At 42.5% G+C, this 116,279-nt stretch overlaps 1 protein-coding gene across 1 annotated transcript; it reads right to left on the bottom strand.

Moving 5' to 3' along the window:
• Positions 1 to 12,579: 12,579 nt before the first annotated feature.
• On the bottom strand, positions 12,580 to 93,028 carry MAP3K1 (mitogen-activated protein kinase kinase kinase 1). The gene is made up of 20 exons (XM_066618352.1): positions 92,559 to 93,028; positions 47,852 to 48,002; positions 46,708 to 46,917; positions 45,226 to 45,420; positions 44,343 to 44,459; positions 43,272 to 43,420; positions 39,089 to 39,210; positions 37,499 to 37,580; positions 37,157 to 37,334; positions 35,316 to 35,606; positions 33,844 to 33,965; positions 33,197 to 33,288; positions 31,501 to 31,690; positions 26,691 to 27,948; positions 22,768 to 22,920; positions 20,456 to 20,618; positions 18,726 to 18,857; positions 16,917 to 17,059; positions 15,898 to 16,029; positions 12,580 to 15,186 (listed from the first exon to the last, which is right to left on the bottom strand). Exons 1-20 carry the CDS (start codon positions 93,026 to 93,028, stop codon positions 15,037 to 15,039), a joined length of 4,500 nt encoding a protein of 1,499 aa, XP_066474449.1. The 3' UTR covers positions 12,580 to 15,036.
• Positions 93,029 to 116,279: the final 23,251 nt, after the last annotated feature.

Genomic DNA, 116,279 nt, shown 5'->3' with positions numbered 1-116,279 from the left:
TACCACTAAGTATTTATGAAGACACATTTTTGATCTGATTACCCTGCTCTATTAAAAATGTATTCTTTGCTAAAGAAGACAAACTCTATAAATGGGAATGAACCACCTGGCACTGAATCACAAACAATTTTTCCACCCATACATTTCATGAATTGGACACCAAAAGTCTCTCCATGGCCCAAGCCTCAGCAAATTGGCATACAGATCTTTTACATCAAGAGCACATATGGGCAAGATTATGTTGGAATGGAAGACAAACTGGCTTTTTCCATAGAATCGGTGTACTCCACTTTGTGAGATTTCTCACAAGTCTTTCTCATGGACTCTTTTATTTCATTTATCTAATGATTGGAGGGAAGAGGCAGAGCTGAGCTGAGCCCAGATGTTCCAGGGAATGAAGAGGAGCACAAAACTTCAAATATATACAGTACTTTTAAAAATAGGTGGATGACATTTTCTCAGACTTTTCTGCCATCTACTGGTATTTCAGTGTAATTTTAGTTGGCAACCTTCAGTCTCGAAAGACTATGGTATCGCGCTCTGAAAGGTGGTTCTGGAACAGCGTCTAGTGTGGCTGAAAAGGCCGATTCGGGAGTGACAATCCCTTCCACACTGGGAGCAAGTGCAGTCTGTCCCTGGCCTGTCTCCCTGGCTATGGGCCTTCCTTCTTTTCCTCTTAGCCTCAGACTATTGGCCAAGTGTCTCTTCAAACTGGGAAAGGCCATGTTGCACAGCCTGCCTCCAAGCGGGCCGCTCAGAGGCCAGGGTTTTCCACTTGTTGAGGTCCACTCCTAAGGCCTTCAGATCCCTCTTGCAGATGTCCTTGTATTGCAGCTGTGGTCTACCTGTAGGGCGCTTTCCTTGCACGAGTTCTCCATAGAGGAGATCCTTTGGGATCTGGCCATCATCCATTCTCACGACATGACCGAGCCAACACAGGCGTCTCTGTTTCAGTAGTGCATACATGCTAGGGATTCCAGCACGTTCCAGGACTGTGTTGTTTGGAACTTGGTCCTGCCAGGTGATGCCAAGAATACGTCGGAGGCAGCGCATGTGGAAAGCATTCAGTTTCCTCTCCTGTTGTGAGTGAAGAGTCCATGACTCGCTGCAGTACAGAAGTGTACTCAGGATGCAAGCTCTGTAGACCTGGATCTTGGTATGTTCCGTCTGCTTCTTGTTGGACCAGACTCTCTTTGTGAGTCTGGAAAACGTGGTAGCTGCTTTACCGATGCATTTGTTTAGCTCAGTATCGAGAGAAAGAGTGTCGGAGATCGTTGAGCCAAGGTACACAAAGTCATGGACAACCTCCAGTTCATGCGCAGAGATTGTAATGCAGGGAGGTGAGTCCACATCCTGAACCATGACCTGTGTTTTCTTCAGGCTGATTGTCAGTCCAAAATCTTGGCAGACCTTGCTAAAACGATCCATGAGCTGCTGGAGATCTTTGGCAGAGTGGGTAGTGATAGCTGCATCGTCGGCAAAGAGGAAGTCATGCAGACATTTCAGCTGGACTTTGGACTTTGCTTTCAGTCTGGAGAGGTTGAAGAGCTTTCCATCTGATCTGGTCCGGAGATAGATGCCTTCTGTTGTAGTTCCAAAGGCCTGCTTCAGCAGGACAGCGAAGAAGATCCCAAACAAGGTTGGTGCAAGAACACAGCCCTGCTTCACGCCGCTTTGGATGTCAAAGGGGTCTGATGTGGAGCCATCAAAGACAACAGTGCCCTTCATGTCCTTGTGGAAGGATCTGATGATGCTGAGGAGCCTGGGTGGACATCCAATCTTGGGGAGAATCTTGAAGAGGCCATCCCTGCTGACCAGGTCGAAAGCCTTCGTGAGATCTATGAAGGCTATAAAGAGTGGCTGTCGTTGTTCCCTGCATTTCTCCTGCAGTTGTCTAAGGGAGAATACCATATCAGTGGTGGACCTGTTGGCTCGGAATCCACACTGTGATTCTGGATAAATGCTCTCTGCAAGTACCTGGAGCCTCTTTAGTGCAACTGGGGCAAACAACTTTCCTACAACGCTAAGGAGAGATGCCTCGGTAGTTGTTGCAGTCACCCCTGTCGCCTTTGTTCTTGTACAGGTGATGATGTTTGCATCCCTCATGTCTTGAGGTACTCCACCTTCTCTCCAGCAGAGACAAAGGATTTCATGCAGCTCAGTGATGATGATCTCTTTGCAGCACTTTAGGACTTCAGCAGGGATGCTGTCTTTTCCAGGTGCCTTGCCAAAGGCAAGGAAGTCCAGGGCCACGTGAAGTTCTTCTAGGGTTGGTTCACTGTCAAGCTCCTCCAGCACAGGCAGGCACTCAATGTTGTTCAGTGCTTATTCGGTGACTACATTTTCTCTGGAATATAGCTCAGAGTAGTGCTGCACCCAGCGTTCCATCTGCTGCGCCCGATCCTGGATGACCTCGCCTGTGGCAGACTTCAGAGGGGCAATTTTCTTCTGTGCTGGACCTAGGGCCTGCTTGATACCATCATTCATCCCCTTGATGTTGCCCGTGTCAGCTGCTATCTGTATCTCGGAACAGAGCTGGAGCCAGTAGTCGTTAGCACATCTCCTGGCAGTCTGCTGGACTTTGCTGCAAGCAGCTCGGAGGACCTGCAGGTTGCGCTCACTGGGACAGGCCTTGTATGCTGCTTGAGCTCTCCTCTTTTCCTCAATGACTGGTGTCAGCTCCTCAGAGTGGGCTTCAAACCAGTCTGCCGTCTTATTGGTCTTCTTGCCAAATATGGACAAGGCGTTGTTGTAAACGGCATTCTTGAAATGTTCCCATCTGTTGGATGCGTTTGCATCGACCGGGCCTGGAAGAGATTCCTCAAGCGCTCGTGCAAATTCCTCCACTTTTCTCTGATCCCGGGTCTTGCTGGTATCAATGCAAGGTCTTCCTTCCCTTTTCGTGTGATACAGTCGCTTTGTTTGCAGTTTCACTCTGCTGCACACCAGCGAGTGGTCGGTATCACAGGTAGCACCCTGATAGCTGCGTGTGATCTTGATGCTGGGAAGGCTGGAGCGTCTGGTGAGAATCAGGTCGAGCTGGTGCCAGTGCTTTGATCTTGGGTGTCTCCAAGAGACTCTGTGTTGGGGCTTCGTGTTGAAGAACGTGTTGCTGACACAGAGACCGTGATGACAGCAAAACTCTAGTAGGCGTTGGCCATTTTCATTCATCTTCCCAGTGCCGAACTGACCTAAGCAAGTGGGCCATGAACTGTTATCAGCACCAACTCTAGCATTGAAGTCGCCGAGGATGAACAATGGCTCTTTTACGGGGATCTTCTTGATAGTGGTGGCCAGGTCATCATAAAATTTGTCTTTGGCTTCTGCTGGAGACGACAGAGTCGGTGCATAAGCACTGATGAGAGTGACAGGTCCTGCTGATGACTGGAGCTGCAGGGACAAAATTCTTTCACTTCCCACAGTAGGTGGGATGATGGATTTCAGCAGGGTATTTCTGACCGCAAAGCCAACACCATGTTCCCTGGTTTCGTTTGGTGGTTTTCCCTGCCAGAAAAATGAGAAATTTCGCTCCTTGACAGATCCGGAATCTGGCAGCCTTGTCTCTTGAAGGGCGACGATGTCCATCTGCAGTCTGCTCAGCTCCATGTCGATGATAGCTGTTTTGCGTGCATCGTCTATTGCTTGCAGGTCATCAGAGAAGCCAGGTGTCATTGTCCTTACGTTCCAGGTGCCCAGCTTTAGGGCAGGAGTTTTCTGTTTTCTATTGCATGGTGCAGAGTTGTTGATCCGCTTGTTGGTTTTCACCCTAAACCCCACGCACCCCGTGAGGTTAACGGACCGTGGTGAGGCAACACCTTACTGGCTGGGGACTGCCCAGCTTAAGGCGGGCGGTAGCTGCCCAATGAGATGCAATGATCTCTCCCACCGTTAATTCAGTGTAATTACATGACCCAATTCTCCATTAATATTAGCTTGAGCTGAGACACTTGCAGCCCAATCCTATGCATGTCTACTCTGAAGTAAGTCCCATTATAGGCAATGGGGCTTTCTCCCATGTAATTGTGGATAGGATTGCAGCCTCAGGGGGTTGCTCGCCTGCCACTAGTGTGTTCATGGCAGAGGCCACATTTGAACCAGAGAAGTCCTAATTCACAGCTCAGCCTCTTAAACTGCAATCCTAGACACACTTTCCTGGGTGTGAATCTGCCTGAATTTAATGGGCTTTACTTCTGGGTAGACACACGTGGGTTACTGATCTGATTATGTTAATAAATTAGCCAAACATTAAATGTTGTAGTTAATGGATGTGTGAGGCACATAGTTTGGAACATCAAACTACATAGAAATGCTTTTGATTGGTAAGAGTCTCATAAGACTTGATTCATATGGTCTTCCCTATACAGTGATTTATGGTTGGTTGCTGCTTTTATTGTGCTTTCTACTGTGGTTTGTATTTTTTTTTAATTTCCTGTGTATGTTATTTTTTTCTGGTTGTTGTCTTGGATCTCTTCTGTAAGAAAGGAGAGATATAAATAGGAGCGTTACCTAGCTGAGAACTTAAGCTGCTACTTTCTAGATTAGTTTTGGTAGTTGGAGTGAAGTGAGGACATTGTTAGGAATGATCAATTTGTTTAACTTTTCTTCTTCTGTCTTTTCTCTCATATAGATGGTCATGCTGAGTTGAGTCTTCATCCTCCTCTTCTGTTGTGAGGGTTGTCTTTTGGAAGCTACAGCTGCAATTTACATGTCTCTCACCTTATGAGCAGACAGAGTGTAAAATGCCATCCAGGGCAACCATGAACTTGAATGGATAGCCCCACCTGAAAGTAATTTTGAATTTGGAGAATCTATTGGATGAGTGGAAGGTTAGTCTTCATTTTTAGTGTCTCTTGAATACAGGAAAATTTGAATTTTACATCTGTTGTATCCCAGCTGCTCTATTATACACATTTTAACTCCTCCTCCCCAATATGGTTGCCTAAGACAGCCTACTTAAAAATCAAATATAAAACCACAGCAATAAAAAAGCCAGAAGCAGCAGCAAGTAAGTCATAAAAGCATTGGTGGTAGATAAAAACATAGCAGCACAGAATGAAAGCAGCAATCAATTATAAAAATAAAAGATACCCATCAAAGGAGGCAATAAAAACCAAATACAAAACTCTGAAAACCAAAAATGCAAAAAAAAAAATCCAACCTAACACTGAATTTATAATAAATGCCAGTCGAAAAAAAATATTTTTTGCCCCTGCTAAAAATCTTCTCGCAAGCCTCTTTAGTTTGTTAGTTTTTCTTTTGATAAATTGAAGAATCTCAAAATAAGGCCTCGGGAAGCCCAATCCAAGTCCCCCCTTGAGCCAGGACAGGCCTCCATCTGCTAGCTCTGATTGCTGCAAATGTGCCATAAGGCTTGGGCACAGAGGCCCAAGCCAGCTCAACTGGGATGTGCTGGGCGGCGTGGGGGTGAATAGGAGAGGGTGGCAGAAAGACATTTTGGAGATGGGGGGCATTTCTGGGTGGGGGAGGGTGGAACGGAGAGAATCTGGCCTGGGAAGAGAGTAGGATTGGTGTCAGCAGCACATGGTGTATCCTAACCCCCCCCCCGGCCTTTTCAGCCTTACACTGGGCTTCTTGGCTTTGCACCAGCTAAATAACTGGCACTGATCTGAGTAGAGCCATAGAGTAGGCTGGAGCATTAATCAGGGTAAGGGGAAAAAATATTCCCTTAATCCAAGGTGACATCCAGCCTGCTCCTAACCTGCACAGGCCAATGGAGCCTGACTGTACCAGCACAAGTTAGGATTGCGCTGTAAGTTGCGTATTGGATGATAGTGTTTCTCAAACTGTGGTCAGGACCCACTAGGTGGGTCACGGAGCCAATTTCAGGTGGGTCCCAATCATTTCAATATTTTATTTTTAACACATTAGACTTGATACTACCATGACATGTGACTGCATTTGGGGAAATGTTACAGATCTGTACTATTAAAGGCTTCTATGTATATGCTTTTAACAATGATAGTCAATGGGACTTACTCCTCAGCTAAGTGTGGGTAGGACTGCAGCCTAGGACTGTTAAAAATTTTCCTGCTTGATGATGTCACTTCCTGTGGGTCCTGACAGATTCACATTCTAAAAAGTGGGTCTTGGTGCTAAAAGTTTAAGAACCACTGCCTGAAATCAAAGGACTCTGTGTTTGCTCTTTCCAGGTTTGTCACTTCTAAATGAAAATCAGGAAGTATTTAGCTCAAAACAGCTTCATGTTTTTTCCTTCCATCAGTTCTGAAAATCCATCAGCCTTTATGTTTTGGAAGCACTCTTATCTTCAATATTATTACTACCAATATTTATATGCCCCGCTGTAATATCCTACAGTTTTAGCTGTTAGGACACTATACCTATATGCGCATGGTCATAAGAACACAAGAACAGCTCCACTGGATCAGGTGATAGGCCCATCTAGTCCAGCTTCCTGTATCTCACAGCGGCCCACCAAAAGCCCCAGGGAACACAACAGATAACAAGAGACCTGCATCCTGCTGCCCTCCCTTGCATCTGGCATATATGTATTGTATTGGCAACCTTCAGTCTCGAAAGACTATGGTATCGTGCTCTGAAAGGTGGTTCTGGCACAGCGTCTAGTGTGGCTGAAAAGGCCAATCCGGGAGTGACAATCCCTTCCACACCGGGAGCAAGTGCAGTCTGTCCCTGGTCTGTCTCCCTGGCTATGGGCCTTCCTTCTTTGCCTCTTTGCCTCAGACTGTTGGCAAAGTGTCTCTTCAAACTGGGAAAGGCCATGCTGCACAGCCTGCTTCCAAGCGGGCCGCTCAGAGGCCAGGGTTTCCCACTTGTTGAGGTCCATCCCTAAGGCCTTCAGATCCCTCTTGCAGATGTCCTTGTATCGCAGCTGTGGTCTACCTGTAGGGCGCTTTCCTTGCATGAGTTCTCCATAGAGATCCTTTGGGATCCGGCCATCATCCATTCTCACAACATGACCAAGCGCTTTCCACATGCGCTGCCTCCGACGCATCCTCGGCATCACCTGGCAGGACAAAGTTCCAAACAACACAGTCCTGGAACGTGCTGGAATCCCTAGCATGTATTCACTGCTGAAACAGAGACGCCTGCGTTGGCTTGGTCATCTGGCATAGCCCATTTCTAAAATCAGGAGGTTGCACATACACATCATGGCTTGTAACCCAAAATGGATTTTTCCTCCAGAAACTTGTCCAATCCCCTTTTAAAGGCATCCAGGTCAGATGCCGTCACCACATTCTGCAGCAAGGAGTTCCACAGACCGACCACACGCTGAGAACAGAAATATTTTCTTTTGTCTGTCCTAGCCCTCCCAACACTCAATTTTAGTGGATGTCCCCTGGTTCTGGTGTTATGTGAGAGTGTAAAGAGCATCTCTCTATCCACTCTGTCCATCCCCTGCATAATTTTGTATGTCTCAATCATGTCCCCCCTGAGGTGCCTCTTTTCTAGGCTGAAGAGGCCCAAATGCCATAGACTTTCCTCATAAGGAAAGTGCCCCAGTCCAGTAATCATCTTAGTCGCTCTCTTTTGCACTTTTCCATTTCCACTATGTCTTTTTTGAGATGCGGCAACCAAAACTGGACACAATACTCCATGTGTGGCCTTACCATCCATTTGTACAACGGCATTATAATATTAGCTGTTTTGTTCTCAATACCTTTTCTAATGATCCCAAGCATAGAATTGGCCTTCTTTACTGCCGCCGCACATTGGGTTGACACTTTCATTGACTTGTCCACCACCACCCCAAGATCTCTCTCCTGATCTGTCACAAACAGCTCAGAACCCATCAGCCTATATGTGAAGTTTTGATTTTTTTGCCCCAATGTGCATGACTTTACACTTACTGACATTGAAGCGCATCTGCCATTTTGTTGCCCATTCTGCCAGTCTGGAGAGATCCTTCTGGAGCTCCTCACAATCACTTCTGGTCTTCACCACTCGGAAAAGTTTGGTGTCGTCTGCAAATTTGGCCACCTCACTGCTCACCCCTGTCCCCAGGTCATTTATGAAGAGGTTGAAAAGCACCGGTCCCAGGACAGATCCTTGGGGCACACCACTTTTCACCTCTCTCCATTGTGAAAATTGCCCATTGACACCCACTCTCTGTTTCCTGGTCTTCAACTAGGTCTCAATCCAGGAGAGGACCTGCCCTCTAATTCCCTGACTGTGGAGTTTTTTCAGTAGCCTTTGGTGAGGGACTGTGTTGAATGCCTTCTGAAAGTCCAGATATATAATATCCACAGGTTGTCCCGCATCCACATGTCTGTTGACCTTTTCAAATAATTCTAAAAGTTTTGTGAGGCAAGACTTACCCTTTACAGAAGCCATACGGATTCTCCCTCAGCAAGGCCTGTTCGTCTATGTGTTTTGAGATCCTATCTTTGATGAGGCATTCCACCATCTTACCCAGTATAGATGTTAGGCTGATCGGCCTATAGTTTCCCGGTTCCCCCCTCTTTCCCTTTTTAAAGATCGGTGTGACATTTGCTATCCTCCAATCTTCTGGCACCGTGGCCATTTTGAGGGACAAGTTGCATATCTTAGTCAAGAGATCAGCAACTTCATTCTTCAGTTCCTTAATAACTCTTGGGTGGAGGCCCGGTGACTTATTCATCTTTAATTTATCAATGAGGTCTGAAACATCTTCTCTTTCAACCTCTATCTGACTTAATTCCTTGGTCAGGAGGGGCCGTTTGGGCAGCGGTATTTGCCTGAGGTCTTCTGCTGTGAAGGCAGATGCAAAGAACTCATTTGTCTGCCATCTCTAAGTCTCCTTTTATCTCCCCTGTCCCTCCCTCACCATCCAGAGGGCCAACCACTTCTCTGGCGGGTTTCCTGCCTCTAACATATTTGAAGAAGCTTTTATTATTCCCCTTAATGTTGCTGGCCATGTGTTCCTCATAGTCTCGCTTGGCCTCCAGTATCACCTTCTTACATTTCTTTTGCCACAGTTTATGTTCCTTTTTATTCTCCTCATTAGGGCAAGACTTCCATTTATGGAAGGAAGCTTCCTTGCCCTTCACAGCCTCTCTAACTTGGCTGGTTAGCCATGCAGGCACCCTCCTGGACTTAGTGGAGCCCTTCTTCCTTTGCGGTATACACTTCCACTGGGCCTCTATTACTGTTGTTTTAAGCAGCCTCCATGCACTCTGGAAAGATGGGACTCTTTTTACCTTCCCTTTCAACCTCCTTCTAACCAGCCTCCTCATTTGAGGAAAGTCCGCTTGTCAGAAGTCAAGGGTTTTTGTGAGAGATTTGCCCAGTATTCTTCCCCCAACATGCACGTTGAAACGGATCGCAGCATGATCACTGTTCCCCAATGGCTCTGTAACATTCACATCTCTAACAAGGTCCTGAGTAGTTAGCCGCCCTGGGTCCCTTTAGGGAGAAGGGCGGGATATAAATAAAGTTTATTATTATTTATTATTATTATTGAGTACCGCACAATATTAAATCCAGAGTCATCTGTCCTCTGGTGGTCTCCATGACTAGCTACTCTAAGGCACAGTCATTTAACATGTCAAGGAATCCGGTCTCCTTTTTGTGACCAGAACACAAATTGACCCAGTCTTTATGAGGATAATTGAAGTCCCCCATGATTACACCCGTCCCTCCTTGTCACCTCCCTGATCCATTTCCTCATTTCAAGGTCCCCCTCTGGTTTCTGGTGTGGAGGACGATAGTACACCCCCAGTATTACATCGCTCCTCAAGCCTGGTAATTTAACCCATAGAGATTCTACGGTGGAGTCGGACCTGCCTTCAATCTCTACTTTGCTGGATTCTATCCCTTCCTTAACATTCCTCCAACATGCCCCTCCCTGTCCCTCCTGTAGAGTTTATAGTCCGGGATTGCAGTATCCCACTGATTTTCCGCATTCCACCAGGTTTCCGTTATGCCCACTATGTCAATGTATTCCCTTGTCACCAGACATTCCAGTTCTCCCATCTTTGCTCGGAGACTTCAGGCATTTGCATAAAAGCATTTTTACATGGAATGCCCCAGGATGGGCTGCTTATTCGCTCCTTTGTCTCCGCATCCTCTCATTGTGCCAAACCGTCTACCACATCCCATCACGCTACCATTCCCAATTTCTTCTCCTACTCTGCCTTTACCTTGTTGTTCTCTAACCTCCCCATCCTCGTCCCATAGGGATGAGGAATCCCAAACCGGATGCCCCTCGGCTCCTGTCGGCTTTCCCCCAGGGATCAGTTTAAAAGCTGCTTTGCCACTTTTTCAATGTTATGCGCCAGCAGTCTGGTTCCATTCTGGTTCAAGTGAAGCCCGTTCCTCTTGTACAGGCCCTGCTTGTCCCAAAATGTTCCCCAGTGCCTAACGAATCTAAACCCCTCCTCCCTACACCACCGTCTCATCCACGCATTGAGACCACCGATCTCCGCCTGCCTAGCTGGCCCTGCGCATGGAACAGGTAGCACTTCTGCGAATGCTACCTTTGAGGTCCTGGCTTTCAGCTTCCTACCTAATAGCCTAAATTTGGCCTCCAGAACCCCCCTGCTACACTTGCCCACGTCGTTGGTGCCGACATGCACCACAACCGCTACCTCCTCCCCAGCACTGTCTACCAGCCTGTCTAGATGAGAAGTGATGTCCGCAACCTTCGCGCCAGGCAGGCAAGTCGCCATGCGGTCCTCACATCCATCACAAACCCCCCTCTCTATGTTTCTAATAATCGAATCCCCCACTACAAGCCCCCGATCCCCCTCCCGCCGAGGAGTATCCTGAGTGCGTTCAGATACGGGCCCGTCCCCTGAAGAAGGGGTCCTCCCTAGGGGATTGTTCCTCTCCTCTCCAGGATGACGTCCTCCAGCCCCGAGACTTCCCACCCAGGCAGCTGAGGAGCTGCACACCTGAGGTTGGGACAAAGCCTGATTGTTTGCTGCCCTCTTCTCAAGGGAAGAGAAGGACAGTGTCTGGGGCCCTGGCCTCCTCACCCTGCTGCTGAACTTGCACTGAGGCTAAACTTGCAGTGCCTTACCTGGCACTTTGTTCCAGAGGCACTTGGTGTCCGAGGCCACGCGCACTTCTGCAGAGAGCTCACACGGTGGCAGGCGCTACCTTTATACCCCTAGCTAGCTCCTCCTCTCTCCCTCCTTGCAGATTGAAAGGGGGCTGGTCTTCCCAGGTGAGATTACAAAAGATTAGGAAGAGAATGGTCAGGTCAGGTGAATGGCAATAGCAGTTTCCTATAACATTTTCTTAGCTTTTCCAGAAATCAATGTACTATTTCACCTAGTTAGATTATGTACAAAATTAAGATTGGCTGACAAAGTTTGTTACATTTCAGTGGGATGTGAGCTGATCATTGCTCTTGAGTTCCTCCTAGAGCTAGACAACTGAACAGTAACTTTGTGAGGACCTACAAAATCATCACAATGAATAAGATTGCCAAGTCCCCCACAACTCTTCTTCAGTTTGAGATTTAAAATAAAACGATTGGGGAGAAAAAAGATGGTTTACCATTTCCATGAACAGAGGGTCCTGCAGCTCCTTAAAGGCTAACAAATTAGTCCATCTCTAAGGTGCAACAAGTCCTTCATTGTTGCTGTTACCACCAACAAATTAATCTTTCCAGAAGTTGTTACTCAAATATGGTAAAAATGCAAATCTGCCTTTTGTTAGAGGAAGTGAAAGTGATGATAGCAGGTTTAATTATGGGACATTATGGGTTATGTTTTATAGGGTTATACCACCAAGGAAGAGCAGAAGGGATTAAAGAAAGACTTTAAGTAATTTATGGTCCTATCAGAGGTTACTGGGGGAGATAAATGATGGGCACTCTCTCTTTAAAATATAAAAGCTAGCAGTTATGGGATCAGTCTCTAGCATTAATCAGTACACATAAGCCCTTCATAAACAGGAGGGGTTTATTTACACTGATCATTCTCAGGAATCCTCAAAAAAAGTAATGAGCTGACAAAATAAAACAAACAAAAAGGAGCACAGCTTATAATATCAGTCAACACACAAGGTGGACACACACACGCCTCCCCCCCATCCCCAGGTGATCTATCAAATTGGTTTTTCTTGTGTATTTAGCAAGTCACTTTTCCAAGCACTTCAATCTATCATTAAATATCACTGCCACTAGTCTGCTGAATTGTTACTCGTCTTAAGCGATTCACCAGTTATAATTCTGTGCCTTGAGTTTCTAATCTGGTAACATGACAATCACTACAGGCACAAATAGCTATTGTACAACCCCAATTCAGTGAAGAGACGTTTTTATAAGCACTTTGGTAAACTGAGCCCTTCAGGTTCATACAGCTAAAGCACCTAATGAGGCTTAAGTAGACCCTTCGGTTAGGTTTTATAGGGTTATACCACCAAGAAAGAGCAGAAGGGATTAAAGAAAAACTCGCTTACAGCGACTTTCCAAATAATAAACATCTGATACACACTGAACCTTGTGCATGCTTGCTGTAGCTGCAGATTTTGTAAAGAAAATGTACGTGACTATCAAGCAGCATTAAAAAACTCTGTTGCCATAAACAAGGACAAAGTTTGTCCAAAATCTTTTATTTACTATAAAGACAAAACCACCAAAATAGGTACAAATTATACTATAAAATTGGTTCAATGGGGTAAAAACTTTTAATTAAAATATCTTGATATATTTAAAATAACAAAGGATATAATGAAGCCAAATTTTCTTAACCCAGAGATCTTTAAAATTTACTTGCACAGTAAGGTGCTAATAGAAGTTAGCCCTTAAGCCCTGGAAGTCTTAGGAATCAGTCACATAGCAAATATAATTTCAAAGTGAAAGTGAACTTTGGTAGAAGAAAATCTATAGGACACCTGAGGTAGTAGAAACTGGAATAAACAGCAGTAGACGTTATTTACAACTTAGGTACCAAACAAATAACATTAAGAACACAAAAATAATTACACAATACAATTTTCAGTCCAGCTTTGATCCAAAGAAAATAAGATTACATCACATCTGCATTAAAAAAAACAACACCACAATTACCAGCAAGCTGAGGGAAATGCAAACAAACTCAAACAACGCATTTAGACCCCTAGAGGCAGTTCGAGTTTGATATGTGGTAGACATGGTGATCTAAAAAGGTAATACTGATTAGCTGAGGTTCATCAGTTTATACAATTGACATTTTTGTCAGAAAAGGCATTCATCTGACAACTGATCTTCCAGTACATGAATTGGCAAGAGTGCACCCTTTAAAGCTTGCACACAAGAGTCTTGGAAACAATCTGATCAGAATGAAAAATTCTAAGCGGCCGAGAAACAGAAGTCAAATACAAAAACAGAGCTACCAAACTTCACATTTCGATTTGTTTAACTCTTCAGCCAATCTTCAAAAAGCAAAGGAATGTAATATTTTGTGATGAAATACATCCACACTTAGTGACATTGCTTTTAGTTAACGCTTGCATGATCATTGCTGTAAACCTCTCACTTGTTTTGCTTCCAATTTATTAAGTCGTACATTGTTAATAATGTACAGCACAATAGCTTATTTAGTTTGCCCTGAGTCTTTGAGCATAACCAATTTCCGGTCAATAATTGAACTGGTTTCTGAAGAGTTAAAACTTGAACAGTTATTTAACAAAGTTGATTAAACACAATCAATACTTTATTTCAAAAAGACTCACCAAAAAGCAAAAGAACAGCTGCCGTTTTCCTTCAGTATTCCATGCATCAGAATCTAGAAGCCTGCCCTTAAACCATCATAAAACAATTAAAAACACATTTGCTAAAAAGTAGTTTTGCACTCGTGGTGAAGCACTTCTTCACATTATATTTAAGGGTTGTTTTCAAGTCCAAGCTCATTTTTCTATAAGTTTTTTCCTCATTTCTTATTAAAAGATTTTTAATTTATAAAACCAAGATTGCCCAATTACATAATTATCCATTGCAGCTGTAAACAGATGATGTATGGCAGAAGGAAAACCGCAGGCAAAATATCAACAGTGGACATGAACGCAATGCTAACTTGAGAGTAAGACTGGATTTAAAGCTTTGGTTCCCATCAAAGGCTGACCAGAATGGAAGCTGGGTGGCAGCAGGCTTGACATGTGAAACTTTTCTACAAAGTTTTGCCAAGAGATTTTCTCTTACATAAAAAAGGCTCCAAAATATAACCATTAATTTGACCCTTAGTTATAAGTTCTGTCGTTTAGAACAATTGCGCATTTCCCCTAATACCTTACCTAAAACACTGACTCAAGGACAGTATTTTATTCCAGATTTCAAACCAATCTGCATCACAGTCTCTTATAACAAACTATCCAACAATATGTAGCTTGAACCTAGTTCTAGCTATTCTGGGTGTGGTTCAAAATATCACTTTTCCCTGAATATGAAAAAAAGGATAACATGAAAGCAGAGAACCATCACTTTCAAACGAAAGTTACAAGGCTAGCAGTAAATGCATAGTGAACCACAACTGCCATGGTCAGTGACGCTTAGGAAGGCAAGATGCGGTTTCAGAACTACCCAATGTTTCTTTTTCCACTTAAAGAACAAGCTTTGTGATAGTTTAATGCACAGACACTGAACTTTCTTTATGACCAGTGATGAAAACAAGTACAATTGGGTTGTAGAGCTCAAAATGCTGACATTTGCATGGTGTGAAATGGAACAGTGATTGCAGTTTTTAAAATGGCTCCTGAGCCCCTCAGCTGCTAATATTGCTGAAAAAGTGCTCCAAAATAAAAAATGAAATAATCACTTCTTCCACTAAATAATCATGCAGAGTTTAAGAAGGAATTGCTTTCCTGATCATCAAGAGCCAGATCTTTGAGAAAGGCACAGTTTACATATTTCTGCACAATTTGTGAAATGTTGCATACTGAGCTTAGGTAAAGATCTCGATTTGTCAGTCACATACTTAAGTACAGGTCCTCTACCAACCTAAAGTCCTCATAATGTATAATTAAGGCCAGCAGAGTAGTTAACACATATTGCTGTGCAAAACTGCACAGGAAGACCAGCACTGTTCTATATTCAGTAGCATCATGTTCAGTGTATCCCCAACTTTTACAAAACTACCAAGTAGTGCGGAAGACGGGGTGTTTCAGCAACTCCCTTGCTGGGGGTCTGTCCTGAGGTTGAAGCTCCAAACACCGAAGTGCCACATCTCTTAAGCCTGGAGATAGATGTGGTGGGATTGATGGAGCTGTAGTTGCACTGGCAATCTGCAAACAGAAGCAAAGATTTGGGTTATCCTCAGGAATCATCCTCAAAGCAGCTGCCTATGCAGACTACAGCAAAACTCCTCTGTAAGACTACTGGTATCATGAGATACAAAACTAAACTATATGTAACCAAAGGTAACTGTTTTAATTTCTTATTATACATACAGATAGAATAATAAAGCACAACATGAACAGGGTTGCTCAGCACAAAATGTATTGAGATACCTGATCTGTTAGATTCCTGCTAATTGGGTAAGAGGCACTTTTTCAAGTGGGTGCTCCTTTTTTTAGCAGGGGGAGAGTAACTGGCCCACCTCACCCCAGCACTGTCTGTTTTAGTGGCTGTCTGCTGGTATTCTTTTTGCATCTTTTTAGATTGTGAGCCCTTTTGGGACAGGGAGCCATTTAGTTATTTGATTTTTCTCTGTAAACCGCTTTGTGAACATTTAGTTGAAAAGTGGTATATAAATACTGTTATTATTATTATTATTATTATTATTATTATTATTATTCCTGTAAACGAGAGCACCACAGTCTCCCTCTGCGTACTTGGCTTTTATTTACTCTCTTTGACCATTCTATGTGATATTGATTATATGTGTTTTTAATTTTGTATTTGGTACACTAGTTGCCCTCCAAGTCATAATAGGACAGAAAGGTGAACTGACCCCACTGTAGACATTATAGGTAATCCCTCACAAATCACCTTACCTTAAATATCAAAGCAAGATGATTGGAATGTTTTTCTGCGTTCCATGGAGGTTTAGCACAAGCCATTTCTATAACAGCACAACCAACGCTCCACACATCACAACTCCTACCATACTGTTGGCCTCTCAACACCTGCAGGATAAAGAAACCCACAAATTTAATTTCTCTTTATTCTCTATCCACCAACACAACAAACATTTTAGGAGCATTCTGGATTAGCAAAAATAAGAGGTTTAAAACAGCTATTAGAACTACTCAAAAAGTCAGGCTGTGATAGGATGAACAGTGTTCAGCACAGCACTTCATATAAAAGTACTCTGAGCCTGTGAGGCACATGTTATCTGTACATGTAGCAAAATAGATGTGTAAAAATGAAGATCTTCTGTCAGTCCCTATGAAATTAATGGACTCCAATCTTATGTTGAACAATTCACCTATGTTTCTTTTAAGTATTATCATTTCTCTTTCACATGTCTGTATCAATAAAAATTAAACATTTTAAAATAATGTGAACCTGAATAATGTGAACCTAGATTGTGCATAAGAATCTACTAGCCAAATTAACATACCTTAAAATGAGCATGGGGTCTGTGGGCCTTTTGTGGCCCAGCTTCAAAATATATTTTCTTAAATAATACCTTGCTCACATAAGACATACTTTGGTATAACAGTTGGAACTAGGACTGGGGACATCTGGTTCAAATTTCCACTTATCTGTGAAGCTCACTGGGTGACCTTGGGCATTCTCTCAGCTTAATCTACTTCACAGGGTTGCTGTGATGATTAAAGGAGCGGAAGACTACCAAGGGTAGCTTCATACTGTCCCACACATGGCTGGCTACCTTATGGTTGGAAATCTTTCAAAAGCACTATCAAAACAAGCACACAGTATACAGCCTTCCCTGACTATCACTGCACAGGATGCCACTTTAGATTGAGAAAACACAGCAAGTACTTAACACCTAGTATAAAAATCAAACAGTACATCTTTTCCTGAAGTTGCAGAAGTCAATTCTTACCTCTGGTGCCATAAATGCAATAGTACCCAACAACTGTCCTTGAAACTCTCCAGCACCAGTTCCTTTAGATGCCAACCTAGCTGCAGCTCCAAAATCAGCAATTCTTAACCTATGACCTGTGCTGTCAATTAGCAAATTGGCACCTGTCAACAGCATAAGAAATAAAATTAGATGGCACTCTGTGTATTAGATAATGCAGAAACTGGATCCTTTCAAGAAGAATGCATCCCTCCCAAATTCGGAGAACATTTCAAGACTGCAGAACTTGTAAAAAAAAGTTTGTTGCTTTGAATGAATAGAAATAAACTTCTGCCATTATTAATCTAAAGCAGCATTGTACATTGTAAATCTACATTGTATTTAGATTTGTTTGAATCTACACTATCAAGTGGTCATTCTGTTGTAGTCTGTGACCAGACACAATAGGAAACCATGGTTTTCAGCTATAGAAGCAATCCTTTGCAAAGCATGGGCTCTTGCGTACCCCTCTTCCTCTGCTCTTTTGTGCACAAAAGGAAGAGAGGGAAGTTAAACCAGAATTCCACCTTATATACTAACTCTAGGAAACTCACTTCATGAAAGTAACCTGGATCAAACATGAATCAATCCTGATTTATTCCTCAGTTTGAGTTCCTGAATTCAAATGCAAGGTGAAATTCTGCTTTAAATTCAAATTCTTTCTCTTAGAAGGGAGCACAAGACCCTGTGACTTACAGGAACTCTTTCATATAGCAGAAAACCAAGGTTTTCTGTTACATCTGAACCAGGCCTATTAGATATACTTTCCAATTTAAGAGATACTTCTTACTGTAGGGAAGCTATTATGTACTGTACAAGCAAGATTAAAACAAAGGGCCAATTCACATGACTGAATGCAGGAACGCTGCATTCTTTCTACCACCTGTCCATGCCTCTATTGTAAAACTCAACGTTTCAGTCCTGCCTTCTAAAAACACACTTTGCATAGTTTTTGCAACGCTCGGATCTGTGGTTTACTTCTAATTTCAAGCCTGGATGTAAAACCTCAGCTAGAAGTTTGTTTTACAACCTGACTTCTAAGTCAGAGTTCAATCACAGTTTCTGGTTCTGAACAAGCTCCCAGAATAAGCCAGAAAGCTATGCAGTGCACAAAGTAAGGAGGAAAACAAGGTTGTATTCCCTACTGATCAACCATGGCTTACAGATCGTGAGGCCGAGACCCGTGAGTAGACTGAGTTTCTTCTGCTTGTGTTCCAGGGTCAGAAAACACAAGATCAAGGTTTTTTCCAAGAGAGGAACAAAAACAGCCTTTAAACAATTAAAAGGCCCCCAATGCACTGTCACACAACTTGTAAATAAATACACACTTTGCCCAGACACCTTCTCAGTGCTACTCTGGTTGGAGATGGCAGATCAGTGCTCTCCTTCCTGGTACAATCTGGGCACCTATTACTTGAACTTATGGGAGCCTGAGAGAAATGTGTGTTGTGCGGCTTCCAATTTCTCTCATCTCATGTTTTCAGTGCTATGCGTAAGGACACTCAAGGAACATTTGAACATAATCACAACATTCTTGAGAGCTGCTCGGTTATCTTTCGCAACATGAGTCAACATAATGCTGACTCCAGAAAATCAGTTTCATGTTCCTTACACTGTAATGGAGTATTTCTGAAGGCTACATAAGTGACTATATATGAGGAAGCAGCAGTACCAAATACCAGCAGTACAAAAGATGAGCCAACTGAACATAGTTCTTTCCTCCCATCAGAAGGCCCAAAAATAGAACAGAGACCACCTGTGTGTGTCCAACTTCAGTAACACTATTCCCACCTTTGACATCTCTGTGGATGATCTGATTCTCATGAAGGTATGAAAGGCCACGAAGCAACTGTTCTGTGTAGTTTGTAACCACAGGTTCTTTAAAGGCTCCATATTTACTTAATAAATGAGCAACAGAGCCTCCTGGAAGATAGAAGAAAGAATATTTTAACCCAAATCAACCCTTTTCATTGAGAGACTCTAGCTTCATCATTTCATACTAGTATGCAAAATGCAATATTTGATAGAAGAGTAAACATTGCAATGGACAAATATGTAGATCAGTTTGGGTGTTCTTGTTAGTTTGTACGATGCCAATCATATAGAAAGGTATAGGCACTAAGCATTATATCACAACATACATATTTAGACACAGAAAAAAGCTATTTTGGGCCCAATGTTGACACTGGAAGCATTTAACAGAGATCTACTTAATACAGTAAACTGTCTTCTTCCATGATAATTATACACTTCTCTCAGATGCATGCTATTCTGTTTTACCCCACTTTGTACCAATATTGAATTACTACTTTAAAACAAGTTCATATGCTCATATGAATTTGATATACTTCATATATTTGTATCATTTGTTTCTTTTCATAAACATACTTTTTACATGAACAACCATTTTTCCACTAGTATTTCTGTCTGGAGATTTCAAAAGCATTTTTAAAAGCTATTCTTGTCTGAAGTACTGCTTTTAATTAGAGAATATATGAGAACAAACCCTGTTGCTCACTCAACAGACTTTCCAGATCCATCTAGGAAACACGAGCATGAAACAAATCCCTACAGACTAAGAAACACACATGCAAATGGACTCTGTGCACATGGGTCATCTTCACAAACTGGCAATAGAGTGCTTGGGAGAGAGACAGAAGAGTATGCGGGTCCAAATTTAGCCCCTTCCCTACTCATTCCCTCCCCCCCGACTGCTAGCTGATTGCATCAATAGACAGCTGTTTTGCGAGCCTACATACCAGCAGCCCTGGTCATTGCACATTTACATCATGGTCATTCTCTGGAGCAAGCAGAAGAAAGTCATCCAAAATTTCCTCTCAATCATAATTTTTTTCATCTTTTATTTAAAAAAAAAACTTAGCATACCACACCAAATGGTGTGACTGTTTGTGACTATTGTATGAAAAAAAATTCTCTTTGATCATCTTTCTACATCTCAGCCTCTCCCATGGTTCACAACACTCAAAAAACCTCTTTAATTCCTGTTGCTTATTCCCATTAATACAAGCATCATGCTCAATACATTTCCTGCAAGCTTTCTCCATGCAAACAGAAGTGCTGCAGGAAAAGTAGCTCCCCAATTGCTAGGGAAGTGGACTTATGTCAGAATCAGTTTGTACTTACTAAGCAGTTCATACTGCCTAGCTTGCAAGGTGCAGGCTAGTCAATATGTGTTCTTGAATTAGCAACTCAAAATGCATGTTACCCACTTAGCAGTGAGTGCCAAGGATTCCTAATCATGCATATCCATGTGGAGAAAGGGAGGCAACTGGCATAATAAAACTACTTAAAATTTATATAGCACTTTCAGAATGTACAAAGTACTTCACATATATTATGTTGTCCTTGCAACAACCCTAAAAGGTAAGTAGGATTACTCTCTTTTGGCTTGCCTAATGTCACCTACTGAAATAACTGAGAGGTAGGAGAATGACAGTGACAAGATATATGGGGCAGTACATAAGAGACCTGCAGTTGGAACTTCTTGACATATAACATACCTGCCATCCATTCTATGAAGAGATTGTAGTTGCTCTTTTCACACGTGGCACCCAACATACGAATGATATTTGGGTGATTCAGATGACTCATCATCCTTATCTCCTCCCTCAGAGCTTCTACCACTTCTTCTTGTTCCGATGATGTATTCCTGACATAAGTTACCTGTTTCAGACACACAGGTGGGTCAGATTTGCTTCAACAATTAGATAAAGGTCTTGATCTTATGGATGCTATTTAGTCACAGCAGCAGAAACAGCATCACTGCTGACACCCTGCTGATTAGCAGCAAGGAAGAGGTTGGACATGATAGGTGATTATGGGCACAATCCTAAACCACTTTCCAGCACCGACATAAGGGCAATGCAGCTCCGGAGGTTAGGGAACAAACATTCCCTTACTCTGAAGAGGCCTTCGTGAGTGCCCCCCAACTGCAGGATGTAGCACACATCCCACTGGCATCGCTATTCCAGTGCTGGAAAGTGGGTTAGGATTTGGACCTTAGTATGTCAAATTTCTCTGTATCCTGTATACTTGCAGCTTACTGCCTCTGCTGCAACCTCTCAAATATTTACATTCTGCCTTTCTATTATTAAAACATGGAGCAAGAAAAAAAACTTACAGATGCTAATACATAATTTAATAGAATAGTGAAAACAAAAACCAGCAAGTAAAATAATCTAAAAGACCTGTTCAATACATGAATGAAGAACTAGCAGAAAAGGGGTAGATATGGTTGTCTATTTGCTCCTGTCAGTTTCTTTCCTACTATTTTTGAATCTGACAGGAACAAGGGATCTTAATAATGTGTTACTGATGCTCATTTAGGTATGTTATTTCATCTCAATATGATTTTATGCTGCTCTAAATTGCAGCATATGTATTTTAATATACAATATATTATCTTTCTGCTTTTCCTCAAGCAACTTCAGGCAGCCACTTAAAGCCATTTCATATGCAGAGACACATAGGGCACATGTATACCCTGTTAACATGTGAAGTGCAACAAATTAGAGAAGATCCTCAACTTACAGATGTTCACATTATGAACATCTGATTTATGAACAGGCAAGGTCAGGGCTTGGAAGCAGGTGCAGTTGTGAAGGCACTGGCAAAAAAAAAATTGAAGCTCCAGGGGAGCATTAATAACATATAAGAAAAAGTGGGTCTTGAATGAACATGACTTCAACAACAGAACAATAAAACACAGCCGACTTTTACCACTACCAAGCAGATAGAGGGGGGAGGGTTAAGGCGGAGTATGATCAGAGCCTCTACAGCTACCATCTACTCCCTTTAGAAAACAAACACAGAGAAAGTCTTACAGTCTAAATCAATAGTTCCCAAACTAATGGGTTACAACCCAGCAACCCAAGAAGCCTTGTCTCTGTCCCCTTAAGGAGGGGAAGTAGGTCATTATCACATTTTTTCAGTGTTCTGAGGCACAGGGAGCCCTGCAGAGGGATCCACAGTGCTCCCTGCACCCCTCCCCCGGGCCGGCGCAGACAGAGGTTAAGTAAACAAAAGCCCCACTGTCCCTGGCGGCAGGGTGAATCTGGCAATTGTGTCGCAGCCATTCCCCCACCCCCGCAAAGACTGATCACAGTTCTCAAACTCCTGGAAAGTTTGAGAACCGCTGGTTTAAATCTTATAATTTAATTATGAGTAATGTGACTAAAAATAAGACCAAAGGAACATTCTTATGATGACACCATTCTATGTTGTAATTGCTTTGGTACAGTGGACACCACAGAGTTATACTTTTGCCCATAGACTAGTCTTTGGGATTACTCTGGCTCCCCAGGTTACAGACATCCCGGTTATAGTACAGATGTCTAAGCTGGCACTTTTGCACAGTACAGTATATCCTTTGGTGGCACTTTTATGCAGGTGCAATAGTGCTGGGCCAGCAAGAACTGGATGTTTCAACTTAAGTGCATTTCAACTTAAAAGTATAAATAGACCTTGGAACTTAACCTGTACTTAAGTAGAGGACTTAGTGTAAACATGCCAGTCCTTACAAGTGATAACATATTTTTTTATTCATGTAGATTATCCTGTAGATTATCAAAAAAATTGTGAAAAAATTGCCCAGATGTGGCAGCTTTCATTATGCTATATTCCAAGCCCCCATGTACCTTTAATCTGGACAGAGCAGGTGCTGGGCAAAATGCACTCAAGTCAAGGGAGAACAGAGATCACATTTGCTTAGCTCAGTGTGACCAAGGACAAACTGTGTAGATCTTTGTACTGAGATATGCTTGTGCACCTAGATTTCTAATGTTTACAAAATATTTGCCAGAAGAACATTTACCTGTTTCACTGCCATCAATGTCCCAGTTCCAACATCCTGAGCTTGGTAACATGAAGAAAAGGCACCAAGGCCAATTTGCTGACCTTTAAGCCATTCCATATCCTCCCTGTAATGGTGCTTTGCTTTGGTATGCCCAGGTAGAGTCTCTGGTGTCTGCAAATTAAACAGGTTGTGATATATGAATTCATGCCCAATATATGCCCAAATGAAAAACAAAGCTTTGAAAATCATTACTAGAAGCCAACTTTTTCCAAGCAAAGGAAAATCAAATTTTGAAGAGATCTGCAGTTCTTAGAATTCAGTACACAGATAGCACAGACATTTCTCAAGGACCACAGAGTCTTCATACTTATTAACTGGCTGCTTGGACATACTGTTTTTGACTCTCCGTTCCACCGCAGGTTAGAATTGGACTGCCCATCTTCTCTCTCAACCTTTGTTGGATCTGAGTCTCATCAAGGTCAACAACAAACCTGCTGCAACCTACAATTCCTTTTCCCATTATAGCTACTTCTTCTCAAAGTCACTTTATATGATTTGAGCAAAAATAACTCAGGCTGCAATCCTAACCTCACTTTCCTGGGAGTAAGTCCCACTGAACACAATAGGACTTACTTCTGAGTAGACCTGGTTAGGATTGTGCCCTCAAACATGTATGCACATACTTAGCCTCTACCCTTGTATAAGAAAATGCAAGTCAAGTATCCAAGTCATTTAACATTTTTAATTTTCTTCTACTGTCCAAACATTCCCTCAACACACATTCCACCATATTTTTCAACAATGAGTTTCACAATGAGTTTGGTAGCCAATCTAGGGCCCAATCCTATCCAACTTTCCAGCTCTGGGGTAGCCACAATACAGCCCTGTAGTAAGATATGAGAACATGTGTGGGGGGGCGGAGCTAACTCTCAATGAAGTTGCAGTGAACTTTGGGGGCTCTCGAAGAGACTGCGAAATAGATGTGTTTTCATGTGCCTAAACAACTAAGGCACGCTTCGGTGCCAGGAAGACGGTACGAAGAGCTGAGAGCTTGAACGGGGGGGTCCTTAGAAACAGGCAATTTCAAAGATTTCTCTCTGTTTTGCTCTGTGCTGAATCATATCTATCCCGGGCGCCATCTTGGAGAAGCTTGGAAAGTTGAGAACCCGTCCTCCCACGGCCTAGATACAACAACATCTCAGTGAAAAAAGCTATTAAGAGTAAGTGAACTTGGCTTGTTAAAAAGTTTTACCGAGAACTGTAAGTAAGAAGTCTGGAGGAGGAGGAGATAATACAAGATTATTCACGCTGGCCATTAGCCACCCAGGGGGGGAATAGGTGAGTTGGTATTTCCCCTGCTGGAGTAAGTACAAGATTATTTTTTTCAATGGTATTTACCAAATAAATACATACCAATGGTATGTACCAAATAAATAAGTAATCTTCAACGAAGGAAATAAAGTCTACTTTCATTTTCCCAGCAAAAAGCCTTGATTTAAGTCTGGTTACGGCTACTTTCGGTTTCTCAGCAAGAGGCTTGAATTTTTTTTTGGTCATTTAAAGGCATACTAACCTAATTTGAGTGTGTTGATTTGACTGATATTTTTTTGGATATTAAAATTGGAAAGTAACCCTGCAGGAAGTGGTTCCAGTTGGTGTTGATAAAAATGGCTTTTGAAAATTTAAAAGATGGTTGTGAAAGCCAGGCCTGGTTGATGGACTTTGTGATGGATTTTAGAAGAGAAATGGAGCAACAGGTCAGAGAACTGTCTGAACAAATTGGGCAAATAAGTTCCTCCCTTGTAAACTCGCAGGAACAGATTATAAACAATAGAGAAGAAAAAAGAATGGATCAGATATCCGGCGAAGTTAAAGAAGTGGAGTATTTTGAGATGGGACACGAGGCGGAAGAAGCAATTGTCATAATAACTAAGAACTTTAAGGAAGAAAAAAGAGGAAATGTTCAGAGAGTAAGCTGTCTCAAGAAGAGGAAGAATTTATGGACTGAATTCAAGAATAACAGAATGAAGAAGAAGAAAGAAAAATACAGGGGGGCCAAGAAATTCAATAGACTTAAGATGAAAAAGAAGAAAAAGAAGAAGTGGAAGAACCAGTTGGAAGACTAAGAGGGAACACCAATAAGATAGAGCACAAAGCAAGCAATAAGAAGAAGGTCAAAATGGTTGAATAATAAGTATAATTTTTTTTAAATTATATTAAATTAAAATAGATTTAAATGAAAATTTGAAATATAAATATTGCGGAAATTAAGTGGTATTAAGATAAATATTTTATTAATTATATTAAATTAAAGTGGATGAAAAGGGAATTTGGAATATAAGTATTGTGAAAATTAAAGTGCTAATCATATGAAATAAATTAGATGGAACTATAAATTTGGAATATAAGTATTGTGTAAACTAAAGTGGTATTAAGATAAATAAAAGGGTTATTTTTTAAAAGAGAAGGTAAATAAAATAAATTATAGATGTTTATTTTGGAGAAAATATTAAACCTGTATTTTGGGTTAATAAATATGTGGTGGATAAGCGAAGTATAATATTATTGTAATTGGAGATATTTGTTTTTAGATGTGATATTAGAAATTAAGAATTAGATAAGAGATTTTATTTTAGAGGTTAGTTTAGTGGTAAGAAGAGTCTATAAGTAAAAATTTGAAGTTTTTTTTTTTGATTGGATAGTTATGGAAAATGATAAATATGTTAGAAGAGATTGAAGGGGGTAATACCATTGTAATCAGAGACTTCTTTTTTAGATATGATATTAGAAATTAAGAATTAGATAAGAAAGATTTTATTTTAGAGATTATTTTAGTGGTAAGAAGAGTAAAAGTAAAGTAAAATTCGAATATGATGGGATAGATAAGATTAGAGGAAAAATATGGAATGTTAAAGTATTAATCAGTTGGGTTAATGAATATGATAATTTTTGTATTGATTAGTAATTTCGTTTGGATTAATGTTTGTTGTAATCGATGGCCACCAGCCTTGTGTGTAACCTATGCAGTCCTAACCCTAAGTCTATCCAATTTTCCTTACCTGTATCTGTAATAAATAAATAAAGCATTCTTAAAAAAAAAAGATATGAGAACATGTGTTCCCTTAAGAAGGCCCCACTGACTGCCCCTCCACCTCAGGATGCAGTGCACACCCCACTGGCACAACTGTACCAGCATTGGAAAATTGGATAAGATTGGGCCCCTACTCTCCCAGTAACATCCTGCTTCTTAAGAGAAAACTATTTTAGCTTCTATTTCTCACAACATATGTGTAATGAATGCCCTATTTTCCTCCTCTTTTTCCTAATTTTTGAACCCTTCTAATTTCTCACAACATATGTGTAATGAATGCCCTATTTTCCTTCTCTTTATCCTAATTTTTGAACCCTTCTAATCCCCCAGAAGCTTTTGAGTTTAAAAACTGCTGGCACATGCACTTGCAGTAGTCTTTATCCTTTGTTTGAAAACACAATTCCCAGGCAGCAATGTGCTAGATGTGGATTTGGTCCTTCTTCATGACTGGAGTAGCCAAACCTCTTACATAGATTGGCATGAGTTTATTGATTGGGCAGCCAAGCCTGTCTGTCTAGGCAAAGCGATGGGATGGAGTGGTCAGGTGGGTCCCACTCCTCCAATCAGGTCATATTATGACATCATAAAACAGTCCCTCTGTCTAGACCCTTTATCTTGGGATGGTAGCACAAGATAGAACACTTCAGACTTGAATGTGATTGTTCCGCTGGTGACCCAGTAAAAAGGAAGAGCTGGAAGGGGTGCATGAGTGCTAACTTCTGGGCCTTACTGGGTTACTGGGCGTTACTATGTTTCTCCTTCTATATTCTCTGACAACGAGAAACATGTTTTATGTAACAGTGAACACATCAAAGCCTTACAAAAAACACATCAAAATCAATGTACTCACATCCTGCTGAATTATGATAATATCTTCACCATTTTCAACCTGCAATTGAGGAACTACTGGAAGAGCATCTTGGGATGCTGACATTGCCATGGCAATAGCTAAAGCTTCCTCTTCTTCAGCTTCCATCTTTTCCTTGCATTTCTGATTATGGTTTACATCATCTTTGTATGTGTTGTCATTTTCTGTTCGTTCTGGAGACAGAACTGCCACTTCAGACTTGAATGTGACTGTTCCATCACTCGTTGACATTGATGCCTCAAGTAAGTCCTCCATACTGGAACTGAGTTCTGTATTAATATCCAGCTGACTACGTTTTTCTTCTACTGGGGTGAAAACAGTCTCTTCACTTGGTATAACCGCAGTACTACCATTCTCACACTGTGATAAATCATTTAAATTAAGCGTCATGCAGTTTTTAGAGATTTCTCCCTGCTTGCTTGTGTCGCATGCAGTCGGTCGAGATGGCTTTGGCCGGTGTATATGAGTGAATGGCAAAGGTCTGGCCTGCGTAAAAACGGGGGAAAGCTTTTCTGATTCTTTATGCTCAGCACAGTTCTTCTGAACCGGGAGGGAAAGTTTCCGTTGCACTTGTGGAGAAGCAGAGGGTACTTTGCAGGGAACAAATCCCTGAGGTCTGAGTTTAGAAACATCAGCTCCTGCTGGTACAGATGGGGCGGTGGGGGAAGGCAGAGCTGAAAATACTGACTGGGGATGACAGGACGAGAGAGAAGAGTTTAAGCACTGACTATGGGGTCTGCCTTTTGTTTGAATGGCTGGCTTTGGCTGCTCCATAGTTCCTGAAGAAACAGGAAGTCCCAAGGAAATACCAGCCAGCATATCAGAAATGTCCTCTGGACTGGCACTTAGTTTATCACTTAAACCCTTCCTACCTTTTCCTGATAACTGGACTGTGTTATTGGGCGTATTGCTTTCTGTTGACTCTGGAGAGTTATCAGGCACTGGTGGTTGAGCAAAGTCACACCTGCATTCAGTGGAATGCATCTCCTCCGTACCTAGCTGGATGGCTTCTGCAATTTCCATTTCGTCTGCTATAGCCATCAACCGCCGGCGCATTCTTGTTTGATGTGTTGAGCTTGTTATACTTAACATTTCTAGCAGTTTTACAAACACATGGGGTACTCTTGCAACCATTCTGGCAGCGCTTAAAAATACCCTCCGTGACAATTTGCCAACCATTGAGTGGGAGTTGTCTATTGACTGCAGTGCAAAGTTCAACAATGACAACAGTTTTTTGTACCTAAGAGTAAACAGAAAAACACAGTTAATGACAATTCTTCCTTGCAAAAGGAGTTTACTGGTTAATACGAAGTTAAAGAAGCAAGTTAACATTGGAGAAGTTTTGAAACATTTTTCACATGAAGTTCAGTACAGGTGGTGCCTCTGTATCTGCAAGGGATCCAATCCTGGACCACCACCCCCCCCCGAATACAGAAAAGCATGGATAATGAAATCCATGGTTTTCAGAGCCCACCTGAGCTCTGAACATGACCGGAGCCGTTCTGAGTCTGGGCTGCGCACAGACTCTCTGAGGCTCAGAAAACCTCCCAGGCACAACCAGAACAGGTTCCAGTTCCATCCGGAAGGTCTGCAAGGGGGCGATCTGGGGATTCGGCATCCATGGTGAGGCAAATCCACAGTCAATTAGGCTCCACCTGTATCACTTTTTGGAACCAGCAAAATCATGTTGTTGTTGGCAACCTTCAGTCTCGAAAGACTATGGTATCGCGCTCTGAAAGGTGGTTCTGGAACACCGTCTAGTGTGGCTGAAAAGGCCGATTCGGGAGTGACAGTCCCTTCCACACTGGGAGCAAGTGCAGTCTGTCCCTGGTCTGTCTCCCTGGCTATGGGCCTTCCTTCTTTGCCTCAGACTGTTGGCCAAGTGTCTCTTCAAACTGGGAAAGGCCATGCTGCACAGCCTGCCTCCAAGCGGGCCGCTCAGAGGCCAGGGTTTCCCACCTGTTGAGGTCCACTTCTAAGGCCTTCAGATCCCTCTTGCAGATGTCCTTGTATCGCAGCTGTGGTCTATCTGTAGGGCGCTTTCCTTGCACGAGTTCTCCATAGAGGAGATCCTTTGGGATCCGGCCATCATCCATTCTCACAACATGACCGAGCCAACGCAGGTGTCTCTGTTTCAGCAGTGCATACATGCTAGGGATTCCAGCTCGTTCCAGGACTGTGTTGTTTGGAACTTTGTCCTGCCAGGTGATGCCGAGGATGCGTCGGAGGCAGCGCATGTGGAAAGCGCTCAGTTTCCTCTCCTGTTGTGAGCGAAGAGTCCATGACTCGCTGCAGTACAGAAGTGTACTCAGGATGCAAGCTCTGTAGACCTGGATCTTGGTATGTTCCGTCAGCTTCTTGTTGGACCAGACTCTCTTTGTGAGTCTGGAAAACGTGGTAGCTGCTTTACCAATGCGCTTGTTTAGCTCGGTATCGAGATAAAGAGTGTCGGAGATCTTTGAGCCAAGGTACACAAAGTCATGGACAACCTCCAGTTCATGCGCAGCGATTGTAATGCTGGGAGGTGAGTCCACATCCTGAACCATGACCTGTGTTTTCTTCAGGCTGATTGTCAGTCCAAAATCTTGGCAGGCCTTGCTAAAACGATCCATGAGCTGCTGGAGATCTTTGGCAGAGTGGGTAGTGATAGCTGCATCGTCGGCAAAGAGGAAGTCACGCAGACATTTCAGTTGGACTTTGAACTTTGCTCTCAGTATGGAGAGGTTGAAGAGCTTTCCATCTGATCTGGTCCGGAGATAGATGCCTTCTGTTGTAGTTCCAAAGGCCTGCTTCAGCAGGACAGCGAAGAAAATCCCAAACAAGGTTGGTGCAAGAACACACCCCTGCTTCACTCCGCTTCGGATGTCAAAGGGGTCTGATGTGGAGCCATTGAAGACAACAGTGCCCTTCATGTCCTTGTGGAAAGATCTGATGATGCTGAGGAGCCTGGGTGGACATCCAATCTTGGGGAGAATCTTGAAGAGGCCGTCTCTGCTGACCAGGTCGAAAGCCTTTGTGAGATCTATGAAGGCTATAAAGAGTGGCTGTCGTTGCTCCCTGCATTTCTCCTGCAGTTGTCTAAGGGAGAATACCATATCAGTGGTGGACCTGTTGGCTCGCAATCCGCACTGCGATTCTGGATAGACGCTCTCTGCAAGTACCTGGAGCCTCTTTAGTGCAACTCGGGCAAACAGCTTTCCTACAACGCTAAGGAGAGAGATGCCACGGTAGTTGTTGCAGTCACCCCTGTCACCTTTGTTCTTGTACAGTGTGATGATGTTTGCATCCCTCATATCTTGAGGTACTCCACCTTCTCTCCAGCAAAGACAGAGGATTTCATGCAGCTCAGTGACGATGATCTCTTTGCAGCACTTTAGGACTTCAGCAGGGATGCTGTCTTTTCCAGGTGCCTTGCCAAAGGCAAGGGAGTCCAGCGCCATGTGAAGTTCTTCTAGGGTTGATTTACTGTCAAGCTCCTCCAGCAAAGGCCTTTGTTCTTGTACAGTGTGATGATGTTTGCATCCCTCATATCTTGAGGTACTCCACCTTCTCTCCAGCAAAGACAGAGGATTTCATGCAGCTCAGTGACGATGATCTCTTTGCAGCACTTTAGGACTTCAGCAGGGATGCTGTCTTTTCCAGGTGCCTTGCCAAAGGCAAGGGAGTCCAGCGCCATGTGAAGTTCTTCTAGGGTTGATTTACTGTCAAGCTCCTCCAGCAAAGGCAGGCACTCAATGTTGTTCAGCGCTTCCTCAGTGACTACATTTTCTCTGGAATATAGCTCAGAGTAGTGCTGCACCCAGCGTTCCATCTGCTGCGCCCAATCCTGGATGACCTCGCCTGCGGCAGACTTCAGAGGGGCAATTTTCTTCTGTGTTGGACCTAGGGCCTGCTTGATACCATCATACATCCCCTTGATGTTGCCCGTGTCAGCTGCTATCTGTATCTCGGAACAGAGCTGGAGCCAGTAGTCGTTAGCACATCTCCTGGCAGTCTGCTGGACTTTGCTGCAAGCAGCTCGGAGGACCTGCAGGTTGCGCTCACTGGGGCAGGCCTTGTATGCAGCTTGAGCTCTCCTCTTTTCCTCAATGACTGGTGTCAACTCCTCAGAGTGGGCTTCAAACCAGTCTGCCGCCTTGTTGGTCTTCTTGCCGAATATGGACAAGGCGGTGTTGTAAACGGTATTCTTGAAATGTTCCCATCTGTTGGATGCATTTGCGTTGGTTGGGCCTGGAAGAGATTCCTCAAGCGCTCGTGCAAATTCCTCCACTTTTCTCTGATCCCGGGTCTTGCTCGTATCAATGCGAGGTCTTCCTTCCTTTTTCGTGTGATACAGTTGCTTTGTTTGCAGTTTCACTCTGCTGCACACCAGGGAGTGGTCAGTGTCGCAGGCAGCACCCTGATAACTGCGTGTGATCTTGATGCTGGGAAGGTTGGAGCGTCTGGTGAGGATGAGGTCAAGCTGGTGCCAGTGCTTTGATCTTGGGTGTCTCCAAGAGACTCTATGTTGGGGCTTTGTGTTGAAGAACGTGTTGCTGACACAGAGACCGTGATGACAGCAAAACTCTAGCAGGCGTCGGCCATTTTCGTTCATCCTCCCAGTGCCGAACTGACCTAAGCAAGTGGGCCATGAACTGTTATCAGCACCAACTCTAGCATTGAAATCGCCGAGGATGAACAATGGCTCTTTTACAGGGATCTTCTTGATAGTGGTGGCCATAGTGTCAGCAAAATCATGACACTAGATTAAATACATTTTTAATAAAAGACACAAAATTTTCTGAAGTAGTACCTGTCTACTACAGTGTCTCCCTGTAAATCGCCACTGCTAAAAATGTGGGGATAAAATTCACTAGGAAACTCCAGCAGCAGTCTATCTATAAGACAAAGACGCCCAAGTAGTGCTTGCCAGTTGTTTGATTCGGGTTGTGTTCCAAGGATGCAGTTTAAGACAAAATCAATACCACCAATACCAATGGACCCTGGGGAAAATAAAGGTGAACAGAGAATTATACATCTAATCAAAATAGACTATCTTATGTAGCATCTTTAACTGACAGGTGGCTTCACTAGCCAAGTTCCTACCCCTCAAGTTATTCTTTCTGGCAACCATAAACTGTATTTTCAGAATGCTGAACCAGTCCCATGTTCTGGCTGTGCTAACCACTTCCACAGGCAACTTAATGAACCTGTATCAGAACCATTTCAAAATGTATGAAAATGCTATGTACAAAGAAACCAAATGACAGATTTGACCTTCATCTGTATATCCATCAGAAGCTAACAGCACCAACTCTCCCATCACATGACTGTTACGTGCTTATAGCTTTTACAGGTATCTCACTGCTACCATCTGTGCATTTGTTAAAGGCTTAACAGTATCAAATGATTCTTTGTTCAGTACAGCATTCAAATAATTTTCAAAAGGCACAGGTGTATAGGATTGTAGCCTTAATGGGGAGGCACAGTCAGTGGACCAAGGGAGTCACCCTAAAAATGTTTGGGAATTACTACATTAAGTCAATTTCTTCTACACTTCTAATCTATTCTGATAATTGATTTAGCCATATTACTCTACGGTTTTATTATTTTCAATGATTACTACTGCTTTGTATTAGATACAAATATTCTACCTTTAAATCATTCACACATTTCCCTTTCTTACTTCATACCTACACTCCTTTCATTTATTTGTTAAACCTATTTATTTGTTAATAAGCACTTGTTCAACTTATTTTTAATGCCATTTGTTGATTGTATCCTCGTTTCAGATACATTCTATGCATAGTACTCTCTTCTTCTGGACATTCACTTGCTTTCTACTCCCTTTCCTAAAAAGCACCTCTTCTATTTTGCATTTCTATCTTGATCCTTCACTCTTTTCACTAGCATACTCCATTTTTCCTTTCTTGATTTTCCATGAAATTCTCTGAATGAAGTAATTAGAGGGAATGGAAGGACTAAAGCTGTCAGATACGGGGAATAACTGAGTAATTCAAAGAACATATTTTAAATTTAGATTGTGGGGCTATGATGGCAAGGCTGGGTCATTGCTTTTAATTAATGTACAGCTAGTACATATTCGACATTTTATACAGGATAATCAATTTGATGAATTTAAATGTACATTCATCCAGCCATAAAGATGAGTGTTAAAACCTAATAGAAACATCCACATTATTAGAAATGTCCTATGGGGAAAAAGTACCTTACAGACCAAACCTATACTCCAGATATGCCAGCATTATCTCTATATATGCCACCCCTAGTCCTGTCCACTTTCCTATAATGGATGCAGACTGCACTTGGCAGTCAGACACAGCACATCAACCACAGTATTAAAGCCTCTGTGAGCAGATTACATCTCAGATCAGGTGTGTTCTGTGATTATATTTCTCTGGTCTCTCAAAGGAAAACTTTGGTGAAGGGAACCATGTGAAACACAGATTCACTGATTGTGCTCTATAAATATATAAATGAAGTTTTACCAGATTTAAGTATTTCTCTGCCAACTGCCAGCTCTCCTGCTTGTCCCTTGCACATCTCCAGAAGCGTTGAAACTGAGAGTTGGTTTGTGCGGCTGTAAAAAGGACCACAAAAAAGTCTGCGCTAGCTACCTTTTGATGGGTATCAGCAGATTCCTTTTTGCATTAGCTTTCTTTTGATAGATATGCATGGATTCAGGTATCCGCAGGGAGTTCTGGAGTAGAACTCCCGTGGATACCAGGACACGTTGTATATTCTGTCCCATATGTGGACTGCACAGAAACCATCACAATTGTGTTTGTCATCGTTCCGTTATAATGTGCATAATTACTGCAAGAACAAATTCCATCCTGAAGTTTTAAAGACTGCCATAACAAGAAAACCTGTGCTTCCCAGGAAAAACAGTAAACAGTACGGAAAAACAAAACCCAATCTATCAATTTCCATCTAACAATACATACTGTATTGTGCAATTAGTACTTGTTCCACACTTTTGTCAATTTTGCATTTCTAGGTCCAATAACACTTAGCATACAGACAGCATGTACATCAAACAATACCCTGTAATCTGCTTTCACATGAAAAACTAAACACACACACGCACCGAACACTAATTTTTTGAAAATTCTGGTCTATGCAACCACTGTACCTGTTGGCATCTGCACATTTCACCAGTATAGTCTCTACAACTGGCTTTAGAAGTTGTTGCAATTTTGTCCTTTCTGCAAGGCTATGACAGGGTGTATACACAAGCATTGCTCTTAATGTTTTCTAAGGAAAAAAAAAGTATTTTTAAAAGCAAAACTAAGACTGATGCAAATGCTTTAAAAAAGTTCTAGAAGAGTAGTACAGAAAATCTCCAATTTAATGGACCTCTGTTCAACAGACTTCAGAAATGGACAATTTCCAAGGTCCCAGAAGTCTTTTAAACCCTAACTTACAGAGCTCCTTCAGCAATGCCAAAGGAGTTCTGTGAAGTAGTTAAAGGTCCTGGACAAAATCTGAACTGATGCCACTTGGTGATAACAAGGCATGCAGAGTATACAGTGCTTGGAAATTTCAATGGTGCCCAGATGTCATTAAGTATTTAGGAATATTGATTCATAGGAATGTGTCACAAATTATAGCATTGAACATTAATAAACCCATAAATGAAATAGCAATGAACTTAAACGAATGGGCTCCTTCAATAAACATGAATATTATTCCTCGCGTTATCTATGCATTATGTACAATACACCAGATACAGTATATACATGCTTTGTATGGACATGACCCTTAAACCACTGGCCCCCCCCCCCAGACTGAGAAGGAGAAAGGGAAGCACACAAGTGTGAGGCTTATGAATGTCACAAGAAGCCCTGATTCTTCATTACATCTGAACTGGGACTGCACCGCTGCTAAATGCGGATTAGACTCTATTAGGAAGAGACAGAACTCCTTCCAAGCTTTCAGGTTTTTTGTGAGTTTTTTTACGTTTACTCCTACCAGCTGAACCAGGGCTAACTTTCTAAAGCAGAGTGATGCTTCAGGCAAACAGGGAGCAGTAACATTTGTGATATATCCAAATATATTTTCTAAACTGGAACTTTAATTATCTTACGCGTTTTGTCCTTATCTGAGGAACTGGTTGCACCAATATAGCAATGAAATAGTGAACCAACAGCACAAAGACAGAGGACCATATCTTAATAGTTAAGTCTCAGCTCATATAGTAACCAGGAGCCAGTACTAAAATAGTCTGGTGGAACAATGGAAACTCTTGCCGTCCACCATGCAAACAAGTTTTGTAACAGACCTTCATGTAAGTGTCAGATCATACTGAAGCTGTTCATATGATTGCTCTTCTTCAAAAAAGTGCAACATGTGTGTGTGGTAAGGGGCTCACAAAAGTGGGTGTTCCAGTTTTGGCTCTTGAGAATCAACTGATCAGGGCTGAGTTATGCCTACAGTAAGTGAAAACCTTGCTCATTTTTTTCCAACCAAACAGCTCCAAAGCTATTTTTCTGTAATTTCACAAGTTCTAGATCAGTAGCAAATGCCTAAAGAGAGCTTTCTTGTTCCATTCCCTGCAACTGAAGATACTACTGGAAATTCAATGTTAAAAAACAATCCACTTACTAAAGCAGCAACATACACTTTGTAGACAGGGTCAGCACAGACCATGGAAAGTACACTGCAGCAGGACTCCACAACAACGTCTCCTGAGATACTGGTCTGCGATGATCCACTAGCTGCTCCTAGAGTTCCAGCACTTGTGGTGCTTCCATTGTTGCTTCCAGAATTTCCAGTGCTTTCACCATTAGCCAACAACAGAGCACCACTAACATCATGGGAAAGACGTCGAAGGGCCATCTCACGTATATTCCAGTTTCGAGAAAACAAGCAGCCAACTAGTTCTGTTCCAAATACCTAAAAAGACAAAAATCACAACACTGAAACCAATCACAAATATAGATTTTATGAGCTCAAGTAGTCAAACTGAAGTATGTCCCACTTGAAGTGGCATAGTCGAGAAAGATGCTTTTTCTGGATGCTTGAATCAGTTTAAAGGTTATAAAAGAGGTTAAAAAACAATGTTTTTAATGACTTGACTAATTGTTTTAAAATTGCTATGAGCCTCCTGATAGCCCCTGTGGGGGCAGAAGAGTAGAATAAAAATTTCTCAAAATAAATATTTTTAAATTATTTTACAATACATCACTTTGAAGACAAAGAGATGCACACTTAAGTGATGAGCTTTTCCATTCAGTATATTAAACATGAGGTTTTTTTGCTTTATGTGGAGTTTAATAGCGAGGTACAATTTGGTTTAAAAAAAGTAGATTAAACTGAAATGCGTTCACTAACGGATAAAAATATGAACTTCTGTAACAGTTTATAGTTTATTAACAAGGGTGCCTGACACCTACATTAAGGAAATGAAAATAGGATACAAAGCTGTGTGTGTGTGTTTGTTCCAAAGCCCAAATCTATGATTTGACTCTAGACTGCTAGAAGCATGTAAGGATTAAACAAATGGCCCAAGTACTATCAACTAACAAAAATGCCTGCAATTGTGGAGGTGCCAGTTGAGGTACAACAGTCATCACAGTACTGCTGCATCATTATAATCACATTTATTATTGCACTTTTCCACCAAATACAGGCAATTCAAAGTAATTCATAATATACACAAAGAACCAAGGCAAGCCCAAAATCCAACATATAAGCAGAAAACAGACTTAAACATCAGTCAGATACTGCCAAAAGCTTGAGCAGAATAAAGTATTTTAAATTCATGCCTGAAATTTAATATAGGCAACCTGACAAATGTGATAGGGAAGATATTCCAGAAGTCTTGGTACCACCAAGGTTCTGTCTATAGTAGCCACTGGTGTCACATTCAAGGGGGAGAGAGAGAGAGAGAGCGCAAGATTTTTCCTGTATTAATGACTGTCATGGCACAAAGGCACTACAGATGGCATGACAGATCGCTTTAAGCTGCGCAGTCATGCAGCTGCACAGCTCAGTCTTCTGAAGCCAAGCTCTACACAGCTCACAGAGTTTCCAAAAGTTTAGCAATGACATATGGTGCCATTACCAGGAGTCCAGAAATGCCACCACGGCACCTTAGGGGGAATACTGGATGGCACTCTAAGGACCTTTGAGCCAGAGCAATGACAGCCAGCAAAACAGTAAAGATATATAGGCTACAGGCAAAGCGAAAAAATATAGGTTAGGCTGCTGTGTACAAACAGGCACAGATCTGTCTGTGCCACCTCAGCATAAGTACTTGCATAAGATTCTATTAGACATGGAATTAATACGACAAAGGAGAAATGTGTTCATTTACTGAGAAAACAGCAATGATTCTCTGCTACACTTGCTGCAGAAAAATATATGAGTTGTGAACAGAAAAAGAACTGGAACATACAACTGACTTTAAAAAAAAGTCTCTTTTAGAAATTTAATTAAGATACCTGAACCCATGGTTCAGCCAAGTCCTTATAGGCAGAAGGGATTTGCTGAACACCATAATGAGTAAGGTTAAAATTACTATCTTGATTCCTTCTTGGTGAGCCAGTTGTAGGCTGTTGAGTTTGCTGCTGGACCACACGAAGAACAGAAGGAGAATCAACAGGGCTCGGTACCTCATGACTGTTAAATAAACAAAAAATTAAAATTCATGAGCAAATATTCACACACACACACACACACACACACACACACACAGAGAGAGAGAGACTTTAAACTTTCCACATTTAACTTCATTCCCATAAACAGAAGTCTCAATACATTCATGTAAAGTGCATCTTTCTTACCTATAGAAATCATGAGATCTCCACTTAGATCTACAAAGAGGACATATAAGAGGCTCCCTGTTTCTTCTACATTCCTCTGCCCCTAAAATAATAGTGGAGAAAAGACACACACATGCACACATCCAAGTTAGTAACAAAGAAATTTTTATTCAGAAAGTTCTTCCTAAAACGCTGCATAATACTCGGGATTCATAGTTCTGCAACGTAATAGAAACTTGCAGCATTATCACTTTGCTATTTCTTTCTAGAAGGGGGAGATTCTTCAGCTTTCTCTGTGTGTCTTCCCTTCTTTATGGGAAGGTTTTTTCCACAGAACTAAATGAGAAATTTCCAACAATTTGCTGACACCAGTGCAACTAAAACCAAAATCCATGCTTTAATGCCCCTGATTCCATACAAATCTCTCGATACTCCTGATCTTCTACCACTGTATTAAAACAGAAATAGCTATCATCTTTGCCAAACAAACAGAATTGGAGATAAGGAAGAGACCCTCCAGAGCCAGACTGACTTCAAAGTCAGTCTGACCTCAAGGGACAGGCAGGGTTGAAGAACAATGCAAGGCTTCCCTAAGTCATGTCAGTAAGGTCATGGCTGAGCTGAGAATTGTATTTCAACTCATAGAATAGCAACACCAAGGAGCTGACCTATCATTTGGACTGATACATTTGGATTGATTTTTTTTTTTTTTTTTTTTGCATCTTGCATCACTATGACCCCATTGTCAGAACAGGAATACACAGACTTGTCACGGTTTATCAATCTACAAGCTTTCTGGACTGGGATTACTATACCACTGGACCTATATGAAAAATAATTCATATTTATAACCATTACCTTCCCTTGCATTCAGAAGGTATTAAATACAAAATAAATCCCTCAAGGCATACAACCGGAACATCACACACATGACTTACTTTAACACAAATATGGCCACTACTTGCTACAGAGATGCATTTCTGTATCTGTCACCCTTTACACTCCAAATAGTAGTAGTAGGCAACATTCAGTCTCGAAAGACTATGGTATCGCGCTCTGAATGTTACACTCCAAATATGTTGTCCCTTTTAGGCCAATCGGAGGGATTTTTTAAAATGTCAGTTTATTGTTCAGTGGACTGAGGACTTTTTAATTCTACCAACATTTAAATCTAAGGCTTATAAAAGACAACTACATATGGATTTTTTATACCAAGTGTCTTTTTCAGCCGCTTATGCATAGGCTGTTTATTAATAACTATGTCGCTATGCATATTTGTATAAGTGATTATATTATGTATATTTTAATGGGTTAAAAATCCTTCTCTCCCCTTTTACTTTTGTCTTTGAATTGGTTATTTTCACTGTTATTGTTCTGTCATTCTATTATTCACAATACAGTAGGAATAAAGGAATGTCTCATTCATGATCTCAGTATTTGTCAGTAACTGACACAATTTTCAGTTACTGTTCAGTGTAACTATCACATTCGGCTGCCATTAACCTTGCAGCTCTGAGGTTGACAAGGACTGGTTTTACTACTACTCATTTTTATAATGGAAGCACCCACACCCATGTTGCATGTACACATTCAGTTTTACCAATGACATACATATTGACATGCAGTGATGGTGAAGTTTGTTTCTGCAGCCGTCCTCACAGACTGTCAAGCTCTCTTCATCCAGCATGCCTAGCAAACAAATTGGACACATCTGTTCTTCTTCATCCTTGATACTATTAAAAAAACAAAGATACTAATATGAAAAAGTAATCATTTTGATTGACAACTATATTCTGTTTCCAGGTCAAAAACTGACCCCAATTTACGCATAGGGGTGTATCCTAGCATGCTGGAAGTGACAGAACACTGCAACTAGTTGATCTTTGATATTCAGCCTTTTTCAGTTACTTTGCATGGCTGTTTACACATTATTCATCACAGAAATACTGGTTCAAATGACCTCCACATGATGTATTTTTGAAAACAGTTGCACTGCACAGTGCAGAGCATCACATGGTCCTTCCATGCAGTCCTACTTCTGAAATGTGCAACACAGAAAATTCTTTTATGAGCTGTGCCATTATATAGTAGTGACAAAAGCTTCCAGAAATTTCCAAATTTTGCTAGTGTTCAAATATGTAAAAAAGTAACAGACATGCATACAGCTCACATATCACGTAACAGAGGATATATGCTAATCTCCACTTCAAATGCTACACAACAAACAAAAACAACTTCTGGTTTTTCATCCCACAATACATTTTATGATCCAAAGCCACACTATTTATACATCTTGAGTGTGTAGCTACCTTGGGTGCCCTTCAGGGAGAAAGGCAGATTACAAATCAAATAAATAAATCTTGATATTCATTTTCACAAATGATATTCATTTCCACAAGTGTTACAAATGTAACACTGAAAATTACAGGATGGAAATCAGAGGTGTGACACACAAACCAGAAGTAGAATTTTGTTGTATAGTAAATCACAGAAAGGTTGCAATCTGCTGCCTGAAATTGTATAGGGATTGTGGAGAAAATTCTTCAAATAAAACTGGATTTATTTGCCAGAAAGGGAGGGGGGGGATTGTCAATTCATATGTTATTACAGTAATGCAGGAGCTGTCTCTCCTAGGTTTCTTCTTGCACAGTTCTGGTTACATGCATATCAACAGAAGACTACCACAAGCAGGGGAAACTACTTGATTTCTATATCTCAAAGTAGCAGCAAAGATATAGACGGCCCATGTCTCCATGCAGTGAAATGAATTCGTACCAAATTAATTTTGAATCAGTGGCCAATTTACAGCACAGTCCTACCCTACACTGAAACAGCCACCCCAATGAGGCTACTTAGACCTGTGCCACAAATTCACTAGCGCAGATTTGAGCAGACTGGTGTAACGCTGGGCTGCTGGGGGGGGGGGGAGAAGTTAGCTCACCGGGCTGCTATTTCCCAGGTCCACCTAATCCCTCCTGGGCCTAGTCTGCCCACCAGCCCACCCTCCACTTGCTCCAAAACACTTGTTCAGCCCTCCCCAAACTCCCCACGCCAGCCTCCCCAGGCCAGTGCGAACTCATCCATCGCCATCCTGGATCTGCCACAGAGAGGCCAGCACATGCCCTTGTGCTGGCCTCCTCTAGTCTGGAATTGTTGCAAACATGCCTTGTGGCATGTTTGTGACATTCCTGGGCTGGCATAAGGGACTTGTGCCAGCCCATCAACTGGTCAGTATTGCACTCTTAGTTTTATGCTGAAGATTTGTAGGAAAAGGGCTAAACAGTGCCAATATTGGAACTTAAGTCAAGTGAACATATTAGATAAGTGAAAAATTGACCAATCACACTCATGTCAATTCAATTAACAGCATCAATTCTACAAGATTACCTACTCCTAAAACTTCTGCAATAAAAACCTTTGATTGTGGGCACCATGTGCAGTAAAAACCCTCAATTCTGAACTGAGGGAGTAGAATTTGAGCTATTGCTATTGTGGCAGAAATTAAGTTTATATAATTTATGTGAGTACATAATCCAGAAACAGATTAAAGTATTTTTTCAGCACAACTGTCTTCAAATCATACAGCTAATGAGCTGTCAAAATTTTAGACTAGAAATACAGGTACAGCCTTGTTATACACAGATTTGACTCAACACGATGGCCCCTGCAAATGAGAAGGAATGTGCTGATTCCTGGAGAAGGGAAAAATGCACCCCTTTAAAATCACAGTTTAAAAAACTGCCTTTTACTGTTGCAGAGAGACAGTCATGCAAGTGAATACAGGTATACCCTAATTATCCACAGATTTTTCCATCTCAGAGCTGATGAGAAGGGCCCTTTAAATGAAAGGAAAACAGTTGTTTAATAATGTCAGAGAGGGCAGCCGGATGACAATCCAACAATCATTCTCTCTGCAGGCGTCACTCCTCCCTTCCCCCCCCAGCATGAACTAAGGCAAAATGGCAACGATTATCACCTTCTCCATTCTTTCCCCTTTGCTGGGGCTCCTGGTGAAGGGAGGAATTGCTTTCTCCTAGTGAAGCCTGGAGAGACACTGATTGCCTCTGTGTGCATTACAAAGGTCAGCAAGGCTGTTTTAAAATCACCAGAACCAAGAGACTTTGTTTTTAAAATTGATTTGCTATAGTGCTAGTATAGTTTTTTTGCTATCCACTGGAGTCCTTGAAATGGAACCCTCGCAAATAATGAGACTCAACCTGTATATTTTTAACAGATTTCTACCCAATGTAAACATCAAGCTAGTCCAATAATTATGAGAGTATCCAATAAAGCAAAAGGAACAATGGATTCTGATCCTCCTTTGGTGAGTATCATCATTACTGTAGCAAGTACCTTGGTATGTCCTTTTCAAAAAACTTAGATACTGCATACACCCATGGTTACATGGGAGTATACTATGGATACACAGTACATTCACTGCATGTTATACTAGATACTAAATGCTAGAATTTAAAATGTTTCTACTAAGGCCCAGTTCTCCCAGGGTTTCATATTCATACACAAAAATGGTTTAATACTGCAACTCTTATGCCTCAGAATTCCTTCCCAGAGTATCTACACAGTGCCATCTTTCTTCAAAACCCAGGTTAAGACCCAACACTTCCATACTTCCTTCACATGTTTTCCATCCCCAACTGACACTACTCTCCCGCCTCTGATCTTAGAGTATAAATTTCTAGAATAAGGGACCAGTCAATTGCCTATTTTACTCTTTAAAATATCATGTCATGGCTAACAAATAAATAAAATTAAGGTAACAGATGCTGCAACGGAAGTATGCCATTTGCTATGCAAGTTGGACATGTTATGCTTGTCTTTCCATGTGCAAACATCTGCAAGTAATGTGACTTGCAAGGCAAATGATGATATGCAGTAGTTCATTGATAGCCAAATTCTGCATCCTCAGAAACCACTTTGCTGTCCACAGGGCAGAAATACATTTACACTCACAAAACTCACTCCCTACAAGTAAATATACAATACAAGCTCCAAAATAAAGTTTGTGCCATCTCGAAATAAAGCCTTCACAGTAACAGAGCATATGGCTTGGACATACTATTAAGTATTATTAATGCTGCATATGAAGTTTAAAACAGGCAATATGGAATATCTCTATTTCTCACAACTTAAAAAAATATTTCACTTTGTTACAGGAAATTCTAGGCAAACCTTAACTAAAAAGTATAAGGCTGAGGGCGCCCTTCCTTTGTGGCCGAATACTGCCCACAAGGCAGCAATGACTGGTATAGTTAGCTATTCTGATGTTAAAGAATATTACCAATATTACCTACTAAAGAAACATTTTAAAATAAAAATGTCACTTTAAAAGGCATACAGTCCTTCTCAAGGCTTCATTAGACTTCAAGTGCCCTTGCTGTATATATACAGCATCTAAAACACACTTGGTTCTTTTAAGAAAAGAATGTGCCAGCCACAAAAGTCATGCTCCGATATAACAAGGGGGAAAAAATTTATATGGCTAAACCAAGATTTACTGAAGCAATTCCAATTCTGAGCACATTTTGAGCAAATTGCTCTTCAAGTGCAATGACGAATTGAAAACCAACTTTAGAAATGCACTTTGGCAAATAAAGTCAGTCAGAGATTACAACTAACAAAAATTCTTGCCAAGAGCATCCAAGAAAACAAAAACCAGCACTTTAGTTAACTTAGGTCATATTTTATACAAAGAGACTCACCATGACAATGAAAGGAAAACTTGCATAGTCTGTAAGTGTGAAATTTTAGAACAGCACCACTTAGTAATACTAACCTGTTTTCTGAACTAGATGTAGACGTACTAGATGATGACAATGTATGAGAATTTGACATGCGTGAGACAAACTTCTGGATGGTGTTACGTGACGGGGCTTTGATCCTTGAGCTACGCCTACTGTGATATTTCTGGAACAAACTCTCAACCTAACATTGAAAGAAAATAGTAATACCTCAAAGTTGATGTCTACTTTTGAATAGAGATTTAATTGCAGACGACCTGTAAGCTAAAAAGGCATTGACAAATTACAACGGTATCAGTAAAAGAAAGACTTCAAATAAGTTCACCAGTAAGGGATAACTGCAAATTAAAAAGCAATGTATTTCAAGTTCAAAGACTAAGAATCTCATTTTAGGTTGACATTGATCCCTGAATTTTGACCATCTCTCTCTGCAATTTTATGTTAGGTACAAAGGAAGCACCAGCTATCTAAATTGTTAGGAGAGAATGAAGACAGGAGAGAAGAAATTGCAGGACAGATGCTGGTGTCATGTTCTCCTGAACAACAGTGCTTCCATTTCAAAGTACATTCTTCTCATATTCTTCTCTGGACCTAACAGGGGACATATCTTAAGAGCAATTAAGAGATGGGTTAGGTTGTGGAATCACACATTCTCTGCCCCTCACTTTGCCGAGGTGAAGAGAAGTCACAAGTCATGTTAACATTTAACTTGAAAATTAATTGGGTTCTGGTTAGCCCTAAACACACTTATTCATCAGTGTGAAAGTAACCTTTAACTACGATCTGGGCAGGAAGGAAAGCACTGCAGGGAAGGAACATGCTATTCTACTATCCACACTAAATCTCTTACTTCAGTTAAGTTACAGTTCATGTTAAAGACACACTAGCACCCAACCATTAAAACAGAAGATTATACTGGGGGGAAGTTACTGTTCACTGAATCAATCTATTTTGACACAGTAGGAGCTATTTGCAGTTTTAAGAAATAATATAGTAAAAGTAGCAAAACTTTAGATTCATTTTTAATTTGAAATTCTGAATGATAAATCTCAGCAATTCATTTCAAGAACAAGTGCCATTATAGAATTAGAGCAGGCTGGTACTACCTCAAAGTTCTTCAAGGTCTTTCGCCAGAGCATTGGATCTGAAGATTCAAGCTGAAACACTCGAAGCATAACAAACAGCAGATGAATGCAAAATGTTCCTCGCCCACAGCTACAGGTCTGTAAAAGCAAAGTTGTCTACTGTGAGCATTATGGATGTTTTACATGCCAACTTATTAGACCCAAACATTACTCTGTTCAATGCTATCATGATTATGCTTTTGTTTTTCTTTTAGAAAAAAATAAAATTGGCTACTAGTAGCAACTGTTTTCTGATGATTTTCCTTCCATGGACTGATGAAGATTTTTGACTATTTATTACTTAACCATCTGCCATTGTCTAAATACATATTTACTAGATCAGTGGTTCTCACACATTAAGCACCAGGACCCACTTTTTAGAATGAGAATGTGTCAGGATCCACCAGAAGTGATGTCATGACCAGAAGTGACATCATCAATCAGGAAATTTTTTTAGCAGTCCTAGGCTGCAATCCTACCCACACTTAGCCAGGAGTAAGTCCCATTTACCACCAATGCTAAAAGCATATACACAGTAGCTTGTTAAAAGTACAGGTCTCTAACATTTCTCCAAATGCAGTCACATTCCATGGTAGCATCAAGTCTAATATAGTAAAAATAAAATATTGAAATGAATGGGGACCCAGCTGAAATTGGCTTGCGACCCACCTAGTGGGCCCCGACCCACAGTTTGAGAAACACTGTCCTAGATCAAATATCAGTATTTTCACTGAAATTAATTTCACACATATTAGAAAAGACTTAGCTTTACTAGAATGTGGCCAAAGATTAAAAGTTCATTCTAATATAATCACTTGAAATCAGTTTTATTTTATAGTTAACAAAAACCCTGTGCAGTTCATACCTGAGGGCCAATGAATACCCTATATTTGTTATCTGGGCTGTCTCCTCCTATCAAAAAGGAATTGGGTCCTATCTGCTGTAAGAGGTACAATCTGGCTCTCATAACTTTGTTGACCCGTCGACTTGTTTCCTCAGGACTATATGGGGAGAAGCCATCTGGAGATGGAGCTCTTCGAGGTGGTGTTATTCGTCCACTCTGAAACTCAAAACCAATTTGTTTCTATTAACTTTCAGTAATTTTGTCTACTGATTTTGATTCCTTGTCCTTCCCACCCACCTGACACAATAATCCATAAATGCAGTTTTATGCCTTATCATCTCAGTTAAACTACATAGATAATACACTACAACATATTTAAGAATGTATTTGCTAACTGTAAACTCTATGCCCTTCCAGGGGTGCATGCGTGGGGGATTGTTCATGTTCAAGGAGTTCAAGTTACATGGATACATTAAGGCACTCTAAGAGGCAAGTCTTGCATACAATTAGTGATTTGAGTTCTAGCACTATGTTTATTACAAAAGAATAGAAAGGTCTCACCAACAGGTCCCCCTTTTCAGATTTGTGCATCCTAGTCCCTGAGAAAGTGCTTGATTCATGTTAACTAAGTCTTTACCTCAAAATTGAGGGTTGATGTTCAAGTTCAACTGAGGATTGCCTCAGGTAGCGTAGGGCCCAAGCTGCACACTAGCTCCAGAACTCCAATTGCTCTAGGACAGTTACTCTTTGCTTAGGATCTCTCTTATGCCCTTCCCTGTTTTTGCCAAGTACCTCCCTGCCCTGAAAACACCTCAGACAGTTTTCATTCCACTGGCAGAACTATTTCCCCAGTCTCCCACTCCTTTGCTGGCTGCCTCCTCCTAAAGTCCCTCCAGTTCCCCAATTCTATCTCCTCACAATCCTCCAGTCTCTCACTCTTATTCTCATCCCACCTTCACTCCTTTCTGCAGCTTTTCCTTTTCTCCTAAGTCTTTCCTCCTCCTCCTTCTCATTTGTCTTTTCTCTCTGTTCATCCTCTGTCAGGTCTCTCTGCCTCCTCCTCTCTCTCCTTCCTGCCTCCACCCTGCCAACCTCTCTCTGTTAGCATCAGCCCTCGTTAAGGGTTGGTATCAGCCACTCGTGCATCTGCAGCTGATCACCACGGGAGTAACTGCAAGTTACAGGGCAGTCCAGCAATGGCCAATATCATCATCACTGCCCTTGCCTCACTGCTCCATGACCTCCTTTACCATTCTGTGAGGGTGGGTGGTTATCACACTGCCCTTCAATATACATACTTCCAGATTAGCTTACAAAAGTAAAAAAAAAACACAGCATGTTGCTTGTTGCTCATGAACATGCAACTGTACATGACATGTAATTTGACAACTCAGTGATTACCACCTCTAACACAAATTCAGAACATTACTGTTTACACTGCTTTTCTCAGAAATGATTCACATCAAAGTTATGTCTTTAGTTACACAAGGCACTAAAACTCACAGGCACAGGCGATACCCTTTTCCTTCTTACACCAGGCGATTCAGATTTAACAGCCCTAGAAGAGGATGAGGAGGAACTACTACTAGGTGAAGGGCTCCGCCTTCCCTTCTGTGTAGGTGATGTGGCGCTTGTTTGCCCTTCAGTAGGTGGGTCTGTTGCTGGTCTATTTGCTTCACAGCCATCTCCTTTTACTGGTATTGGCTTTACCACCTTGTCAAGAAAGAAATGAAAAAAGTGATTTACAGTTACAGTTTTAAGTTACATCTTAAAAAGCACATCATAGCTAGAGGATACAAGATTAGTAACAGTTCTAGTAATGTCAGTTTTACCCTGCCTGGCTTCCCTCATGAGCCCTTTAGGACAGGGAACCACTTATCAATTTATTTTACTATGTAAACCACTTTGTGAACTACTCTTGTTGAAAAGCAGTATATAAATATCCAATATTAATAATAATGAGAAAAGTAGTAACAGTTATCTAGTTCAGGGATCTAAAGACTGAATTTCTAGGGCAAAAAAGCACTAATCTTCAAAATCTTTGGATGAGACCCAAAGCGTTCAACAGCTTGCCAATACCGACTAGAATTATTGACCATTTCTTTGATAGTCAACCACAATGCCATATCACAAACTGCTGCATTCCTTGCGTAGGAACACAAAGGCAAAGCCTCTTTGGTTCATCATTAAATGTGCATAACCATCCCTTCCCTCTGACTTTGCTTTTTGCCTGTCCCACTTCATTCAATCTGTCTCATTATCCATATGTTAGTTTGCATGCAAGGTTTAATCTTTGCTTTTTGCATTCAAAGCACTAGGACCTATAACCCTATAAGACTCATGACAAATATTTCTATTACATTGTTTCTGTAAGACTTTTCCCCCCCTTTTAGCTACAAATAGCAACCAAGATTTCTTTATTAGAGACAAATTTAATGCCAACAGTAGAGGGCAGTCTTGTAATATTTTGAGCAATAAAACTTGAAGCTAGGCTTTGACTACCATAATACAGTGTAGATTTTGTACATTATTTGGATGCTTCACTCAGCAATTCATGTGTAAGACAGCAAATTCACTCCACACTTTCAGCAATTACTAAGCTTTTTAAAAGGTAGCTTTTCAGTACCTTTCCCTGAGCCTTACTTACCACAGGGCCTCTCCTACTCCTCCTTTCAAGCCATTCGTGTTTCCAGGCAGGCATACACGTTGCCTTGAGTTTCTCCCTGATCATGCGCTCTTCTGGGCGGTCATCCATTTTCTGCAACCCCCGGAGGGTTTCTTTATTCTCCATGTCACGACTACAGTAAAGAAAAAGCAAAGCACATAAATGTGACTATTAAACACAGTGTTATGCTTAACCCTTGCCTTGAACCACCATAATTTCCCTCTCTCTAATAATTGCTCAAAGACTGATTCCAGTGGCAGGAGCAAATGCCTTAATGTGCACAGTTTGCTATCCTGAAGTATAAGTACTCCAAGTATTAAGCACAAAGGGAAGTTGTTTTGTAAAAATTAAGCTTAAAGATCTCATTGGTCCAGCTACTTTCCCACCACACCCTGTGATAAGCATTTAACATGTCTGTAGCATAGTTCTCTATGCTTAAATGCAAAAAAACAAAAAGATGAAGCCCTTTCTGAACAGCAATGTGACAGACAACTTCATTTCCTCAGATAACAGGGGAAAGTACTTCAATGATATGTGATCTGGGTTTCCAAGAGTCCTTTGCATAAGGCATTTTTAAAAAATCAAAATAAACTAGAAAGGAAAGCTTTGGGAATTGTATATTAGAGGCTGTCTTATAAATTTATGACCGTTCTAGTTAAAATGACAACAAATCTTTAAACAACATTAACCTAAAAAAATGAGAATTGCAATCCATCTCATTTTATATACAAATCCATAGAAAACATATTTAGCGGCAAAAAGAATCAATAAACATTAGTTATGAACTAAACATTCTGAACAGCAGTTTCTTTACACATTTGAAATAATTTTCTTGTCTCATTAAAAGACATGTGACCCAAATTAGTTGGTTAGTGGAGCCAATTAAGTATCAATTTGACATCATTCTGAACAATGACCAAGTAATTTAAACAGCTGTATTAAAAAAATATTAATCTGGCAGCAAATAGCTGGTTGCTTCCTTGTCACTCATAGTATCTGATCACTTTCTAAGAGGTTTACTCAAATTATTAGAATACTACAAAAACCATTAGTTTGCCACTATTTATCTAGTGTACATCAGTGGTTTTTATACTTTTTCGCATCGTGACCGACCTAAAGAAGGTTTAACCAGCAGCTCAAGTCTCTGTGGCTATTGGGCAGCAGTGCTCCCCCCAAACAGCAGCTTTTTTTAACCCTTGATGCACACAGCCTAATCAATGTGGCCTAATTGCAAACCACCAAAAATTGGGTCAAGACCCTTTGGTGGGCCAGAGAGCTGCAGTTAGAGAACTACTGGTCAACATTATCAAAGGAAGTTAAAAATGCTAATAATGACCACAACTGCTATCATCATCAACAACATCCATTATCAAGATTACAAAAGCAGCAATGACTACCATAGAGTGTTCTATATGGTGTTGCCTACAAAAAATCCTAAACCCCATAAACAGCAGCTAACTCTCATACGCATTTTAATACAGATGTACACAAATACGCATACAAATACTGTATGGCAAGAACATGCAAGAGCGTCATTCTTGGTTGCAGCTCTGCAGCTGGAAGTTCCTTCTTTAAAAAGTCTGCCAAAGATCAGGCTTCATTGTTTTCTAGAGGAGAGCTAGACATTTTTAACATCTGAATACAGATGGGACCTTGTCATCTGTGGATTTTACATTTGCAGATTTGAGGCCCAACCCACGTTGAGGCTTGACACGTATCCTCCAAATACATCCGGATCTGCCACCAATCTGCCTGAAGTTTCCAAAATGCACTTTTGGAAGTGAGTCTTGGACACCTCCAGCAGGTGTTCTGAGACATGGGGAGGCTACACATGACCTCCCTGTGCCTCAGAACACCCTCCGGGCATAACTGGAGCATAGCTTGGGCCAACCATGGATTCGATTATCCACAGTTTTCTGCAACCATTGGGGTTCTGAGAATGAAATCGCCAGAGACGCAGAGGATCAACTGCACTTAATGAATAAGTATAGAGTTGTTTTAGAAGTAATATAAAAACAGATTTTATACAAAAATACCATTATGGGTCTCTCCACAATAACTTGTATTCATGGTTTCAGCTATCCATTCCAGAACCCCCAAGAATAAGGGGAAATAACCTGTACAAGATACTCTCTCCAGCGGGTTTGCTGACTTACTGAGACATTTTAAAAAGCCCATAATACAGGTAAAAAGTAAGGGATTGGAGGAAACTGGGTCCCCCCTGAACCATTAACTACAGCAAGGCCAACTCTTCCCACTAGACAGAGGGAGGTGTGACCTACGTATAGGAGGTAGATCACCACAGGAGCCACTGAAGAAGGAACTTTTCCTGCTTTGGTCTTGGCTCCCGTGGCTGACGGAAGCCTCAAGCCATAGGCAGAAAGCTGCAACTAATTATCGTTACTACAGCAAACTCTGAATACAAGCAAGGGCTACAGGACAGAGTGCACACTGCTGTGGTGTTTTAAAATTTGCTTTATTGGAAAGGACTGTGTAAGCACCCCTCCTTATTTGCAATTTAGTCATCATGTGCTAAGTAAAACACGTTTGCTCAGTTAATCTATAAAGATCCTTTAAGAGTCTGAAACCAAAAAAATGGGAGAAGAATCACATGAGCCAGTCCTTCTGTATTCAAAAGCTTTGAATTCAAACAGTATCTTCAACCAAACACACAAAGGTTGAATCAATGTAATCATATGTATCTAGTAAATATAAATGTGCCCTATTCACACAGCTTTGTGATCTAATGAAGAAATGCAGTCCACAGTACACTTGTGACCACTCTTATTTACTAAAATATTCATATCTGACATTTCTGAATCAAAGGATCCACAAGGCAGCTAACAGTAAAACCGAAGCACCTTAAAACTAGAGAATCAAACAAAACCCACACCTGATTTCTGGTAAGTTTTTCAGTGAACCAGTATTTAACCCAAATCTAAAGTCTCTTGGTTATACTGCACTGATACTGAATGCCTAAACATAAAAAATACCAACATCCATCTAAAATCTCAAAGTCATTATTGAGAAAGACAAGTCTTGGGGCAACCATCTCCCAATTAAAATGGATTGTTAAGTTTGTTACTTGAAAAACCATGTTATGCATCAATACATTTCAGTCTACTTCACAGGATGCTAACCAGGAAAGAAAAACTTTCAGTTCCTAGGTTCTGCTACCTGTCTCACATAATACGATGCTCATACTACGGATGCTTCTCTCACATTTAAGCTATATACTATTCACTGCTGTTGGCACAGGGGAATCATTGACATTTAAACAAAAGAAACTGTTATTATCGGAAGTTGACAAAAGTTGTTGATTGGAAAGAATGAAAATGTGTCAAAAAGATTATTCATAGAGGAATGTCTGTGGCAGATATGGGAGATTATGGCAATAGATAAGTTGACACATGAGATTATAGGAAGGGTTAATTTGAAGACAGTTCTTGATGAAAAACTGGTGTCTACTTATCCTACCTTGGGATAAGAAAGCCACACAAATAAGGGCTTTGATCAGATTTCTAAGATCAGTTATTTTAAGGATAAGAATAAAAGCACAAGCTTTAAGAAATTTTAATAAGTACATAGTAACAGTGCAATTTCCCCTGTGCACTCTGTACTTAAAATTGAAAGTTGCTTTATCCTTTTGGGGAGCTGTGGATTGTTTACCTGGATTCTTGCATCAGTTTTCTGTACTCATAGTACTCAGCCCAATGCTGACAGAAACACGATTCTAGTCATTTCCAGTAATACAGGTTGAGCCTACTTATTCATGGTCTTTCCATTCACGGTTCTGACTTAATGCAGGTCCCCCAGACCTGTGTTGAGCCACACTTGGCTCAACATGAAACCTCCAAAGGCGACCAGAGAAAGCAGAGCTCTGGTCACCTCCAGAGGGTTTAAAAGGGCTGAAACCGTGATTTCATTATCCAGTTTTCTGTATGAGTGGGGGGGGGGGGGTCCAATAACCTTGCAGATAGCAAGGCCCCAACAAAACATTTAAATTATTTAACCTCTACCTTGTGCCCTAGGAAACTAAGATCCATGGATAATTAAATCTGCGGAGGGTCCAACACGGCGCTGCAATAACTTACTGGGGGAAGGCCTGACCTCCTCAGAAGCCACCCAGATGCAACCAGAAGTAATTTACGGTTCACACTGGTGACTTCCAGTCACATCCAGGAGGCATTCTGAGGTGCAGGGAGGATGCGCATGACCTCAGGTGAACTGGGCACACCTCAGAACAACTTCAGACACAACCGGAAGTTGCCAGTGCAAACCGCAAGTTTCATCCGTCACATTTGGGAAGCCAACCAGCCACAGGCTCATCCTCCACGGATGCTCAAATCTGTGGATGCCGAGCCCACAGATGAGGGTCCTCTGTATGCTGCTTTTTACTGTGCAAAATTCCCACAGCAGCAATTTAACCTCCAAAATGCCACTTTTAGAGTTATATAATCATGTGTGTACATGCATATGCTTTTTCTGAAGAAAAATGATGAGGTAAATGATTAAATATCTCCTACCTCTGTACTACTTGCATAACTACTACGTAACACTTCCAACTACAGTACATACTTGCAGAGCTAACATCACATATAGTTTGGTCCCATGAAAAATCATACACTAAAATCTTAAATCAGGAGACCTATTCACCTAGCATTGTTTCACACCAAATAACTTCAGTTCTATGGGAAAAGATAGGTACCTATATGTATCTTGATCATTAGAATATGATCATTAGAAAAGAACATGATCATGAGATCATGAGCATTAGAAAAGGTACTGAGAACAAAACAGCTAATATTATAATGCCATTGTACAAATCGATGGTAAGGCCACACCTGGAGTATTGCGTCCAGTTCTGGTCGCCGCATCTCAAAAAGGATATAGTGGAAATGGAAAAGGTGCAAAAGAAAACAACTAAGATGATTGCTGGGCTGGGGCACCTTCCTTATGAGGAAAGGCTACGGCATTTGGGCCTCTTCAGCCTAGAAAAGAGACACCTGAGGGGGGACAAGATTGAGATATACAAAATTATGCATGGGAAGGATAAAGTGGATAGAGAGATGCTCTTTACACTCTCACATAACACCAGAACCAGGGGACATCAACTAAAATTGAGTGTTGGGAGAGTTAGTACAGAGAAAAGAAAATATTTCTTTACGCGGTGTGTGGTTGGTCTGTGGAACTCCTTGCCACAGGATGTGGTGACGGCATCTGGCCTGGATGCCTTTAAAAGGGGATTGGACAAGTTTCTGGAGGAAAGATCCATTATGGGTTACAAGCCACGTTGTGTATGTGCAACCTCCTGATTTTAGAAATGGGCTTATGTCAGATGCAAGGGAGGGCACCAGGATGCAGGTCTCATTATCAGGTGTGCTCCCTGGGGCATTTGATGGGGCTGCTGTGAGATATAGGAAGCTGGTCTAGATGGGCCTATGGCCTGATCCAGTGGGTCTGTTCTTATGTTCTTATCTGGGAACTGTGACTGTATCAGGGTTTCTGGAAAATCTACACTAGTGTTCAAAACCAGAGGTGTTAACTTCCCTTTACAAGTTTTCTGTTTATGTCACCTAAATCATGGTTTTAACCTCATTTGGCTTGTGACCAGGGTAATGCAATTTCAAGAATTAGGTTTACCAGGAAGCCTATTCAAATCCCAGATATATGTGGAGGGGATGGAACTGCTTATTTACTTAAGAGAATAGGACAGATATTCAGAATAGATTCTATGGCCAGGCACATTCATACCTAGGCACAGTGAACACTGGATCAAAGTATGCCCTATTGGTTTAACACTGTCCTATTCAATTAACCTGTTGCTCTTCTACACAGTTCTTCAAAACCAGGGGCTCACAGACTCATAAAGTTGTGTTTATTGATCCATTTTGACCCCTCCCCCAAAGGCATGGTGTGGGGTCTTCTGCTGAATTTGGGAGGCATTCCTCCTTAGCTCTTGGCCCTCAAGCACTGAGCCTTGGAAAGCAGTGAGACATAGATAAGTGACCTCAACAGTATATAATTTGCAACGGAGGTGAGATCTGGCATCTTTATAAACAGACATCCTCCCATATCTGCAGATTCACTTATCCACAGTTCTCCACCCCTGTGTGCACATAACTTATGTATTTTCATTTACTGTGGCACCAAACACTCCTATCTCTTCCTTTGCAGCCTGTTATAAAACACTAGAATAGGAACGCGAGAAGCAGCCATTCAGAATTCTATTGTGGGGGGGGACTAAGATAACACTAACAGGAAGTAGGAAGCTCCCTCCTCTTAGGGCTCAATCCTAACCAACTTCCCAGCACTGACATAGGTGTGCCAATGTGGTGTGCACTGCATCCTGCAATGGGGAGGTAGTCAAGGGGGCCTCGTCAAGCTAAGGGCATGTTTGTTGCCTTAACTTGGGGGCTGCATTGAGGCTAAGTCAGTGCTGGGAAGTTGGTTAGGATTGTGCCCTTAGTCTCCCTTCTTGAGTATTCTGGAAGGTTCCTCTTTATATTCCTCTTCTACTATTCTATAACAGGTTGCAAAGGATGAGACAGGAGTGCTTGGTGCCATAGTAAGTAAAGGGTTCCTTTTTATCCACAGTTTGTGGATAAACTAATACAGGGGAGCCTGTATTCTTAATTTAAATATGACTAGATGGTCCATACATGACACGTTTGTCCACTGATGGATAATGCGCTGCTTGAGAGATACAGATGGTGGCCATTATTTGAAAATGACAAATTAATTGTTCCCTTTCCCCAAAAGGCTCACAATCCAAAAATAACATGCCAAAAAAAAGGATGCCAGCAACCAGCACTAGAAAAGACTCCATGCTTGGTGAAGGGCAGTTCACTCTCACACAACTAAATATTCAATGGGCACTACTTTAAGAGGTGCCTCTCTACCTAGGTAGCAGAGGTGTTGCTACATACCATGTACTTTCCAATATCAATTTTAAGAATGGGGGAGGAGGACACAAACACAATGCACATGCACCCTGGGCAGGAATGCTGAACTTAAGCAGACAGAAACCAACTGCAGCCCTCATAAGATGTTTCAATAAATGTGGTAGATTTTATGACAAGAGTGAATGAAGCTGTGAACGGTGCCTACTTTTGATAGCAATCTCTTTTCCCCATGGTGAAGAGCAGGGGAAGCCTCATCTAACTAGAGGCTGATCTTCTCACTCCTCTTGTAGATTATCAGTGTGACACAGATGACAAATATGAGGTGCACACAGGCAAGCTAGTAAAAGAACTGAATGTAGTCTTGCAAATAAAGGTATCACTACCATAAGAACATTCTGCCACATTTTTAATTCTTTTGAAGAAAGATCCTGATATTAAATCCAAAATTATACACATCCATGATTATTGCCATGAACACAGCTATTCTGCTTTCTTCTTCCAAAGATTTGTGCATTTTGGCAGAAAAAGATGTGGGAAAACTTGTTTCCACATCTTATGTGATTTGTTCCTTACTTCTGAAGCATTTGATATTCAAGGGAGCATGCACGCACACAGACTAAGACACCCTAGATCAGTGATTCCTAAACTGGAGGGTTCAGATCAACCAGTGGAACCGGAAGAGGGCCATTCCCACTTAAGGGGACTGGCCCAGAAATGAGCGCCCAGACGCTGGGAGCAAGGGGCTTGTTTACTTACCGGGGGGGGGGGTTCACGTTGGTTTCCAGCAGGGTGTGGGAGGTTTGCAGCCCCCTCTGTGGGCCTCCCAATTGCTGCAAATAGCTCTGATCAATGGGAGCTATTTACAGCAGTAGGGAGGTCCACAGAGGAGGCTGCGAGCCTCCTACACAGTGCCGTTAACCAGCGCAACCCCCCAAGTAAGTAGGTCGGCTCAGAACCTTTATCGGCATAGACCAGAAATTTCCAACTGGTGTGCCATGGGGGTTTGAGGAAGGTCATTTATTAGCAGGGCAACTAGAGGATTTGAGCCCCCTACCAGCAGCATGGTATGCCTTGTCAATGGTCAAAATACTGAAGGTGTGCCTTGACAATTTTAGCGCCTTCTGTCAGTGTGCCATGAGATGAAGGGGCATAGACAGACTATACAATACAATACAATACATACACACAAAATGGAAAATAAAAGATGCATCCAGTCCCCACAGGAAAAGGCAAAATTGTACTCTGTTATACAGAGTGAGACCAAATTCAAAGCATTAAGGCTCGAGAATGAATGCCAGCATTTCATGGCACTTCTGAATAATAGAATCAACATATTTGATTACCATCTTTGTTAACTCCTTATTGGTGCCTGTTAACAAATAACGAATTTTAACCAGGTCAGATCAACCAGAGGGACCAGAGGGAAACAAATTAAGGTAATGTAAGCACAGATTCTGGTACCAAGTGCACTGTAAAAGCATATGCTACAAGGATTCATCCACCCCCATGCCACATGTACACACTCTCATCTCTGCAGGAAGTTTGTTGTACCTGTCACTCAAAACAGGTACCTGTCACTTCCAAAATAGAAGGCACAACATTACATCTGGCCAGGGTAAATAGCCTTTAATTTTGTGGATGTTGCATGAAATACAAAATCTGGCCTCCTGCCATAAGAGAATGGCAGTTGAAAAGTATTAAGGGGAACAAATCTTGAAGGTTAAATCATGCAGGCCTTGCCTCTCCATATCCAGGAGCCTTACTTTTAATATACTGAACACTTGGGTGGGAGGTAATGAGCCCAACAGATAGACCCATTATCCATATTTTCTTAACAAACAGAGCTAGGCCTGGTGAAGATGTAGGATCAGATAGCAATGCCTGGGGTAATATATCCTGGTAAAAAAGGTAACAGATCCTCACCTAGAATTTAAAAAATCTTAGGTTGGCCTGCTAAGTGTCTGTTATCCTACTTCAAGACATAAGGCTGCACAGGAAACACAATGTGGCACTCCAAATATCTTACATAAAAACCACACTTGAAACTTTTCCACTGAGTTGCTGGATGCCGACATCCAAATAGGAATGCCATATAAAAGTTGAGAGATGGATTTCACATGAAATATCTGCAGTGCAGCCAGGATATGGGAATTACCCCTTGAGTAATAAAAACATGAAACACCTGTACAGAAAGCTTGGCCCAGTTAACCATTGCCTGGTGATGTAGTGACCAACAATGTCTGAAATGGAAAAAGAGATACCCAGGAACTTAAATTCTTTGACCTGATGGATGTTATTCCCATATAAGGACCAGGAAAAGGACTTCCAAAATTTACCAAAGACTACAATCTTGGGACTTTAGATGTAACTTATTTCATACCAGGTAGTCAATACAGCATTGTAATAATAATAAAACATCAATAACCAAGCATTTTAGCCCAAGACTCCTTCGTGACATAGGGGCAAGGACACAGCCCTGCTTGACTCCCCTATTGAGAGAAACCTGTCCAAATAAATCACACTGAGATGAAACTTTAATGCAGTAGCTTGAACCTGCATAAACTTTCTGGATCACTGAGCCTTTTATCTAACCCTGCCCAGGAAAACTTAGACCACAAAATATCCCTGTTGACAGCGTCAAAGGCATTCTTAAGATCCAGAAAAGCCACAAAAGGGTGAAAGGACCAGGCAATGATCTAATATGAACTTTCTTTTCCCGAACCCACTTGTTCTGGGTTCAGGATATCCTGATCACACAGACAATACATAACCTACATAGTAGGTGATTGGTAAACATTTTCCTAATGACAGATAGCGGGCTTATTAGTCTGTAATTGGTCAGAAGATTTTTATTGCCCTTTTTATAAATGGGGATCACTATAGCCCAGTGGTGGCAAACCTACGGCACGCGTGCCAGAGGGGGCACTCAGAGCCCTCTCTGTGGGCACGTGGCACTGAGCCAGGCAGGTTGGAGAGGGGCGCTGAAGCTGCGTGTCACTTTAATAAAATGGAGGCTTTTTCTGGGCCTCGGTGTGTTGGGGAGGGCAGGCTGCTTCCCCCCCCCCCCGCCCCCGGAGCTCACTGCCCTCCTCTCCCATCACTCTGTTGCTGCCCCCACCTGCCCCACATTTGTTTCCCTTTTGAATTTTGCAGGCTCCACAGGCTCAGGTCCCTGTTTTTTCCCTTCCCCAAGTCTCCAGCCAGCTCAGCCAATCAGCATCCAACAGGCTCCTGGTATTTTTCTTTGGAATGGCTCAGGGCCCTTCACTGGCTGACCACCAGCCAATCCTGATCTGCCCTCCTTCTCAGCCATTGCCAGCCTTTGCAGCTCACCTTTCTGTAAGCAGCTCCCCACTCAGCTCCAGGAGAGGCTTTTCCTCCAAAGCAAAGGCACAGCTGGGGGTGAGCAGCGCAGGCAGAGACAAGTCCTGTGTGTCTACTCAAAAGTAATCCCCATTACAGTGGATGAGGCTTACTCCCAGGAAAGAGTGGCTGGGACTGCAGCCTTAGAGTCCACTTCTGTGGATGGGTCCCTGCCAATATTTCTTTACCCAGCATGTAATTAGTCTGTGGAACTCTTTGCCACAGGAAGCAGTGACGACAACTTGCCTAGATGCCTTTAAGAAGGGATTGGACAAATTTCTAGAGCAGGGGTGTCCGAACCTTTTGGCAGGAGGGCCACATCATCTCTCTGACACTGTGTCAGGGGCCGGGGGAATAATTAATTTACATTTCAAATTTGAATAAATTTACATAAATAAATATATTAGGGATGTAACTTATATGAATGAATGAAGGTTTTGCAATAAATCAAGGCCTATAAAAGGTACAAAGCAAGACTGGCCTTTCCTTCTCTGCTGCTGCAGCATCACAGACATAAACAGCAACCAGTGGAGGGAGCTCTCGTCCCACAGCTCACCTAAGAGGTTGAACAGTTGGCTATCATGCTGAGAACAGTTGTGTAGGGCCAGCATGGGCACCAGCAAGTCTCCAGAGGGCCAGAGGCTTACTGGAAACTTGGGGCCCCCTGCAGGCCGGAGTGGGTGTCCTTGAGTGCCGCAAGCGGCCCCAGGGCTGGGGTTTGGGCACCCCTGCTCTAGAAGAAAAGTTCATTACAGGTTACAAGTAATAGTAGGTAAAAGATGTTAATGTATGAGTTGTTTTTTTGTAAACTAAAACCTCAGTATTCAGGTTAAATTGCTGTGTTGTCACTTTGCGATAAATAAGTGGATTTTGGGTTGCAGTTTGGGCACTTGGTCTCGAAAAGGTTCGCCATCACTGCTATAGCTTCTGGCACAACGCCAAACTTTACAATGTTGAAAACAGATCAGCAAGAAGAGGTGACCACCAATCTGGGTTAGCTTTTAAGAGCTCAGAGGAGAGCACATCCAGCTCAGGTGCTTTCCCAACTTTTAGTCAGCCAATAAGAATTTTGATTTCTGCTATAGTGACTGGGGGCCATTCAGGAATAACAGGAAGAACGTTGTGTACTGGAGTTAAGGTTTAGAGTTTTCACAGAAAATAGCCTTGAAATACTGTTCCCAGGTCTGGACAGGAATCATAGGGAGCATAGGCAAATAATTACAAAAAAGAGCCTGTTACCACCTCTCAAAATGTCTTATTGTTTCCGAACTCAAACACCCAAGCTAAATGGGACCAATGATCCCAGTTTAAGACATTCACGGCTTTTCCTGATAGCATCATTGAGATGATTTTTCAACACAAAATACAGGCCGAAAAGCTACAAAGACCCAGATGTTTATATTCCTTATAGATCTTTTGCATGCCCACCTGTAAAGTAAAACATTCTTTATCCAACTCAGACCGCCTTACAATGGCCAATTTATAATAATATAATATAATATACAGTATTTATATACCGCCTTTCTTGGTCTTTATTCAAGACTTTATTCAAGGCGGTTTACATAGGCAGGCTTATTAAATCCACGCAGGGATTTTTACAAATTGAAAGAAGGTTCTCTCTTTCAAGAACCACCACATTCGAGCTGTTACACTCCGATCTGGTTTAACATTCTGGCCTCCATCCTCCCACGCTCCGAGCAGATGGAACAGCTCAGCTGCAGCTTGCCAGCTGCTTCAAGGTCGCACGGTGCCGGTGGCCTCGAACTGGCGACCTTGTGGATGTTAATCTTCAGGCAAATGGAGGCTCTACCCTCTAGACCAGACCTCCTGCCCCAGATCTCCAGACACCCCAAAGGGGTCTACGCTAAACTGGCTTGTCTTAAAAGGTGAAGAAGTCAAATTTCATGCTTGGGATCATTAGAAAAGGTTTTGAGAATAAAACAGCTATTATGCCATTGTACAAATCAATGGTAAGGCCACACCTGGAGCACTGCATCCAGTTCTGGTCGCCACATCTCAGAAAGGAGAGTGGAAATGGAAAAGGTGTAGAGAGTGACCAAAATGATTACTGGGCTGGGGCACCTCCCTTATGAGGAAAGGCTACAGAGTTTGGGGCTCTACAGCCTAGAATATAGATGGCTGACGGGGGACATAATTGAGACATACAAAATTAAGCACGGGAAGGATAGAGTGGATAGAGAGATGCTCTTTTCTCTCTCACACAACACCAGAACCAGGGGACATCCACTAAAATTTAGTGCTGGGATAGTCAGGACATACAAAAGAAAATATTTCTTTACTCAGCATGTAATTAGTCTGTGAAACTCCTTGCCACAGGATGAGGTGAAGACATCTGGCCTGGATGCCTTTAAATGGGGATTGGACATATTTTTGGAAGTTAAGCTGATCACAGGTTACAAGCCATGATGTGTATGTGCAACCTCCTGATTTTAGAAGTAGGCCGTTTCTGAATGCCAGATGCGAGGGAGGGCACCAGGATGCAGGTCTCCTGTTGTCTTGCGTGCTCTCTGAGGCACATGGTGGGCCACTATGAGATACAGGAAACTGAACTAATTGGGCTTTTCGCCTGATCCAGCAGGGCTCTTAAGTTGTTATGGTGATTAGGGCCTCTACTAAACCCTTAAACCCTGCAATATAAACAGCCATGGATGATGGCCGGATCCCAAAGGATCTCCTCTATGGAGAACTCGTGCAAGGAAAGCGCCCTACAGGTAGACCACAGCTGCGATACAAGGACATCTGCAAGAGGGATCTGAAGGCCTTAGGGATGGACCTCAACAAGTGGGAAACCCTGGCCTCTGAGCGGCCCGCTTGGAGGCAGGCTGTGCAGCATGGTCTTTCCCAGTTTGAAGAGACACTTTGCCAATAGTCTGAGGCTAAGAGGCAAAGAAGGAAGGCCCATAGCCAGGGAGACAGACCAGGGACAGACTGCACTTGCTCCCGGTGTGGAAGGGATTGTCACTCCCGGATTGGCCTTTTCAGCCACACTAGACGCTGTGCCAGAACCACCTTTCAGAGCGCGATACCATAGTCTTTCGAGACTGAAGGTTGCCAATACAATATATAAACAGCCAGAACCAAAGTAGGTAGCCAAACATGCATGGTTGGGCTGTAAATTCATGCTTTATTATATTATTAAATAAACGATTGACCCAGTCATTCCCATTCAATTTTGGGCAATATTGTTGATGTACCTTCACAAGAGGCCACCAAAAGTGGAGCTATATGGCTTAGTTCAAAGGCAAACCTGCACCAGTGAACAAGGAACATTCACTCCTTTTCTGACATTTCTCCATGTTTCATTGCTTGCTCGTCCATTTATCCATTCACCATCATTAGTGCTATTCACATCCAATGGCGTCTGCCGGAGGAGCAGAAAGGGTGGAAGAAAATACGAGTATAACAGACAACAAAAGAGTACAGTATAAAGAAGTTCATCAGGTCTCTACAAGCAGTTGGATGGTCAACTATGTGTTTCCATCTGTCTTTAACCAAACTATTTGTCTGGTAGTGTATTATGCTATTTAATGGGATTCTGCTGTACCTTTGCTTGACTGTATACAGTGGCAAACAAATTTTTAGCAAATTGGGTTAATAATTTTAATAGCTCAGCATAATCTGGAGGAATCTATCTACTGCAAACCGATTTTAATATTGCCATGATAAGAATCAATATTTAAATAAGATAACCTCAAAGCACATTTAAGAGCATTTGTCTAATAATTAAAAGCACGGCCATAAAACAATTTTCCTTTGGATTAAAAATATCTATAGGCCAACAAGGACGTTTTACTATTATTTCCATGACACTTGCAGCATGTGATGGAGAAGATCAATGTCTGCAAGGCTGTAATGCAGTCTACACAATATAGTATAGTAGAAACCAGAAAGTTAGTCCTAGAAATACAGGAGTTTGTCCTAGAAAAATAATGCTACCATACCAAAACATAAAGAGCTCTCATTAGTCAACATAGGAAGCTAGTTCAACAACTAATTTTTAAATGTTAAACCCCAAGTCAAGTCTGCTAGATTTTTAATAGTGCATGGGAACAATGATAGTGTGCAACTATAAGGTGGAGGGGGCGATGAAGGATTATGAAAACCCATAAGCCATCTTTACAAAGTTGTTAACCTAAATCCAATTATAATAGTGATGTTATGTTAGAGATTTTTCACACATGCCTGAAAGTTAGACTTCCCATAGCAATAGTTCAGTCAACCTGCATAATTATATTTTGTAATAATGCATGTGTCATGGAGGCATTAAAGCTAACATAACACTGAGCAACAGAAGAGGGGCCCCATTATGGCAACTGTGGGAATGTCCTGGTTTATACATGCATCTAGAAATCACTACAAAAAATTGTGCATTAAGAATTCCAGTATAGACAGGATTCCAATACTCTAGCTTTTGGCTAAATTCCATAGAAACATGAAACTATTTCTGCAAGCCCAAGAGAGCATTAGATTTATTTTTTCTGAAACAGCAGCCACGCAAGCCAAGTCTCAAAACCATTTTATGCTATGGCACTGGGGCCAGCTGTTCAAGGTGAGAGTCCAAAGAATTCCAGTGCAAGCCCTTTCTAATGAGCACAAGAATCTGATTGAATCCTGGTTACTGAGCACTTTCCAGCAAAGTATGAGGTCTGGAAAAATGGCAAATTCTAACTTAATTCAGCAGTGAGATTCTATAATTAAAATTACCTTTAATATGCTTACCACTATTTTAGCAGATGTCCACAGGATTTCCCTGAAAGGATAATTTAGCAGAATGACAAAGACCAACATGATAAAAACACAGTAGTTACAAAATGTTCTATCTTCTATCTAACACACCTGGCTCAGAAAAATCACTATTCAAAAATATAACATGCACCAATGCTAAAAATCAACCAACAAGGGCTATCGAGAATGATTTCAAGTTTGCTTCTTCTGGAAACCAAGACTAAAGATTTCATTCAATTCCCCCAATTGTTAATTACATTATAACTGTCTAATCCGGTGGTTCCCCCAACCTTTTAGCACTGGGACCCACTTTTTAAAATGACACTATCGGGATCCACCTAGCTTTATGAGACCAAAAAAAGTTCCACTTTACCAGCTTCTTAAGGTTCTGTTTTTATCTTTTTTACTATGTGGGGATCACTTTCCGGAGCTTTTGTTGAACTGTTTTACTGGATCAGGACCATTCTGGTGGCCTTGCATTCCCCTTCACAGTGGACATGCACAGTGGCTCAGTTTCACTTTCTGTAGGGCTCAATGCATTTTCCTTGACAGTTCAAGCTTGACAGTTTCCCAACCTACCAAAAATCAGGTCATGACCCACTGGTGGATCCCAATCCACAGTTCGGAAAACACTGGTTAAGCTTTTCCCTATAATTTACATACAAGGCAACCTTCCCTCTAACTTGTGTCTCAAAAACCCAAATCTCCTCTCCCTGCTATATGCTGACAAATTCAAACCTCAAAGCAAGAAAATAAAACCTAAGCTAGCAAATGCTATCTGTGTGAACATGCAAGACATTCATGTGATTTATGGCACTTTTGCCTGTCTAGAGAGCAACATGAGTTGCAACATGAGCAACACAATGAGTTCTAGGATGGTGGGCGAAGATATGGAGTGGGTCCTCAATATTCCATGGTTTCCTTTTAAAGTACCACCTAGTTGGCCATTAAAACAGGATACTAGACCCTTGGTTTGATCTAACACGGCTCTGCTCAAAGTCTTAGCCCCACTGAGATCATTCGAGATTACCAGTATACAGTGGTAGAAAAATACAGTACAAGAGTTCTGGCATGTATTGATTGTCTAGTTCAGGCTGGATGAACTCTGAAATAACTGAATATGTTCTCCAATTAGGAAGTGTTTTCTTAACTGTTGGTTTTGTTGTTACTAGTTAAACTTACACGGTGGTAAACTGTCAATTTGCATATCACTAAGAATTCTGATTTGTAATAGGCAATCAGAAGCCATCTGGCTCTTTATAGCAGACTATTCTTTGCAATATCAGAGATGCTCCTTTTAATTCATCAGCTTTCCCCTCTTGATAGTTTTTATATACAGTATATCCTCCACACAGCACACCTTCAGCACACAGAGAAGGATGCTCCATTATTTTCCAAACTCTCTGGTTTAATTTCAGGACATTTTTGGCACTCCCAATCTACTTCATGAATGCAGGCCATGTGGGATGAACTCTGATTTCTTTTCAACAGTCTCCAAGAACATTCAGTTGGAAAGAGAAGTTAGGACATATTTCTTTCTTCTTTAACCTAATGTAAGTCCATTTATTTATTTATTTAAATTAAGCAAGCTGTGCATCAGGAAAAACTGTAAATTCCAAGAACATATCCCCTAAAACTTTCCTCCAAGTCAGTCATTTGGAATATATTTAGCATTTTGCCAGGAAGTATTTAACACACTTTATATTTTTGAGTTACCCAACTACTCTAAGTATTTTCCAAATGTGTGCACTGGGAAACACAAATAGGCAGGTTTCCAGTTTTGTACAGTGTGTCCTGTAATTCACAAAATTATAAAAGAGACATGGTTTGGCAGCAACATATAAGAGGGCCTTCTCTGTAGTGACACCAGATTAAGGAACTCCTTCCTCCTGGCAGTAAGACTGGCTCTATTACTTCCATTATTCCAATGGAAGAACATTTCTGTTTCATTTAGTCTTTGCGGCCTACGTTTATATTGATCTGTTTTGTTACATTGCTTTGATTTTTCTTTTCCATTTAATGTGCTTGCTTTGTTAATTATTTATATTTTTATTGTATTATGTTTAAAATGTTGCAAGTTGTTCTGAATCTCTCTTGTGAAAAGGGAAATATGGAAAACAAATACTTTAAGTCAGTATTTCTCAAGCTGCGGGTCATGACCCAGTCAATTTTTGGTGGGCTGCAGGCTCACCATGACTAGAAAGCTGCAGGGTAAAATGGAACTGTGACCCAGAAGTCATTTCTGAGACACGTCGGCATGCCCTGGATCACCTTGCAGCTTCCTGGTCCAAAAATCATGTCACATCCTACTGGTAGGTCATGATAGTTTGAGGAATGTGGTGCAGCTAATGAAGTGGGCCATGCACCAATGCAGCACAGAAGTAACTTTTGGGTCATATGCCATTTTACCCTGCAGCTTCCTGGCCTTGGCGGGCCCTGCATTCACCCACACAGTGAGTTGCCAAGGTAAAGAGTTTGAGGACCCCTGCTTTAAGTAAATTAACTGTCCAAGATACACCTGCTTGTCCAGATATCCAGATGATGAAACTTCTATCTATATTTTATGTAATACAATGAAAAATTGCCATCACACCTGTAACATAACAGTGTGAGGAAGACAAATGTCAGGTTTATCAAATAACATCCTCATAATCCCCAATAAGTTGAGCCAATCACTCTGTCTTAGCCTAAACACTATTATTAAAAATATTTGCATATAGTTTTTCAACAATTCTCAAATCAGTTTATGGTTGAGCAGGAATTTTACTAGTCTCTTCTGTCAAATTCCAACTCATTACTTGTCCTACACCATCACAAAAGTTCTCAGGGGTATAAAATACATGTGACTTTTAAGCTGTGTCAGCCCCAATGGGCTGTTTTCATTAAGTCTAAAGCAGGACCCCCCCCCCATCTGGGCTGCAGTCAACTATCCTATCCTACAGTCAACTGGCTATCTACCATGAAAAAGGTCTTGCTGTTGCCAGGGGAAACAGCAGCCAGAGTCCCCCATGGATTTGGCCTATGCTAGGGGAAGGCTTAAAGCCCCTACCCTGCACCAGCGATATGCTCAAGTCCTTAATCCCAAGTCTCGAGACAAGTCTCTACCCTCAAGTATCAAGATTCAAGCCCTTGTTCAAATGGTCAAGTCTTGAGTCTCTGAGCTGAGCCTGCCTGGGGCACTCTGATGCCCCGGATCAGTTGGGTGCAGAACAGCCTGCTTGCATTGTCCAGTTGATTGATGGAAATCAAAATCCTGTGCATTCATCGCTGTAGATCAGCTAGGTAGGCACAAGCAGGCACGTCTGGGTGCCTGCTCACACCACCCACCTGATCCATGACAATAAAAAACAGTAAGTAAGCACACGCACACTATATACCCAGGGACTCTGAGCCGAAATGGCTTCAAGTCCATAGTCAAGTCGCAAGTCTCTGCGTTGAAGTCATAAGTCAAGTCCAAGTCTTTGATGGACGCAACTCAAGTCTGACTTGCTACCGATTCGTGGGACTCAAGTGCCCATCCCTGCCCTCCACCATATTCCCAATCTAGCTGCTACTGACCAAAGAAAAATCAATGCTATTTGCATTAATAAGACTTTAAATGTTGGGTGCCATTTGGCCCAATGCAGTCTTAATGAGAATATAGCCAATTTTTATACAAAGCTTACTTTGCAAATGATGGCTTTATGTACTTTTGAGTTGAATATACTTTCGTAACACCTTTTGATTACAAAGTTTCTAAGTACAATTCCAATCTAAACTAGTAAGCCAAAAACAGCTTGAGGCGTTTGCTGGCTGTGCAAGAATGTTTCTTGATCGACAAATTGCTTGGGAAATCCACAAAACACAAAATCTCTTGGATAGCTGTGACTTCTGTTCATTGTTCAAGAGGAAAAATACAATCTTGGGGTCATAAACCACACTGCTTTCAAGACAAGAAGTGCAACGTATCCAATATAGCACTATATATGGTTTGGTTTTGTTTTTTAAACACACATTTCAGAAAATAATCTCTTTCTAGCAAGCTATTCAAGGGCATTTCACATTGAACAAGTCATGACAGCCCTTACTACAGTGAACTGGCAATCTGCAAAGTCATAGTGTGAGGTATCAGACTCGGTCTTGTCTTGTTTATTTGGATGAATTTCAGCTGACAGTGCTTACTGGTGCTGAAAAGATGCTTGCAGGTATGCAGGTGCCCACTTGTGGACTGAAAGTGTGCCAATCTCCACTGATTAAAATCCAGTTAAGAGGAGATGGGTTCTCCACTGGCTCAAAATGAGAATGCCTCTCCTTCAGGGCAGTACCATATGCAGCTTGATCTGAAGCTGTTCAAGTTAGCTCAGAATCCTACATTTTGATGCTAGTTACTTTTCTGTTTCCAATCGTCACTTTTGGAGAAAGGCTGTGGAACTGACGGAAACCCAATATCAGATGTCCCAGAAGCTGTTGGATTTCTGGAAACCTGCCTTGTCTGGCTTTGGATGTTTTGTTTTATTTTGCTTAGTTAATGAGTATGGCCTTTGACTACACATAAATAATGAACAATCTCCTCTATCAAGCTTTTTATATCTTTCTGGGGCTTTTAAAATTGATCATAAATTGTTGTCAGTTATCCGTAAGAGACAAGTGCACTTCACGCAAGCCACATACATATTTAATCAATCACCAAATATAAGAATACAGAATAAAAGTATACCTTAAAATACTATTCTGATGTTACTTAAATTATACAATAGTTAATCTCCCCCAACACAAAGGGTAAGTTTCTATATAACATTTTAGAAACAAACTTATCATGACTATGTATACACACACACACCTCCTATCAATATTTTATTTAAAATCATTCTGAATGAATCAACATTTGTTAGTGCAATTAGTTAAAGCACCTACAACGACAATTTTGTCTCAGTGAAAACCAGTGTCCCATAATCCATCTGACTTCAACAAGTCAGGTTTACATCTCTGATGTTATTACAAACAGTTTGTGTTTTTAAATATGATACACACAGAAGGTCACTCAAGTTCCATGCACAGAACAGCTTTATAATTTAATTAGTACACAACATTTTTTTCTTTTTAAATTACTAGTTCATATCAATAGAAGATGAGAATTTCAGACATGCATTAATGTTTAAAGCACTATGGGAATTTGATATAGTGAAGTTAAGCTCCTTCTCACAGTCTGGCACCTCAAAATGTTTAAATATATTTCAAATATTGATTTCTTTTCCATATCATTAATCTGCAGCACACAAACACAACATGACAGAAAAGGTCACATTACCAGATGGTATAGCCTGCATGCAAATATTTCTTCCATACATAGCCATTTCATTTGGTCCCTAGATGACCCACTGTACCACGTGCTACCTTTGGGGGAGAAAAGCTATTCTTGACCCAAACGTTGGTGAAATTCAGACAAGATGCAAGATGTATGGTCTTCTCGCACTGAAATAGAGAAGGCTCTGCACCAAGAATAAATGATGCAGGAACTACTACAGTACAGATCCTGAGAGCCCTATGCATGCACATAAGCACTAATGCAGTGTTCTTCAACCTGTGGGTCAGGACCCCAATGGGGTCACACAGCCTCATTTTGGGATATTTGGCAAACTATCAAACCCTGCATAAGAGAGGGCTAGAATCCAATCCAATATGCCTTATCAAAACTGAGTTCTTGATATAATCCTGTACAGTCTTTTCTTGCTGTTGCCCTGCAGTGGCCACAGAAGGTTGCAGAGACCAAAATGCTTAACAACATATTTTGGAGAATATATTCCCCATTATTAAGTGACACATACTTGCATTCCCTTCCTTGAAAAATTTAGCATGCATGGAGGCTTATCAGTCATAATTCTGTCACTAGAGCAGACAATGCATGATCAAGAAAGTAGCAATCATTTGATACAAACAGAAAAACAGGTAGCCAATGGCCAACTGATGGTCGCTTATTTCTCTTCGGCCTCTCTATCTGAAATGTCACCTATATTGTTCTACAGACATTGTGGCTTGAAACTTAACATTAAAAAAACTAAGATAATGGCATCCAGTCCCATTACCTCACGGCAATTAGAAGGGGAAGAAATGGAAGTTGTGAGAGTTTATCTTCTTTGGTTCCAAGATCACTGCAGACTGAGATTGCAGTCATGAAACTAAAAGATGTTTGCTTCTTGGCGTGAAAGCTATGGTAAGCCTAGACAATTTAATGAAAAGCCAAGACATCACCATGTTAACAAAGGTCTGCACAGTCAAAGCTATGGTTTTCCCAGTTGTAATGTATGGCTGTGACAGTTGAACCATAAGGAGGAGTGAGAGCCAAAGAATAGACACTTTCGAATTATGGTGTTAACAGAAGACTTTTGAGAGTTCCCCTGGACTGTAAGGAGATCCAACAAGTATATCCTACAGGAAATCAACCCTGACTGTTCATTGGAAGAACAGATACTGAAGCTGAAGCTTAAATACGTTGGTCATCTCATGAGAAGGGAGGACTCTTTAGAAAAGACCCTGATGCTGGGAAAAACTGAATACAAAAGAAGGGGACGGCAGAGGATGAGATGGTTAGATAGTGTAACAGAGGCAATGAACATGAATTTGGACAAACTCCAGAAGTTAGTGGTAGATGGGGGGCCTGGCGTGCTGTGGTCCATGGGGTCACAAGGAGTCAGGTATAACTTAGCAGATATTTACACCTGTTGTATGGATACAAAGCAACACGCATTCTGTTTCTGAATAAACTGATCTGATAATTTATTTAAAACATTTTCATCCCACCTTTCCCTTGCCAAGGTAAATGCCCAAGGTGGCTTACACAATTATTATAACCAACATAAAAATATATAATAGTATATAAAAATTTTAAACATTATTAAAAAACAGTCAGGAGTCTGCGGAATCAGTTTAACAATGTAACTAGGAGTAAAACAAGATAATAGCATCAGTGGAAAATAGAAGTAGTAGTACAAAATGGCCAGTAGGAGTTCCAACACAGCCATCAGTTAAAAGCTAAACAAAACAAAGTGTTCTTGCACATGGGTTTTGAACATATCTAAAAACAACTTAGATGCAAACACAGCTTGTAACCTACATAATGCATGAAAGAACTGCCAACATAACTAAAGATCAAGATATATGCAAGGCACTCATCTGGAAGGTTAATTACACAGCCACACAGTACAAGGTTGCCAACTGACAAAAGCTATACCTGGAGATACTTTTGCCACATGCTATAATGTTAGTAAGCCAAGGTTGCCCTGTTTAGGTCTCCAGGACTGTTTTCAGGAGCCATCTAGAGACTCTGATGGTTTTCAGGAGCCATCTAGAGACTCTTTTCAGGAGGCATCTAGAGACTCTGGGCCAAAGTTCAGCCTACACAGAGCTTGACTTGGGAGGTGAAGCCTCACACACAGTTTACTGTGGACACAATGGGGAATAGTAGAGCCATCCGCCTGGGATTGTGGAGTCCCTGTGCAGCACAGGGATTCCACAAACCCAGGCAGGTGGCTCTACCATTCTTCATCCGGCACATGGCAAACTGGGAGAGAGGTTAAACCTCCCAAGCCAAGTTCCATACAGGCCACTTTTGGGTGCTTGGCAATCTGGAAGTTTGATGGTTCCAGGTTGACTTAACAGCTGAACATCTGGCCTCTCTAAAGAAAAATGTTGCCTACCCCGAGTCTAGACTAAACCTGGAATGTTGGCAACCCTAGCACATTAGGTAGCCAGCACCAAGATTCACAGTTATATTAGTTTTGTTGTCCTGTACCAGTGCTAAAAGCTTCAGAAAAAGCAAATGCGAGGAAGGAGAAGGCATCTAAGAGAAGGATCACATTGCTGAAGTTACAGTAAAGTCATTTATAAGTTATCCCACAGGTAGATTATCCTTCAAAAACTTCAGTTTTCATTATTTGATACCGGTCAATTATCCACATATAACAGTAATGCTTTTGACAACTTAAAACAGTTCTGTAAACATGAGCTTTCATTAAGCAATCTGTTTCATATAAACAAAGTTCTTTCACAGACATTTTCATTTTCACAGCCAAATAATATACACATTATATTAGTATTATAATGCCGTTGTACAAATCTATGGTAAGGCCACACCTGGAGTTTTGTGTCCAATTCTGGTCGCCGCATCTCAAAAAAGACATAGTGGAAATGGAAAAGGTGCAAAAGCGAGCAACTAAGATGATTACGGGGCTGGGGCACCTTCCTTATGAGGAAAGGCTACAGCTTTTGGGCCTCTTCAGCCTAGAAAAGAGACGCTTGAGGGGGGACATGATTGAGACATACAAAATTATGCAGGGGATGGACAGAGTGGATAGGGAGATGCTCTTTACACTCTCACATAATACCAGAACCAGGGGACATCCACTAAAATTGAGTGTTGGGCGGGTTAGGACAGAGAAAAGAAAATATTTCTTTACGCGGTGTGTGGTCGGTCTGTGGAACTCCTTGCCACAGGATGTGGTGCTGGCGTCTAGCCTAGACACCTTTAAAAGGGGATTGGACGAGTTTCTGGAGGAAAAATCCATTATGGGGTACAAGCCATGATGTGTATGCGCAACCTCCTGATTTTAGGAATGGGTTAATTCAGAATGCCAGATGTAGGGGAGAGCACCAGGATGAGGTCTCTTGTTATCTGGTGTGCTCCCTGGGGCATTTGGTGGGCCGCTGTGAGATACAGGAAGCTGGACTAGATGGGCCTATGGCCTGATCCAGTGGGGCTGTTCTTATGTTCTTATGTTATGTTCTTATGTTCTTACATTACTCTAAAATGAAATGCCTAACTTACATTAGGTATACAGTCACAATCATTTCCTCTTATACATCATTCAAACATTATGTATAGAGAGCCAGAAACACCTAACCCAAGGGTATCAAACTCGTTTCATACAGAGGGCTGAAGTTAGCATTCAGGGTTAGCATTCTTGCCCCTGCTGAGGGCCAGAAATGATATCAAGCAGAAAGTGACATCATTAAGCAGCTGATGGCCAGAAATCAGCACCTTGCTCTCATATAGAAGTTCAATAACTGCAAATGACAGAAGAGCAAATACACAAATCTTGATCACATTTCAAGATATGGGAAAGCCCAATTTTCATGTGGGCCACTGTTTCAGTGGTAACATCTTAGCACTGCTCAGTAACTGAGAGCCTGAGGGCCGGATAAAAAGTTTCCAAGGGCCGCAACCGGACCCTGGGCCTTATGTTTGACACCCCTGACCTAACCCAAAGCTCTGGGGCAAATACAAAAACAAAATCAGAATAAACATTAAGCAAACATTTTCTTCATCCTTTCCCCAACTTTGTATTACATCAAAATCAGCCCAAATAGACAGGTCTTGCAATGTGTCCAAAATACCTGCATGCAGATGTAAATTAGTCCTAAATATGAACCAGATTTTGGTGACAGGTCTTAAGGCACATGATACTATGTATTAACTGAGGCTAACCAGATCTTGATGTGGTCAGGGTCTGGATGGTGATTGTATGCAAACAAAATGCCACCCCCGAATTCCATGAACGAAGAACAGAGGGATACAATAAATAAGTCTGCTAAATTTCCTGGAGATGCTGTGTGGAAGTTGGAGTGTTTGGTTAAATAGGCCCAAAGAAAACACCCTCATATACACACTCTCTTGACTGAATTAGCAGCAACTTTTATGAAGACCCAAATAACTCCAGACCAGGGTAATTAAAGAAACACCTTCCCCAGGTGACTCTGCCCGGACTTTAAAATCATCCTTTGAGTCCCTGCTCTGCTTCCATTCACTGTCTGAAGTCAAGCGGAGGGGGAGCGGGTAACTAGGGACTCCAGGAAACAAGTTCCTTGGTTGTGGCAGCCTGCCTGAGGAACTCCTTCCCCAAAGATGTTTGCATGGCACCTTCCCTGTAAATCATTCAGTACCAGCTGAATATATTTTTATTTGGCTCAACATTTTACATATCATTGGTTTATGCTGAAATTTTAAACTGCTCTCTGTTCTGTGCTGTGAATGCTATAATTGCTTGTTTTACTGTACGATCCCACATTCCCAAATTTTAGTAGATGACTAGATTCATACAGAGAAAGACCATATTTCAGAACAAGAACATTATCATAAAGCTTCATACCAGAATAGACTATGACAGCTCCATTTTATACCAACTGAAGCTTCTGGAAGGCTTCAAGAGCACTCAGGTACAGTGCATTGCAATAATCCAATCCTGAGGTGACTAAGGCATGGGCCACCACGGCCACATCCAGCTGTGACAGAAATGGGCATTAACGGTGCACGGGCAGAAGCTGGGCAAAGACATACTGGGCCACAGCTACCACCTGAACATCCAGGAGCACCTCCAAACTACAAATCTGCTCTTATAAGAGGAGTGCAATCCTATCAAGAAAATGTTAGGCTACTGTTGACAAGTCAGCAGGTCTTATGACCAGATTTAATTTCTTAAATTAAGGGTGCAATCCTAACCTATTATGTCAGTGCTTTCCAGCACTGACATAAGGGCAATGCAACCCCAAGGTAAGGGAACAAACATTCCTTTACTTTGAGGAGGCCTCCGTGAGTGACACCCAACTGCAGGATGCAGCACACGACCCATTGGCACCACTATGCCAGTGCTGGAAAGCACTGACATAAGGGGTTAGCATTGCACCCTAAATCTGTTTTACTCAGATTTAATTTCAGTTTATTCACCTCCCTCCAGCCCTTCACTAACTTCAGACACCAGTTCAAAACTGCCACAGTTCCTCAGTTGAAAGCAGAACATATGTATAAGATCGGTGCCATCTGCTCTGATGACACCCAAACATCAGACCCCTGGACGATCTCTTCCAACAGTTTCATGTAGATGTTAGAGCATGGAGGTCCAGAGAGAACCTTGAGCCATACCACAGGCAAGAATCCCCAAGACCTACCTTCTGGAATCTAACTTCCAGGAAGGACTGTACCAAACCACAAAGCAATGCACACTAGCCCCATCCAAGAAATGTGATCCACAAGGATACCATAACGGATGGTACTTAATGCTTCTGTGAGGTCCAACAGAACAAGGACACACTTCTCTTATACAATCCCAATGCAGATCAGTCACCAACTAAAGGCATTTCAGCTTCAAGACCAGAAGTAGATTGAAAAGGAGCAAAATTGTCAGTTTCACTCAGGAGCCTCTGAAGTGACCACCACAAGCTGGAGCACCTTACCCAAGAATGTAAAGTGGATATTGGCCAAAGATTATCCAACACAATGGAATCCAGGAACAGTTTCTGCAGCAGAGACTGCACAATTGTCATATCAAGGCAGGATGGTACTATGCCACTTAGAAGCTATTACCCACCCTGACCACTCACCCAATTCACAGCTGGCAGCTTTTTATTAGCCAAGATGGGCAAGGGTCAAGCATGAAAGTGGGTGACCTCACACTTCTAAAACTCAGGTTGAAAAGGATAAACTAAAGATCTACAACTAGAGAACAAATAAAGCTTGTCTGCAAGAAAACAAAATGGCAGAACCACTTCTGAATCCATGTTTACCATTTGCACTATTTAGTCTTTGAAGGCTAAGATGCTCCAAGAAAACTGTAATCTTCAACATAACCCTGTTATTCCACAACCAGCAAGGATTTGACCAGAGGTCTCTCAAATCCTAACCCAATACTCAGTCTAGTGGCTTTTTTCCATGGAAATGCAACAAAATCAAGAATTAGAACGAGCTAATGTACTTCATAGAAATACAAGTCACTTAGCCAAACCAAGACTCTATCCTCACCATTATCCTATTTCCAAACAGTCAAATTCACATGCTTCAGGAAGTTAACAGTTCAGCTCGCCAACAATTATGCATTTCCTGCCTTAATTTTTTTTATCAACTGCCTTTTGAATATGCCATGACCCTTTCTTAGAACATAAAGGCCACAGTAAAAGGAAAACTCAGTGCCAGAATTAGAATGCCAGACTGTTTTGCCTATCACATCTGCAAATGTACTTTGATAAATGAAATAAGAACACTACCACTTTTGCAACCCATTCCATAGCCTTTCCTGTGCAAGTCAGCTAGTAACTACACACCAATATTCTCTCTCACACAATGGCCTGCACGCTGTATGGTAAAGACAGCATAACATACTACTTTTTTTTTTTTTTTAAAGAAAGCAAAAAAGACACAGCAATCCTGGGATCCAAATAAGATAGCACAATCAATGGCAAAATCTTAAGCACACTATCAGCCCACAAACAGCATCCCTGGCAACTCTGCCACTCACACAGTAGCCACTCTCCCACATTTGCTATGCACCAAAACACTAGTCAGCACCTGGCAATGACACTGCCATGATGATGTCCTCATACCCAGTAAATGCCCCCTCCACACACGAGCAGACAACAATGCACAGCAGGCAAAAGGGCTATAACCTCATCAGAAGAAATAGTTTCTTGGCATCTCAGGCACAGTGACTTGTATGATCACATTTAATAGTGAATGTTATATATTTGTTTTCTAATCCACTCCCACCACTTTAACAAATGAATATACTTTTATTAATATAGCACAGAATGTTAAGAGCCATTAGTATTTGATGTTTCAGTAATACTTAAAGCAACTCTATAAGGATAAGCCTGGTATGTTATGCATAGCAAAGATTTTTAGGGAAGGGAAATGCAAGGTTACCTAGACATCAAAAGAATATTTTAAATCAGCATAAATGTTATGATGGGAGACCGCCTGGGAATACCGGGTGCTGTAGGCTTATACCATAGTCTTTCGAGACTGAAGGTTGCTAATCATGTTATGATCTCAATTTAGTAAATGATGAGTACGTTCTTTTAGAAAATGTTTGAAATTCAAAAACAAGATGAACAGATCAGAATTTTTTCTTCTTTAAATCCCCTTGAATTAAGCCAGCCCACTTAATGCTTTTAAAACCCAAGTAATGCATAACAGTAAATCATAATGCATAACCTAATGCAGTGGTTCTAAAACTTTTAGCACTATGATACACTTTTTATAATGACAACCTGTCTGGGACCCACTCGAAGTGATGTCAGTAAACTGGAAGTTATGTCATGGTCGAAAGTGCTATCATCAAGCAGGAAATGCGTTCCTGGGAACGCAGCAAGCACTGAAATTGCCCATAGCAAGTACTGAAATAGTGCAATTTTCCCTAGATAAGCAAGCTATAAATTAATTTCTAATTATCCATTTTAATTTAAGTTTTGAAAACTCTGCATTCCAGAGCTCCAACTGCAAACCAAAAGTGGGCTCTGACTGCAGCAGAGGGGAGGCTTGCTGAAGGGACGAGGATCCCTCCACAAGCCCCCAGGATCCTCTGGGAGGCTGCACAGGTATGTTTAAATAAGCCTGGGTGCCCGCGATCACTGCAGCGCCATCAGGACATCCCACCCATCCCAGTCCCCACAAGCATTTTACCCCAGGTTCTCAGACTCCTGGAGAGTTTGAGAACCATATAATAGATAATAAGATTTAGGGCCCAATTCTATCCAACTTTCCAGCACTGATGCAGCAGCAATCCAGCCCTGAGGTAAGGGAACAAACATGCCCAAGGTACTAAAAACAGAGAAGAGTGAAAACCAGGTACAGCACAGCAATAAGAATATCACAAATCGCATGAAAGTTGTTCAGACATTCTAGGAGAATACAAATTATGTACATAGGTAAAAAGTGAATTTAAAACAATTATCAAGCTAGCATTTTAGTATTCAGCTTTATCTTATTACAGTGATGCCTCGCAAGACGAAATTAATTTGTTCCGCGAGTTGTTTCATATTGCAAAAATTTCGTCTTGCGAAGCTAAACCAAACAAACCAAAAAAAATTGCAAAAAAATTCGTCTTGCGAAGCACCAAAAAAATCGCAAAACGCTTTCATCTTGCGAGTTTTTCGTTGTGCAAGGCATTCGTCTTGCGAGGCATCACTGTATTTATATACCGATTTTCAATTAAGTTCACAAAGCAGCATAATTTTTTTATGCTTTTAACAGCATAATTTACTGAACAAATTTGCACTACAGTAAGGAGATCTATCTGCTGTATAGTTATGGAGTGTGGCAGAATTTCACACACTGAGCAAGTACCAGTTCTCCATTCTTGCTTAGCATACCTTTTCAATTGTTATTTAGAGAACATTACTGAAGAGTTATTTAGAGAACAGTACTTCCTGGGGTATGGGGAGCCCTGTGCAAGCGTCTGCAGGGCTCCCCAGGCTTCCAAAAGTGAAAGTGGAGCAATCGCGTCCCGCCTCCACAAAACCAGAAGTGAAGCATGATTGCTTCATTTTAACTTTTAGAAGCCTGGGGAGCCCTGCAGACACTCACACAGGGCTCCCCGCACCCCAGGAAGGCTATTGCAGGGACTGGTGAGTGCATCCCAGTCCCTGCAGCCGCGTAAGTGATGAGATCCTGGGGATCGCGTCACTGCCTCCTCCCTGCCTCCTCAATGCCCCACCCCTTAAGAGGGCAGAGGCCAGGGCTTTTAGGCTAGGGCATCGCGACGCCCCAGTTTGAAAACAACTGATTAAATAGGCTTTCTATGAATGGCTGATTGCCTTCTTCCAACATCTGTTTTGCTTACAAAGAAATAGCACTGCACAGGTAAGTTGTTTTTTTCCAAACCAAATTTGGATCCTTTGCGTTTTACAGACACATGCACTGGCCAAATTACAGGCATCTGCATTACAGACAGCCGGGTCAGTGCTCTCAAACAGACACAGTATATCCTTTGCTGGTGCTTCCACACAGGTGCAATAGCACTGGGCCAGCAAGAACTGGCTGTTCCAACCTATGCTGGTTTCAAGTTACGAACAGACCTCCAAAACCCAACCCACTCCATTAATGAGGACTTTGCGTGTTAGCGATCCAAGCCAATTTCTGTACCTGGAGCACTTATCTCCCTTTATATTATCAAACTCAGACAAATATAAAGATTTTGTACCTAAGAAAAAAGTGTTGGAAGAACTTTCAAAAGTGATACAATTACCGTTTTCACCAATCGAAAGAGTGAACCCAGCTTTAAAATCTAGAGAAGAAATTTTAAATGTATGAATAGATACATTTATCTCTTTAAAGAGTTGTGTGCAGGTTTCATTCTCAAACTGCAATGTCTACAGACAAAATTTATATTAAAGATGGAAGATTCTAGCCATGAAGGAGGAAAGCAGAGAGAAGCATTAAGAACTACCCAGCCAACTACTGAGGATGAACTTACTAGGATCATGATCAGGTTATGGACAGCCAGTCCAAATGAGAGAAAACTAGAAATAGGAAGGGATTCATTTTTTAAATGTATCACTATAAAACAGGGGTGTCCAAAGTTTTTGGCAGGAGGGCCACATCATCTCTCTGACATCGTGTCGGGGGCCCAATTAATTTACATTTCAAATTTGGATAAATTTACATAAATGAATATATTAAAGATGAACATATGAATGAATGAAGTAATAGCTCAAGGTCTATAAAAGGCCTTGCACAAAGCAAGGCTGGCCTTTCCTTTGCTGCCGTTACTGCATCACAGACGTGAAACAACAAGCAATGGAGGGAACCCTCATCCCACAGCTCACTTGAGAGGCCAAACAGTTGCCCTCATGCTGGGAGCAGTTGCATCGGGCCAGTGTGGGCTCCAACAAATTTCCGGAGGGCCAGAGACTTATTGGAGACTAGGGGCCCCCTGAGGGCCGCATTGAGAGGCCTTAAGGGCCGCAAGTGGCCCCAGGGCCGGGGTTTGGGCACTCCTGCTATAAAACGAAGAACTACATTCTGTCTAAATTGCTGTCTCTATGTATATTCTAAGTTGAGACAGTTTTGTGGAAAATTTTTATATCCATCAACGAATATACTATTATCTCACCAATCCCCTAGGTCAGTGTTTCTCAATCTGTAGGTCGGGACCCACTAGGTGGGTTACGAGCCAATCTCAGGTGGGTCCCCATTCATTTCCATATTTTATTTTTAATATATTAGACTCAATGCTACTATGGGATGTGACTGCATTTGGAGAAATGTTGCAGACCTGTACTTTTAACAAGTTAGTATGTATATTCTTTTAACAATGATAGTCAATGGGACCTACTCCTGGATAAGTGTGGGTAGGATTGCAGCCTAGGATTGTTAAAAATTTCCCTGCTTGGTGATGTCACTTCCAGTCATGATATCATGTCTGGTGGGTCCTGACAGATTTTCATTTTAAAAAGTGGGTCCCGGTGCTAAATGTGTGAGAACCACTGCCCTAGGTCATCTAGCTCTAACTGGGCAGAAAAGCATTAACAAATTATCAGATCACAACGTATCAAATTTTAAACACTATATTTTTATAGGCAAAGGTTCAAAGGAAAGTTTCTATGGATTTGTACCGCAAATTATAAAATATCAGTGGTAAAGGGGGAAGTGTCCTCTTTCCTAATAGCACTTTAAATCTTCAGCTTGCAATCCCCTTAAAAATACTCATTTGGCTTGCAGTCATAATCCTTTCATAAATGTTGCATTGTGACAAAGTGCCTGTCATAAAGATTTCCAACCTTAAGGAATGCAAGTCATACATGTTCATATCACACCAATATGTTGTTTGTATGTGAACAAGCCTCCACAAGCCCCTCCTCTGGTAGGGGCACCCACCTTCACACAGATCATCTATTGTTGAGTCCAAAGACTAGCATTATATTTAAGACTCCCATCCTCAAGTTCTCCAATATTCACAGGGAAACTGGGGAAGGAAGTTAGCAGTAACTAAAATAATGATTTGCTATTGCGCTGAGCCAATATTTCTATTTCTGCTATGTGAGATTTTTTTTTAAAGATATCATTTAAAGCAAGATGCTTTAGCCGACACAAAAATCTTATCATGCTCATATTTGGGCAGCTCTGCATTCTACACTGATACAATCAGCACAGTGTATGCTAATTCCAAAGGTCAAGAGACAGGTGGATTCAACACCTTTAAACAGAGAATAGAACAGGAAATGTCTTTCCACTACCAGACAGGATCAGGTGTATATGATCTTGACCCAATCTGACACTACTGACATATAGGGAAACATGGTAACCATATGAGACTGTTAAACCACCAAGTTTTTAACATGTCATAAAACTGCGGCCATAATCATCTAGAAATTCTTACAGTATATAGAGACCATGAAAATTAATTTCCATGCTTGAATCAATCAGCATTTAGCACCATTTGTAAGATAGGCCAGAGGTAAGTGGATGTGAAAGGAACTGGATGTATCCGCTATTCAATCTGTGGTTGTTCAGGCACTATAGAATTTCACTGCCTTCCACAGAGACCATTTCTGATAACAACATATGCTGAGAAAACATATGAAGTAGCCCAGAGACAGAAAAATAATCTGCTATCTGTCTAATGATGTGCCTCCTTTCTGAATGTTTAACTATATGGAGATTTAACTATATGGACATGAGCGCTTCTCTAAAAAAACAAATGATGTGCTAAAATTTAAGCTTAATGAATGAAGTCCACTTACATTTCCAATGGACAGGTAGCACAAAAAAGTTACATTGATTTAAGTGCTTAATAAATTAACCAGAGGTTACCAAACTGTAGGCTGGGACCCGATCTCACTTTAAAAGAAGAGGGCAAGTTTTGAGCCCCAAATTATGGAATTTGCGATGACCCATAGATAAAAGAAGTGTAAAACTTGAGTTACGAAATTCTTTGAATTAGGTATTTTTGTCTGATTTTACCCAAGGCCAGACCCTGGAAAAGCTGGCAATCATTCTCGCACATCAAATGACTTAGGTAATTGTTACCTAAGAACTCTACAGTCAAAGTTACTGAAAAATAGTAAAAAAGTGAAATCATAAGGTACATAGACACTATCACAAATTAGCACTTAACACCCATAGTGCCTATAGTAACAGCAAACTGTGGTTTGAATAGGTTAGTAAGCATAGTGTCACCACTATGGGTGTTAAGTGCCAATTTGTAATAGTATCTGTGCGTTAAATGAAGACTAAAATTAATAAAGGTGCAGCACAATCCTATCCTGCACTTGAACAGGTAATCCAGGAGGCTTGTGCTGTTTCTAGTGCAGGATGGGGCCAGAAGCAGCTTAGCCAGAGGCAAGAGGAAACTTTTCCCCCTTACCCCGGGTAGGGGCTGCTGGCCCCAGTGGGTCTCCTCGGACTTGAGCTACCTCTTGACATGGCACATGTCGAAGGAGAGCGGAGCAGCTTGAAGCTGCTCCGTTCTCCCGGGGAATAGGGGTTGGGATCCACCGAAACTGCTGGATCCCTGTCCCACCTCGCTCTCCCTGCACAGCAGCCCCTGGGGCCACCCACCCTCCCCCTGCCCAGGAATGCCTCCCTCCCGCCTCCTCCATGCCTACCTTTCATCCCTGCGTCGGCTCATCCAAGCCAACGCAAGGCAATGGGAGGAAGTCGGCATGGAGGCTTCCGCTAGCCTCCTCCAGCCTCCGCAGGTCAGCACTTCTGGGAGCACTGGCCTGGCTTCCTCCCGAGGAGGCGAAGCCAGCTTCCTCCTAGGCTAGCCGAAGGGACTTGGGCCAGCCTAACTCCCTGTTAGGATTGCGGCCTTAATGAATGAAAATGAAACTTATAATTTCACATTGTTGACTCTAGTTGTGCTTTTGGAGGTTACATGAAAATGTTGCAAAAACACAACTTTTTAAAATGTTACACAAACACACTTGCAGTAGGAAATGGGCATTAGCCATTAATATGCCGAGCAAGCTTTTAAAGGTTGATTTTTAGGCTTAAATTTTTTTACTTATATGTGATTATATACTGTAGCAACAGTGGTTGCATCAGGACAATCTTCATAATTGCAGTTTGATGGCTAATGAGCAAGCCCATCCTTCCCTTGCATGATGCTTCCTGGTTTAAATCAAATCAGCGTGTCATTACATTCAAATTGAAAAAGTATGGCTTGAGCAACTCCTCCAGACAAGGATTCTGGTTTGAAGGTCTTGCTCAAATCACACATCCAAACTGGCAAAGTAACAGCAAACTGAGGTTTGATTAGGCTAGGAAGCAATATACTAAAAGGAACACGCAAGCACTGAGATAATTCCCAATTCTCCAAGCCATGGCCTGCAGTGAAGAGACAAGGATTGCCCAAATTAGGGATGTCAAACGTAAGGCCCACAGGCCAGATGCGGCCCCCGGAAGTTCTTTATTTGGCTTACAAGATAACTGGGCTCTCCCAGAACCTGGGCTCTCAACTTCTGCTGAGGTGCTGGGAGACACAGATTGAAGTAGGCCTCAGAAGTCAAGGAATGCTATGGTGGAAGGGGCGGAGTAAGAAGGGTGACACAGAGAGACACTGCCAGGTGCTGGAGAGCCTAATTATCACACAGGCTGCCCTTCTTTCAGCAGCACCACTTCTGTCAAGGCATTACATCACAGAGCACCTCTCTGCTGCTGAGCTGTGAAGTGATTCTGCAGCAGAATTGGCACTGCTAAAAGGGTAGACTGTGTGATAATTGGGCTCTTCCATATCTTGAAAATATGATCAATATTTGCACATGTTCTCTTCTGTCATTTGCACCTAATTAGTTTCTACATGAGAAAAAAGCACTTTGTTCTGTCCTTCATCTGCTTTATGACATAACTTCCTGCCTAACTCACTTCTGGCCCTCAGTAGGTGCCAAGAATGCTATTCGGCCCATTATATGAAACTAGTTTGACACCCCTAGTCTAAACACTCCCAACTCCCCTACCTAGAAAACGTAAGTCGCAACCCTGTGCATTCAACCTAGAAGCAAATCCCATTGACTGCACTGGAACTTACTTCTGAGAAGAAAAAGCAAAACGACTACACCTGTTAACCACCTGCATGAATGCTTTTAAGATTGAGAATTACTTTACATGTTTTCACTCCAACAAAGATTAACCTCTATAAAAGTAAACCATAAAACAAGACTTTGTAGCTATGATTAAACAATCTGTGTTAAACAAATCATATGTCTTGTAACACATGAAGGGGAGGATGCACACATCATGGCGTGTCACACATTTACCCAGGCAAAAAATAAAATCTTTGTATTGCCATTCCTACACTGATGTTCACCTCCCTACCCTGACTGCATCCAAAAAGTAGTACAAGAATGAGCCCGGAAAGCACAAAATTATAATTAAACCTTCAAAGAAGGGGCAGGGGAGAAGAGATGCAAAAGTGGGTTATATACGATACAATACTCGTACAATATCATCTCACATTCTGATGCAACAACTGATGTCACTCTGGCCTGCAACCTTTCAGCACAGTTTTACCCCACTCCAACCTATAGCTGCCCACAGCCATTCTAAGTAAAGACCTGATTTTGAAACTCTGGATTGTCTTTTGGATTAGCCCAATTGCCTGCAAGCTCTTGATAGGTTTCTATAGCTCTCAACAGTTAGAAATAAGTTAACTTCTGTTTTATCCCATTCAAACGAGTGCACAGATTAGGACTTTTCCATAAGTGACCCCAGTGACATACGAAGGTCAATTGGCACCTGAGGTCCATAAATTTGTGGCACCCTCCCCATGACAAAATTATTTTCAACAATATTCATGATCCGAAATTAATAATGGCCAAAGAAGAAACAAACAGTGAATACTTTGTTTTATTGAATTTATATGTAATAGGTTTCACATATGTAGGAAACATTAGAGATCATAACCCAAAACAGGGAAGGAATGCCTATCAAGATAATATGCAATGGGCTTGTGGTCTACCATACATACAAAAGCGGTTTTGTTGTAATACAGAAGAAAGAAAAACATGCATACATTTATGAAGAATACATTTGGTTTTCTGAAATACTTGTAATAAACTATTCCCAGTGGTAATCCCAATGTAATCCACTTTTTGTTACAGTGTACATCTTTTGATACAAGATTCCCAGTGTAATCCACTTTTTGTTACATAAGGCAGTTGTGTTTTCCTTTTCTGATTTTTTGGCTATAATGTTTGATAGAATAGAGATATTTCCACTCAGTTTGTTTCACTGCATTCTGCATAACTTACACATTGAATGATATATAACCTGATGGTATTCTTGAATAATACCAAGATTTAAAAAACTCAGAGCCCCCCTGCAGCTTGGCACTAAGGGCCCATGCCCTCCAGCCCCCCTATTCGTATGCAACCACCCCAGCTGCATCTCATCCTTTGTAAGGTACATATTCAAATCCTTTCATATGATACAGTAGAGGAGAAGGAAGATGATCTAGCTACAAAGTGCTCTGTGCCCACTACCCAAAAAGGAGCCTCAGGGAATAACTCCCAGTCTTTCACTCCCACCATGAGAAATTCACTGCAATACAAGATCTACCTGATGGCTATGACAAAACAATTGTCTCCAGAAAACACCCCAAAACAACACTACATGGCAACTTCTACTCATGCCGGCCTCCCTTCTTGCCTCAGATGTCTACTGGGTCTTTAGGGCTAAAAAGGAGATCATCACATGCACAGGTTCCACAGGGCCAGAAGAGGAGAGAAGTAGACAGGGATTAGCACAGGCAGCCACCACCATGAAGCCTGTTGAACAAAGGGCCACACTGTGAAGGCTGCACACTGTGCAGGCCACACTGGGCTACACACTGTGAGGGTCTGTCTTTTTAAGGAAAGAACTACATTATCTCAAACACATGTTCTCAGGCCCACATTTACCAAAACACTACAAGGAGAGGGGCAGTGGCATTAGTGAGAAAGAATAGTGGAGCCAGTATGGTGGTTGTGGGCCTGGTGGCTCCAAAGTACTCGGCGATGACATCATCACCACCACCACACTCCAGAGTACCAAGAGGGAAGCAGAACAAGACTTGAATTCCAACTGCATGGCCATGCATCTTACAGGCAAGGCTGCACCCAGCTCAGTCAGGCTTATTTCCAGTATATAAGCCTGGATGGTGGGAAAAACAGGTTAAATTCTGCCTAAAAGGACAAGGAAGCTTTGCAAGGAAAAAGTAGCAGGTGAGGAAGTGTTGAACACCACTCATTGCCATTTTTCTCCTTCAAATGCCACCCAACCCTCTATAGCCATGTCAGCCTCATAATACAGGATTCTGTCCATAGAACAATGCAAAGATGCTGCTATGGTGGCTGCTTCGTGTGGGCATTATCCCCACTGCTAATTTCAGGTCTGACATTCCCATTGGAGCAGCGGACAGGAAGACAAGAAGGAGCAAAGCAATGAGTGAACAATCAATTCGCTGAACAGGAATGAACAAGAGTTGAAGCTTCTAAGGATAGACCCCAAACAGAGATAACAGTAATCTCATCTTGAAAAGCAAATGAAGTTTCATCAAACAGAATGCATACATATAAAAGCAACCCTGCTAGATCATATGAAGGTTCCATCTAATCCAGAATCTCATTTCAAACAGGGGCCAGACAAATAGTTTATAGAACCTCAAAAGCAAGTCATAAAAATTATTGCCTCCCCCAATTCTTTGACCCTCAACAAACAGTACTTTATTCTCATGTTCCCTGAAGACCTGGTTCCGGGACTATCTGAAGGGAGACTAATCTAACTGGTTTTCCAACCCCTAAGCCCAATATCTCACACACATCAGAGCAGTTATCTGGAACTAGTGTTTTCTCAAGGCTAAATTCAGGAGACATATCATTGTGAAGAAAGATGACAACATGGAGGCCCACCATTCAGGTTCAATTTTCAGCGCTTCAGGAAGTATCAGATCTAGGCCCGGTTACTTTCCAGACCTTCAATGAAGAATAAGATCCTTCACTTCCTCAGGAGTGACTGGTGGCCAAAATGGCATTTCTTGTAAGGTTAAGTCGGGGGAAGTGACATTACCAGTCCCCACCTGCTGAAATAAAGAAGTGTAATTAAAACACCAAGTTTGAGGGGAAATGACCATTGTAGTGGGATTGGGTTTCCGGAGAAATCCTATCACAATGGAGCAAAATGTTTGGAGTTTTTATGGTTAACTGCTGTTATTAACTTTCCCACTGTACAAGAGCCTATCTCTATTTTCTTGAATCAGCTGTCCTAGTTAATTTTTAATGGTAAAATATATATCTGGAATCGTAACTTCCCCAGAAAGTCGGTACTGACAATAAAACTTCCATACCTGGTTTTTAAGCTTCACACAGAGGACACATATCAAAGGAATTCTGTGCTTATCTTTATGCTGAGAAATTCACTTTAAGGTTCAACATTTGAAACCCACAAAACGTATTTATTTTTCACATATTTATACAACCCTTCCTCTAAGAAACTTGGAGCAGCAAATATGGCTCATCTTCCTCTACACTAGTCGCTTCCAACTTCTACAGGAGAAACCATGTAAGTTATTGCAGGGGAGGGGCAAAGGCAGTGATGCAATCACCAGGATCATGCCACTACCAGGGACAAAAGGGTTTTAACTTACACCTGGCAGTGCTGTTCTCCTGGGGGGGGGGTTGTGGGGAGCCCATGGACACCTCCACGGGGCTCCCCAAGTCTCAGAATGCTTAAAATATTGATTGTGACACTGCAAGTTCTGAGGCTTAGGAAGCCCCACAGAGATGTCCATAGGCTTCCCACACACCACCAGGGGAAAGTTCAAAACACCTCCTTTTCTCTCTGGCAGTGGTACAATCCTGGCGATCACACTGCTACCTTCTCTTATCGCCACCTCTTAAGGGGCCAGAGACAGGGCCTAATCGGGAACCACTGCTCTACACCAGTGGTCACCAAACTCACAACCACTGTGTCATGGAAAACCAGTCCCCGTTTGGACTGGAGTTTACCGTTCCGCCCCATCACCGCTTAACTTTCAGTAACATAGGAGACAGGGATGCTATGGCCAGTCACGACTATTTGCTGGCGTCCCAGAAGGCTGCACAAGGGGACATCCAGGCAGATTTAACTGCCCAGAGTGTCACTGTCCCCCAATCTAACTGAAAGTCGGCAATGCAGCAGAACAGTAAGCTCCACTTACAGGGTGGAAGAGCTACTACAAACCCCAGATCTGGCCCCCGTGCCAGGGTTTGGAAGGTCCAACTCTACACCACACTGACAAAACCATTACTGGATCATACCAAACGGCAGTAAGTTTCAACTGGATAGGACTTGTAAATTTCAATCCTGCCTGAAAGGTCTCCCCCCAAAAAATTCATGCAAAGCTATCACAGAAGTGTTGCATGATCATTTAAGTCACCGTTTTTTTCAAGCAATTATCTTGGAATTATATTGTCTAAGAAAGTATTTGCACACACTGATAGATAGAGCAGGAATACAATTCTGCAAAGATTGTTTGACCTACAGAAATATAGGTACAGGTATACTGCAGTATGCATTAAACCTGGTCTTGGAACACTAACCAATCACACACACTCACAAGTATGATGCAAATTACTCTTCTGGTGAAAGCTATTGCTTGCATACCAATAGTAAATACCATCTGTGCATACACAACTCCTATTGAGCTGATGGTGTTCAAAAATGCAGAAGATTTGGTTATACTATATACATATTTGTATTTATTTACTTATATAAATAAGAGAAGAGAGAAAGAAATTTAACCATTCACTTCCATTCAGTTCGCCCATCTCTCTCTCATTTTATATATGAGAATTTGAGAGAGATCAAGTTGAATGTAAGTGAATAGTTATAAATTAATTTAGCCCCATAATTGGAAGGAAGTACTGCTGCCTCAAGGCTTTGCAGGAAAACTTAAAATAGATGTACTGTCGTAAGTTATGACCTAATTCTAAAAATATTACACACTGTCAAAATATAAAGCATATTACACATATAATATATAAAGTCTTTCACACATATATAAAAATGTGTTATAAACACATTTTTATATATGTGTGGAAGATTTTACATATAATATATATGTAGTATATAAACATGTATTACCCATGTGCTTGTGCCAACAGGGATATACACAAAATACTCCAACTGCAGAAATAAAAGAATGAATGTTTTCATCAGTAATTCAGAATAAAATCTCAAAGCTGCATTTAGCAACAGAAAAGCACAAGGAGAGAAGTTAACAAGTTGCAAATGTGACCCAAGACCCGATGTCCAATCACTTTGAATTATGATGCAAGATGCTAGGCTGCTGCTTCTCCAAATAACATCTATCCTCTGTTCTTATGGAGCATTTACTACTGTGTAACACAAGCAACACTGACAACATTTACTGTGTAATACAAGCAATATTGACAATACACATAACTATGTGACTGATATTATAGTACAAAAAATAGGCTCCGATCCCCTTTAATTAGCTTTAGCCTGACTTTTTAGAAGTAATGAACTAGTAGATAGACAATGGCCAAAATTATCCAGTGTGACTGACAATAGGAGTTTTAGAATTATGGATTTTATATGGAGTAACCCCTGTGAAAGGGAATTTGTGCTGACAGCATTACTGTAAATAACAAACGTGTACAAGTAGTTTCCAGTGAATCAAATCTCTTACCCTAACTGCATTTAGTCCACAGTCACCTATGTTCCTTAAGGCTGCAATCCTATACACACATTCCTGGGAGCAAGTCCCATTGAACACAATGGAACTTTTTTTTTTGATAGACACACATAGGACTGTGCTGCAAGAATCCCTCAAGATATCATACCTGAAATACAGAAATATTTGCTTAGTCTAATAATGTAACAATACTGACATGCCTAAAACAGTGGTTTATACAGAGCCACCCAATTTCAGCAAGTGAGAACCTGCATGCAGATCTATGGAAATCCTGTAGGCAGATCTTCTGCCTGTATAGCTAGCTGATGCATGTACACAGCTGCATTTACCCAGCAATGCTCATTCAGTCCACTGTATGGGTTGGATGCATCATTTGAACCACATCTCAATCCATAAGCATAAGCTGATACAGATGACAAGTTGTTGCAAGTGGAACTGGATCCAGACCCACCCCAGAAATAGCTCTTATGCAAAAAGGAAGGGTATGATTTAGAATGGAACCACTTTAACTTTGCTTCTCTAAAAGGCAGAATATGATATTCCTATCAGTTTATCAGAAAAGGGTATCCAACAGTTAGATTATTAGAAATCTACTGCATACTCAGAAAGCCTCTCACCTCTTCCTTAAAGTTCTCCAAAATGGAAAACTGTTAATATTTTTTAAATTAGTTTTAAGACTGGTTTAAAATTTCACTTAAAATAAATTAAGTTGAAGCTTTTTTATTATCTTCCAAAATTTGCAGTTGAAAAAGCAAACACACATACATACACTTCCTCAAAGATTCTTTTGGCTAAAAGAAGCTACCTACATTTTAAACATAATAGCATTTCCTAAGAATTGCAGTATTCTCTAATAAGGAAGGATGCATTATTCCTATAGCACATAGTGATAAAGTTATGGCTACCACACATTAGAAGAATGCTATCTTATCTAAAATATTTGAAAAATTCATATTATAAAGGTATCTTTACTTTCAGGGCACCTATATTTAAACATTTCTAAATGTAAACTACTAGCAGCAAACAGGAACAAGCTTCCTCTCATTCATACTTTACAGAAGAGATGTATATATTTCAGCTGATGTTTTAAAGTAGGGTGAGCAACTCCCAAACACACTTCAAAAAATATTCACTCTGTATAGGGTCCTGTTAATTACATACATGTGATTTGTATATCATTTTTCAAGATCATGACAGACACTGATAACTGTGACCAAATATGTAAAATATTTAAAGAAAAACCATTACATAAGAACTTTAGATCAGATGTGCTATGTGCTTATTTCAAGCCAATAGGCTAAGCTCAGACAACCGCAGCCATCGCATTTGACAATATTGCATAATGTACATTAAATGTTACATTTAATGCATGAATGCATACAGAAATTGTACTTTGTACTCTGTTGCATCATTTGGTTGATAGTTCCACTGAAAGTATGATAAGCTGCTCACAGGATTGAAGTTTATAGCTTATTGCTTGTAGGCAAGGCAAAGCATACTTGTATCAGTGCTTGAGCTTTTTTACAAAAGCAGTATACATTAAAAAACTAGAGCATAAAACTTGAGTTTTTAAAAACCTATAAACTCAGAATCTATACCTGAAATTAGGATTAGTTACTAGGGCATAATTCATACTGAAGACAGTGAAACTTGCTTCTGAGTAGACATGCATAGGACTGTGCTGCATTTAATCTGGTTATTAATAGCTAATCTCCTGCATTGAAGGAAGCAGAATAATGCACCTGACATTTAATATTGCCATTCTTTGTATCTTCTACATAATACGCCTCATCAAAACCATGAAAAATGACTGCAAGAAGTACTCTTGAAACTTGTCTTTTATTCATGTACACAAACCTCAAGGACTTACAAATTTTCAAGCAAAACTATAAACATGTGTTTGGAATACAGGGGTAACCCCAAGAAAATCCTACCCCATATGAAACAGCAATTGTCAATATTTCAGCATAAGTGATATCCCCAGATGCAACAAGCATTGACCTTTCTGAACCCATAATAGTAACAAAGCCCACTGAAATAAGAACCTGAGAATCCCATTTAAACTAAATGCTTCTGTCACTGCTTAATCCCATTATTTTTCTTATGCTGTAGAAAAGATCTATTTAAAAGGTTTCCAACAGCATTAGTATAATACAAATAGCATTCATTTTTAGAAATATTTCATTTTGATCAATTTCAGCATTCTCTCAAGTAGTGAATTCCCAACATTACAATCCTTTACTTTTAGCACAATTCATTCATCAGAATTCCTGTTTACTACAAGCTGAATACATTCAATATGAATACCTTTACTACCCCAGATTACTATGTGGACTGTTTCTAGAGCTACTGTTTAGTATGTTTGCACCTGTGTATTAATGATATTTATTTGTCACAATATTAATAGCACAACTAAGATAACCGTCACTAGCCTAAGGTCTAGAGTGAATAATTATTGGCAGCATAAGGTTGTTAATAATGTAACAGTTGTACTGGACAGTAATTTTAAAAATAGCACAGCATTAACACAAGGACTTCAATCCTAAACCTGCTTATTTAAAGTCTATCCTTCTGAGACCAGCAAGACTTGCTTCGAAGGAACTGTTAAGGGCTGAACAGCAAGTCCTTCTTAAGAGCATTGCAGTCCACAGCTCTTTCATATACAGCTCTTCACAAGCAGTCACAGATTGCAGGATCTTAACCATGAACTCACATCACAAACCTACTGAGAGCAAACAGACCAAAAGTGCAAATTCAAGGCAGCGAGCTGCTGGAAACAAGAAGTCTGAATAGCCCCATTTATGAATAAAGGCATTTCAGCCATCTGATCATTAAACATTCAAATCATTAAACTTCTTTCATATACATATCTGAAACGTACTGTTCTTCTCAAAAGTAAGAAAACAATGAAAACGACAAGTTACTGTACAGTGTCTGTGAATGTAAGTAAAGCTGGTCACACCATCTTCCGATACATGAGAGCCCCGCCAGACATCATATAGCGCTTTTCTTTAAAAGGTGGGGGCAGACACGCATAACTATAAATTGTTTTCCTTCTCAAAAGATCAACATTAAAAACAGTTCCGCATTTTCAAGCTGCAATGAGGCGGAACAGGGCACAGGGAAAGAGAGGGAAGCCTGAGTCCCGTCTCCCTCTTAAATATCAAGTACACCAAGACTAAGAAGTCAATTCAAGAGCAATCTAAAATGCAATTACTAAACTATGTGAATTCTCACAAAGTGTTTACACCCACCCTCAATTCTTCACAAGTACACCCCAACTCCAGATTCTCTGAACCACAGAGCACTGCTTGAAGAATTAGTGGGTTTAGCAGCCCTGTAGCTGAATGGCTGATACATCCGGTCCACCACCACCACCAAGATAAATTCAAAACTTCAAAGCCCTCTGCAGTCACTGGGCAGTTAGCAGGCACTGAAAACACACTTACAGTGCACCGACACAGAGAACCTCCTCCACACCACCACACATGAGCTCCAATGCAGAGGCTGGATGGGTGGGGGCGTGCAAAGAGAGCCCAATCCTATGCATGCCTACTCAGGTCCCTTTATAGTCAATTGACTTTATAGTCCATTAAGGTAAGTGTGGTAAGCACTGCAGCCTGACAGAGGAAGAGCACATGAGTTTGGTGCCAAAACAATGCTGGGAAGCAGCAGTAGCACTGACTGACCCGCACCAGAGAGTGGCCCCTGGTAATGTGAGAGGCACCAAAATCCCAGCTCTTCCAAAGGCAAGCAAATGTATGCAGCACCCCTGCCCACTTCCTCTCAGGGATGCCCAAAGCACTCTTACCTGAGCAGGGGAGAGGAGAGGGAGGCTGGGATCCAAATGCACACACACTCCTGCAGGCCTACCCCCCATGCTGGTCACAAGTGTTACCCTGCACCACCATACCACACCACACACACAGCCTCTCTCTCTCTCTCACACACACACCAGTCTCTCTTCCTCTCACGCACACGTCACACACACACACACACACTCCAATCTCTCTCCCACACACAGACACACACACTCCAGTCTCTCTCCCTCTCTCACACACACCAGTCTCCCTCTCTCTCAGGCACGCACACACTCACACCAGTCTCTGTGTAACACATACCCACACTCACACGCCAGGCTCTCTTTCTAACGTACACACACACACACCAGCGTGTGTGTCTTTCTCACACACACTCCCTGCCTCTCTCGCTCGCTGGCTCGCACACACGGCCCCGAGGGAACAGCGCCTGGCTTACCCGGCTGCGGCTGAAGCGGGAGGCGGCGGAGGCTCGGCGCCCTTCTCGGCCATCTCGGCGCCCGGCGGCGGGTCCCGGGGGCCGGCGAGGAGGAAGCCGGCGCGGCTGGGCGAGGACGCGGGGCTGCCGGGGGTGGAGCGCGGCGCCTGAGGCGCGGGCGGGACGGCGGCCCCCGGGAGACAGAGGGGCAGCGGCGCGGGGCACTCGGGGGGCTCCGGCAGCCCGTCCAGCTCCACGCTCCGCACTTTGCGCAGCTGCTTCCGCCTCCAGTCTGCGCGCGGCTCCCTGATGCTGCTGCCGCCGCCGCCCGCCTCTCGCGGCAGGAGCCCTGCGGCGCCGCCGCCGCTTCGCGCAGGCTTCGGGCTGCGGGCGCCCGCGGGGGCGGCGGCTTCCTGACCCGAGCTCAGTACCGCCGAGGAGGAGGACACGCGGTCCACAGCCGCCGCCGGTCCTCCTCCCGCCGCCGCCATCTTCTCTGGCGGCTCACATCGCATCCCACTCGCCTCGCCTCAGCCAGTCGCTCAGTCGCAGCCCGCTCTCAGCGACGGAGCCAGTTCCCCGGGCGGGCGCTACGCAAGCAGCGTGGGCTGCGCAAACGGCGTAGCGCCAGGGGCTGGGCGGGCCCAGGTTGAGGATGGGAAGGAGGAGCGGAGGATGGAGGCGGCCGCAATAGGTAACCTGCAGGGCGGAGGCGCGCGGCCGAGGGAGGAGCGGGGCGCGTGCGCGCTCTGCCTGTCTCTCTAGCGCCTTCTCTGGTCATCTGGGGAACTCCCTCTGGTCCTTTGCCCCGGCCGCGTAAGGAAGCATAGCAGAGGATGAATGTGCCCGCTGTGGCCCTTGTGCACCTGCAGCTCGGGGGTTCCCAAACTTTTGAGCCCCAGGACCCACTTTTTTTAAACAGCACGCGATCAGGACCCACCAGGGGTTACCAGGCTTAAGAACAGGAGCTCTAGAAAGAAAGAATATTTTATTTATTTATTTCTAAGTAATAATAACCAGAAAAAAGACCCTCCAACTTTAATCTCCTGTCTCCCTGTCTTTAAAACAAGCTTGCAAACCCCTGGAGCTCAGCTCCTTGCAGGGCAATTGGAGGCAAACTTGCAAATTGCAGGAGCAAAACTCTTTTGCAGGGTAATTAGCAACTACAACATCTGATTTTTGAATAGCCTCAAGGCTTTAGACAGTTAGTTATCTGATCTTTCCATCATGCTTTGGGGACCCACCAAAAATCAGATTGCGACCCCTCCAGTGGGTCCCAGGGGCACATGCAGTGTTTCTGGGGGGCATAAGCACTCCCTTAGCTCCAGAGCCCTAGGTCCACCTACCTGATTGACCTGGGCACCAGCCCAGACTTGGAGCTCAGATGCACCTGCTGGGTAGACCTGGACATGGAGCGTTCCCCTGGCTCCCAACTTTCCTCCCCACTGGTATGACAGTTTGGGGGGGGGGGGAAGAACGCACCTATAGCCTGCCCTTGGATCTACCCATTATGCATCCCAACCCACTATTTGGGAACCACTGTTGTAGCTTATTGGGGAAGTGGAGCTTCTCAGTGGTTTGCGGATGCGGGGATATGTAAGGCTACAACCGCTGTGGGGAAGGGGACTGCAGGAGAAGGTACCTTGATACCCCTCGGTACCTCCACCCCTCTTAGCTACACCACTGGGCTATGCAAGATTAACAGTGTTTTTTCACCTGTTTGCTGTATTTGAAAATGGCCAAAGACTTATTGACACCTAAGTATACCTAAGTAAGTACATGCCAAATACTATCTCCGCTGACCTGGTGATGGAGGAGAGTGGCTGGATGGGGGTGGGTGCTCTCTTTTCAATCTGCTGCCAGAAGTTACTGCCTCATATATGCAATGACCCTTCAACACAACACAAAACTACATAATTTTAAGAAATGTGGTAGCAGGAGAATTATTTACATGCATAGTCCCAACAACAATGATGAAATACAACTTTAATAATAACACCTTTACTGGTTTGCAGAGATAGCTAATGCAGAGATAACTAATGTGGCACTCATTAAATCAACTCATTACAAATGCAGTTCTCTTCATTTCTTGTTTTATGGCACAGTTGTTTTAGCAGCAGTCATTCTGCTCTCTTGCATTTTAATTTTTCCTGTGATAAATCAGCTTAGTATGGCACTGGAAAAAAAATGTTAAGGCTGCAATCCTATTTACGTTTGGAATAAATCCCTATTTCATTTAAATAGGACTTGCTTCTGAATAGACATGTTAAAGAAATGAAGTGCTGATCTTACAGTATGAAAGGCACTGCTGTTTTACTAATGGAAAAAAATCTTGACAATTGTCAACAATTGTGTGATTCCTCAGCCATCCGTATGCATCAAAGGACATGCTTCTTTTAATTATTAGATTTGCATCCTTGAACTTTGCTGAGCCACTGTCATTGACTAGACTGGCACAAACCCATGAATAGGTGGAGTGGCATCCTGAAACTGCAACTCAGCAATCATGTAATGCACCATTAGAGTGTTGTGCATGCCAGTCCCATTCTTAGTTTCTCTGGAATGCCATTTGATAGTCTTCTCTGCCCTTTCCTCCCACTTGCTTAGAGAAACAGTGAGGGTGTGTGTGTGTCTCATTTGTCCTTAACTGTTTGGAGAAATGGGGGACCTCAGCATCACCAGTTTGCTCAGAACAACATTCCGTGTATCTAACAAGTGAAGAATTTGCTCACCCTGATCAACACTGTCAGACATTCAGTAAATCCAGGAACGTAACAAGCATTTATCGCTAGGCAAACTCTTCTCATAGGCAGCTCTCACCAGTCAATACATCAGAATAAGACTATGATTTCAGCCCCTCAGACCCGGCTCCTCCACTGTTTCAGGAACTTCTTGTCTCATAAAATTTCTGCAGATCAGGAAAATGGGGTATTGGGTATTGGCAACCTTCAGTCTCGAAAGACTATGGTATCGCGCTCTGAATGGTGGTTCTGGCACAGCGTCTAGTGTGGCTGAAAAGGCCAATCCGGGAGTGACAATCCCTTCCACACCGGGAGCAAGTGCAGTCTGTCCCTGGTCTGTCTCCCTGACTATGGGCCTTCCTTCTTTGCCTCTTAGCCTCAGACTGTTGGCAAAGTGTCTCTTCAAACTGGGAAAGGCCATGCTGCACAGCCTGCCTCCAAGCGGGCCGCTCAGAGGCCAGGGTTTCCCACTTGTTGAGGTCCATCCCTAAGGCCTTCAGATCCCTCTTGCAGATGTCCTTGTATCGCAGCTGTGGTCTGCCTGTAGGGCGCTTTCCTTGCACGAGTTCTCCATAGAGGAGATCCTTTGGGATCCGGCCATCATCCATTCTCACGACATGACCAAGCCAACGCAGGCGTCTCTGTTTCAGCAGTGAATACATGCTAGGGATTCCAGCACGTTCCAGGACTGTGTTGTTTGGAACTTTGTCCTGCCAGGTGATGCCGAGGATGCGTCGGAGGCAGCGCATGTGGAAAGCGCTCAGTTTCCTCTCCTGTTGTGAGTGAAGAGTCCATGACTCGCTACAGTACAGAAGTGTACTCAGGACGCAAGCTCTGTAGACCTGGATCTTGGTATGTTCCGTCAGCTTCTTGTTGGACCAGACTCTCTTTGTGAGTCTGGAAAACGTGGTAGCTGCTTTACCGATGCGCTTGTTTAGCTCGGTATCGAGAGAATGAGTGTCGGAGATCGTTGAGCCAAGGTACACAAAGTCATGGACAACCTCCAGTTCATGCTCAGAGATTGTAATGCAGGGAGGTGAGTCCACATCCTGAACCATGACCTGTGTTTTCTTCAGGCTGATTGTCAGTCCAAAATCTTGGCAGGCCTTGCTAAAACGATCCATGAGCTGCTGGAGATCTTTGGCAGAGTGGGTAGTGACAGCTGCATCGTCGGCAAAGAGGAAGTCACGCAGACATTTCAGCTGGACTTTGGATTTTGCTCTCAGTCTGGAGAGGTTGAAGAGCTTTCCGTCTGATCTGGTCCGGAGATAGATGCCTTCTGTTGCAGTTCCAAAGGCCTGCTTCAGCAGGACAGCGAAGAAAATCCCAAACAAGGTTGGTGCAAGAACACAGCCCTGCTTCACTCCGCTTCGGATGTCAAAAGGGTCTGATGTGGAGCCATCGAAGACAACAGTGCCCTTCATGTCCTTGTGGAAAGATCTGATGATGCTGAGGAGCCTGGGTGGACATCCAATCTTGGGGAGAATCTTGAAGAGGCCGTCTCTGCTGACCAGGTCGAAAGCCTTTGTGAGATCTATGAAGGCTATAAAGAGTGGCTGTCGTTGTTCCCTGCATTTCTCCTGCAGTTGTCTAAGGGAGAATACCATATCAGTGGTGGACCTGTTGGCTCGGAATCCACACTGCGATTCTGGATAGACGCTCTCTGCAAGTACCTGGAGCCTCTTTAGTACAACTCGGGCAAACAGCTTTCCTACAACGCTAAGGAGAGAGATGCCGCGGTAGTTGTTGCAGTCACCCCTGTCACCTTTGTTCTTGTACAGCGTGATGATGTTTGCATCCCTCATGTCTTGAGGTACTCCACCTTCTCTCCAGCAGAGACAGAGGATTTCATGCAGCTCAGTGACGATGATCTCTTTGCAGCATTTTAGGACTTCAGCAGGGATGCTGTCTTTTCCAGGTGCCTTGCCAAAGGCAAGGGAGTCCAGGGCCACGTGAAGTTCTTCTAGGGTTGGTTCACTGTCAAGCTCTTCCAGCACAGGCAGGCACTCAATGTTGTTCAGTGCTTCTTCGGTGACTACATTTTCTCTGGAATATAGCTCAGAGTAGTGCTGCACCCAGCGTTCCATCTGCTGCGCCCGATCCTGGATGACCTCGCCTGTGGCAGACTTCAGAGGGGCAATTTTCTTCTGTGTTGGACCTAGGGCCTGCTTGATACCATCATACATCCCCTTGATGTTGCCCGTGTCAGCTGCTATCTGTATCTCGGAACAGAGCTGGAGCCAGTAGTCGTTAGCACATCTCCTGGCAGTCTGTTGGACTTTGCTGCGAGCAGTTCGGAGGACCTGCAGGTTGCGCTCACTGGGACAGGCCTTGTATGCTGCTTGAGCTCTCCTCTTTTCCTCAATGACTGGTGTCAACTCCTCAGAGACATCCAAGATCAAAGCACTGGCACCAGCTCGACCTGATCCTCACCAGACGCTCCAGCCTTCCCAGCATCAAGATCACACGCAGTTATCATGGTGCTGCCTGCGACACTGACCACTCCCTGGTGTGCAGCAGAGTGAAACTGCAAACAAAGCGACTGTATCACACGAAAAAGGAAGGAAGACCTCGCATTGATACCAGCAAGACCCGGGATCAGAGAAAAGTGGAGGAATTTGCACAAGCGCTTGAGGAATCTCTTCCAGGCCCAGCCGACGCAAACGCATCCAACAGATGGGAACATTTCAAGAATACCGTTTACAACACCGCCTTGTCCATATTCGGCAAGAAGACCAACAAGGCGGCAGACTGGTTTGAAGCCCACTCTGAGGAGTTGACACCAGTCATTGAGGAAAAGAGGAGATCAGGAAAAATGCAGAATATTAATTGCAATCTAAAGGTATAGCATTCATTGAATATTTTGGACCATGACCCAAAATGTTAAACAGCTTGCAAAACAGCTCAGTTGAAGCACATTATTTTTGCTAATGAAATTAAGGGTGCAATCCTAAGGTGCCCTTGGGTCGTAAACGTGCCGTCAAGCACATTTGCACATCCTTGGGAGTTGGCTGGGCCAGCATGTGTCAGCCCGTGGAGGCTGAATCCAGCCTCCACGCCGACTTTGACAGGGAGCCTTGCGTTGGCCGAACTCGGCCGGTGCAAGGCTCTGGGGTAGGCGAGAAGGAGGCAGGAGGGAGGCGTTTTGGGGCGGGGGAGGGCGGGCAGGGCCAGGGATGGGCAGACGGAGAGCAGGAGGTGGGGCTGGGACCCAGCAGATATGCCAGATCCTAGTCCCTGTTCCCGAGCAGCACAAAGAAGCTGCAAGCCACTTCACTCTCCTTGGACTTGTGCCACCTCCAGAGGTCACAAAAGTCCAAGGAGACCCATTGGGCTACAGTGGCTTACCCAGGGGTAAGGCGAAGAGTTTCCCCTTGCCTTCAGCCGAGCCACTTTGGAGCTGTATCTTGCACTGGATACAATGCAAGCCTCCTGGCCTGCCTGTTCCAGTGCAAGTTAGCATTGTGCTGTAAGTTATCTTTCTCTTCCATTTAATGATATTGATTTCCACCATAAGAAGAAGGATCTTTAACATAATTTATCTTTTTATATGATATAATGACCATGGTGTAAACCAGGGGTGCTCAAACTTTCAACTTTAGGGATGCTGGACCTTTAACAAGTGTATAGAAGAGAGAATTGCAGCAGGTGCAACTTGTCATCCCACAGATGACAAGCTGCACCTGCTGAAATTCTCTCTTCTATACACTTTTTAAAGGTCCAGCATCCCTAAAGTTGAAAGTTTGAGCACCCCTGGTGTAAACTATAGCATTTTAAAACTGACACAAGGATATGTACAGGAAACAGATAAAAAGAACATGTGGGTCAGGCAGAGTTGCGACAGCCACCTACGTATTATGACTTTGTGGACCATAGACTTGCAGGAAGGGAATCTTCCAGACATCACACCTCCATTCCAGCCACCAACAAGTAGGAAATTGGGGTACCTGAAGGGCAACCCTCCCTCCTTAGCCCCATAGTGTTGTGGGGCATTACAACATTAATTCAGCAGTCAGAGGCCATGATATCTGCACAGTGGTCCCTGGAGTTCCTGGAACTACTAGGATAAACCCCTGTTGATGGCCCTATCACACATCAGGTAGGATCCTCGTAAGTGGGTGGTTTACGTGACACCTCTGACTGGATGATTCCAGAGAATTGACTGCCTACCATCAACATGTCATCATGCACATCACAGAAATAGCTTTGGGAGCATTACATACTCATGAAACATACTCATTTGCACCTCCCTGGATCTGATTTCAAAACGTCTGGTGATTCGTACAGTCCCAATACCTTTAAACAGGGTCTCTGCAAACAGTGCAGGCGCAAGGGCTCTCTGTTTCTTGATCTCCAACTGGTTGTTTTAAAACTTCAAATATAATATGCTGGAGTAACTTGAAACTTTAAGCAGTTTCCAGCATGTCACTTCCCTCTGAATTACAAGTGGCGACACCCAGAGCTGTTTAGGTAATATAAACCTCTGGCCTGAAGCCTCAGCTTGGTGTCAGGCAACATTTGGAATGTAGTGGCCGTTATGAAGAGAAAGTTATATTCAGCATCATGCCAACAGGGACATCACAAGCAGGCATACATTCACGTGGAAGTAAGCTCCACTTGTTTCAATGGGGCCAGCTTCCCAAAGAAATTTGCCTTTAGGATTTCTGCCTAAAACTCCATTGCATATAACCTGTGTGGAAAAAAGTATAGGAAAAAATGTTTTATGTGTATCAGTAGAACTCTCAACATAAACCGGAAGGCAAAACTAGCTGTCAAACTGACAGCCCAAATGTCTTGGGCTTATCCACTGGTGGTGATCACATCCTCCCAGCAAAGACTGCCTTATGGCAGTCATAAGAGCTGGCAGAGTGTGAAGCTGCAGGGAGGCCGCAGGGGCCCACCACGTGGCAGAGGACAAAGGAGCGCCTGCCGACAACAGTGAATCAGCCACAGGAGTGGAATGAAGACGGGGAGAGGGTAGGAGCATGTCAGGAGGTAGGGGTGGTGGCACCCGTCATGAGCGACTAGCACCAGATGCTGTCCCCTTCCCCACTTTCCAGCATGCCATCTTTTTCTCCTCATTCTTGAACCAGCTAGAGAGCAATAGATCTGCCCCTGCTATCCTATCTGCCTCAGCAGGTGCCCCATGATTCTCCAGCGTGCGGGGGAAGGGTCCAGCCTTCCCACCAGTGCTCCAGCAGCATGTAAGTCCACTCACTGTCAGAGTGTTTTTCACAACCGTAATGTGTGTTCTACCAGCACCACAGCCCAATCGGATTGAGCTGTTAAGAATGATTACGTGACATGGAATCCAAGCAATAGGATCATGAAACTCATGTGTGTTAGCAGGAGATATGTACAGATGGTGAGCATGGAGATACCCAGAAGAAGAAAAAAATACTTGCCTATCTTTCAGGACATCTTGGCATATATCAAGCAAACACCATAGATCCAGCACCAAAGTCAGAGCTTTTGCATCACCTAACATCACCTCAAGCACAATCTTTCTCAATGAGGACAATTCATCAGTTTCACCTGCAAGTCATCAAGTGACAGAGTGTCAAAGGTGTTTACCCAAGTACGTCTGAAGCAGCCTGAATTTGAGGCAGCTCCTGTGCTTGTGGTGTGAAACAATAACAAGCCACAATTCCTGCATAGCTAAACCGGTCTTCGTAATGAATATCTTTCCTGTTCTCTGCTTCTCCAGCTGCTCCTTTTTCATCCTGCTGCCCACACTGTTAAGAACTGAGCCCAGACAAACAAACAACCCTCAATAGCAACTGCAGCATCAACAGGGTAGCAAAGCAAGGAGAGCACAGACACTCAAGCAGCAGAAAACACAAAAATTAGGCCATATCTCAGTGGTGTGCCACACTATGGTTATGGATGGACAGCTGTGCAACATGGTAGCGCTGGGAACGTATTCACAACATGCTATACACATGGCACGAGCAACTCCTAAAATTGTTGATAATAATGGGGAGAGAGGGAGGGAGGAAGAGATGCAAATGTCAACAATCAGGTTTTTGTAGAATTTTAGTTAAACCTATTGTTGTTCAAGTGCCATTTTAAGTGACACGTTTCTTAAATATGTTTCTTAAACATCTCCCCATCAACAGTCCCCTCTGTATTCTCAATTATGATTACAGTTATCTCTCGACATTCTTTCATCATGAAATTCAAGGTGGCATACATGGGGTTCCTAGGTCCCCCATCCATCCAGATCCTGAGCTACATTCAGAACTCACAAACTTACAAACAGCTGCCCTGTCTCTCAGTGATAAAACCTGTAGCCTGAATGTTCTCAGGCTCAGACTGCCTTTCAGCCTTGCCTGATTGGCCTGAGAGCCAATTACCACATCAGCTCTCTTTCTGGGGTGCTTGTTTGTGTGCTCTTTTGGCTTCTGCTCAACCCTGCCCCCCCCCCCCCCGCTTGTCCTTCTGTCCTACAATATGGACAGTCTTCCTGGACACTGACCCCAATTTGCTACCTGGCTATGGTAACTGTTTCATCCCTTAAAAATAAGCAAGCCAGGTTGTCCTAACTGGGATCCTGGCCTCAGAACCGTATCTGACAGTGCAGATCCACTGCTTTCATTCATAAGTGCTAGCCAGAATGACAGCACAATTTCTCTCTTAAATCCACTGAATATATACTACCAGGGCTCGCAAAACTGTCAAGGAGAATAAGCAAACCCAGCAGCAATTTCAGTGCCTAGTCCATCAGGCATCGCTTTCATGCCAAGACCATGTCAGTTCCCTCTTGCTCCATTGCACTAGTAATTCAAACAGCTACCTGCAGAGATTATGGAACTGAATCAGCAGGCTTTTTAAATAGAAAAAGTCTGGAGGCAACTGACGAAATCATTTACACACTGGCTGCTAGACCCACTCTGTGGTCACCTTTGCTTAAAATAAGGTCACTCTTTTCTATTTAAATGGTTCTCAGTTATTGGATGGGGGGGGGCATTATTTATTAACATTATTCCAAAACCAGTTCAAAGTTTGTATGCTTTTGATTATATGTCCACATTTTGTATTTAATTGTGTAGCCCTCCTTCATATGCCAGAGTCTTCCATTATGGAGTCTGCAGATATAAAATGAGATTAAAGAGTCCTGAAGCCGTAGAAGAGATTGTACCACTTTTGACTGCAGATCGAAGATCACATTTTGGAATTCTACCTTATGTTTAAAATATTCCCTACAAGTAGAAGATTAGCCCTGCAGAGGGAGGCCTAGGCTAGAATCTTTTTGTCTGATGTGCAAAATTTCTACTTTGGGGAGTTTTTTAAAATTGGAGGCATTCAAAAATTAGATTCCCTGTGGGCCATTCTACCTCCCTAGGACTATACAACTTTATTTGGCTGCATTTGGTTCCAAGCTAACAAAAGCATATACAATGTCTTTTTTATATGCTTGTAATCTGGGCTGGCTCATCCATGAAGCCAACTGAAGCTTCAGGCAGCAGTTTGGTGGGGGGCACCCATCTTTGTCTACCAATTTGCCTCCACTGCTCCTCCTCTTCCTGGATTGAGAAGGAAGACTAGGACAGAGAGGAAGAGGAAATGCAGAGGGAAGGAGAGTGCTGAGCTACAACACTGGAGCATGGGAGGACCAGAGGCTGGCATATATCAGGTAGGGAGAGTAGCATTTGGCATGCTACCTCAGGCATCAAGTCTTGGGCCAGTCCTGCATGTAATAATGCCACTTGCTCTGTGCATTATACTGCTTCCATCTGATATTGATCAGATTATCTTTTGATTGTGCAAGAGCAAATTACACATTTTTAAAACTATATTTGAAAATTTAAACAATCATGGGAAATTTGCATTTTTAATCATTTTCTGTTCAGCTACTTAGACTGCAATCAATTCAATAAAACTTATTTCTGAGCAGGCATGCCTAGGATTATGCCATTAATTATATACGTGGTGAACAAATGATTCATGTCATCATCCTCACCATCATTTCTGTTTTCTATTTATCTGTCTTGGCTGAACTGACTATTTATCAGTTCAATTTTGTATTTAAATTTTGTATTGAAAGTTGTAATTAATTGAAAGTTTTGATTAACAGCCACCTGTCTAAAAGTAGGAAATGTGAAAAACTGATATATTTTAAGGCTGTTTTGAAAAGAACAGCATCACAGCTTTGAAATGTCCAGACCAGACCAAATGAGCAAAACAACCACCACCACAAAAGTTTGCTACACCGAATAAGACATGGTAAAAAAAACAACCAAACCCACTTCCTTGGTTTTGTCACATATCAGAATGCAAGGCATTCTGGGGCACTACAATGCTTTGCAGCACCATAAAAAAGCACTCAGCAAGCACACGACTTAGTTAGTATTATTGTGCCCACCTACAGCAAAATTTATTTTGTTATAAGTTGTTTTGCTTAAAGTTGCCGTTTCCAAGAACCTATCGACAACTTTATGTGAAGACTTTCTGTATATCCTCACAACAACCCTTCTTAATTGATAGAGATATCCCAACTCTATAATGCCGTTTTCACAGCTGTACACCTGGCTCCTATTCTCTCACCTATGCTTTTTAAGAACAGCTTGTTGCTTCATATCTGCTGCCAGTTTTTTCTTCAACTGCTTTATTGTTTTATTGCTCTGAACTCTGCTGTCTCTTAAATTTTTATGACTAGCAATTGAAATATGCAATTTCAAAAATTGCTTCCACTTAGAAGGTGTATTGGAATCGTGGAAGATCTGGCGAGGAGGTAGATGTGGTGTCAGCAGTGGCCCCTTTAAGGGTAAGGCCTGGGCATCCAGCAGAGTGTGCTGCACAGCTGCAGCCAATTGAAGGCAATAGGGCCCTCAGGGATATAAAGAGCACCTGAGGCAGGAAGGGTTTGTAGAAGGTGTGCAGGTTGGAGAGGAGACTGACTGGGCTTATTGACATTGGAATCGGACCTTGGACTGTGACTTGGATACTCTGACTGATTTGACTGACTTACCTGGAACCTAACCTTGGACTGCAACTTGGCTTATTGGCTCTGGACTCTGATTTGGCAACTCTCATTGATTGGACTGGTTTACTTGGAACGTGTGGACTGGAACTGGACTCTGACTTTTGCTTGCTGCACTGGTGAGTTTCACAAGGGAAACTAATCAGCCTTAAGTGGGCATGAGGCCCAGTGGGGAGAAGCTGTGGCAAGACAGAAGGCGGGATAAAATTAAATTAATAACACTAAACCTTGAAACATTAGGCTGAGAAATAGTGACTGGCTTTAGCTTACCCAGTGAGCTTCATGCCTAAACTGGGTTTTGAACCGATTCAAATCCAACATTCTACCTACCACACCGAATTGCAAAAGTGTTAGGATAAGCAATGCTCTCTTTGATTAAAGAAAATAAGGTAACAGTGGGTCTATGGGAATAAAAGAGCTGGTGAACTATTCTGAAATTCTAAGTACCAACACAATACTGTACTGTGCATTTCTGTGGGCAAAGGTTTTGGGCAAAGATTTTATTCACTTTCCCAGCCTCTCTGAGAAGAGTCAAATGAAAGACATCAGTGGAATTTGAACCTACGACCTCCTTCATGTGCAAGACGAATCCTTTTGATAAAACTGTGTGTTTTAATCTTAGGACAGCTCTTCTATTTGTTTCAGGAAAAATAACTAAAATATGTCTTTTGGAATTCTTCCCTGTATATCACTGCTAAATTTGTTGCAAATTATTTTGCAAATTGGTTGAATCCATAGACCCAGAATCAGGCAAATGAGCTATATTAAATTCATATTATGAAACTAGTGCAGGTTCATGGTAAATTGGACATTTCGTGATCAGTCTTTGTTTCTGAAGGTATAAGCCAGGGGTGGCCAAACTTTTCACTTTAGGGCTCCTGGGCCTTTAACAATTGTGTAGAGGAGGTGCAGGTGCACTTGTCATCTGTGAGAGGACAAGCTGCACCTGCTGAAATTCCCTCTTCCACACAGTTGTTAAAGGTTCAGGAGCCCTAAAGCTGAAAGGTTGACCACCCCTGGTATAAGCACTGATCCAACTCTAGTCTCACACAACTAAGTATTGCATGAACCTAGTAATCTGAATGGAGATGCATGCTCATCTGCATCAGTAGATACATCCAGTATGCTCATCTGATACATGTTCATCTGCATCAATAGACACATCCAGCAAGTTCAACAGAACCCAGATTAGCATTTCAGTTGGATGGAAATTCACATCTGGATACACAGCTGCATTTAGCAAATCAGTCAACAGAAAACAGGTGGCCAACTTGATGACATTCACACAACTGAATGAGAGTTCTAGTATTAACTCTGATACATTGAAATGAGAGCTGACTCATACTAAAACCTTATTTGTTCCCTGCTGTGTCATAATAACACATCCTTGGCTCTCAGAATAATCAGTCTTAATGGTCAGTTTTGAGTCAAGGAAACCCACTTTTGCTACATAAGGCAGTTGCATTTTCCTTTTCTGGTTACAGGTGAGCGCCGCTTAATGACACTCCATCCAGCGACAGCTTGTATAGCTGATGGCCACCACTGGCCCCTGTCAACCCCCCCCCCCACAGCCTCCAAAACTGAGGGAAGTTGCACTCCTCTCGCCTATAGAGGCTTTTCTGAGCCTTGGAGAGCCTCAACTTTTTTGAGCCTCCCTTTCCTGGGAAACCAGAAGTCACGTCTTTTCACCCAAAACAGGCATTCTGAGCCTCAGAGAGGCAGCGCGCAGTTGCATGCTACCTCTCTGAGGTTCAGAAAAGCCTCCAGAGGTGAAAGGAGCACTGTTCCCTCTCTCCTTCTCAGACTTCATGTAATGTCAAGCACCGCTTGAGGACGGGGATGCCGGTCTATATCCCCATCATTAAGTGGCGCATGACTGTATTTGGCTATAACTTGTGATAGAATATAGATATTTCAACGTGATTTGTTTCATTCTGCATTAAAATACTCCTCAGATGAGATATAACATGATGGTATTATTGGAAAATACCAAGATTTTCACAATTTTGGCCAGCAGTGCTGTCACACATACACCCGCCAAGTGTGTCACCTGGTGTGGTCTGCACCCACCTAGCTAGCAACACCATTGTAGGATGCAACCTGAATCTTCCATCTTCACCATGTTTTTCCTCCTGTAGTACAATCTCCTGGATGCATTGTGGGTCTGCGTTGCAAGAAGTCTTCCAGTAGTTCTTGTGCAAGAGTTCACAGAGTCGTCTTCTTCTGTTCACTGTTCTTAGGATACAGTCATCTATGTTCCTCAGTGAGCAGCAGCAGCAGCAACACCCTATGTTCTTTCATAGTTGCTTTAAAGTATAGGAAAGCTTATTAGAGGCACATTGTCATACCCAGATACTACTTACTTTGTTTGGCAAGAGCACACTTCTCATGCCACAGCTTGTGATTCTTTTGTCACAACCCCGCTGAGCATGCCTTAGCCCTTGACCATACCACCTCACAGTACATATTTATTTATTTTAAAAAAATCTATGCTGCCTTTTGTATGAGACTTTAAAGAGGTATATATTGGCAACCTTCAGTCTCGAAAGACTATGGTATCGCGCTCTGAAAGGTGGTTCTGGCACAGCGTCTAGTGTGGCTGAAAAGGCCAATCAGGAAGTGACAATCCCTTCCACACCGGGAGCAAGTGCAGTCTGTCCCTGGTCTGTCTCCCTGGCTATGGGCCTTCCTTCTTTGCCTCTTAGCCTCAGACTGTTGGCAAAGTGTCTCTTCAAACTGGGAAAGGCCATGCTGCACAGCCTGCCTCCAAGCGGGTCGCTCAGAGGCCAGGGTTTCCCACTTGTTGAGGTCCATCCCTAAGGCCTTCAGATCCCTCTTGCAGATGTCCTTGTATCGCAGCTGTGGTCTACCTGTAGGGCGCTTTCCTTGCACGAGTTCTCCATAGAGGAGATCCTTTGGGACCTTCAGATCCCTCTTGCAGATGTCCTTGTATCGCAGCTGTGGTCTACCTGTAGGGCGCTTTCCTTGCACGAGTTCTCCATAGAGGAGATCCTTTGGGTATCCTTTGGGTAAAGAGGTATATAAAGTATGCAGATGAAACACAGCCAAAGTTTAAACAATAACAATTAGAAGAATCACAATAAATTCGGGAGGGCTGACGAAAATCAGAAGAATAGGGAAGGCACCAATTGCCAATCTGAAGCTGCCAGTATGGCTTTCTAGATCTGTTATGTCCACACTAACTGGCACCAACTCTCCAGGAATTCAGGGAAGGGACTTTCTCTTCCCACTACTAGGGGCTAAACCTTCTTTTTGCAAAGCATGTGCTCCAGCACCAAGCTAGAGCCCCTCACAATTGATTGAAACCAGCTATATTCCATGTATGAATGCCTGAGCAAACTGAAAGAAAGTCTTTAGCGAACATCAAAAAGATATCAGAGTTGGCATCAGGTGGGAAGAGTGTCATATATGGAGTCAACCAGCAATCATATGTCTAACCTCAGATGGTGGAGAGCAGGGGGAGACACTGAGAAGGGACTCTGAAAAAGAATATAACATTTGGTGAAATGGGGGCAGGTACCAGGTGACCTTCAGGCACCAAACTGTGAAGGATTTTAAAGGTAATCATGGCACTTTGAACTGTGCCTGGAAACTGGCAGCTAGTCAGTTCTGAATCCCAGCCAGGATCTGGGTATAATGGGGAAAAAAGATCCAGAGACATTTCAATGACATCACAAACAAAGCCAGTGTGAGTGGATGTCTTGTGGGAACTATTTTGTAATGATCACTAAAGGCAAAGGTCTTTGGAAGGAGCATCTATTTTGGACACAGATGTGTCAATGCAGGGGGATTAAGTATCGGAAAGTGACAGCAAAAATGGTACTTAGATCACAAGGAATGTATAACGGAATGGGAAAAGCATTCAGACCCAGAATTGTTTATTACTTGCATGGTAAAAAGACTGTTTATTTGATTAAGGCAAAATGAAATTAACTGGCAATTCATTCTCAACAAAAATTAGAAGTAAAAAAAAAAAAAGATACAAGCTTAAGCAGTTGAAATTTTCCCAGCTCTTGTACAAAGTTTTAATAGTGGAAAGGTGAAGTGGGTGGGGAGGGGAGGGGAGCGGGGAATTGCAGCCTCGATGTATTAGAAATGTTCTGATATTAGTAGGGACAAAGAACTAAAGGCCCAATCCTGTCCTCGAAATAAGTCAATATATCTCCATGAACACTGGGACAAACATAACAATAATAATACAGGTATTTATATACCGCCTTTCTTGGTCGTCAGATTTCTCCTCAGACTTTAATTCAAGGCGGTTTACATAGGCAGGCAATACTACATCCCAATAGGGATTTTTACAATTGAAGAAGGTTCTGTCTTTCAAGAACCACAACATTTCAGATGGATCTTTAATGATCTGGTATCACATTCTGGCCTCCATTTTCCTCCCACACAGGCTGACAGCAGCCAAAGAGCAGAATAACTCAACATAACTTGGCTAGGCTTGTCAGCTGCTTCAAGGTCTCGCCGTTCACAGTGCCGGTGGCCTCGAACTGGCGACCTTCGGATGTTATCTTCAGGCAAACGGAGGCTCTACCCTCTAGACCAGACCTCCTGCCCACACCTTCATACCTTCACCTGTGTAGAACAGGTGACAAACACACCTTCACCTGTGTAGAAGCCTGCCTGACAACAGGCACATCATAGTCACTGGTGTCAGTATAGCTCAGAATCACTTGGATGCTAGTGGCAGTGGAGAGTTCAAAACTGGGGGAGACAGTGGGAGGCCCAGGGAGGGAGAAGGAGGAGTCAACACACACCATATCCTAATCCTTCTTCAGACAATGGATGTGCCCCAAACACCAGAAACATGCTACTCAACAACAGGGTTGGCATTATAGGAGTATAAGAAACAACGGGAAAGAAAAGCACAGTGTAAAATTCCCTTCTATCAACCCTACCTGTTTCTTACCTCAGCTGGCCTCAGGGTAGGGCTCTGTGGGGTAGAGGTCCTCTTCACATCTGCAGCATCCACACTCCATGACTTCTTGGGCTCTGAAAGGGAGTTGCTCCTTAAAGATCATAAGTCCCCTATTCACTGCTGCCATTATATATGGTGGGCTTTGGCAAGGGAAGAGGAAGGCAGAATACCACCAGCCAAATGGGCAAGGACTGGCAATGCAAAGGGCATGCAAGTGGGTATGGTTAGCTGGGCGGGCTGCTGCAGTAGGCGTCTTATGCCACATGCCAGCCCAATGATTGGTTCATGCAGTGTCCCCTTTAATAGGTACATGGGCCTCAGTCTCCCAGTCGGGTGTGCCATTTTGCAGTGATCCAAGGTGTTAAAAGCCTGGTAAGGTGGGCTTTTCCACCTGCTGCATTGGCTGGGTGGTTAGCCAGCAGTTTTGTGGTATAGATGGTTCTGGATCTGGCTTCCCTTCTTTTATCCCTGCTATGAGTGTTTCTACCCAAGTATATGCCTTGCTGGTTAGGGCAAGTCCCTTGGCTGTGCTTGAACACTTCTCGACTGGCTTCCAACCTGTACCTTTGTGCAGTGAGCTACCACCACCCTGTCTTGCCGGAGTGCTGTTGAGGCTCCCCTTGTGAATTGGCATGGAGGGGCTTGTGTGCTTGTTCCACATGGCTGCCCTCTTCCACATGTCTCTATATTGGTGGGATGAGAGAACTTGAACCCTGGGTACAGGTATCCCTAGCAGTTCTTTGCTTTGCCCTCTTTGCTGCTGATGCTATTGTGAGTCCTGTAAGAGGTGTGGTGCCATGGCATCCTTGTGTTGAATTTTTTCAGCATTTGTGTGTTTGTATGTGGTTTCTTTGGGGCATCTCCCCATGGTTGAAGTGGTGCCTGTAGCTGTGTTATTCATTCCTAGTGGCTGGCAGGGAGGTGTCCCTCCCTCCAACACTGGCCACTCATTGGCCCGCATTGGCCACTTCACCTGTCCCTTGTTCAGTTCACCCAACTGTGCTTCTCTGGCTGCTCATGTTGGGGGTTATTGGATACAGTTATTGGCTCCTTGGACATAACACCAGTGACACAGATGACAGTGCAAGCTTTAAAGCAATCAGAACTATTTGCAGAAGCAAGAAGGCCCACAGAATAGGCTACAAGTCTTCCAGAACTTCCCAGAGGCCAGCACAGCCCCCCCCCCCCGTATGTCTTAAAGCCCCTTGGTCCCAGTGTTGCCACAATTGCTGCCATCAGGGCACCCATTTCTGGGTCACTCTTTCTAAGGGGGAATGGTCCTCTTCTAGTGTTTGAGAACCACTAATGTAGGGCACAGCTAATGCGAAAGCCAGGTTTCTCTAGGTCCTGCTTAATGACACATATTGAACTATCTTGTAAAGTGCAGTATATAGCAATTGAGGTTTTTGAGGGCACAGCTGATGTGTGAGCACTTGCCTTTTACCAGCTTTCAAAGTAAATTAGGTACTGAAGTGTCATCTCTACATTTCTGAAAAATCTCAATTGATTTAACACTTTGGCCTGAAAATCCAATTTCTTCATACAAAGAGCCAGTCTCGCAACTTCTTGATAATGATCTTTTCCATTACTTTTTATGGGCTTACATTATAGGAGATGTTAATGAAAGCACACAGATCCAAGCACGACTTATTCTGGTTGCCAAGAATACAAAAGGGTGTAAGAAGAATCAAGTTTTCAATTAAGCAGAACCAAAACCAAGCCTAGTGTGCTCTTGTACTTTTAACAGTAGCCTGATCAGCAAAAATAACCAAGGAAAGCCTTCCACTGTATGGCAAGTAGCAATATTACCTCCTAGTGAGTGCTAGTTAGCATAGGAGCAGAGCATAGAAAAAAGTTGGCAACACTCAACACAAATCAGAGATGATGCATACATTTGTGTTCATCACTTAAACCACTTAAGTGTACACTTAAGATGGTGTACACATGTGAACCAGGCACCAGAAAATGCTACATAATGTGTCTTTTTTGTTTCTTTTTGCAGGAAGAAAGGCAATGGAACAGCTACAAAAACACCTACAAAGCTGATAATCAGTTGCGGAGCTATCATGAAGTGTCCTGCAAGGGAATATACCTAGTGGATTTGCCCTCCTGTGTCACCACAGCAACCACGGTATCTACCTCTGCCTATGAAGGGTAGGAGTGAGAGCAGAAGAAAAACCGACATTCTTTTCCTCAATTGCCCTCATTTTTTTTCAACCTTGTAGCAGGGAATCACGATGCATTCTGGGGCAATCCTGGGAGGAACAAGGAACCTCCATATGACACGGAAGTGGGTCTTTCAGCACTAAAATAGCCTAGAGGCTGGGAAACATCACAGTTTGGCTGCACAAATGTAGGAAATGCTATTCTGGAGACTTTTTTTCCCCCTCTCTAAAGCCCTGGTATCTGTGGATTTGGCCCCCAGTATCTGCTGATTTCAGTATCCACATGGTGTTCCGGAACAGAACCCCTGTAGATACTGAGGTCCCACCTGTATAAGAAACCTTATTTAAAATCTCACCCAAACACGCAGCCTAACTGATCACTAAACTAATTGTAAACAGTACAAATGGGCTGAGCAGACCAGCCAGGTGGAGAGAGCTGAGCACCAGGCAGGGCATAGGAGTGGCTACAGCAGCACATGGGGAGAGAGAAAGGACTCAGCACTGAGTCTGTAAATATCCTGACACAGGTGCAAGCAATGATGCACACTAAGGGCACAATCCTACCCTGCACTGGAACAGGTAAGCCAGGAGGCTTCAACTGTATCCAGTGCAGGATAGTGGCCTAAAGTAGCTCAGCCAGAGGCAAGGGGAAACTTTTCTCCTTACCTCTGGGAAAGGCACCCTTTCCCCTATGGGTTTGCTCGGACTTGCGCCACCTCAAGAGCTGGTGCAAGTCCGAGGAGAGCAGAGCGGCTTGGAGGCGCTCCGTTCTCCCTGGGAACAGGGGTTGGAATCTGGCATAACTGCCAGATCTCAGCCCCACCTCCTGCTCCCCACCTCACCCAGGAACCTCACCTTCCTCCTGCCTCCTCCCCAGCTACCTCAGAGGCTTGTGTTGACCCAGCCAGCCTTTCGTCAGCGCGGAGGCTTGTTCCAGCCTCTGCAGACCAGCATACCTCTGTGCGCCAGCCTAGCTGACTCCTGAGGAGGCACAAACGTGCCTTTTGGCAAGTTAAGGGCTGGATTGTGCCCTAAGTGTGTGTATGCAATATGCGCGCGCACACACACACACACACACACACACACACACACACACTCAAACTCAAACTGTGGGATTTAATTAATATGTCAAACACACAGACTCTCAGAGATCAGACTAACTATACACTCATGATATCTAGCTACAAATAACTCGACTAAGCACAAGGGAATGAGATAGGGAGAGAAACAGTTTGGAAGTACAGGCATGCGCAGCAAAACTTTCACTTAAAGTAAAGTACTCCACACCTGGAGTATTGTGTCCACTTCTGGTCGCCACATCTCAAAAAGGACATAGTGGAAATGGAATAGGTGCAAAAGAGAGTGACTAAGATGATTACTGGGCTGGGGCACCTTCCTTATGAGGAAAGGCTACGGCATTTGGGCCTCTTCAGCCTAGCAAAAAGACACCTGAGGGGGGACATGATTGAGACATACAAAATTATGCATGGGAAGGATAAAGTGGATAGAGAGATGCTCTTTACACTCTCACATAACACCAGAACCAGGGGACATCCACTAAAATTGAGGGTTGGGAGGGTTAGGACAGACAAGAGAAAATATTTCTTTACTCAGAGTGTAGTTGGTCTGTGGAACTCCTTGCCACAGGATGTGGTGACGGCATCTGACCCGGATGCCTTTCAAAGGGGATTGGACAAGTTTCTGGAGGAAAAATCCATTACGGGTTACAAGCCATGATGTGTATGTGCAACCTCCTGATTTTAGAAATGGGCTATGTCAGAATGCCAATGCAAGGGAGGGCACCAGGATGCAGGTCTCTTGTTATCTGGTGTGCTCCCTGGGGCATTTGGTGGGCCACTGTGAGATATAGGAAGCTGGACTAGCTGGGCCTATGGCCTGATCCAGTGGGGCTGTTCTTATGTTCTTATCCAATCAGATCTTCAGACAACAGCTAGCCTGGGGTGGGGGAGTGAGGGAAGTGTCTAAAAAAAAAGTCAACTATCTTGGAAAACAAAGGGAAAGATAAAAAAAAAACAAAGAAAAGCAAAGGAGAGAAAATGCCATGAAAGAACATTTTGCAACAGAAGAAGCTAGGCAGATCTGATCCTGCTCTTTGATAAGAAAAACTTCATTGCTGTGTGCAAAGTCATCCACTGGGATATCAGGCTTAGTGTTTTTCAATACAAGTAGTCACTTGCATATTCATTTTGGAGATTCACATCAATTGCTAGTAACCAATTGAAAAAAGAAAAAAGATGAAAAGATTAGTCTAATGCCTTTTATTGTTTATTGAACTTTTGTACCATTAAATAGCTGAAACAGGATTGAAATAGGAAAATAGACTGGTTTTATGCAAGATAACCAATGGATGGTATTAAAGGAGCCAAGGAAGAAGCCACTAAGATACAAATATAGATTAGGTATACCAGTAAGTATATGAAGAAATTTACCACTGAACTTATTCCATTTTGAGTGGAATGTCAATTAATCAATCTTTAAAAAAAGTTATGCTTCTGTCCATAAACATTCTGCTTTTACCGTTGCTGTGATGTTCTTGCCAAAAACAAGATGATACAGTGTATGAGAAAATGGGGTTAACATGAGAATTGCTACACTAACGCTCCGCAAACCAGGAGTCTGCTATTATTATTATTATTATTAACAGTATTTATATACCGCTTTTCAACTAAAAGTTCACAAAGCGGTTTACAGAGAAAAATCAAATAACTAAATGGCTCCCTGTCCCAAAAGGGCTCCCAATCTAAAAAGATGGAAATGAATACCAGCAGACAGCCACTAGAACAGACACTGCTGAGGTGAGGTGGGCCAGTTACTCTCCCCCTGCTAAAAAAGGAGCACCCACTTGAAAAAGTGCCTCTTACCCAATTAGCAGGGGTTATGCTATTAGCAGGGGTCTGCTATGCCGTTTGATCCTCGAGAGCAGCCACTAAATAACATCACATGAGTTCAGAAATGCACACAATTCATCCCCAATAGTTCGTCCCTAAGTCAGAGTCGCTAGTCACAGGTATAGTTCCTCTGGTCATGGAAGTTTGCATTTTGGGCTGCTACAACTCTGAGTAGATTTATCTGTTAATTTGTCTTTTCTTTAAATGTTCATTCCATCGGACCATCGCGTGGCAATATAATTCATAGGAAACATTTGCACTGCAAGAAGGAGCACTTCCTTTTTTATTAACTCTGCTTCCTCTCATTTTGTAGGCTGGCTTATGAATTCTTGCCCTTTTTTTACCACACTCTGTGCCTGTGCCACTCATGAATGCGTGACTGGAATGAGAGCACCCTATTTCTTAAGTGTGTCAGCATATGTTGTTCCCTTCATGCACTCCAGAAACCAACATTACATCCCTTGGTGCACAGTATAGTCATGAATTATAGAGACACCTGTTTAACTTGGCTGAACAGTCATTTTCCATTTCCTCCACTTTGATAAAAGCATTAGATATCCTCAGACATAAAGCTTATATCTTTTGCAGTTAAAGGCCAAAACAGATGTGATGCAGAAGATCTATGATCAGATTGCCCGCATTTCTCTTTTTTTTCTTTTTTAACTTTAAAGCAGATGTAGGGGGGAATTCAGATTTTGATTAGAGCAATTTTACTGCCAGAGTGTAAGTTTAAGACTTACTCTATGTGCTGGTTTCTCATTTTAAATCACCCCTGACACTTCCTGTATTTTTCCCTAGTGGAGATAATAGCAGCTGGGCAGTCCAATCCTGAGCTTCCTGGTGCCTGGGGTTGCAGTGGTGCCGATATGTCTGCCACCGCATCCAGTGCATGCCAAGCAGCCACTGGTGGCTTCCGACGTCTCCTCAGGGCAAGGGGCCATTCATGCTCTCCTGGGTAAGAGAAGAAGCCCTGCAACGGGGTTACTTGACTCTGCGTTGGCTATTTATCTCTGTGTCAGGCTGGGAGGCCCAATGTGGGGCTTTGGATCAGGCAGAGCAGTGCTCCATCAGTCCCATCCCCCTCCCGCCCAGCTCCCTTCCTCCACCCTGCCTTCTCCCTGCCCTGGAATGCCTCCCTCCCTCCCCCAACTTACCATTCCACCACCCCACGCTTGCACAGAGCACCGCGCAGAGTCCATCCAGCCTCCAACTGGTGCTGGTCCAGCTCAGGCTTGCGCACAGTCAGATCTGGGGCTGGGCCAGTGCTGGCACATTTGCAACAGTGCACATCCGCAGTGGGCTGATGCGAGCCCTTCAGGATCCGGCTCTTAGTGGGCAGTTTAAATTGGAGAAAGAAAAAGGGTCAAACATCTCCTTGTGCACTGATCAAAATCAGAGCTTCCTGCATCTAGATTGAAATAAAAAGGGGAAAAATGAGTCAGGAGAGATTGGGGCTTCATCACATCAAGTCTACTTTTGGTCCTACAACTCAGAGTCTACAACAAGATAAAGCACAAATCAACTTCTGGCGAGTCCTTTAAAACAACTAGAGATCCACAAAAATTAACAGATATGTTCTTCTATTGTAATACTTTCCTAGTAATCATTCTTTAAGATCCATCTGTCTTTCAGAGCTGGCTATTTATGATGCAACCACTCAACCATGCATCTGTAAACAGTAAAAAACAGATACATTTTACAATTTTTTGCAATACTGATCTCCATCCAGTCCACATATTTCTAAGTAAACTGGATTGACTGAACAGAACTTGTTTTACTATCTGGTAGTCCAGTAGGGTCATCAAAAGAATTAACCTAATGTAAAACCCAGGATTGCTCTAAGTATTGAATTAAGCCACTTCTGCCCAACATTGTATGTACGCAACAGGGATCAAATGTATACACCTGTGGGCTGGGCAGAAATGGGTTAACTTTGGGATAATTCTCATTACCATTCCACATGCACAACATCTGCATAAGATGCTCTGAAGAACCA

Source organism: Tiliqua scincoides, chromosome 2, assembly GCF_035046505.1.
Source record: "Tiliqua scincoides isolate rTilSci1 chromosome 2, rTilSci1.hap2, whole genome shotgun sequence".
Classification (NCBI taxonomy): domain Eukaryota; kingdom Metazoa; phylum Chordata; class Lepidosauria; order Squamata; family Scincidae; genus Tiliqua; species Tiliqua scincoides.
This window is presented reverse-complemented; position numbering and strand designations above follow the sequence as displayed.

Coding starts and splice junctions, on each gene's coding strand:
- MAP3K1 (XM_066618352.1), bottom strand. CDS start 93,028: ATGGCGGCGGCGGGAGGAGGACCGGCGGCGGCTGTGGACCGCGTGTCC. Junction 37,335..37,498: donor AGATCTCATGATTTCTATAG/GTAAGAAAGATG, acceptor TTTATTTAACAG/TCATGAGGTACCGAGCCCTG. Junction 35,607..37,156: donor TGGCTGAACCATGGGTTCAG/GTATCTTAATTA, acceptor TTGTCTTTTTAG/GTATTTGGAACAGAACTAGT.